Source organism: Cavia porcellus, unplaced genomic scaffold (assembly GCF_034190915.1).
Source record: "Cavia porcellus strain 051 isolate PalLab524CR breed Dunkin Hartley unplaced genomic scaffold, mCavPor4.1 scaffold_14, whole genome shotgun sequence".
Classification (NCBI taxonomy): domain Eukaryota; kingdom Metazoa; phylum Chordata; class Mammalia; order Rodentia; family Caviidae; genus Cavia; species Cavia porcellus.
This window is the reverse complement of record NW_026947497.1, coordinates 72059002-72203180: the sequence shown is the minus strand read 5'-3', so window position 1 is coordinate 72203180 and position 144179 is coordinate 72059002. Positions and strand designations below refer to the sequence as shown.

Here is a 144179-nt window from a genome sequence, read left to right as displayed (position 1 = left end):
AAGAATCTTATCATCACTTATTTTGGAAGCCTGATAAGGAAGGCTCCAACACAAAGTCTCATTGGCTGTCACCAAAAAGCATATGGGTCAGGATCCCAGAGGACAAGAGTAACAGCTCTGCCTCAGACAGTGCAAGGAACATGAAAACTGCTGTCTTTGTCCAGGGACAGCAATGGGTTATCCAGCGTGGGCCCAGCCCATAGTAACAGAAACTCCCTGACAGAAAATGGCTCACCTGTGATAAATAAGTCAATGGTATATGCAGGCTGATGGCTATAAATTGAAAAGCATCCATTGAAAAGAGAAACAATTCCAAGACATGCTTCTTAGAAATGGCCCCTAGATTGGCAGGGGAGCTCAAACTGGGAGTGACTCCCAGGAGCCACTACTCTGCTATCCCGAGTTTCAGCATCATAATGCTAGAGTTTTTCAGCACAATAAAGGGGCAGAATATAAAAATAAAAGTGCTCTTTCTTCCAAGAAAGTGAAGAGGACCTCTGACCTGGATATGGAGTATGAGGTATACGTAACCTTTGACCACGGGTGGCTCTAGGGCAGGCATTGATGACTCATGAGGAGCTGATTGGAATTTTCTTTGCATGCACTGGAAAAGGAAAAAGGAAGTTGTAATAGGGGAAGGAGGAGGTGACCTCAGAGTAAAAATCTCCGATTTGGCCTTCCGTCACCATAATGTCCTGTGCTTTATTCTAGGGCAAAACTCTTTCACTCAGTACCACAAGTCCCTCACTTAAGATGTCAACTGTGAACCCCGATTGGGACCTGAGCAACTGAAGTTGAGGTCCCTACAATGCTGTCTTTTTTTCAATTCATTTGCTTAAGTGACTCCAAGAATTCAGGGAAATACCAATTTACTATAAATGATGTTACAAATTATATAGACGAACAATCAGAATGGAACAGTGTATAGTGTGAGGCATAGAAGAAGGCACATAGAGTGTCCATGCCCTTCTTGGGCCTGCTGACCCAAGAGTCCCCACCTGCCTAGCTATTTGACACCCATGAGCCCAGTACTTTTGTAAACTTTTATGGGGAATTCATTACTTAGGCATGATTACTCATTGGTGATCATCTTCCAGTCCCTCTCTCCTCTTGGGAGGTGAGAAATGAGACTGAAAAGCCCCCAAACACTTGATATTTCCTATGACCAATTCTTATCACAAGGAGGAAGTCTCAGCCATCTGGCACCTTATTAGCATTTAAAAGGATACCACTTAAGATTGCAAATGTCTTTAGGATTTAGGTGTGATGAAATAGGGATGAAAATTAAATGCACATTTCACAGTTTCATTGCCATTGGTCTAGTTTTGGTTAATACTATTTATTTACTATAGGTGCATTTTTAGCTTGAAAGGGAATAAGAAAAATAATAAGTTTATTGACACTGCCATTTGAGGGTTTTTCCATAACTACCACAAGATTATAGTTAAATAAAGTGACGAATACAGTAAATCACATGGAACCTATAGAAGGAAATGTTAACTAAGAGATTTGGCTGGGACTAGGGTAGGATATCAACAGTTTTCACATCCCAGGATAGTGAACATATTATGCTGGTATAGCCACTGATTAGTGCAAGGAACATATCATAAGAATCTTGAGTTAACATTAAGCTGTAACAAGATTCAGCAAAGTGTGAGCTATGATAATAAAAGGTTCCTAATCACTGCTCTGTAAGCCTTTTATAGACTGGATGTAATCATACGTTCCACAAATCCTTGTGCAAATCAAAAAATTCTATAGATTAAATGATAAAATCTCTCATGAAGCATATTTCAGTTATTTAAATAAACATAAGTACAGAACGCTTTACACATATCAATTTATAAATATTATACAAATTGTTTTTGTAGGAGTAACTTGAATAATAAGCTAGAGATTAAACCACGTGATTAGGATCTTCCTGTAGAAGGTCTATTTGCAAAGGCTACTTTACAGTTAACCTAACCAAGGCTAAAATTAAGGACTGACAAGATGAAGACGTTATTCTAGTACATTAAGTACTCACCAGAACAAAATTCGGCAGTTCTTTTAAAAAAGAGTCGAATAAAAATCCTCACAATGGTCCATATTTAATAAAAAATTACAAGATAAACAAAGAAGTAGAAAAAATTGTAATATGGTAAAAAAAATAATCAAGACAGAGGGATTAATAGACGTAAGTGTCCAGATGTTGAATTGAGCAGGTAATGACATAAAGAGGGTAATGTAAGTAGCTATATGTAATTTTAAAACAAACTATATGGTCTTAATGAGTTAACAGCTATGGAAATCTCTGTAGACAAATAGCAACTATGGAAAATCAGTGAACAAATAAAAAATCCTAGCAGATAAAAACAAAAACCAATGGAAATTGTGCAACCAGTAAACACAACACTTGAAGTGGAAATAAACCACTGGATGAGTTTAATATGTTTAGTAACACATTAGATATGACAAAATAGAGTCAATGCACCCGAGGACAGATCAATAGGAATTATGTAGTCTATGAAACAAAAAACAGATTTTAAAAAAATGGAAAGAGCCTTGTTGGACATGTTGACATACATCTGTAAACTCAGCTACTCAGGAGCCAAACATGGAAAAGTCATTTGAGGCCAAAACTTCATGGCATCTTAAAAACAGTTTTTGTGGGGCTGGGGATTTAGCTCAGTGGCATAAACACCTACCTTGCATGGGTGTGGTTGTGAGTTTGATCCCTGGTACCAATAAAAACGAAAAAGACACACACACAAAGGAATAATTAAAAACAGTTTTTGATACAATTTTATACTCTATAATACGTGTACATGAAGAGAGGGTGAGGGATAAGAAACAGAACTGAATAATGCATAACAACTGTGAAAACAATATTTGGAATTTCCCCAAATTTCATTTTAGAACATCAATCTACCTATCCAAAAAGTTTAGGAAACTCCAAAAGGAGAAATCCAAAGGAAAAGATTCTAGATGATGCCAATCAAAATGTCAAAATGTCAACAAAAGACAAAGAAAAAATCTTCTAGGATTCCCCTCCCCAAAAAGCACATTAAATACAAGAAAATAACTGTAAAAATGTTGACACACTTCTAATCAGAAATAAAATATACAATAATATATCTTTCAATTCAATATTTAAGTTGCAATAAAATTGTTCTTCAAAAATTAAAAATAGAACCAAAGCTATAGCTCAGAGTACTTGCAAGCATACTTAAGACCCTGAGCTTGTTCTCCAGAGTAATAATGATAATAGCATTTGTATTTTCAGATAAATACTCAGAAAACATGTAACCACCTCTCTGTACTGTACAAAATGAAGCTTAAGTGAGCCAGTTACATTGGCATGTGCCTGCAGACTGAGATGCTTGTGAGGATGAGACGAGAGATCACCTGAGCCAAGGAGTCTGAGGACAGACTGGGCAACATAACAAGACTCCTGTCTAAAAAATAATAATAGTTAATAAATCTTCAGATTTAAAAGGGAAAGTAAATGTCTAAGCGTAAGAATAAGTTTTTGTTATTTCCCTAACTGGAAATTTATTTCTTAATTCAGATAATAAAATAATAACTGAAAGTAATATTTATAAAGAATATAAAAGTAAAACTCATGATAAAAGCACAAAATAATGAATAACACAATTACATTCCCATGAGACTGAAGTATAACTAACATCAGTTAGGAGAGAACAAGATTCAGTTTAATTTATAGACTCAGGATTGTACTGAAATAAACCTGACAGCTATTTTATTAAAAGAGCATCATAGATCTATCTATCTATCTATCTATCTATCTATCTATCTATCTATCTATCTATCAGGAGCCTGGCCCAAAGTCCCGATTGTCTGTCTTAACAGTCCATGAAAAAAATAGAAAAGCAGAGATAAGTGTAGTAAGGCATCAAAAGTCAATACCTGGGAAGTCAACATCTCTAAATGTGTCCTCCTCCACGCCCAAAGCAGGTGTTTATTAGGTGTATGCAGTGATAGGTAGGGCTAGCAAAGGTTTATGATTCGTCAGAAGACTCAAACTCAAGGGTATAGATGATCATGTGCTAAGAAGGATCTTGTCCTGGGGTATAATCCTGGGATGACTCAAGAGGGCATAGATGATCATATGCTAATAAGAGTAAATGAGATTTTAATTTAATGCATGGTGATAGGCATGGGTCTAGTTTTAGTTTTCGGTATATAGAGAGCCAGTTTTTCGAACACCATTTACTGAAGAGACTGTAGTTCTTCCAGTGAACATGTTTGGACCCTTTATCAAAGATAAGGTGGTTGAGTGTGTTTGTAGCTGTGGTTGTATCTTTTTTGGCTCTGTTTTGATTCCAGTACCATGTTGATTTTACTACGGTTGCTTTGTAATATAACTTCAAGTCAGGGATTGTGATGCCTCCTGCCTCGCCTTTGCTGCTTAGAACTGTCTTTGCTATTCTAGGTCTCTTCTCACCCCAGATGAATTTTGGGAGTGATTTCTCGAGATCTATGAGGTATGTTGATGGTATTTTTATTGGGGTTGCATTGAATCTGTATAAGAGTTTTGGGAGAATGGCCATTTTTACAATATTTATTCTTCCTATCCATGAGCAAGGGATATGTTTCCATTTTCTGAGATCATCTTCAATTTCATTTTTCAGTGTATTTTAATTTTCCTTTTATAGGTCTTTGCCTTCTTTTGTGAGAGTAATTCCTAAATATTTCATTTTTTTGGTTGCTAGTGTGAAGGGTATGGCTCCTCTTATTTCTCTGTCAGTGATTTTATTGTTAGTGTATAGGAATGCTATTGATTTTTGAGTATTAATTTTGTATCCAGCTACATTACTGAATTTATTTATTATATCTAAGAGTCTTTCAATGCAGTTTTGGGGGTCTTCTATGTAAAGTATCATGTCATCTGCAAACAATGATAATTTAACTTCTTCTTTTCCTATTTTTATTTTTCTCTCTTGTCTAATTGCTCTGGCTAGTATTTTCAGTACTATATTAAACAGGAACAGTGATAAGGGACATACTTGTCTTGTGCCTGATTTTAAAGTAAACGCCTTCAATTTTTGGTCATTTAGTATGATACTGGCTGTTGGTTTTATCCTAGATAGCCTTTATTATATTGAGGTAAAGACTATCTATTCCAATTTTCTGTAAAGTTCTTATCATAAATGAATGTTGGACCTTATCAAGAGCTTTTTCTGCATCTACAGAAATGATCATGTGATTCTTACTTTTGGCTTTATTGATATGATGGATTACAGTTATTGATTTATGTATGTTTAACCATCCCTGCATGCCTGGGATGAATCCCACTTGGTCATGGTGTATAATCTTCTTGATGGTTTGCTGCATCCAATCAAATATCTGAATATTAAAACAGAAACACTAAATCTATTGGAAGACAAATTGGATAAAAACCTTGAAGACATAGATAGGGGTAGATAAAGAACTCATTAACAGGACTCAAACTGCATGGAAAATACTTCCCAGAATCAATAACTGGGATCACCTCTTATTAAAAAGTTTCTGCATGTCAAAATAAATCTCCAGAATAGTGAAAAGAAAACCTACAAACTGGGAAAAAAATCTTAGTGAACTCTCCCTCAGACAAAGGACTTCTGTCTAAAATATATAAAGAATTAAAAAAAATCAGATCCCCAAAATTCAAAGATCCAATCCAAAAATGGGCATTTGAGATGAATACACAATTCTCAGATGAAGAAATACAAATGGCAAATAAATACATGAAAAAATGTTAATCATCATTACTCATTAGAGAAATGCAAATTAAAACCACACTGAGATTTCATCTTACTCCTGAAAGAATGGCCAGGATCAAGAAAACCACCAACAACAAATGCTGGAGAGGCTGTGGGGAAAAAGGAACTCCCCTGCACTGTTGGTGAGAGTATAGACTGGTGCAACCATTGTGGAGGTCAGTCTGGAGATTTCTCAAAAAGCTGAGATTGCAAGTCCCATTTGTTCCAGCTATTCCACTTCTAGGCATATTCCCAGAAGAACTGAAAGCATCATACCACAGCGATATATGTGCACCCATATTTATAGCAGCACAATTTGTAATAGCCAGATCTTGGAAATACCCGAAGTGTCTATCAACTGAGGAATGGATAAAAAGTTGTTTTATTTTTATACAATGGAGTACTACTCAGCTATAAAGAAGGATCACATTGAGATATTTATAAATAAATGGTCACAGCTTGAGACGATACTCATAAGTGAAATAAATCAGTCTCACATGTATAAATACTGAATAGTTTCCCTAGTATAAGACATGATATAAATACATTTAAGTATGTGGTAATCATGATTACCCATTATACTGATTTGAAGCTTTGTAAAGTTTTCACTCACTAATTGGAATGGTTTTATTTTGGGCTCTTTGATTTTGTTTCTGATGATATGAACAGTTATTTTTGAAGAAAACAAGATGTCATAATAGCTAGTACTGATTTAATATCATCTTATTTTTAAGTCCCATCAAACTGTTGTTCTTCTGTCTCCATTGCTTTTATCATGTTGTATCATATTGGATTTTATTATATGTGATAGTATAAATAAAAATTTTTATAAGCAAAGAGATAATGTAGAAATCCTTGTTCATTTTCTGTTAGCTGGTTCTAAATACCTTGTAATACTTTCATCCTCTTGAATGGTTTCACACTGTCTTGATATGTTTGATGCCATAGTATACGAAGTTATACTCAAATATTTGAAGGAAAGAGACACTATGGTGACTACTATTAAGTTGGGTTATCTTGTGGTGAAACACTTTGTTACTTAAATTGTTCTGTACTGACCTGTAGTTATGTTGTTATTTCCTCTTTTATCTCAATCTCCCCCTTTTTTATTTTTGTAGATTTTTATTTTTTTTTAATTAAGGGAACATTTTTAAAAAATAAAAGCATATAGTATAGCAACTTTTTTGATTTCCTATTAACTTGATTTGAAGCCCTGTATTCCTCTCACCATCTTGTTTTGATTGATTTTACTCTATTCTGTTTTGTTCGATAGTATTAAGTTTGAGGGTATAGGCAATTACTTTGAAGGCAATAAGATTCACTATGATGCCCATTCCGTTTGACTATTCTCCTCTTTTAAAGTCCTGTAATCTCTCTAATGTTTATGTTTTATTGGTTTTGTTCTGTACTGTTTTGTTCAATTTATTTTACCTGATGATATAGGCAATTCTTTTTCAGGTAGCAAGAGGCATTATGGTAACCATTGTTGATTACCTTGTATTCTGTTTTTATATAATGTACTATGTCCATCCTTTGTTTTGACTGACTCTGCTTTGTTTTGTCACATTTGGTTTTATTCTCTTCCAAAAAAAGTAATAAGAACTGTGGGAGTAATAAAACCCAAAATGTGTAGTTGTTATTGTAAAAAAGAGGAAAAGAAAATGCTCTAAAAGATACAACTGCAAGTATGTTTAGATGTGTAAGATAGATGATCATATTACTAAATTTTTGTTGGATCATTGAACACAACTGTTTGCAGCCTCACTATTTGAATGTCCACTTTGTATGCTTTAATTTTTTAACTTGAACAACTATTTCTAAGATGACAATATGTAATCTATTAACTAGTGATTTCTTACTATTTAGTTTTTGAAATTCTGTATTACTTGTATCCTTTTACTGTTTTGTTTTCTTCTTTAAATAAAAAAAGAGTCAATGGAAATCTCAAATAGGAGGTATTGATAATCTCAGGCCTCCATATTATCATCCCTTAGTTAAATATGCTAAATTAGCCATTGTGATTTAGTGGTATCCAACATTTGTCTGTCTGTCTATCTATCTATCTATCTCTATCTATCTATCTATCTATCTATCTCTATCTATCTATCTATCTATCTATCTGGCAGATAGATGCAAACACTTTTAATAAAACATTAATAAATCAAATCCAGAAATAGGCAAAAAATAAAAGATAAATATCAAAGATGATTCTTAGTAATGTAAATAGGTTTAATATTTAAAAATCAGTCTAGCATTTCCATATAAGAGTTTTCTCAGTGGATGCTATGAAAACACTTTTGACAAAAACTTAGTATGATTTATAATTTCCTAAAGAATCTCCACATATCAAGAATAGGAAAAAGTTTCCACAATATCATAGTACACATTTATGAAAAAAATATTAGTTAATTCAAATGTAGTGATGAACTTAATGGCTTGCTCCTTGGGTTGAGAACAAAGAAAGTGTATCAACTCTTATTTTTCATCCTTATGCCCAACATTTACATTGCATCATTAAAAGAAGTAAATATAAATGTCTTAACTTTAAATATCATAAAAAAATCTTAAAAACAACTGCTAGAAATCATAATGGAAGAATAGAGTTAGCATAGTTAATATATAAGAATCAATTGTACTTCTGACTAGCAGTTTCAAGCAACTGCAAAGTAAAACAAAATATAGCTTAAACCCAGTTAGTATAGTGGCAAAATACATAAAATTTTAGGATTCAGATTAACAAAACTAAGCAAGATTGCTACTCTTAATATTAAAAATAATGGTCATGGAAATTGAAGACAATTTATAGACAGAATCATTTGCATTCATGAATTAGAAGAACAAATATTTGAACAGCTCAGTTCTTTCAAAAGTGATCTATAGATACAACACAATTTCATTTAAAATGACAATAGGGTTTTTGCTAAAAAGTGACAAGCTTATCTAAATTCTACTTTAAATCTTCAAATGCCAGAATGATCAAAACAATTTTGGAAAAGATCAAAGTTGGTGGACATACATATACTGTTTTCCCATCTCATTATGAAACTATAATAATTAATACTATGCTTACATAAAGGAATGATATGGTGCAAAAAATTATAGAAATTATATATATTGATTTAATTACATTTTCATAAAGATGCCAAGGTAGCTCAATGAGAAAAAAGATTTTTTTCAACAACTGAAAGAAGTATCACTTTAAAAACTGACAGTTACTAGTATGTAATGAATATTTCACTCTGTGGCCCTGTATTTCTTGTAAATGTGAGCAGCAAAGAAAACACAAAGTTGTATTTTATTTTATTTTCTTCCTGCCTCATTTTTCTTTCCTCTTTATTCACATTGACTGTGATTGTTAATGTTGACTGTGAACATGATTGCCTTTGAAGTATGCCTTGGAGATTCTGGATTATTTGCGTGGCTCATTGCCTTGAGGACAGTATCTTGTCCCTGGCCTCTTTCTCTCTGACTTTTCTGCTGTTTCCTGGCTGCCAGGAGTGAGCAGCTTTCCTCTGCCATGATTTCACCCCACAATGTTTCTGCCTCAAAGCCAGCCAACCATAGAATGAAACCCCAAAACTGTGAGCCAAAATAAATACTTCTTCCTCTAATTTGTTTTTCTCAGATATTTTGGTCACAGTGACAAAAAGCTCATTGATACAGAAAATTGTTACCAAAAGGGGAGTTGTTTGCTGATACAATGCCCACTCATGTGGTTCAGAGCTTTTGTAACTAATTTGCAGGAAAAATTTGGAAGTTTCAATAAGTGAGGTAGAGAAAGCCTTCAATGCTGTAAACAGAACTTGCTAAACAGTTGTGGTTGGGTTCAAAAGATCAAAATACAGGTAAAAATACAGACAATAAAAACTGTACTCATGAGGATTCAGATGAAAATGAAGACTCTATTGTGAATTGGACTAAAGATCATTCATGTTGCACTATGGCAAAAAACTTGTCTATATTTTGTTCATGTCCTGAGTTTCTGCAGTAGGCTGAATTTAAAGGTGATGACCTAGTTTGGTAGAAGAAATTCAAGGCAACATAACATTACTTGAGCCTTTTAACCAAACTTATAGTGTGAACCAGAAGGAAATAGCAGTGTAGAAAGATTTGAAAAGCGTGGCATTTGACTGGAAGGACAAGCACCTGTAAATTGAGGTTAAAGAAGGTATGATTGCTGAAGAGATTAGAGCCATTAAAAAAGGTCAAATACTTTGTGCTGGAACTAGGAAAGATGCCTGGAGGGCATCTCAGAAATTGGGCAGACTCCACCAGTCAACAGTCCCAGGCCCAAGGGTGTAAAATAATGAAAATACTTTGCCTCTAGAAGAGTGTGCTGGGGTCCCATGCTTCCTGAAGTTTTGGTCAGAAGTTGTGTCCTCTGGACTCATTTCTTCATACTCAGCTGTCCAGACAGTAAGAAGTCACTGCAGATGTGGTACTTACCTACTTACTATTGTGATACAGACCTATATACTATTGAGTTAGGTGGCAGATCTCGACATTGTCATGCTGCTTTTAGGGCATAGAGAATGTAAGAATTATGGGGACGTGGTGGTTTCCACCCAGAGTTCAGAGAAAGGCCTGAGAGATCAGGCAGTGTGTGACAGGGTTGTAGTTCCTATCAGGAGACCTAAGCAAGTACTAGGTGAAGATGTGAGAATTAGTCTGAAGCTGTAATGAAGATTGTTAATACAGAGATGCCAGGAACACAGATCATCTGCTGAGAAGCTGCATGCAGTGAGCAAACACAATCTAGGAAAAAGGCTCTGTGGGATAAAATTGGCCAGGCTGTAGGGTTGAGATTTCTAAGGCTTGTGGACCTCACATCATTCTAACACCTGCTTAGGATCCTGGACAAGGAGTTACAAATTTCAGTGATTTGGTCTGACTTTTTTCTATTCTCTACTCTCCCTTTTTGGAATGGGAATTTTTACTTTGTGCCATTGTGTTTGGCAGTGTATAATGTGTTTTTAATTTTAAAATTTAAACTTGCAACTTACGAATTTGTCTTGTGTCTCAGCGGAGACTTTGATCTTGGCTTTATCCTCAATGCTGGGACTGTTAAGACTTTGGAGAAGGAATAAGTGCTTTTTTGATTGTGCAGAGGATAGCTCCACCAAGTAAGATGGGTTGTGGCATTGTTATTGCCTCTATTTGAAGACTAAGTATAATTTAAGGAGATATTTTGTGATGTTCAGTATACAAAGAGGGGACTAGTGATGGTAAATTTTGCTTGTCTACTTCACTGGCTTGAGAGATGCTAAGGAGTTAAATTTAGTACACTACTGGTGACGCTAGGAGAGCCATGGTGGCATGGCCTCAGGTAGCATATCCGGTTCTCAGCCCCTCCTTTTTGTCTCTTTCCCTGCTCTCTGCTTCCTGCTTGTATTGATTTGACTGACTTCCTTCTGCCGTTCCGTTTTGCCACCATGCTTTTGCCTTAAAATGAGCTCACTGTAGATCAAAACATCCACCCCTAGGAGCCAAAACAAATGTATGTTTCAATTGTTTTTCTCAGATATTTTGTCACAGAACCAAAACAAAACAGAAACTAGGGCTTACACTACCTTCACATTTTCCCACAAACTATTAGTGAATAGCAAGTTTTGCATTGGTTCTGTTTTCTAATGTATCCAGGCAAAGTTTACTGATACGTGGAAAGGACCACATGATCTTATCTTTAGGTAGTATGTGAATAGCTTGGGCACCACATGTGGTCCCCTACTCTTTGTTCTCCAGTGCTGTTCCCCTTTCTGCTTCCTGGCTGCCATGGACTGAGCAGCTTTTCTCTGCCATCCCTTTCTACCATGATGTCTCTGTCTTACAAATAGCCAAGCATGGCCTGATCACCTAAAACTGTGAAACAAATTAAACATGTCCTCCTTAAGTTATGTATTTTGGGTATTTTGTGCCAGTGATAAAATGCTGATCAATACAGTTAGGTAAAATGGTGTGAAGTTAGAAGAAATCTCATTGCAAGGTGAATTCATTGGTATAGAGGCACCTGCAATGATCACTGCAAAAGCACAGTAAATGCAAAGCTGAGGGATCTCCTGTAACAAAGGAAAAGAATGGATCTCTGAGCCTTGAGAAGATATCTGGAGCTCTGAGCTTCCTAAATTCCACAAATTGTCATGGCCAGTGTAGGAAGACCTTACATTTGCCAGAAAAAAAAATAGCCTAATTTATAAACCATGTAATGACTACAGTCATAGGAAATGACTTGCAATATGATCTCTGGTGTCCTTCAGATTCATGAGAGGAATTCTCCTTTGCCTCTAGGGCTGATATTCAGAATCAGCTATGACAACAACATGAGTATACAATTAAATCTAATATTGTTGTTTTGATTTCTTGAAGCATAGATATGGTAATGGTTTACAGTAAATGAAGTGGAGAGGAGACCTCAGAAATTCCTTGGAATTTTGCTGAAGAATTTTCAGAAGGCTCAGTGAGATAGAAATATTAGAAAGGATTTATTATGCAGCATTACAGAGGTATCAAGTACCTCTCTAAGGCAGAGCTTACAGTCTCACTGAGGCACAGATAAGGTTGGAACTGAAATAACTGGTAATCTCAATGGTAATAATCTTTCCAGTTTAAGATAGCGCTGTAGAGCTAGGCTTGTACTTCTCTCGTATATGACAGTTTTAAACAATTACTCAGAAGTTATCCTATTAAATGGTATAGAAAAAGGTGACAGGAATTTGTGGTATAGTACATACTCATGAAGTTGTGATTTAGGATTTGCAGTCTCACTTGTTTGCAGATTTTTCCTTCGAACCTAATTAATCATTGTTCTCAGAAGGCCTCATAGTTTCACAGAAATTGCAAATATCCCATGCAATTGTTTTTATTGTCCATAAATTTGCAAGTAGTCAATCTAAAAGCATTATTAAGTTCTCCTTGCTGCTGATTGGCTGCTGCCCTGCAACCCACCTCCAGTAGGTACATTCCCGTATCTTTACAGATTGCCGTACCATTGTAGCAATCTCTTTTGTTCTTGGCTTTGTTGGTATTAAAGATCTAAGATCCCTAAGATGCTGCCAAAACGCCTTAAACTTTCTAAGCCTTTATTAATTTGGTATTTTATTCAATTAAATTACATAAATGAAGGAGAAATAGCATGTTTATGGTTTAAACTTTAAAAAAATAGGCTTTATAGGGATTTTTTTGGCCATATCTCAGATTTGCAGTTTTTCACAATATGTAAATTCTCTAGGAACATAACACCTTCAAACTTCAGGATTCACTGTATAATTATCCAGTCTCCCTTTCCAAAAATAGGATTTAGGCCCACGAGCAGACTTAAATATGGAAGTCAGAAGGACTGCAATTATCCATTGTGGTAGCTGATTTCAGAACTTCTTATCTGACAGACTAACGGAAACAGACATCTTTCCTTTCATCAGTGGGAGTGTGGGTATTAAACAAGGATGCCTAATAAGGATAAAAAATGGGATTCTGTAATGGTTCAGACTGAGTGGAAAGTCTCTCTCAGTGGGCTTGTCCTATATATACACTAACTTTATGATTTGTTCCATAATCAAAACTCAGGATGAGCACAGTTTCTCTATTAACCTTTCCCTGTGATAGGAACTGGATCATGTTGTACTGGTATACTCAATGGGGTGTGTTACAGGAAAGGAAATTCAAACTTAGGGACCTTGAATAAATTATAATGGGCAGCAAGCTTGCTTGGCCTTCCCTTGATGGGGGATAGCTGCCTTTCTTATTCACAAATAGAAATAAAGCTACTATTTCCTTTGAAAGGAAGTGATGTCTCCATTTTCCAAGTCTGTTTGTGAACATTTAAAAATATAGTCTGAAATAAAGAAAGTCAGTGATGTTTCTCACAAGATATAGAAAGGTAGGATAGCCATTGAAAACTGTCTCTCAATCCCAGTTGTATTCTCTTTACCGAAGCACCTTAACCTGTCCAGTGGATTGCCAGTGGGAAGTTATTAATCTCTTCAATGTATAGGACAGTATTTATCAGTATGTCCCTGAAATGCCCTTTTTGTGTTCTCAAGACTCTTGTCAACACAGTAGACATTGAGGCAGGCATCAGACTGTCCAGATTAATATTATCTGAGGGACAATGGGAACTGGGTACACTAGTGTTATCAGTAAAAACTGCCTTCCTGCGTCTATATTAAGCAGCTTTTTCTTGGAATACTGGGCATGTAATGGGAAAAAAATCAAACTAATCATGTCACTGTGTAGTCTAACCAATAAGACCTTGTCCTTACAGTAATTGAGTGTGGAACAAGAATGGGGGAGTGCTATAGACCAGTTTGCCATCACTGGACACTTTTGAGTTCTCTCTGGAAGTTTCTCTGATTCACTCAGTGCCATAAGTTCTGCAACTTCCTGTCCAGCTGGTGATTTACAATCCAGCTGCCACCACTGGACATTCCAAATATCTTCTGAAAACTTCTATTCAGCCTGCTGCCATTGGAATCTACCCTTTTCTCTAGTAAGTTTCAGTTAACTCTATCTTTTCCTATTAGTGTCTTAATAAAACTTACTTTCACAAGCTGTCCCTAGACCCTTCCTTCTTTAGTCAGCAACCTGCTCCAACCTATTCTACTAAAGGGTTGTGGATGAAACAAGGATCAAATATAGTTTGCTGTTACATGTCAACTCTTCCTCTCTCTTGTTTTCACATGTTTTGTTGCTCTCATGTTTTCACATGAGGACTATCATGCAAGTGTTTTATAGATAATATCATTCATATTTTCCTTGCTTCTTAGTCAACTTTGTGCTTATATAACAGAATGCCTGACGCGGCATAATGTATAAAGAAGAGTGATATATGTGCTGCCAATTCTGTTCATTGGAAAATCCATACATCATGGTGTCTGTGTCTTGTGAGAACCCCCTTGCTGGCAACATGGTGGAGAAGCAGAAAGGAAAATAGCCACATACAGAATGGGCTCATGAATGACAAGTAAGGTAGCAAGAAAATGGAGAAGGCCAGGGTCACTTTTTTATAGCAACCTGTTCTTAGGGGGACAGAATCATCCTTGGAGTTCTGACCTACTTCAACAACCTGACCCTTCATGAGGCTGGATCCTTTAGTATCTAATTACTTTCCATGAGGACCTTCCTCTTAAACTTTCCACCACTTCAGCATTGTCATACTGGATACCAAACTCCCAATGCATGAATCTTTAGGGGACCGATCACATTGAAACTCTAATACCTCATAAGCAAGAGGTTGCAAGAATCTTTAGTGTTCCATTAAGATAGCATGCAATATATAGATTCAAGACTTAGGATCTGGGCATACTGAGTTATTTCCTCTAAAACAGTGTTTCTCAAACAGAGATGATCTCTTCTCAGTGACACATTTGGCAATGTCTGGAGACTTTCTGATTGTAACTATGCAAGCAGGGAGGTGACATCAAGTAGATAGAGGACAGAGAAGCAACTAAACAACTTACAATGTACAAGGCAACCTGTCCTTCTATAACAATAATAATAAACAAACAATAATAACAATAATAAGAAAATATCCAACTTTAAACCTCACTAGTGTTAAGATTCAGAAAACTCTGCTTGGAAACCATAAATATGATGTTGGACCTTGCAAATTCTAAGCAACAGAAAGAGATAGTGTGTACTGACATATTTGAATCTTGTAAGCAATACTTATGACAACTGATAATACTTCTTTGACCTTTTTATTGAGTGACTTAGAGGCTGCATGTTTTGAATGTGGCCCACAAGAGTTTTATGTAGCTTCACACTGTAACACAAGCTGCCCTTCCACTTGAGAATTACTCACATGGCTCAGTTATCTCATTTCTGGCCTGTTATGGTGTAGATCTAGATTTTCCCCCGCAAAGCCACCTGTGTTCAGAGGTGGACATTTGGAAGGTAAATGGATCATGGATGAGCTGTATTCACTGGTATACGTGTCCATTGGTGAGTTTAAGAACTGAGTGTGCTGTTGGGAGGTGAGGTCTGGCTGGTAGAAGAAGGTGAGTGGGTTTGTAAACTGGAAGCCTGTGTTTATCTCCCTTTCTGTTTCTTCCTTTTTTTCCTCTGTTTCCTGGCAACTGTGACTTGAGCCACTTTTCTCTGCAGTGGAGTATTTCATCATGCTATTTTCTGTGTTGGAGCCTGCTGAACACACACTGAAACTTTTGAAATTGTGAGCCAAAACTTCTCTCAATTACAGATTTGAGGTATTTTGTCACAGTGGTGAGAAAGTGATTAAGATATGGCTCTAAGAGTTGTCTTGCTTCCAAGTCAGAGAGATTCTAGCAATAGCTCTTGCCATTCCTATAGTGATAAAGGCTCGACTATTTCTGTTTGTCCCACCAACAAGTATAAAAGAGCCTATGTAACAAAATACTGAGTAAGACCAGTACAATGGCCTACAGATAGAGTAAAGGTTAGGAGGTTGCATAATCCCTGCCATATGCTTCTGTGGTAGCGAGGGTAAAATAAAATCTGAGTGCAAGAGATGATGCCATGGAGCAGACCAGAGATACAAAATATGAGAAGGGAGCAACAGGGACTCCTTTGGACTTCCTACCTACTGGGGACTGTTTGGAGGTAGACAAATTCTTTACAACCAGTTGTTTTTGTGTGAATGTGCCAGCACAGAAATACATCATACTACATCAGATATCCCTCCACTGATGCTTCACTTTGTACTCTTCAATATAGCATTATGTAAAGCATACTGACCACATCTATCCCAGAACTTTTGAGACTGAGGCAGGAAGATTCAGGGCCAGCCTGGCCACTGTAAGTTTGAGGCTAGCCTGGGCAACATATAATGAGATACTGTCTCAAGAAAAAGAAAAAAAAGAAAAAAAAAACAAAACAACAACAAAAAAAACAAGATCAAAATAAAACAAACAAAACCAGAATTGTCATGTGTTTTTTTTTCCCCCACCAGGTTTTCTTTTTTAAAGGACTCAGATGAAGACACACTATACCTGTGTATGTAGGGCAATGCATATGTGGTTGGCGAGGAGATTATATTTCAGGATTCAACCAACAGAGAATCTTCCAAGTCAAGTGAAGGAAAAGAGGTATGCTTAGGTTCTGAGTACATGATTCTGTATTCTCACAGAGTGATAGGAATAGGACTTTTCATGAATAAAATGACTCAGTGTCTGTTCCAGAATTAATTAGCTAATTAAACTGGGGAGCTAATATTGCTGACTCTTTCTCTTTGCATAATTCCCACAAACCTCTCTTCCATTTAATTACATGAGTAATAGATTCCTTCCTGTCAATGAATCATCTCTGATGTGGGGGGAGGGGGGGGAGACGGCCTCCTGGAGGTGAATCAGTGTCTTCAGGAAACTAGTTCATGAGAAAATGTGTAGTATCTACAAGCATGAAAATTTCTCCTTTTTACCTCTCCCCTCCTTACCAAAAGAGACTGATATTCAATAGCTTAAGAATCCCAAAGCAGACCTGCTGCACCAATACAAGTATTAATGTCTCAGTGGTACTTCAGGAAATTTTTAAAACTAACATGGAATCCGGTTAGTACTTTATGTTTCTTATTTACATTTCTGAGGGAATAAAGTGAAGGTAGATATAAACTAATACAATCAATTAATTATGTGCAAATCATAAAATGTGTGAAGGTTCAATCATCATCATGCCTATTTTATAAATGATAAAACCTGTGAGCTAATTAAATATTTCTCTGATGCTTACTTAAGCTCTTTATGTCTTTGAGACGATGTAGACTTTATGTTATGTGATAAGTGAGGGGTAAGAAAACAAAAATGACTAGTTTTTGTACAATGCAACTTTGAGATTAAAAAAATGCAGAAACAAGTTGTATTAGTCAGCTTTTCCTTTATTGGTGAAAATTATCCAACACCTTAAACTAAGGAAGGATAGCTTTATTTAACTTACGATTTCAGAGAACTCAGTCCCTGGTGATTTGGTTCTAAGGTGTGAAGCTTCTGGCTAACAAAGCTTCTCAGTTCATAGCATCCTAGAAGCAGAACTGAGGAATAGCCGCAATGAGAAAGGGGCCATGTGCAGTACCCATGGTCAAGTATCTGTACCACCCAAACATACCAAGAAGTATGCTTTGCAAACTCCCTAGGTAACTTCCAAGCCAATCAAGTATTAAGAATGACCATCATGCATATATTGTGTTGAGAAAGAACAATATTTTGAGTTGTTTGTGCAGAGAGTATATGTATATGCAGACATAGGAATGGCTCTAAAAGGTTGCCTTTTTGTAAGAGAAGTTCATATCTGTAAAAGAAATCTGCAATAGTAAGCAGCCAGGGGACGTAAAGAGGGTTTCCTATCTAATATCTCCCTTTGTGTATAGGAGAGCACTTTTTACAGGAAGAGCATTTGATCTGGAGTTTGATACCCTGGCCCAGACAGAGATGATCATAAGTGGCTGTTTCCTGGAAGACTTCGTGGGCAGAATCAGCCAGCCTTTATTTGCTGTGCACCTGCTTCCTTTAAACCCCCATTGCCTGCAACAGCTGCTTCAACCCTAGAAGTCCAAACCCCAGTCCCTGTTTCTCTATATAGAAGCTTCAGGCATCTAAGAAGCTTTTGTGTCTCATACTGTGTGTGTTCTGCTTCTTCATTTACACATCAGTGGATTTGTTGTTTTATTTCCCTGTTAATTCTGGTTGCTGGTTTGTTTATAGACTCAAATTATTTAAAAAAATTCAGAAAAGAGTAAATTTTAAGCTGTCCTTCTATACTCTTGTTTTATTAGAAGTTTCTTAAATTTCTTTTTGTAGAGTCATACCTTCGGACAAGGATTCAAGAAATAATTTAAGAAAAAAGAGATTTCAGAAAAGTGCAGTGCACATGGGAAGGGAAAAAACCAAATCACTATTCTAAGACATTAGTTCATCTAGGATACTCAAGGCCAAAGTGAACTGTATACTTCAGAATTGTCTCAGCAAAAGTTAAAGCAGTTTGCATCTTCTATTTTTTTTTAAGTCCTTGTGTTTCATTGGATGAAGAGTGCTCTATTAAGTAAACTTTTAAGTCTTTACTCTTTTTTTGGTACCAGGGATTGAACTCATGAGCTCATGGTCAGCAGGCAAGTGCTTAAACATTTCCTTTTAAAGCCACCAGCAAAGTCTCAGTTTGATGGTGCATGCCTCTCTGATGAGGGTCTGGCACAAAGCTGGACCTAAACAAATGTGCTTCTTCCTGTTTTCTGTCTGGTTATAAAGAAAACTATAACCTCAAATGACATGGATGTCAGTCAAAATCTTGTGGTACTTAGTAGACAGCTGTAATGGCCCTGTCAGCCTGAAATGTTAGGAACATCGCAAAAGGAAGATGACTGTAGAGAAATCAGTGCTCAACAAATGTCATGATATATGCACAACATGGATTGAGTTTAGTCATTTTGAATCCTAAGGATAGAATTCTTCCAATATGAAATACATGTTTTTTTCCCCTTGAGTAATTTTACTTATCTCTTAACACATAGTCAGCAATGATTAGATAGCTAGGAATAAACAAATACTTAAGAATTGACTCCAAGTTTTCAAAACATAATGTTCCTAGATAGTATTATTCAATTTTTTTTACCTTCAATTCCCCTTTCTCCGAGGGAATATATATTTAAGGGATGTACAGGATGATGGTTCTTATTCCAGCTCTGTAAGTGGAGTTGAACCTCACCAGCTGACAAAATGAGTTGTTTCTACATCTTGAACCTCCCAAGGAGTCATTTCCTCTCAACACCTACCTCTTAGCCAAAATCTCAGGAGTTCCAATAACTGTGAGTTCATCTTGTTTTAATAGTTAATAGACTTACAGAGCACTAAGCTGAAAAGCCATAGCAGGCAGGAGTTGCAATTCGTACAAGTCAAGGTAAAAGTTCATAAAATATTGACTCTGCCTAAAGGTTTCAGGCATAGGAAGAAATCTCACTGTCATATTATCAGTATCTCCCCACAGCATTGCTTTTAAACAGGAGTTCTGCACGGTTACCAAGAATTTCTCAAATAAAATTAATCTGGATTGCTGAATATATACCTTTGTCTATGGCTAAATATACTGATAACACTGTCGGTTTTTCACCTTGAAAAATATTGTGGGAGCCGGGCGTGGTGGCGCACTCCTATAATCCCAGCACTTGGGAGGCTGAGACAGGAGGATTATTGCAAGTTCAAGACCAGCCTGGGCTACAAAGTAAGTCCAAGGACAGGCTGAACTGCATAGTGAGACTCTGTCTCAAAAAAAACTGTGTTGTGGAAAACACAGTGAAATTTGTGGGGAGTAGTATGGCATTGTCCATCAAGTAGAAGAGAGCAAAACTGCATTGTGTGAGTATAAGGATACTTGAGTGTTGACTTTGTATCCAGCTACTCTAGTGAATTTGCTAACTAAATCTAGTAGATTTTTAGTGGAGTTTTTAGGGTCTTCTATGTACTGTATAATGTCATCTTCAAATAATAATTTAACTTCTTCCTTTCCCATTATTATTTCTTTTTATTTATTTCTCTTGTCTGTTTTTCTCTGGATAAAGTTTCCAGGACTATGTTGAATAAGAGTGAGATAGTAGACATCCTAGTATTTTTCAAGATTTTAGAATGAAAGCTTTCATTTTTTGTTTATTTAGTATGATGTTGGCTGTTGTTTTATCATAGGTGACATTTATCAGATTGAGATAAAGACCACCTACTTTTCTGTAGGATTTTTATCATGCATGGGTGCTGAACTTTGTCAAAAGCTTTTTCTGCATTTATTGAGATGAGGATATGATTTTTGTCCTTGGCTCTGTTAATATGGTGTGTTACATTTATTGATTTATGTATGTTGGACTATCCCTGAATTCCTGGGATGAATCCCACTTGGTCGTGGTGTATAATCTTCTTGATGAATTACTGCATTCTGTTTGCCAGTATCTTATTGAGGATTTTTACATTTGTGTTTATTAGGGAGATTGGCCTGGGGTTCTCTTTCTTAGTTCGGTTCTTCACCAGTTTAGTATCAGGATAATGCTCGCTTCCAGGAATGAATTTGGGAGCACTGCTTCCCTTTCAATGTCATTAAAGAGTTTGAGAAGTACTGTTAGATTTTCTCTTAATTTTTTTGTAAAATTCAGCAGTGAATGTATTAGGGTCTGGGCTTTTCCTTTTTAGTAGGCTTTTAATTATATCTCCAGTTTCATTGATGTCAGTTTATTTGAGATTGTTATATCTCCTTGATCCAACTTTGGTAATTCTAGTGTATCTAGGAATCTGTCCATTCTCTATGCATTTTCCATATTATTAGAATTAAAGTTTTCATAGTAGGTGTAGCTGATTTGGACTTCTGCAGGGTCTATCATGATTTTACCCTTTCCATTCCTAATTGCTTGATTTGGATGTTTTATATCCTTTTTGTTTTGATGAGGTTGGGTAAGGGTTTGTTGATTTTATTTAATCTTTCAAAGAATCAACTGTTAGATTCATTGATTCTTTGTATTGTTTTTTAAGTCTCCAATGCATTACTTTATGCTTTAATCTTTATAATTCTTTCTTTGTACAAGCTTTTAGATTACTCTGCTATTCTTTTTCTAGAAGTTTGAAGTTCACCATTAAATTGTTTATTTATGTTTGCTCTGATTTCCTGATGTGGGCATTCACTACTATATATTTCCCTCTTAGGACTGCTTTCATTGGATCCCATAAATTTTGGTAAGTTGTATTGTTATCATCATTTAATTGTAGAAATTTTTGAATTTCTTCTTTATCTGTTGTTCATGAGGTTCTATTTACTTGCATGTGCTTATGAAGTTATTGTGGTTTCTTTTGCCATTAATCTCCAGTTTCATTGAACTATGATCTGATAAGATGCATGGGATAATTTCAGTTCGTTTGCATTTACTTAAGCATGTTCTATGAGATAGTATATGGTCTACTTTGGAGAATATCCTGTGTGCAACTGAGAAGAATATGTTTTCTGATGTTGTAGGGTGGAACAATCTGTAGACATCTACTTAGTCCATTTGTTCAAAAGTTTGTTTCAGTTCTAGAATTTCATTGTCTAGTTTATCTGTCTTTTTGTGACAGTGGGGTTTTGAGATCCCCAATACAGTGTATTAGTGCTTATTTGATTTTTTATATCCATTAATATTTGTTTTATATAGTTGGGTGAATTGGTATTTGTTGCATATATATTTATGATTCTTCTCTCTTCCTCTTGGATTATTCCCTTTACAAGCCTGTAGTGACCTTCTATATCTCTGTTAATTAGTATTGGCTTGAATTTCACTTTGTCTGCAAACAGAATAGCTGTCTCTGCTTTGTTCTGGGTTCGTGTCACATGGAGTATTGTTTTCTGTCGTTTGACTTTCAATATATGAATTTCTTTTTGAATTAAATATGTTTCTTCTGTGTAGCATGTTGTTGGGTCTTGCTTCTTGATCCATTCAGCCAGTCTATGTGTTTTGACTAGGTGAATTGAGATCATTAACACTGACGGTTATAACTGATATGTATTGACTTATGCTTACCATGTTACTTTCCAGTTCTTAACCTCCCAATCCCTTTTCCCTCTCTCAGTTTAATTGTTTGCTTTACCTGGTAGATTCTTTCTGTTGGAGTTGTAGTCCTTGTTATCTTTTTCTAGAACGTCCTTTAAAATATTTTCTCAGATATTCTTTGTCATGAAAGTATCTTATTATCTTATTTCTCTGTTAGTTTTGAAAGACATCTTTGAAGAGTAAATCTGTCTATGCTAAAAGTTGTTTTCCTTTAGAATTTGAAATACCTTACTCCAACCTCTTCTTAACTTAGGGTTTGTTCTTAGAAGTAAGCTGTGATTCTGAAGGACTTTCCTTCATAAATGACTTTTTTCTTTTCCCTAACAGATTGCAATTCTCATGTTGAATTTCTTCAATCTTGATTATGATATACCTGGCTGTAGATTTTTTTGAATATGGCTAATTGGAGTTCTACATGCCTCATTTATCTTATGTCAAATTCTTTTTCTCTGCTAGGGAAGCTTTCTGCCGTGATGTCCGTGAGCTTTTTTATTTTTTTATTTAAATGTCATTTGTCCTATCTCTTTTTTTATTGATTCCAGCTAATCTTAAATTACTTTTTGCTCCCTCTAGCAGGTGCTGTATTTATTTCTCATGATCTCTTGCTATTTTTAAGAAATCTTTCTTTTCATAATCACTGTGTTGTATATTTGAGATCCTGTCCTCACACTGGCTTAATTTGCTCTGGATAGTTTCAAAGGAATTTTTATTTTCCTGGATATTTGCTTGCATCTGCCTTCCCACTTTTTCCCTATGCTAAGCATAGGGAAGCATAAAGTTTTCCATAATTTTCTTAAACTCCTCTATTTTTTTCTATATACTACAGAGTCAATAAATGTGGTTTTCATTATGGGCACCATCTCTACAGTTGTCTGAGAAATTACTTGTGATTTAATTTTTTTCTAATTCCTCATTGCTTTGTTGTTATCTCTTCAAAGAGGTCAGGCAGATGGCTTTTAGATTTTCCCACCTCATTGCTCCCTGGGTTTGCCTTTGGTGAACTAGATGACTAGGTTACATCTCGTTTATGTGTCTTCTCATCTTTTCTTTTTTTTTTTTTTTCAGCTTAACATTCTGAGTGATACTTATAAATTGCCTTTGATGTGTTGCCTTCTTGGTAGTATTTGGAACCTGTAGGAAATGACAGCTTCCCTGGAGTATCTCCTAGGTGTAACTGATTTGGGGGTATTGAGTATTTTATAAGCTCCTACTCCTTCAATTTGTTGGGTATAAAAAGTTGCGACTTATTTGGTCTACTCCTACTTCTTTGACACTGTGTCACAGTATTTTCTATGTACCTTAGTCATTCTCAGTCTTGGAATACCAAGAAGAATAGCTGTGTAGAACAAATATGGCACTTTTGGTTAAAGTGGTACCATCAGAAATAACAGTAGCATCAATCATAGCCTAGAAAATGACAAAGTCAGATAAGCATACCTTTTACCATATAAACTAGATTTTTCATTACATAAACAAATCTAAAACAAGTCAGAGAATTATGTACTCTATGTAAGTTTTTAATATGTCAATCTTACTATCAGGGATTAAAATTTAAAAAGGACTATGGAAAAAATAGAGAGATGGAAGAAGAGGAAGAGATTAGAAGTAAGGCTGGAAGACAAAGGAAAATCATGTTAACTGTGAGAAACTTGTGGAGAAAAATGGAGGGAAAGAGACAGAAGAGATAAAAAGAAAAACAACAGAACAATAACTACAGAGTCTAGAAACCACATTTACACTCATAAAAAAAGAACAAACAATGAAGGAGAAAAAAACAAAAGCAAAACCACCACCTCTACAGCAAAATACAAATGGGAGAGATATAGCTTCCTTAAAATTAGTTTGTTTAGTAAGTACATATTATTTGAATTAGCATAATCAATAATCAGACGTTACTCACTTTGAACAGCATTTATAGTCACATACTTTTTACCTAGTACTATGTTAAACATTGTACATCTATTTTTTTCTCAATTAAACCTCAGGCTAGAAGACATGTAATACAAGAAAAGGGAAGAATTATTATATTTGTTTTAAAGCAACTCAGAATTCAGTGGAAAAAACACACATTGATTTATTTATTAGCAGAACACAACAGGAAAATCTATGTTAGGTTAAGATGCAAAAATTTGAAAGATGAGCCAATTAATTCTGCCCCAAAGTGATCAAGGAATTTCTTTTTTCATTGGAAAATATGACTTTAAATCTCTGGTTTTGAAAATAAAGAGTTTTCCTGGTGGAATGAATGAAGTAAAAGTATCATCTAGACCAGGCGAATAGTGTGAACAAAGGAACAATCCCTTGAAATCAAACTTTCCCCCCACTGCCGCAAGCTTGAAGCTAGCTGTCAGGGAAGGAGAAAAGTAAAAGCCTACTTTAAGGTCAGAGAAGAGCAAACAAAACTTCAGAGAAGAGTTTGTAATAGAGCAAGGAAAGTCACCAAGCACAGAGCATTCCTCTGTGAGTCAGACACCCCTCAGGGATAAAGCCTATAGATTAATTCACAATCCAAATCCAAAAGGCACACGGAAGTAGAGGCACAAAAGTTACATGGAGGCTTTTCCTTTGAAGATGTTCATATAGAGAATGAGGCTCCTTTGGGAAAGGCACTCATACTCACCAAGTGAATCTGCAGGAGGCATCCCATTTTCCTTCTGGACATCCCTCAGCTTCAGTATTCTTTTTTCTCATAGAAAGTGAGATTATTTCCTAAGCACAACAGACATCATTACAGTTTATTGTTTGATTGATACAGACATGGAGTTGTACACATATTTATTTTTATTTTTAACAAGAAACTCACTTTACATTACTCATTAATTTTAATTGTTATCAGTACATATTTTCAGTACATAATGTTTACATCCATTATGAAGAGTTGGTACATGCACATACCACATCTTAATTCTTTTAACATCTCCCCTTCCTATCCCCCACATCTCTTGGTCCCTTTTACTTTTGCAAAAGATCTATCTCCATGTTTCCTATAATATATCTTTTATTTTACACTTTAATTTATATACACTTTGCATTTCTCATATAAGACAAACCATACGATACTGAAGCTACCATATCTGATTTACTTTATTTGACATGATGGCTTCAAGGTGCGTCCATTTTCCTACAAACAATTCAAAAATACCCATTTTTATAGAACAGTAGTACTCAGTTATATGTTAACACCTCATTTTCTTTGTCCGCTCATCTAATGAACCCTGCTTCTAAGATTTAGTTATTATGAATTATGCTGGTATAAACATGAGTATGTGTGTATTAATGTAGTATGGTGTCTTTAACTTTTTCAAGATTTCTAGCAGGGAAATAACTAGGTTGAGTGGAATTTGGTGTCTAGAATTTATCTATATTGATTTCCATAGTGGTTGTGTTACTTTCTCACCTACAATGAATAAATATTTTGCCCACAGCTTTGCCAATATTTACTGCTGATTCACTGATCATAGTCATTCTTTGTAGAGGAAGATGGAATCTTGTTGCTTTAATTTGCATTTCTCTCATGACCAGTGATGCTGAATATTTTTTAATATATTTTTTGCCACTTATATTTCTTCTTCTGAGAAGTATGTATTCATTTAAGTTGCTAATTTATTGATGAGGTCTTTTGTTTTTTGGGAGTGTCTATTTTTTTTTTTTCCCGGTACCAGGCATCGAACTTAAGACCGCCTTCTTGCAAGGCAGGTGCTTATGCTGCTGAGCTAAATCCCCAGCCTCAGTGTCTAATCCTTATACATTCTAGATATTAGTTCTGTTCAAAACTGTATCTCGCCAGAGTTTTTTCTCATTCTGTAGGTTATCATTTTACTTTCCTAAGTTGTTCCTTTTGTGATGAAGATTTCTAATTTGATATAAACTCATTTGTTGAAATTTTTTTCACTTTTCTTTATTTTAAAGAGAAAAAAACAATAAAATGATGCAAAAATCTCAAAACAAGATAACAGGAGAGTAACAGCGATTATTACATTGCGTGTTGTTATCTTCAAAGTACTTGTTTATATTACAAGACAGGCATGAAAAATTGGTCAAAAAATAGGCATAAACCTTTCTTTTCAATGAACTAATAGAAATCAGTAGTATAATGTGTTTTTTCCTTTCCATTTTTGATTCTTGATGATATTTCTGGTGTAGTTGGGGTATGCATATATTTTTAGTTTACACTTTTTTGAGTCATTAAAGTCATGCTTTGCTTCCTTCCCCAGTAAGTCTATGCCAGCTGTTTCCTCCACCTAAGCAAAAAACAAACACAAATGCTAGCCTTTTCTTCTCTTGTCTTTTTTCCTCCACACACTGTGACTCTGAATTTGAATGTCTCAGCCCTGCTGGTTTTGGAGACATTTCTCCTCTCCTTACTGGGAATAACTCTATTTGGTGTTTTCAGTCAGCAGGAAACTTCTTCCCTCTAGCAAGAGAAGTTTGAGTGAATTAAACTAATGAGAACCTGTGAAACAGAACCATTAATAGACTCATTCTTTTTCTCTATTAATTGGCTTAATCATTAACTATTTCTGAGACTCTTTTATGGGCCAGGAATTCTGGTTGGTGGACATCGGCACAGTTATGAACGGGGTCAAAACGCATCGTGGAATATTGAATCCTATAGTGCAATGGAAAGAGACACTGTGCAAAACACATATGGACAAATGATTTAGAATCGAGACATGAGCTATTTGGGAAATGTACACAATATAGAGAGAGGCTATGACAAGATGACCCAGTTAGTCTAGTGAAATCAAAAGAGGTTTTACTGAGGAGGTAACAACTTTAATTTGAAAAGAAATCAGTAGAAATAGAATAAAAGAAATAGGTACAAAAGAGAAAAGGAGACCAAGAAATCAAAACTATAAATTCTATATTTAAAACCATAACTTCTGGGATCCAGCCAGTTTCCCAAGGTGATCTCTATCAGCATTTCCTTGGTAAGATTTAGGCTCCTTTTCTTCTAGACATATCTTACTCCAAATTTTTCAGAAATATTGTAAATCCATGGGTTGGCTTAATTGAGAAAAAGAAAAACAAGAAGCTGACTTAAAATAAAGGACCAGGTTAAGAGAAGTTAAGAATGCTTAGATTTCCTACTTAAAAAATTGGGCTCACACCTATGATATGGGTCCTAACCCTTCACTCACCCCTTTTCTTGAGGGCTCACACTCAATTTCTTGAGTTTGTATATATTTTTGGCTAATAAAAATCTTTGCTCTCTTACTGATTAGTCCTGAAATTCTCTTTCCACGATAAGTCAGCAAACCAGCAAAACTATTCTATGGATAGAGAGGGTTAGGCTCCTTATCTCAGCTTTGGAAACTTCCTAGGACTCTATCAACTGACAAACTGAAGCTTACAATCAAGTGTATGTGTGTGAGTGTGTGTGTGTGTGTGTGTGTGTGTGTGTGTGTGTGTGCACGCACGTATGTGTGCCTCCATCCAGGTACAAAGTACTTGCTGTAGAAAGTAGCTAGATACTTTAAAGAACTGAGAAAATGCCACTGTGGTTGAATTATGGTAAGACAAATGAGGGTCTGGATATGAATAAGATTGGAGAGCCAAGATTTTCTAAACCACCTTATGATTTTTAATTTTTATTTTAAGAGTAATGAAAATTCATTGAAGGGTATTAAACAGGAGCATTACACATACATGTTTACATTTTTCAAAGATTATTTTAATAATTTTTGAGGTATAGATTGAGAGGCACCAACAGAGTGTACAAAGAGACTTATTAATGAGGGTGTTTCACTCATTCATATGTAAATGATTACCATTCCAGTCTAGAGTACTGTTTAGGATAAATAGAATTAAAGATTCAAGAAATATTTAGAAGATTTAATTGAAAATCTTGTAATTTATTAGACAAGGAGGGGTAAAAAAGGAAGCTGTTAAATGAGCTATTATGTAAAGCACTGCACCATTTTCTAAGACAGTAAACACTGAAAGAGAAGTGAAACATTAGGATAAAGACCAGTTATGGTAAGGCGTTGGACATGATTGAGAAGCTTTTAAGAAATCCAGTAGGAATATGTCTTTTCATGGAGGAAGTGGTGGAAGAAACCGAAAAACAGGGAGTTAGTTCTCCCCAGCAGAAAGATGAGGTCGACTATCGAGTCTGTACAAAGACAAAAACTGAAGACAGGATTTTGCCATAGCAACTTTTTGGAAAAGCTGTTTCAGTGGAATTGTGAAAGAAGGTGAAAGAAAGATGGAAACAGGCTAAAGAGTACACATGTAGGAATGGGCAATCATTTCAGGAAATTTTGTCTTGGTGGCCTGGAAAGACTTGGCAAAGAATGTGACCTTGTAAATTTGTTTTCTAAGATGAGAGAAAAACTGTTTTGTTTGAATGATAATTGAGAAAATCAAGACACACAGAGAGAGAGACAGAGACAGAAAGAGAGAGGAATTAAAAATACAACTATAAAACAATAATTGAGAATATAAAGCTCCCGAGAAAATTAGAGGAACCCCATATATAACAGATCCTGATCCTGGAAAACGAGTCCTTTTCAACTTCTACAATTGTGGTAAATGAAGAAAGGCAAGAATAAGGACATTTATCCTATCCGAAAGCCAAAGAGTTTAACCTGTATATGGATCCCAATCCTTTTCTATTTAGAATTTCTTCCTCTGTTGTCAACTCTTAAAAGTCTGTTTTTCTGCTGCTCTTGGGTTTAAATAATCTTTCATTTTCTATGGATATTGATAATTTAATTTTGTTTTTTCTAATGCAAAGATACCTAACCCCCAGTCCATAGACCTGTATTAGAGTGTCATAGGGGCCTGAATCCTATTGTGATCTGTGCATGCGAGAGATGCATACACATTTGAACTATCTCCAAACCATCATCTCCGCTCACCCTTTGCTTCTTTTCAGGTCTGTGGAAAAATTGTCTTCCATGACAATGCCAAAAAGTTTGGGCAATCACTGTTCCTATAGCTCAAAGATTTCTGAATCCAGATTTTGTTCTCTTCCTATTCCTAAGGACTTAATATTTCAGATGAATCCTTGCCCAGTAGTTTCTTTTTAGTTATGATTCTATTTTTTTTTCTATCCTGTGCTGTAAACATTGAACTTGAAGTTTCCAGCCTAGATCAGAATCTATGATCCCTATTTGCTTCTGATTAAGCTTCTAATTAAATGAATTAAACATTCAAATTTCAGTTTGTCTGTGCCTGATAATTCCTGAAATATAAAGAATAATGAAAGTAAGGTATATTTAGGCATTAGGAATTGATGGTGAATCTGTAAAAGCAAAACAAATTTAAATATCAAACTGAATAGTTTAGACTTTATTCAGGAAAATGTTAAAGCAGAACATCAATTTAGTTTGTTTATTGCCTCTGCTCAATATCATCCTGCACTGCAGTGTGTGCACTTGGAACTCAATCAGTTTTAGAGCTGATGCATTTTAAGTCCCTCAGGATAAGTAAGAACAAAGATCAGAGGTCACTATAACATCTCTGGAGTCATAAACCTGGTTTTGGAAATATACTGAAAGACTTTGAATTAAAAAGAGAACCATCACAATTAAAGCAAGTATGAAAGAGAATAATTGATGAGGTGTTTGCCAGATTTGAATTAATTAAATGGAGCTTTAATTTATAAAAGTGCTGGTTGCCGCAAAATGGAACCATTATTCTCCAATGCAGTGAGACAAAATGTTATTCCATTATAATTCATTTCACAGGTCCATTTTCTCAAATTTAATCTATTTGCAGGGGTAAAGTTACAATGATCAAAATGCAATACATATGTGTGCTAATTCCTTAAAAATGTAAGTAACATAAACAATTCCTATAATTTTTAAAAAGAATAAAATAATGTCTGCATTGCTATCAGGAAAACCATTCCTTCATTCTAAAAAAGTCAAAGAAATTGTTCCCACTTTTACTTGGCTTCTGTGTTCTTGTCTTTAGTATTAATAGCATTTGAGGTAAATTAGTCCTGGAGTAAAAAAAAAAAAATCACACAATAAATAATAAAAATCTAAATAACAGGATTCCAAGTCTGTGCTTTCTGTTTGAGCATCTGTTTGGGTACCTGGCCATGCATAGAGGTGTCTGCTTTTAGCAAATGGGCCCATGTGAAATGTATTGATTGGCTTCTTCCTGCCATTGACTGTGTAATTACCTGTCACTTCTCCAAGTTGTGAATCATGTTGACAGAATGCATTACATTTTATGATTTTTTTCTTTATATAGATTTGTAATTGAAGCGTGCTTGCCTTTAAAAGGGAACTCTGCTGTGTTGTACAGACATTTGAAATATCTGTCTTGACCTAGATAGTGAGTTTATCTGTTAGCATAGAAGAATTTTAACATGAAGGTCCTTTCAACTTCTCTTTGTTTCGGACTTCTACCTTTGTTATCTGTAGCAATCCTTCTGGAATGTGTGCGTGGACGACCATATCTTGCCGAAGGTACGTGCACATGACTATCAGACAGGTGTGTAAATATTCCTTATTTTCTGTGTGCATCACTTTGATTTTTTTCTGTCACTAACGAAATAAGGTTTTAAGACAATAACTTAATGACCTGACCTCCTTAAAATATTTGTTGTTCTGAATTCAATATATGATGACTTTCTTGTCAAATAAATTGTACCAAATCAATTTTATCTAAAATTGTACTAAGTCAATTTCAGATACACTTTAATTTTTCTAATTACAGGGCATTTGTTTTTTATTTGCACTGTGCAACCAATTATCAGGAATGCTTAAATAGTAATACACATAAATATAATCAGTACACATTGCAACGTTTTGTCTTAGAGAAAGAAGTAGGTTTGTTTTGCCTTAGTAAATTACTAGTAAATTATCCCAGAAAGAGAGCATCTAAGAGCAAAATATATTGAGATAAAAAATGTGTGCAGAGATTTGAAAATATTAATACATGGGGAAATCTCCACATTGTCTTGTAGGAAGGCAATACATTTTAAATTGACTGTATTTACCATCAGATTTCTGTCAGATTTATGGTACTTAACTGAAGTAAATAAATTTATAAATTCTAAAAGAATCTATAAGATGATAAAATTGATGAAAATAAAGTTTTGCTCTTACCATTTTTGATCTTCTAATACATTTCAAATATATTTCATAATAGAAGAAGCACTTAATCTGAGAATTAGTAGAGCTGGGTTTAACACTGTTTTCTTAGGTAAAACAAATTTAGCCTCATTGAAACTTTTATATATTTCTTTGTGTGTTAAAAGCAATGGCTTGCAATAACATTCTTAAAGTTACGTTCGTTCCAGTTTGAAATTCTCTTTCATCTAATTGACCTTGTCAGGAAACATACCATTTTATGCTTTTCTTACATCTAGGGAACAAATTAGAATGCAAAAAGAATCAAGTTTAATTAGAGCAGTGCTTCCAACAGTGGAAATAGAATTTTTGAAACTTTATTATTTATTCATAGATGTTTTCACATTGAAAGGCAAATAGTGTCAGAAACATAAATATAAGCTCAGGAATCAAAGATCCAGATTCAGCCCTAGTATTCATATTTTATCTTGGTCTGTCAAAATCATTGAATTTGGTAGGCTTTTGTACTCTTTCTATACAGTGGTGAGATTTCTAATGTTTAACACAGTGTACAAATGAGGAAAAATATGGTTATGTGCTGACATAAATTAGTATATGTCAGTGGTAACTCTACTTCTGATTTCATGAGTATATGAAATATAAATAATCTACCTCTACAGCATTTTCTAGATTAAAGTTAATATTTCTGGCTTCAGAATTCCACGCAGTGATTTGCTTGTATCACTAGCAATACAGTGGAAATATTTGTCTCTGGAGATCCCCTTTGATGTCAGTTTTATCATATGTAAATAAAAGAAGAAATTATTATTAAGACTATTTCTGATCTAAATTCTCCAACATGAGAATGGTTTTCTCTAACTATGTACATATTTCAAAGCAACCACATATTCAACTTTATTTTAAAAGCATTTATCTGCTAACCCAGACTGTGTAGTTAGGGTGCCAGTCTTCTCTCTATTCAAGAAAGAATACCCAACACCAGTGACACAGTCCTGCTGATTTTTATGTGGCAGGGGTCTTTAGAAGTGTACCTCAACCAGAAGCCTAAACTGGAAAATTCCTCACCAAAAAAAAGTGGGTGGAAAGGAGTATCACAATGAAGAGGACTATGGATAATTTATTTTTTGTTATATTATCATTTGGAAAGTGGCTGACTTTGTCTCTGTTCACATAAATGCTACATATATCAAATGCTACATATATTGAAAAGACAGGGAACAACTAAGTGCCTAAGATCCAGTGTTTTGTGGGTTTGCTGAAGTGTTCACTGTGGTGTCTGAGTGGATTTGCCAACCTTTTGCCAAAGGTACATTCACATGTAGACATTTTATGTTTAAGCTGACAAGAATTCTGAGGACAAATATTTATACACCATAATCACTGTACAAGTCATCCAGTTATAGTCACTGGAAGCAAATAATATATTTTGTGTGTGTATGAAAAGCATTCCTCTTACATATTGCAGAAAAGTAGACTGTAAATTAAACAGATGAAAGCTTGCAATCTTTCTGTATATTTCCAATTAACTTCTGAGCCTCCATAAATCCTCAATTGAAAGCAACAAATCACTCTTACCAAAATATCATAATTTTCTTTGTGAAACAAATTGTCATTACCTTCTGACTCTTAATGTTGCTTTTTTCCCTCAATTAAAATATTTTAGGGGCTGGGGATGTAGCTCAGTGGCACACGTGCCCGCCTGAAAAGCACAATTTTAATTTCTATTCCCTGTACCAAAGAAAATAAAATTTAAAGATTATAATTTAATATTTTGATGATTCAATGAAGTTATATTATTAAATAATCATGTTTTTCTCTTAAACTAAACTCTTGAGTTTTTTTTAATATAATTCATGTGAAATAAAAACGTTCTAGAACTATTTCAGATTATTAAAATGGCAAAAAAAAAAAAAACCCACAGGTCATTTCTCTGTCCATGAAATAAAGAAAACTGAAGAACTGAACAACAATAAACTAACGTTTGCCCATGTAGAAAACATTGATGCTTTCATCTCTTCCAAATTATTTTCCTTTTTTTCAATTAGTGATTTAATTTAGTTCATCAACTGACTTTTTGTAGACAAAGATAAGGCAAATAATTTAAAGGAAACATTCTAGTCAGGTTTTGGGTCATTCCTGTAGCTAAAACCACCATACTTTCCCTTGAAAACATCAATTTATTAATCCACCTTTGCCCACTGTTGATATAAAGAAAGATTAAGGGCGAAAATGATCTCCTAAAGTTATGTAACAAACATTTTATTTTTTAGGCTACTTTTCAAAGGTGGTGACATTATACTAATAATTATTTCAATGGCATTATTAAAAGAAATCTTATTATACATTCATATTTCATAGCTTGAGTCAGGTTTTGCAGTTTCTGTTCCAGAATAAAGACATAGTGCTGAGAGAGAGAGTAAAACCACAAAAACAAATTGTATTTTTTTTAGTTGAAAACCAGTGTTTGACTTTTATTTCTCATTTCAAAAACACAAACTATAAAGGGAAAGTAGCATTCACCTGTACTTCCACTGCCGGAAGATCACAAGTGAAATTTCCACAAATAGTCACAGTCTCTCTTTCTTTGTTTTCAACTTTGTGCTGATTTCTAAAATGCTCATCTGGATCTGATACCTGTTTACCCTCTTTCACCCATGAATGTAACCCATTTAAACTGAGACACTTTCAACTGCTCACGATTGAAAATCCTGGTATGTGATCACCACAGGAGATGAATGGTTTCCAGACAAAGAAGAGATGAATCACGAGGAATTGTTGCTGGCTCTACTGAACAAAATTTTTGATTTCCAAAGGCCTTCCAAGAAGGGTGAGTTAAGAATAAAGTCAATTTTTTCTATTAAAAAAATAACAAGATTTAGACTATCTTTGGACTTGCTTTCTAAATGTTAATTTACATTAAATTAAATAGCATCAATTCCCTTGTATGCTACATTCAAGGCTTAAAGTTTGCTTTATATTTATAACTGAAACCCCTGGAGACATAAAAAATATGGGAAACTTATTTTGTTTGATTTGAAGGTCCTGATGGGACTGATCACCATCCAGTTAAAAAGAGTTACATTTATTCATGTTTTCATCTCATTGATAAAACTACACTGACACAGTATTTTCTCTTTTTAAATATTTCAAGGTTATTACATTGATAGACTTCCACTAGAAATTTCATAAAAGGTTCTGTGGTATTGAGTCTCCTGGCTTTTTTCAATGAAATTCTTCCAATTTGGGAAATGGCTGCTGTGGACTGAACTAGAAATTAAAGCTCCATCAAGTGAGATTGTTCTCATATGAAATACAGGGGAATCTGCTTGACAAATATGCATCAGACTTGTTCCGGGAAATTCAATATTTTGAGAGAAACTTAGCAAGCCTGACCTATGATAAAATGTGACAGTGTGAAAATGTGGTACCTTTCAAACAATATTTGAAGTATGTAAAGAAATATTTATATATACAAGCAAAATGTTAGTTTAAAAGAAAACTTTAAGATTGTGGAGATGTAGCTCAGTGGTATAGTGTTGCCTGTTATGTTGGGCTCCAGGTTTCATCCCTGGCACTAATAAATAAATAAATAATCTAGAAATACATGCATTTAAAATACTTTAAAATTAGAAGTAAGATATTTTCATTGAAGAAATAAATGAAACTATGAAAAGAAGAACTCATATCCAAATTTTTAAACTTGGAAACTTCACTTTAGCACTAACGTTTTGGAAAACTTTCCTTCTTATCCAATTATACATAAGATTTGTGTTGTGCCTTATTTCACTTCATATTGCTCCATAATCATTTGCTTGTATCATGAAAAACATGGTAGTTGATTTGTAAGTAACAGTCCATATCAGAACTATAGTCTATTTTTAAAAACATTATTGTTAGAAATAATCGTTTTCACGTGATATGGGTGAATTCATTTCAATATTATGGGCATTGAAAAGCATAATAAAGATTTTACATTAAAAATGTATGAATGGCCTCACATTGCATGAAAAATTTTCCTTTCAGATAAGATCCTGAATGAGTGTTCTGAAGTGAATTAAATATTACTTGCCATGTATGATTTTCATATGATAAATATTTCTTGCAGTTGTAGAAGTGGATCACAAATTAGAAGAATTTAACGAGGTAAGGTGTGAAATATTAAAATATTCAATTTTTATAAGAATTATATAGCAATTTTATTTTTACATTTTTTAAAGATTTGTTTGCTTTTGTGATGGACCTTCAACTCAGGGCCTCATGCTTGTCAGGTCGGCACTTTGCTTCTAAGCTATATCTCCGGCATGGTGGGTTTTTTTGTTTGTTTTTTCTAAATTATTAAGACTGTAATTTGAAACTTTTATTCCTGCTAGAGTAATTCACTAGGAATAAAAGCAGTTATACTAAAATAATACACAGAAAACAAAATGATGGCTGATGTGATCACGGAATAAAATGTACAGAAATCTGTATTGTAGTTGGCTCCCTAATTACCTAGGAGATCTTGGGCTGTGCAATAATTCTCTAGAAAGCTCATTCATAAAATGCGAAACTATTGATTGACGTTTTCTGAAGTTAGTATTTTTTTAAACAGCAGTAATATTTTCTCCCAAAACAAATATCACGCAGTTTCTGCAAACCAAATAGATGACTGAAGTTTCTCCTCCACTTTGAGCAGCTATATTTGAGGGGCTGCAGCTCTTTTTTGGCTAGGGAGTTCCCTTCAACCCCATCTTTTCTAGTCCTTCGTATGCTATGAAGAACATTTGAAAGTCACCATGATGCATCTACACTACTGCAAATACAATTGGGTGCTAGTCTATTATTCTTTAAATTGCATGGCCAATTCTTTTCAAGGCAAAAAAGATGTGGAGACATGCAAAGGTCCAGACTTAATGCATCTGTAATAAATTAGATCTTTGGGGTTTATGCACTGAGAGAACTAGTTAAAACTCAAAGTGGGTTGAATTCTGGGTGGAAACCTTTGGTCTCTAAAGTACTTGGCCATTCCTGCTCAAAAGGATTTCAAGAAATCCAAGCATTCACATATCTTGTTAGAGCTGCTTGAAAAGAACTTTTCATTAGAGGTGGCATAAAATCAAGTCGCTATTCAGGCTTCCTGTCACTTTACACCTCGAGGTGACTTGCTTTGCCAAAATCTGTTTCTTTCTGATCTCTGGTTGAGTCATGTATCTTTTCCAGCCAAGGTGTGCATGCAAACTTCTTGTTTGTTATTTATTCCTTTTTCTTTACTTTCTTTTATTCCTTTCTTTTATATTTCTCTCTTTTGGTTTTACTTTTCCTATATTCTTCTACAGAAAATAGCATGGTTAATATGAAAGATTAATTATCATTTTTAATCTTGAACAGATAGAAAAGCTAAAAAGACAACTCACAAATACAAAGCAGGCTGAGATATCCTATGCCATAAATGGTCTGTCTCTTCCCCATCCTAATAAACGAGGTAAGCTTTCATTTCAAGTTTCCAAAACTGACTTTGAAAAGATTCATTTTGCAGTTATTTCTGACCAGGAAGAGATTAGGTTGATTTTTTAGTCCAATGGTAATCATCAAGATCAAGGCTCACATTTAAAAATACAGATTCTAATGACATTGTTGCTATAGGCCTTTATGTGATGTTTGTCATGGTTGTCGTGTTCAGTTAAAAAAAATCACACTTTCCAAGCTTAAACAGTTTCTTATTGCTAGAACTTTGGCTTAAGTACTGATACCAATGGGATCAAAAGTGGAAGCAATCAAGCTTTTAAATCAATTCTGGCTTTCAGGATCTGTTCCTTGAGGGAAATCCTCACTGCTGTAAAACTAGTTATGAACTCAAAGTTTAATTCAAATTTTAATTCAAAACTCAATTTCAGGAAGACAATCCTTTTGCAGTTCTTAAACTTGGTTCAAGAAAACTTGGTTTGTTGACTTGGTTCTTACTTGTGAAAACATTTTATGTACCACATTTTTTTTTTATTTCTCAGGGATGTGAGATTCTTAAGTTGTATTTGTTTTTGCTTGTCACCCATCTCAGATTTCTCTTGAATTTTTGTAAAAACATAATTTTATAATAGTCAAGAGGAGGAAAGGTAAACTAATATTAAGAATTTAGCGTTTTCCAAACATTTCCTATTTTAATATCTCAGCATACAGTGGTTATGCTCAGAAAGTCTAGATCAAGATTGTCTTGACACTGACATTTTCTGATCATATGACCTTTAGTCAATTATTTACTTCCTTATGCCTTTTTTATTATCCCAAAATGCATGCAATTAAAGTAATTTTAATGGGATTGATAGTTTAATTTAAAACATTCCCTGCTATATTGTATCATCTAAGCTTAACTCCTTAAAATGACTTGGTGATTATTTATTCACTGTTATAGTTATGCTGTGACTATTTTCTAGATGGCAAATCTACATTTTAGAGAGATTACATTATATCATCCAAAGACTTAGCTAATGAGTCTAAAGGAGAAAGCTGTATAAAAGGAAGTAGGAGGTAGCAGGGAAGTAATTTTGAGCTTGATGAAAGATTTTAGTGGTTCATGTCCTTGGGAAACCACTGAAAGTTATACACAAATCAGTGATCATATAAAATAAATTTTAACAGAATCACTCGATTCTTTATGTAGAATACATTGCAAAAGATGGAAGCAGAGACTTTTAATGAGACTGTTTTAATGGTCTAGAAGATAAATGATGTTAGCTTATTGTAATAAGTTGAACAGGTTCTGATTCTGAGTATATTTTGAACAAAGTATCAATAAAATTTTCTGGAGAACCACATATATAGTTTAAAGGAAGTATCAAAAAACAACTCCACATTATGATTTGTTACTACTGATTTTAACCCAAATCTCAGAAGCTTAATGCAAAAAATCCAGTGGATGTAAACAGTAACTCTCTTAGTTACTTTTCTAGTTACTGGGACAAAATAACCAAAGCCCCAAATTAAGAGAGGAAGGGTTTATTTAGCTCACAGCTTTTATTTATTTATTTATTTATTTATTTTTGGTCTTTTTCCTTTTTATCGGTACCAGGGATCAAACTCACGACTGCCTGCTTACAAGGCAGACGCTTATGCCGCTGAGCTAAATCCCCAGCCCCACGCACAGATTTTAAGAGGTTTCAGTCTATAATTAATTGGCTCCGAGGCAGGGTGACTTGGCAGAGAATAATTCATGGTACCTATAAGACAGCAAAAGCAACCAGGGAGAGATAAGCCTCTTTTTGTCCCTTACATTGCATCCAATCTACTGGGATTAAGGTGGTGTCAATCCAATCAGTAGACTGACCCAGCAATCACTCACCCTTAACGCAGCACTGCACTCTGAATCAATCACACACTCTAGATTCAGCCACCTCTGAAAAAGCCCTATTGTAAGGGCACAATTATGGAAGAGTAAACTTACAGATATTGTATAGCAAAGCAAAAGATCAATTACTGACCGGTAACTATGATGCTGCTGCCTGTCACATAGTTAGCCTGCTAAATTGAGTCAGTCTTGACTGTATAGAGCTGCTCTGCTTTGTTAATGTGCTGGGTCAGTTTGACTCCATCCAGTTTGTGCTTTTCCTTGGTTAGAAGAATAGACATTGTTTCCAACGTGCTTTAAGGACTTCATGTTTGGGACAGACTGGCCCAGTCAAGGACACCTTTAAAGTTACTTGTTCCACTCACACCACCTTCCCTTGTCCCTAGGATGATCCTATATCATGGTAAACAATTCCTTTCAAGTATATCTATTTAGAACTAGCTTGTCTGATAATGTGTTACTTAATTCATGTAACCAGTCATGTGACAACCTGCCACCAGCCTTGTACTTCCAAATTGCAAATTGCATTTAAACTGAACTCTAAACTGACTCATCACTGGTGGTTTGGAACTGATTCCCATCAGCCTGCAGGCAGTTGGTCAATAAAAGTTGCTTTCTAGACTCCTCAGACAAAGTCTTCCATTCAGTTTGATAATGATTTCTCTGCAACATTATGACTGCATGAGACCTTGGGGAAATATCTAGACACAAACTGTAGCAGTAACTTTCTGTTTTGTAGCTATACTACCTAGAATGTTACTGTGTCTTCATTGCTTCCATGATTGCCAAGGCAGAGGAGAAGCCCAGATGACACTTTCCAGCTCCTAACTGCTTCAGTGAAGAAGTGATACACTTTGCTTCTACTAAAGTTCATTGTACAGAATTACTCAGTTGGGGGTCCAGTAATGTATTTGGCAAGATCAGGAATAAATATAAGGAAATTCTTGTATCATTTTGGGAGCACTACCTCTATCACAATCAATCCTTTGTTCTCCTAAAAACAGAGACCACCCTCATTCCATTCCAATTAAATATAATTTTAAATCCCTTTCACTGACAGCTGACACACAAAGAACAGGGTTTTTCCAAGATAGTTTTAACAGTCTTCATCAGATATAATTTGGCTACTCTTACAGATGATTTAGCTAAAAAGTCAAGCTATTCAGCCCACACAAATCCAACAGCTGGTAAAGGAACAGGGAAAAAGACAAAGTCAACTCCATTCACAATGGAGAACAGGAAACAAAACCAGGAATGGCAGCCTCTGTCAGTTCTGAAACCTTGCTGGGAAAAATACTGTGAATGCCTCCTTACACTGGGATTGGAGAAGATTTCTTGAATCAGACCGGAGAGTTTCTAGGATGATTTCTTTGCTGTTTTATTCTTTCTGAGGACTTGCTTTTCTGTCATTATCCTTGAACATATGTCCTACTTGGAAAAATATCCTTTCTTGTGAACTGAAAAAAATTTTTAGGTCTCTGAAACTTTGCAAATTTGGCAGTACAATTTTTAAATTTGTTTTAAAGTACTTATGGCCTTTTTTTTTTAATTCTAGGGTTCATGATTTCTTTGGTAGTAACAATTTTCAAAAATTTAGAAAGAATATCAGTTATTTTATGCACAAATATTTTCTTAAAAATCTTTTAATTATTTTGCATTCTAACCCTTTACTTAACAGCCATTACACTGAAGATATTTGTAACAGTCCCTAACGGGCAATGATTAGTCTGATTTTTTTCCCCTGAACTTTTTAATCCAAGTGGTATATCCTGAGCCTTTCTCTCTAAAAGTCATTTTAAAATTTAATTTCAGTGTTCAGGATCTGGAAATAGTTAACTCTTTTCAACATTTTGAGACATTTTGGAATTCTCTTTAGTCCTTTTTTTAGTTGTCTAAAAAAAGATACAAGTTCCTTCCTGGTCTTAGAAACTCTTGTTATTTTTGCTCAGTGTATCCAAAACAAAGCTATCTTCCAACATTTTCTTTTAGAAGTTCAAGAGACACACTACCTAAATTTTAAAGTGTTTCTTTCATATGCCAATTTTACTACATTTATTGCTATTCCATAATATGGCTCTTAAATTTTTCTAACTTATGATATTAGTTTCCCTGGTTTGCATTAATGAGTTGATAAGACTGTGTCAGAGTTAAATACCTCTTAGAGTAGAACCCAGTGTCAAATGCTACAGTGTTGTAAGTAAATTGAGATGTGCTTGGAAAATTGTTTTAGAGAAAATAACCATATAATTTCAGTGGTACAACATCCTATACATTTTATTTTGTGTTTACGCAGAGCTTTATGTATATTGGTCATTTTTATTCAGCTTTCTGCCTGCACTATAAAGAACACATGGTGTCTAATGTCACCACAGCAGCAGAAGAGGTAAATATTCTCTGACTGGTGGAGCTAGGTGCAGGAGCCATATCTAATGTGAGGAGGTTGGGGCTGTATGATAAATGTAGAGAGGCACATGTGATAGGGCTTCTTATACTGTGCACATTTTGGACTTACTATGCCATGTACTACATCACAGTACTGCTTGGTAGCTATTTGCATAGACAATATTAATTGGGAACTTAGGAAAACAATCCAGATCTGAGATAGAAATTTGATGTTTACCAGCATATCCACATTTAACATTGTTGTGAGTCCATCGAACAGTAACTCCAGGTATAGAGAAAATATATCCAAAGACTGGCTTTCAGGCCATTCTAGTTAGAGGCTGGGTAGATGAAAGATTAGCAGCAAAATGACTGAGGAAGAAGAGCCACCAAGGAAGGAGGCAACCAAGGACATAATATACAGAAGTTAAGTAAAAGAACTGCTTCCTGGAAGGAGCTTTGGACTTAGGCAACATCCAGTAAGATGACAGCTGAGATATTCAAATTGAATTCATCAATAAAATATCATTTGTTGGTGATGGTGGCACATGTTTGTAGTCCTGATTATTCAATCCCAGCTGTCTGAGAGGTTGAGGCAGCAGAGTTATGAGTTTAAGGCCAGTAACCGGTTAAAAAGACCTGGAGAACCAGGTCAGGACTATGGTACTTTTCCTGCATGTGTGAGCTTCTTGATTCATTCTTTAGTACCAGGAAGAAGAAAATAAGAGGGTCAGTTATTGCTTTGACAAGAATTGTTGATGAATATTTGGTTAAAGAGATCATGACTAAAGAATTGGAACCACTGATAGTAGACAACCTCTTTTTGTTCTAAAGGGTAGAAAGAAATTGGGACAAGAGTTAGAATGATTTAAGTGCTACAACAGTTTTTTTGTTTTTTTTTTTTTGGTAAGGAAAAACTGAAACATGTCCCTACATGTTATAATTAAATATATATTTATGGTGATGGTCACAGAATCTAGCCTGCATTTTGTGTGAAGTCAGTGCTGTTGGCATAAATAGGCATGCCCACCATAAACAACAATTAAGATGAGATGAGCCCAGAAATCCACTTTAAGGTATGAGAAATTTACATTTACTGTGAAATGCTATAATTTTCTTTAGTCATTTAATATATGGTGTAGTTGATAAATGCCTACAACCAACATAGCTGTCTAATATCTAGCATCATGCTATAGAGAGGAATGCAAGAGCAAATTAGACAGACATCAAGAGACACCAGCATACTGGCTGGAATTTCACTTTACGTAAATGATAAATGATATATGGGCACTGGGAAGTTGGCTCTTCTGGCAGTCTCATTTATAGCAGTTTCTTTCAACTGGGTCCAAAACATTCTCCAGACTACATTTCATTGCATACTTAATTGAGTTGCTCATGTGGAACAAGTCTTGGCTAAATGTAGGTTTATATTTTTCAGCCAGACAGAGACATTCAAAGGACAGAAAGGACAGTGATGGTAACTTTCCAAAGCATACTATATAAAGAAGATCATATTAGTGGGCCAAGGTCTTCAGTTCCACGTCTCAAAATAAACTTCTGCTTTCACAGGGTTTGAATGTGGTTTTCCTTAAGAGAATCTGTGGCTCTGGCAGAAAAGAGAAGTAGAAGCTGAGTGCTCTCATAATACTTTGTCTTGACAGTCATCGGCACATGGATTCCGGTTTGAAAAGTGCATCTAATGGGCAGGGAAGCTAGATGCGCAGACAGACTTGTAACATTTATTTTAACCACTGGCTGAACTATTTTATGAGGTTTTTGAAAACTCTTCTTCATTGTGCACCCTTCTAACCTATGGTGAATCAAAGCCTAATCTCCAATGGTCTTAGTTTTGTAAGCCATTAAGGGAGAAGGAGATTAAAGGCCATTTATAATGTTATATGAATTTATAGTAAGGCAATTGGTTGGGAATGGCCTGAAGAAGATTTATAATGATTTATTTATGCATCTGGAGATTGGAAAGGCACTAAATTTGGTTTATCTGTGGCATCATGTCACAATCAGAGTATGCAGACTTAATGTGATAAAGAATGGATCTAATTAAATATTTGGTGGTTTGTAAAATGAACTTTTACTTCCTCTTTTCTCAATAAATAGAAGCACATTTAGCCCCTACTTTACTTGTGTGACTTCCTCTTTGTGTAGCATAGAGTCTCACAGGCCAACCTGCTGTGGTGTCGACTGTGTGTTACAGGTGTTGTAACACTGCTGTCTAATAGAACCTCTGAGGCGGTACCATTTTCTAATAGTTCATCATAGTAGTCACGGGCTAGAAGTCATTAGTAATCATATGCGATATGGCCATTATGATGGAGAAGCTGACTGTTTTTATTTATTTAATTTTCATGATTCATGTAAAAGTAGTAGCTACTATATTGAATGCACATTTTTATAAAAGTCTCTTTAGTAGACTATTTCATTCAAATACAAGGTTTCATAAAATAGTTTTCTAATAAAGAATTTCTTTTGTTTGCTTTTTTAGCTTGCTTTTGGAAATACTGTGTCTAAAGCCTATTCTCTGGATTCAGAAAGATAAAAACACTATTAAGATATACTGATATATAATCTACTACTTACAAAGTATAACTCTATTAAGCATAAAGAAATTGTGGCATTTATTTTGCATACTATTTTCTTCTCTTTGCTAACTTGTTATAAATTGCATCATGAAATTCTTAAAAGAGAAATTCTTATGTTGTGAATAATGACAAATCAATTGTACTGTTGAAGACATGTCAGTATCAAAATGAATTTTGAGCTGAAGTTCAGAATGCTGTTATCTATTGTATGCTTTCCATAAATTCATTTCCCGTATACAGTTTTGTATTTTGATGACTATGCTGGTAAGCTATCAGTTAAAATATTTTAAGAGGTATCTCAGAAACCTACAATAAATTCTGTTGTCTCAATTTGTGTGGAAAATATGCATTTTTTTATTCCTCCTTTTAGTGATTGTGCTGGCCATCTACTCTGTTCTGTCAAGTTGGACAGCTGTCATTTAGGTAAATACAACAAAATGAATATATTACTAACAGGAAAAAATATATTGTTTATAAGACTCTGTGACAAAGTAGAATTCGGTGGCTTGGAAATAAGAGAGTGAAACACAAAACAATCTGTCTTTAGGTTTCTCAGTTCTCATGGCTGCCTTCTCCATGACATCTGAAACCTTTCAGATTTTCAGCATGTCTGCAAGAGGCTAGATGCTATGTGTAAAACACAAAAAACTCATTGGCTTTCTCTCTTTCAGCTTTTGAAAAGCTTCTTTAAACCACTCAGGGCTGGGAGTCTAACCTTAATTCTGTCTGCCACTCATGTTGACACAGAAAAATTATCAACATAAGTTTACAATTAAGCAATGATAGTGACTGGCAAGAAGTATGTCATGACTGAATAGATGAACAAACACACATTTTTAAACTTCATGCTATGAGGAAGAAATGCATGTTTATATATATAGTGTTAAATGTGTACTGCTTTAAAGATAAACCTTGTCATAATGTAGAATGAACAGTACTGCTTTAACTAAAATAAAAGATTAAAAAAACATAAAGCAGGCAGCTTGAGCACCTATCAAGAGCATGTAGAGTTACTCAAATTTACATTACTAAAAGTTGCACAGTAATGCCTGACAATGTTCTCATATATTTACAAAAGTTGAGCACACAAACACAAAGTTGTGATAGATAAAGGCGAAAGTGCCTGCTTTCAGCATCTCGTGTTTATTAACTCCGGAAAGGCTGAACAGTATTTATGTACCCTAAACCTAGACATAAAGCAGAATGCCACTTGAAAAGCTGTTGATATCCTTTCTTTTTTGGAAGATTTTATTATTTCAATAATTTAAGATACTTAATTCTCTGAAAGTATGTGTAAATTAAAGGTACAATTTGATAGACTTTGTACAGTATTAATTTAAGACTGTAGCCAGGAATGAAAGCCCTCTCATGAAGAGTTGGTTAGGTAATCAACACCAGAACTCAGAAATCCACGCTCTTCACATACTCACTTCCTCCATGAAGCTTAACAAAGAAAAAAAGGTAACCTGTCATTCTGAAACCTAACGAAGTTTTTCAAGTTAGGTAGCTTCTAAATGAAATATAGTTGGATTACAGACACACAGTGCACTGAACTAATAAATGAGACCAACCATCATGTTCTTAACAGAAACGATGTCTTAACTTACAATTATGGGAAAAAGACTTTACTTAAGTAGTATACTGTTGACTCATTTTCTATTCTGTATAAAGTGTTGGTAAAAACACAAACACAGAAGCTCTAAGTGGACAAAACAGATTTTTCTTTTCTTTGTGAAAGTCATGTCTATATATTAGGAAAAAAATGTATTACACATTAGAATAGAACAAACATCAAAACAATGCTGTCTCTTTAGGTAAAATGGCTATCTCAACCTTATTTTGAATAAAAAGGAATATAGAAAATCAATATATGAAATGCAGTTTCAAGTCACTTCCATAAAAGTTTTGTAGGTTACAGTAAACTAGATCAAAACACAAAGAAACACTGGGTTGGAGTAAAAGCTTACAAAAACTGATCTGGGAGTGAAAGATGAGAAACAGTTTCTGAGAAATACAAAACAGTTTCATATTCATCGAAAGTCTGCAGAAAAGTGCACAAAAAGATTTTTATTTCTAAAAGAATTTATCAACCTGCAAATCCTGCTGGATAGTTACCTAGGGTCAAGACTAGCTTTCTAATCCAAGCTTATGAAGAATGTGATAATTTAGTTTGTTCGAAATCATGTCTTTATTATAGTCTTCTACTGTAATTAAAATGTACATTCAGTTATTATTTTGTTTCCTAAACTGAAATTAGAGGATTTTTAGCAGCTTGAAAATTTTCAAAGAAACAAAGAAATTATATAGGAAACCACTATGTGTTCCAAGTACTCGTGTTCATTTATTTCACCTCTTTTTAGATCTTTTAAACTGGAGTCTTAAAAAAGCTTATTGAATAACTTAATGATTAATCTTTTATAAAAGTCCATTATTTAGTTAAATTCCATTCCAATGTATTTTTGTCACCATGATGGTTGGTTTGTTGAATTTTACACTGTTTAGATTATGAAGTGTGTGTTTCTCCTCTTTTAATATGAAGACATCTTCTTATAACATTCTTTTATGTTAAAAGAAACCATTACTTTTCTAGACCAAACTTCTTTCCTCCCCAACCCAGGTTTGTTTGGCAGTGACTACTAGTGTTTAAAGAAGAAGTATGTTCTAGGTGCCCTGTGAACTTCCATTAAATAATTGTGCTGAATCTCTGGTGCATGTGATAAGTTATATTTTGTGTTTCCAATGAATTTCTGATGCAAAATGGGCTTTGAGACTAGACTACACCAAACTCAGTTATTACTGACAATTTAGCTGTCTAAAAGAGCAAACTGTATGCTTTTGTAGTTTATTAAGTGCAGTATATGGAACATTAAATAATTTTTTAAAAGAACTAGTAACTTCAACAAGGTTGCATTTTACCTAAATGGATTGTATTAGTTTAAATGGATCTTGCTAAAATGATGTATACTTTTCTGGCCCCAGACTATTGTGGAAATGTACTAATTTATAATTCTTTAACTTTGCCTCTACTTTCATCACTACTTCTGTAAAGCTGATTCATTCATAATGAACCGTTACTGTGCTTAATTAAATGTTTGTTAAAGTTCAGAGAAATTGCATGAGATAAGAGATTTTGAAGTTTGATAAGTAATATCCTTCACTTTTGTAATTCTGACTCACTGGAGCATCACAGCTAAGTAGAGTTATGTTTTATTTGGTTAAACTTCACTGAAATTTGAGTGTGATAAGAAAAATCTAATTTCATTATTACTAGCCAGCAGATTTTCAGATAAAGAAAAAGAGGTAAAAGGACTCAAGAGAAAATACACTGTCTTGTCTTTCCTTATTCCTAAGTAATAAACAAATAGCTTGTAGCTAATTTTTCAGAAACAACTTTTTAGTATTGTTTAACCATAAATAAAAAAGAATGGTAAATATATAGAGAAGGCACTTTATTGTATATTTTGACCGTTATTTTTAAAAGTATGATTTAGGGGGCAGGTAACCATTTCTGAATAATTAAATATATATTTTTAAAATATACATACATTGAAACGATCACCACAATTTAATAAAACTGAAACAATAGTATGATGTGAAGGACTGAAGTTCAAGTTTTAGAAGGATCTGCAGAAATCAGTTCATTAAAAATTCAGTTATGAAAGAGTATGAAGAACTTCATTGAAGCATCTTCTGTTTTCAGTGATATTTCACAGAAGGAGTCTGCATCTACAAAATGAAAAGCGAAGTTGTTAAAACTCATAGGCAGGCTGTGGAACAGTGAAAATACATTTTGCTTTAATAGAAAGCAGCTAAATCTAATTACAGGATGCTTCATTATAGCTTTTATTTGCATTGCATGTTTCTATTTTAAAGATGGTAAAACAGTTTGAAATCAAAATGTATTAAAGTGAGCATTTTAATGTATCAGGTGCTTATAGTCATTTTAATAAAACTTATAAAATGTCTCTGTTACAGCTCCTTTCTTCAGACATCTACTGTCTATTTCTTTCTTGAGTCTTTAATTTTTTTTTTTTTTTTTTTTTTTGGTCTTTTTCGTTTTTATGGATACCAGGGATTGAACTCACGACTGCCTGCTTGCAAGGCAGGTGCTTATGCTGCTGAGCTAAATCCCCAGCTCCAAGTCTTTAGTCTTGATTCAAAAGACATTGTTGGCAGGGTGATATAGCTCTGTAGCACAGTCCCTGCCTGGCAAGCATGAGGTCCTGAGTTTGATTCTCGATGTTAATCAATCAATAAATAAAGAGCAAAATGTATTGTGATGACAAAAAAGGCATATAAAAAAGCAAGCTATAATGTTCTGTGTTGTTAAGGTAGCACACTGATAAATATGTATTTTGCTCATGTTCAGTAGATCTCATAATATACTGGCATTTTCAAATAATATTCCTGCTATAACTGAGAATTTAAATGATGGTATATTAATATTTCTCTTTGATAAAATTGCCAGCATAAAAAAATTAACTTGTATTTCATATTATTAAAAGAATGGTAGACACTGCTGGGTTGACCTGAGTGTCTCAGTGTCTCCAGCCAGCCGCCCACGACCCCACCCTGTGGAGGAAGAACAATAAGCTCTACCCCTGATTGGCTGCTGGGCTTGCTGGCACCCTTCAGTGCACCCCCACTGCCGCTGCTGCGCGGTGGAAGGCGCTGTGCTGAGGAGGCCGCCAAGCTCTGCCTGGGCTCATGTCTGCCTAAGTGCCTCAGCATCCCAGGCCACCACCCGTTGTCCTGCTGCATGGAGGAAAAACACCAAGCTCAGCCCCAGCTCAAGCAGCTGTGCCGGACTTGGACTTGCCCACATCCGTGCCCTCCCACTGCCATGGCACAGGGGACAACCACCATGCTCCTTCCTGGCTCAGGCTGTTGAGCTGTGCCTTTCACCCAGCACACTCCTGCCGGGTGCTGACCCATAGAACCACCACACTCACCCTGGCTCAACCTGCTGCCCTCAGCTACCCTCTCCAACTCTTAGACTAAGCACGGCTGTGAACACTGGCTCCCACTCTCCCTCCCAAAACCTTGAACTGCAGTGGACTGGCAGTGCTGATTTAACTGGAGGCTCGGTGCCCCCCTTGCCAAGATCCTGGTAGGTACTGGACAATATGTACCCAACAATCGGGCTGACATCAAACACACAGTAGGACCCTGGGACATACATGGTCCACAGTTTTGACTATTGGGATTAAATAACCGGATATTGGCCTGGAAGGTGAAAATGACAAAATGAAAAACTAAAATGCAAACTCAAACATCTAGTCCATCAGGGACAAGAACAGGTGACAGTGAAATGGAGGACTTTAAATATCTGTCATGGTTTATGTTTGTGGTCCCCAGGCCTCATGCATTTGCATTGTGCATTTGTGATTGGTTCATTGTCTACTCCTTGGGTTGATGGTGTCAGTGCTACGCTTACCTAGGGATGGAGTCAGCATACAATGTAATGGCAGGAAGAAGGTGTGTCACTCCCTCTTGCCAGTTTCCACCTTGCTGTTTGCAGCTGCCATGACCTGTGGCACTGCTGTGCCATCCTGCCTTGGAGCCAACTGAGTATGGACTAAAACCTCTAAAAACTGTAAGAAATAAACCTTTCCTTTCCCAGCTTTGGACATCAGGTATTTTGTCTCAATTACAAGTAAAAAGTAACTAAGACAAAGTCACACACCAGAAATCTCTGAAAAGATACCCAACGAAGTAAAGAAACAAATCCATGAAACTATAGTGTAAATCAAATTAGAAATACTGTCTTATGTAAAGATAGAAATAACAAAGTTAGTGAAAGATTTGCTCAACATAGCTAGGGAATAAATAGATAAAAAATACAGGGGCACAGGAAATTGATTGAAACTTTGAATGAACAATTTAGAAAACAAACAAAATCCATGAAACAAATTCAAAGAGATATCCAAGAAACAAAAAATTCTATTGAAAGCTGCCAAAATCGTTTAAATGAAGCTGAGGACAGAATTTCAGACCTTGAGGACAGGATCGCAGATAGCGACCATGAAAAGATAGAACTTCTAGAAACAACAAAGTAGCATGAAATGACAATCCAGTAGCCCCAAGAGAAACAATGTAAGACTAATAAAGATCATCAAGGAGGCAGAAGATAATGCAAAAGACATAACCAAGCTGTTTACAGAAGTAATAGAAGAAAATTTCCCAAATATGGGGAAAAATCTGATATACAAATAAGTGAGGCATATAGAATGCCAAACATAACCAATACAGATCTATACCCAGACATATAATAGTTAAGATCCCAGATATATGGCATAAAAACAGAATACTAAAAGTTAGACACAAGTCACCTATCAAGGAAAGCCAGTTAGAATCATGACAGATTTCTCAGCACAAACCTTCAGATTAAGACAAGCTTGGAGTGAAGTATTTCAAGCCCTAAAAGAAAACAACTTTCAACCCAGACTGCTGTACCCAACAGAACTATCTTTTAAAGTTAATGGAGAAACAAGATACTTTCATGACAAACAACAACTGAAGAAATTTATGTCCACCAAACCAACCCTAAAAAAAATATTGAAAGACATACTAGAAAGAGATAAAAATGAACACAATCTTCAGAACAACAACAGAAGGAAATCACCAGACTGGACAAGAAATTAAACAAGGAAGAAAAGCAGGAAACCAACAACAGGAACATAATATTGCAAAGTCAAGCCAGTACATATCAGTGATATCCATAAATGTAAATGGACTCAATTCACCTGTCAAAAGAAGCAAGTTGACAGAATGGATCAAGAAACAGAATCCAACTATATGCTATATACAAGAAACACATCTGACTCAAAAAGAAACTCATAGACTAAAAGTCAAAGGATGGAAAACAGTATTCCATGCAACAGGACCCCAGAGAAAATCAGGGGTATCTATTATGTTTGCAGACAAAGTGAACTTCAAACCTAAAATGATTAAAAGAGATATAGAAGGCCACTACATACTTGTAAGTGGAAAACTTATAGAAGAAGAACTAACAATTATAAATATATATGCACCAAATACAGGAGCACCCAACTATGTAAGACAAATACTAATGGATATGAAAAACCAAGTACACAAGAATACAATTGTAATAGGAGACCTTAACACCCCACTGTCACAAAGAGATAGATCAACTAGACAAAAAGTCAGCAAAGAAATAACAGAACTGAATCACACCTGTGAACGAATGAATTTAGTGGATGTTTACAGAGTGTTCCACCCAATCACATCAGAATATACATTCTTCTCAGCTGCACATGTGACAGTCTCCAAAATAGACCATATATTAACTCTTAGGTAAGTGCAAAGGGAGTGGAGTATTTCCACTTATTCCATGCATAATGCTGGATCATAGTACACTAAAATTGGAAATCAATTGCAAAAACCCCTGAAAAACTTACATAAATACATAAAAACCTTCTGAATAACCAGTGCGTGACAGATGAAATTAAAGAAGAAATAAAGCAATACCTACTATACAATGAAAATGCAGACACAACATACTGTAACCTATGGGATGCAATGAAAGCAGTCCTAAGAGGAAAATATATTGCAATAAATAGTCACATCAAGAAAACGGAACAAGCACAAATAAATAACCTAATGCTACATCTCAAACTCCTAGAAAAGGAAGAGCAACTCAAACCCAAAGCTCATAGAAGAGAGGAAATTATAAAGATTAGAGCAGAAATTAATGCAATTGAAACAAAAAATACAAAGAATTGATGAATCAAAGAGCTGGTTTTTTGAGAGGAAAAACAAAATTGATAAACCTCTAACCAATCTTTTCAAGGAAAAGAAAGAAAAAAACCTCAAATCCATGCAATAATGACTGAAAAGAGGGAAATTACTACAGTTCCCATGGAAATTCAAAAGATCATGAACATGTACTTTGAAAATTTCTACTCATATAAGGTGGAAAACACAGAGGAAATGGACAGATTTCTAGAAACATGAAATATTAAAGCTCAGTCAAGAAGATGTAACAATCTTGAATAACCCAATGTCAGCTACTGAAATTGAAAACATGATTGATTAAAAACTTACCAACAAAGAAAAGCCCAGGTCCTGAATTCGACAAGAAATTTAGAGAAGATTTAATGCCAACACTCCTTAAACTCTTCTGTGAAATTGAAAGAAAAGAAGTCCTCCCTAAGTCATTCGTGGAGGCGAGTATTACCCTGATACCAAAAGCAGAGAAAGACCCAACCAAAAAGGAGAACTGCAGACCAGTCTCACTAATGAACATCGATGCAAAGATTCTCAATAAAATACTGGCATATAGAATGCAGCAAAATTATCAAGGAGATAATGCATCATGACCAAGTGGGATTTATTCTAGGAATGCAGGGATTGTTCAACATACACAAATAAATAAATAATACATCACATCAACAGAGCCAAGAATAAAAATCACATGATCATCTCAATAGATGTGGAAAAAGCTTTTGATAAAGTCTAATACCTGTTCATGATAAAAACCCTACAAAAACTAGGAATAGATGGTATATACTTCAATCTCTAAAGGCCATTTATGACAACAGCCAACATTATACTAAATGAACAAAAACTGAAAGCCTTCACTCTAAAATCAGGAACAAGACAAGGATGTCCATTATCACCACTCCTATTCAATATAGTTCTGGAAATATCAGCTTAGAGCAATCAGACAAAAGGCAGAAATAAAAGGAATAAGAATAGAAGAAGTTAAATTATCACTATTTGCAGACAACATGATAGTCAACATAGAAGATCCCAAAAGCTCCATTAAAAGACTGCTAGAGGTAATAAACAAATTCAGCAGTGCAGCTGGATATAAAGTCAACACTCAAAAATCAATAGCGTTCCTATACACAAAAACTCACTGAGAGAGAAATTATGGAAATATCACCTTTCACAATAACATCTAAAAAAATCAAATACCTAGGAATCAACCTAATCAAGAATGTAAAAGATCTATATGCTGAAAATTATACTACTCTAAAAAAGGAAACTGAAGAGGATATCAGAAAATGGAAGGATATTCCTTGCTCTTCATTAGGAAGAACCAACATTGTGAAAATGGCCATACTCCCAAAATTGTTACACAGATTCAATGCAATCCCAATCAAAATACAATCAACATACCTCACGGACCTAGAAAAAACATTCCTAAAATTCATCTGGAAACAGAAGAAACCTAGACTAGCAAAGGAAATCCTGAGCAACAAAGGCAACCAGGAAGCATCTCAATTCCTGACTTGAAACCATACCACAAAGCCACAGTAATAAAATAACATGGTACTGGCAAAGAAATAGACATGAGGATCAGTGGGACAGATTAGAAGATGCAAACACTACTACAGTGACACTCAGCCACCTTATATTTGACAAAGGGGCCAAACATATTCACTGGAAGAAGATAGCCTCTTTAATAAATGGTGTTGGAAAAATTGGCATTCCACATGTCAAAGACTGAAAATAGATCCATGCCTATCACTATACACTAAGGTCAAAATGGATCAAGGATCTAAATATTAAAACAGAAACACTAAATTTACTGGAAGATAAAGTAGGTAGGAACCTTGAAGACATAAGGGTAGGGAAAAAATTCTTGAATAAAACGCAAATGACACAGGAAATACTTCAAAGTGTCAACAACTAGGATCTCATATTACTAAAAAGTTTCTGCACATCAAAAGAAATCACCAACAAAGTGAAAAGAAAACCCACAGAATGGGAAAGAATTTTAGCCAACAATTCCTCAGACAAAGGATTTATGTCCAGAACATATAAAGAGCTGAAAAACATCAAGTCCCCCAAATTCAAAGACCCTTCCAAAATGAGCACCTGAGATGAACACACAGTTATCAGAGGAAGATATACAGATGGCAAATGAATATATGAAGAAATGTTCACCATCACTGGTTATTCGAGATATGCAAATTAAAACAGCATTGAGATTTCATCTCACACCATAAAGAATGGCTGCCATCAAGAAAACAACTGATAACGAATGTTGGTGAAGATGTGGGGAAAAAGGAACTCTTTTCCACTGTGGGTGGGAGCGCAGACTGGTGCAACCACTATGGAAATCAGTATGGAGATTCCTCAAAACACTAGGATTGGAAGTTCCATTCAATCCAGCTATTCTTTTCCTGAGTATTTTCCAAGAAAAATGGAAAAGGTCATGTCACAAAGATATATGTGCACCCATGTTCATAGCAGCACAATTTGTGACAGCTAAATCTTGTAACCAACACGCCCATCAACCACAGAGTGGATGAAAAAAATGTGGTATTTTTGTACAATGGAATACTATTCAGCTATAAAAAGAATGATCTTGAGGCCTTTATAGGTAAGTGGACACAACTTGAGAATATCCTCATTAGTGAAATAAACAAGACTCATATGAGTAAATATCACATTGTCTCTCTAGTGTAAGAAACAATAAAAACTGACAGAATAATGGAATACAAAGAAGTATAATAGATACTGTGAAAGTGAAAGGGAAGGAAAGTGCTCTAAAGAGTATAAAGGTCTGTATAGTCTGTAAGATAGATGAGCATATTACTGAATCTCTGTTGGAACATTGAACAGAAGGATTTGTACTATCAATATTTGAGTGTCTAGCCAGTACTTATTTTTTGATTTTGTGACTTTGGCAACTAATTTTTAAGATGGCAATGAGAAATGTAACAACTAGTGATTCTACAATGATAATTTTTTTTTTGAATTTGGTATTGTTCTACACTTTTTTTCTGTTTTTTTATTTAATATTTTATATTTGAAAAAAGTGAACAATATGCAATATAACAACCATTAAATTTCTTTCATTCTCTTTTGAATAACTGTATTGTTATTGTTTTGAATGTGATATTATTGTTATGCCTTTTGCTTTTTGTTTTTGTTGTATGATTTTTATCTTTTTTAAATAAAAAATATATAAGAAAAATTAAAAAAAATGGTCATAGTAGCTGTGGTATTAAGTGGCAGGATATTTAATTATCATATATCTAATTTCACCAGATAGGCTCTTGATGCCAATGGTAGAAACAGAAAGCTCATTAATCACCTTATGAGAAATTATTAGACCAAAATGCCCTTCAAAGTTCAGTAGTTTAGAGTTGAGGTCTACTAAAAGCTCAAATTGAAATATATTGCAGATTTATATCATTATAAACATTGCTATGTACACCAATATTTACAGCTGTACAACATATAATTGCTAAATCCTGGATGTGACCTGTATGCCCATCACCGGACAAACAGACGAAGAAAACATGGTATTTATACACAATGGAATACTGTTTGGCTATGAGGAAGAGTAAATTCAAGACATTTGTAGGAAATGGATACACCTGGAAAACATGATGTTAAGTGAAACAAATCAGGCACACAAATTTAAATACAATATAGGAGCTCTTATTTGAATAGGGTAAGGTACCAAGAGCATAACATGTGATGGATATAATTAAATAGACGCGCAGCTCTCTTGCAGATGGGAAGGGGTCCAGGAAACCAAGGGAGAAGTAGAGGGGGGAGAGGGGAAGTGAGAATTAAGATACGCCATGCCACTTGCAGGAACCTCATCATTTCAGTGAGCTGAAACATTATGCTGTAAACACAAGCTAAGAAAAACAATTGTAACAGGAATAAAAAAAGGAGGGAGTATAGGGAAAAAAGGAATAAGAAAAAACAAGCGGTACTACGTACTTGAAGTTACTCTCACCAAGATGAATGTAAGCCTCATGTCTAGGAATCAGGCAATTATAAATTTAAATAAACAATTTATGGAGAAATAATGTCAGATTATGTTTCTTTCTAAAACACGTATCCGAGAAGAAATTGGCATTTGGTTGGAAACAATAACACACAGCTGCTGTAGGAGAGTCGACCTCAAACCATGCAAAACTTCCACGATGAGGTACCAGTTTCAGTTTTAGTGTGAAAATGTAAAGTAAAACCCAGAAGGTGAAAACCCACAACTAAACTTGCTTCAAAAGAGAATACTTCAGCACCCACAGAAGTGAAACAAAGATTTGTGAAGCACTGTTTTTTTTTTTATTTTTTAGAAATATAAACCAGTGAAGGGTCCAACAATGACAACTTAGCACCAAGTAGCCTTGCTGGGGGGAAGAGAAAGTTGACCTACCAGGCCAAAGACCGGGGTCCTTGAGTTTACAGTGGCCCAAAGTGTGTAAGATTGTGAATAAATCAATTTCCTTTTATAGTACCTATTTCACAAAGTGGCACAGGATGTACTGACTTGAAGTTCTTGAATCTAACTACTTAGCAATGTGACCATATGAGCATTATTTCTTGAATATTAAATCTTACCTAGTGAATGATATGCATATGACACCCCCTGATTGACTCATGTCATACTAGGATAGTAGAACAAACACATCAAAAATAACCTTGAAAATCTGAATACAAGTATAAACGTATTAGTATTTTATTTGCTTTGCTATTCATGTAAAACATGAAACTTCGTGTGAGGAAGTAAAATAAAAATATCTGCAAAATCTTGGGGTCATGGTGGGATATAATAAATAGAGACATAATACCTGAGCATATAATGGATCACCACAGTGATTAACAGAAAGAAAGAGAAAATATATATTGCTGAGTTCTTTTCTAAAACTATTCTTTTGTAATATTGCTCTTAAAATTTTAAGATAGCAAATCTTACTAAGATTTCATAATAATGATAGCAAATGTCTGATGCTTAAAGTCTGTTAAGAAAAAGACACAATGTATTAAACTTTACCCAGTATAATTCAGGAAACCTTAAACTACTTCAACTTTCTTCCTAATTTAGTAACTGCCCACAGTCTGTGTGGCCTAAGACTTCATTTGAATATTTAAATGAAAATGAGTTTCCTTAAGAGTTGTTCATATTTCTTTGGTTGAATTGCAAAATGTTAAAATGAGTGATAATCAAAGGTGGCAAAAATATATGGAGAAAACAATCAATCTCAATCATTTTAATCTCGGAGTCCTAAAGTTAACACATCAAGAAACAAGAGGACAGAAACTTGATGCCGTGAGTTACCTGTTTTTTCATATCCCTACTTAAATACAGTGTGGCAGCTATTAGCAAGTCTAATGAATGACCCACATGTGGTATATCTCTAGTTATGAAGAAAAATATCTCAACCCAAGTTTTGAAGATAGTGCTATTCAAAGGCTGTATTACTGCGCATGTTCAGTATATGCTCCTGTATTTGTGGGTACTCAGTAACTGCAAAGTTTCATGAATCAACAAATCCCTACAGTAACATTTTTTCATTAAATAATTTGAACAAAAGTGTGAATCCTTTCTTGTGGCTTTAAAACAGAGTGATTTAAGTTATGAGAGGTTCAGGGTTAGTGTGACAATTTTGGGTTTCTGAATGGAGGGTCTGAGGATCACTGTAAAAGAAGTGGATGACAGCATTTCTCTTCTCTAGCCTGAGATTGGGAAAGCAGGTCCAGCTTTCTTTAACGTTTGGGAGGAAGGATGTACTTTCTATCAGTCCCACTGACAAAAAACATCTCACCTAAATTTCACATTCAAGAAATACAAAAGCGTAGATTATCACAATTAAATAAAATGTTTGACAAATAAACTCAGAATTTAAATTTTCTGGGTTTTAACTCTATTGTATAACTTCCTATCTGTGTGCATTTTTGAATTAATTAATATAGTTAAGCCTTCCATTTATTTGTATGAAAACAACTAGTACTTATGAAGCATTTATATGCTAGTATATACATATATAAAAATATAGATGCATATAAATTCTTTTGATCCTCAAGACAACATTATCAAAGCTATTATTTTCCTCATTTCATGAAAAGAGAGTTCAGAATTTAAGTCATGCTCTATGGCTAACAAACAGACAACTGGGGATTTGAACACAGTAACCTGGTCTACCTTGCTTGCACATTTAGCCCCTACACAGCACTGCTTCTCAGTGCAGGAGAGAAAGTCATAGTTCTGCTGCATGGGAGGATGATTAACAGTAGACCTGCCTGTGAACCATCATGTTCAGGTTCTAGCAGAGTTCATTTTCAGAACAATAATGTAAACTGCTATCACTTGCAAATATTAAGTGTCCAGTACTTCCAGGCCCACTATACACATTTAATTTACCCTTCATAATATCATTATGATATTATTCAAATGTAACCAACTAAAGTATCTTGACACAAACAAAATAATGAATGAATGAACGAATGAATGACAAAGCCAGGATTTGCATAAGGTGTTTGATTATTGGCCAATACTCTACTGCTACAGCATTTTCTCTCTAATGTTCCATAATATCATAAATCCAGTAATATATTCATTTATAACAAAATGGTACATATTACTAGAATGTGTATTCTTTATAACAAAGGAATTTTCTTACATATAGTTATTATGAAAGCAATTTATTATATTAAATAGAATTTCAACCCTTATTGGCATGTTAATTTCATAATCATGTAAAAGATTGTAAAAATAGCCAAATAATCTGTTTCATTAGTTTGCAGTAGATCTAGGTTAACTATTTGTTTTCTAAAAGTCTCTTACATTATTTATCATTAATATACAAATTGAGTGCAGATATATTTGTGAAAAAAATGAATGCATAAGATAAGAAATCAAAAGGGTGATTTTAAAGCCAGGATGGGTCAATCAGTCCACGTGGAAATGTTTATTCAAATGTCCATGGCTGCCTATGCAAACTGTACTCACCACTGGAATAGTTACCCTCTGGAATTTGAGAGCCGGTTTCTACCAATTCGATCCACGGGGATACCAAATCGCCTTTTTGGATGATTGACTGCTTTCCTGAAACAAATCAAGGAGAATATATTTAAACTAAAATCGAGTTTATTCCTTATTACTTTTATTCTTCATTACATGAGATCTGAGAACTTTGGAACTGGAATAAAGATGATAGTTACCATTCATCAGCTGCCTTCTCACACTTAGAATATGTATTTAAATAGACACGACTTCTGCCATTTCACACACAAGGACCTTGAAATTTAGAAAAGGTAATTTGTGTAAATTCAAATATAGCGTGTGAATAAGCAGATTTCCTCAGTATACTGATCTGGTAACTGCACAGTTTTGTGGCTTAACCTCTTCCCTTCTTTTGATTTTGCTGTTGCTGCTTTCTGCTATGTTTTTTGAGACAGGGTCCTTGCTATGGCAGTTTAGGCTAGCCTTGAACTCACTATGTAGCCCAGGTTGGCCTTGAACTGGTAGCAATTCTCCTGCTTCCTGAGTCCTAGGATCACAGGTATGTACCACCATGGCTGGCTTCTTTTTAGATTTGATTCCTTTGGTAATTGTGGAAAATTGGATTGCATCAGTGGTTTTCCTCAAACTCTGCATTCTGCAAAAGGATGATAGTGGAAAAGAAAGTGGTAGAGATGCTAAGACTAAGTTTGTAGTGTGTCTCTGAATGGCACTTACAGTTCACCCAAAGAAACCTTATATGTGGTGGCCTGTGTTCACTTATGCTGTCTTTATGTTAAATATTGTTTAAAAAATTTAAACGGGTTTATTATTAAGCTGAAGTCTGAAAGAAATTCATGCAAAAATATAAGAAACCTATCTTCTGGTTTACACTTTTATATATTAGCTCTTTAAAAATAAAAAAAATATTTTTATTCAATTTGGTATTATCACTTATTACTTTCAAACCAAATTCCAGAGGATGACTTAGAATTTAAAGTGTTACTTTCATGATCTGGCTTTTGAGTTAAGAGAAATTTCTTTCTCTATTGTTGATAAGGCTAAGTGGGATAAACTAAAAAGCCAAGGAAAATGACTTTTCTCACATCCTAAGACAATTGACTTCCAGTATGTTAGGCTTTTCGTTGACTTACTTATGCAGAGAGGAGGACATTCTATAAGCAAACAATGTTAGGCATCTCAGATTACAAGTGCAATAACCACTCAGAGCCGGAAACATAAGATTATCAGTAATCGCAGTTTCAGAATAGGAAAGAATCTTGAAAGCTGTTCAGTTTTAAAGTTTTGCAAATGAATGCCAATGATGGATTTTTTTGAAGATCTCAGTGATGTGGGTTTATTATCTTACAATTTAATTCTCAACAGTTTAGTGTTAAAATAAAAGATTTCCTTCACAACACTTTCAATAGCCGCTTCAGTGCTTTTCTTCTTACTTACAACATATTGTTAAGCACTAAGACACAATTTAAACACTAAAAATGAATCGAAATCTCAATTTTGGAAATTTTTATAGTATCATTCAATTATTTTTTATTATACTGTAATTTACCATATACCTGCTAGCAATGTATGAGATTCATGTGGTTGTCCTTATATAGATGATCCAGAAGTAGTTTTTCCTTTTAAAATCCTTTAATTACTCTTAGGCGTAATATGATTTCATGCAAATAGTAGAGAAAAACATCTCTCACTTTTACTTAAGACAATTTTTTCCTGAACAATGATTCTGATATTATGATTAAATAATTTATTGAAAGGTTCTGAAAACTATGGAAACAATAGATATATGATAGATTTTTCTTTGTTGTACCTTACACATAAAAGTCTATAAACTTGGGGCTGGGGATTTAGCTCAGTGGCATAAGCTCCTGCCTTGCGAGCAGGCAGTCATGAGTTTGATCCCTGGTACCAATAAAAAGGAAAAAGACAAAAAAATTATTAAAAAAAAGTCTATAAACTTTGCTTATTTAAAATAATTAGATGAAGGCAATCAATATAAATTTGTTTTCTTTTATGTGCCAGGTACAGTAAATAATGCTGTGTGTTCTGACCTGGTACATACCTGCAAATGACATGTAGGAATAGTGTCCTGTTATTTTTCCCATGTGATTCAACTTCCTGCTGTTCCCTATCCATCTTACTTTTTAGTCTGAGTTTTTGTTTCACTGTCTGAATTGAGCACATGCGAGCCTGTAAGAATTTGTTTCCTGTACAGCATTTTGTTCCATTGATTAGATAAGGAAAAATCTAGGAGAAAAATATTTGTTGCATATTCTTGCCATACCCATAGCTCTGCCTTCTTTCAGATTTCTTAAGTGAAATCTACTATCTGCACTTTTGGATTGTCTGATAACGAACTGACTCAATAATTTTCAATTCATTGACCAAATTGGAAAGCATGCATAGCTGTCATACTTTGTTATAATTATAGATAACAGTTGTTTAAAAAGAAAAATCTTTTCTTTACATTTGAAGTGATATTTATCCACACAAATATATTTATTGTCATCAATCAAAGAAGATATTTTCCTAGTGATAGTTGGAATAGTGGTTTTGCACAGATAGGCACCTTGTAATCCCTAGAATCTGAAAAGAAATCTTTGCAGAAAAAATAAGATAAAAACTTTGAGATGGGAAGATTGTCTTGTAAAGAATAGTTCCAATCTTGCCACTGGCCTTTAAAAGTAGATGATGCTAAAACAGAGTGGATCAAACAAGAACAGTCACTGATAACGCATTCACCCATCATGGCTGGCTTTGATGATGAGGAAAAACATCTTGAATTAGGGAATACTGTGGCCCTTAGAGGTTCTTGAAAGAAACAAGGACCTCAGTCCTACAACCATAAGTGAGTGAATTCTACAAACAAGTTGAATGGCCAGAAAACAAATTCTCTCCAAGGGCCTTCAGGAAGGCTCACAATCTGCTGATTTATTTTATTCCCTCTGTGTCCATTTCAGGCTTATATCTAAGTGTAGGGTGCTGCTATACAGAAAATGCTAAATTGGTAAGTTTTTTCCCAGTACCCTTGATTTCCTTTGCTAACTCTTGCACCATGAGACCTTCAGGAAATGGGTAAGATGAGCCGCTCAGGATGGAGAAGCATGCTCAGGGGTATCTCGGGGAAAAAAGGAGGGGGAACTGAAAAGCCAGCCCCTTTCAGGGGATTCGAGGACTGTGAAGAGGAGAAGAAACAGAAGCTGGAGCAAGTCATGTGACTTGCACATCGGTTTCCCAAAGAGTTGATGTCATGAAAATCCTTTTCTTTATTGAAACAGAAGTGTGATTCTCTCATAAATCTTACGCATTAAAATAGAATATTATCAATTAAGGTTTTCAAAATGAGGTTTACAGAAAAGAAAGTAACATTTTGTTTCCTTGCTTTGCTACAGTTTATCTTTCCCTGCTCTAAAAATGAGAAATTGCTGTGATACCACTGAAAATAAAATAAGCATCTTCTCTTTCCTTCCTTCCTCCTTCCCTCACTTACTTACTTTCTTCCTTCTTTCCTGCATTCATTTTCTTCCCTTCTTTCTCACACATCTGCCTATAAAATTATTAGAACAAAAAACAGAGGACTTAGCTGATTCTTTTACTTACTGTTAGTTTTTCTGCAAATCTGCTACTCTAAGTTTTTTTTTTCTGTTTTGATAAAAATTCAATATACCTGATTTTTCTTTCTTCTGAAGTTGTTTATTCATTTATTATACTTATTTGTTAAATAGCATTGGATTGTATTTATGTAAAAATATTTGTCCTATGCAATGCCAGTACAGTAGCAAATAACCCATATTTTACTCTTAGAATGCATTTTAGTTTGAAAATATGTAACGAGGTAGCACATAAATATTTTAACAGATAATATTCTACCAGTGTTGTCCAGTGGTTTTCATATCATAGACAGCCTAGATTATCCACAAATGAAAGTTTTTAAAAGTGCAATATCTAATGAGTGAATTGTGTCAGCAGAAGTTTGCCCCTCCTTCTCGCTATATAAAATCACACTTGAAAGAACTTCCAGAAACAGTGAATTTTCCTTGAAGACATGAAAATGACAAATGGTTATCAACTCAGTCTTCACAGGGTTTTATTCTAGTAAAAGATCCGTAGTTACTTTGACTTATTCTGCTACATTTGGTATTGGTTGCAAAGGTCACTGCTGTCTAGCAATTGATTTTAAATTTAAAACAATAAAACCAGCGGTGCAGATAATATATATATATATATATATATATATATATATATCATGCGGCATTTTCAAATCTGAACACTTGTAAAAATAAAAACAATTCTTTTCAAGGAGTACATAAAATTGTTATAGTTCAGCAAGCTAATAAATATTTGCATTCTATATTCATTCAGAAACAAAATAGTTACCTAGCACTGTAATTACTTTAAAGTGTTAACTGATGGGAAATACATATAAAAATACTACCCTCTGTGATACATGGATTGACAAAAATACAAACTATGTAAAATAATAAACAGCAGAGAAACGTCTTAGAAACAAAATGGAAAGCTGTAGCTTTTGAATATCTAGTCCCTCTTGTGACGGAATACCGGTATGACATGGCTTATATGAATTTAAAACAATTCAGTATTTTCATTTAAAATACTCTATAAGAAGTTTAAGGTTGTAGAGTATCTTTCAAAGTAATAGGAAGAGAAAAATTAGGTTGGATGTTAAGCACAACTTTAGTGTTCATGCTGTCATATAGACTTTCTGTGTCATGTAGGACTTTTAAAAAAAATATTTATGTCCTTGAATAATTCCATTTGACAGGTATTTGAAATTCTAAAAAGGCAATTCAAAATGTATTTAAAGGTGTTTAGAATCACTTAACACATGAGTTTGCAAATTTTTCTATGCTTTATTAAAAGAAAATGAAAAGAAACACCCTTATTTGTTACACTATCATAAGAAGCCAAATATTATCAACACTTGCTACATTCCAGTGTTTTCCTCCCAAATTTCGTATCTCATGACTCTGCTCCAGAGGTAACTTTAGATCTCTGAAGAGTGGCTTAATTATTTCTTGAGTTTCTCCTTATAATCTACTTGCTTTCTTAAAAACTTTGTTACAAAGTTTAGACAGTTCTAAAATTGTATCTACGATGAATCTTGTGCTATAGGCCTAATATACAGCATATTACTTGTGCTCTATTCAATAAGTATATATTATCATTAGTACAAATATGTTACTATTGATAGCTATGTTGTTAAGAATGTCTATATAATAAATCTTATTCTTGAAATTTGCTAGGAGGATGGATCCCGAATGCTCTCACAACAAACGAACAAACAAAAAAACCGCAGATAACTGTGATGATAAGTATGTTAATAAACTGATTGTAACAATCATTTTAAAATGTATATGTATATCAAAACATTAAGTTATATAGTCTAAATATCAACAAATTTTTTCAATCACACCTCAGTTAAGCTGGATAAACAGGAATTAAATATAAATTAGCTCGCTCAGCAAATATGTACCTTGAGAATTTGCACCTGGCCAGGCATAGCTACAGTTGGTTTCTTTTAACTGCTGTATAATATTACATTGCATGAATGTACAACAGCTTGTTTATGCATTCTATTGTGGGAGAAAATTCAAGAGACACATTTTTAGCTCCTTTTATATAATTACTATCTGAAATTTTAGTTTTCTTATACATGCCTTTGGTGTTCATTTAAGGATTTCTGTACAATATATTTTCAGAGATAGAACTGCCAGTTAGACATAATATCTCACGCACAGTGCTAGACTATCTTTCAAAATTGTATCCATTTACACATGTAAGTGTGGTGTGTGACACTTCTAGTATTTCAAATTCATGCCAACCCTGGTACTGAGGATTTTTAAGTTTCATCAATCCAATGGATTGATAAACATGCTTCATTTTGCTTTTAATTGACTTTTCTTGAATTTTGATGAAGTTTTTCACCTTTTTGTTTGTTTACAGATCACTTAGATCACTTCTTTTAGAAATCCTGTTGGTCTACTGCTGTTCTATTACTTTGCTGTTTCTTTTAAATACTGATTTGTGGGAGGGTTTAAAACATTATGAACATTGGATTTTTGTCAGTTATAAATCTATCCAACTATCTTCTCCCTTTTGTGATTAGCCTTCTTTGCTGTGTCTTTCGTGAAAATCTTTAATATTGTTTAATATTTATCAATATTTTTTCATCTCTACCCTAAAAACAGACTGAGCTCTTCAAGTTTCATGAAAATCTTATTGCAGTTGTGAGTCGAATTTTACTGAGTCTAAAGTAGATGTCAACTTGGAGAGAACCGAAACCTTCATGATACTGAGTCTACCATCCCCAGTCATGTATTGTTTAGTTGATCATTCATGTCTCTTACAACACTGCTATAATTACTTTTCCTAAAGACCTTTCATCATTTGTGTTGTAGGCAGGGGTTGCAAGGAGAACAATTACATACAGGACACATAATTTATAGTATTATTTATAATGGCCGGCTAAGGAGTCAGATACTAAGAAAGTGCAAGAGATCTACCCGAACACCAAAGACCTACAAAATATACTTTGTTAGATTTGTTATTGTTCAGACAATATTAATTAAGAGTATGTGTTGTAGGTATTTTTCATGGTGACCCTTTTTTTGGATAGAAAAAAGCTTCCTTTTATTTTCAATTAAATAATAATTTTATGAATAATTACTGGTGAATTTACTTACAAATGAACATTTACATTAACATAATACTTTCTAATGTGTTTTTTATGGTTATATAGTTTCATCAATTTGTTAAATATATTAGTTGATTTTCTAACCTAAACCAAACTTATATGGTTAATTTATGTGGTAAACTCAACATAATAAGGGTACAGTCACTTTTAATACAGTATTACAATTGTTTCTCTATTTTGTTTCTAGGATTTTGTATTTGTGTCCATTATGGAGATTTTCATTTCTTGTTCTCTTCTTCTATGGTTCTTGTGTTTAGTTGTATTCTCATTAAATGAGTTGAGGGTTATATCATCTGCGTTTGGTCTCCTTTTGTTATTTATTTAATTACATCATAGTTGGAAAACATGTTCTTTAGGAAAACCAGGCCTCTTAAGTTTGTCAGGCTTGGTTGGCAGACCAGCATATCATTAGATTCATGTGTAACTGTTGACTCAGTACTCTGTACTCCTCCCCTTCAAACAGCTGGGTGCAACTTTTAACTTGTTCTTTTTGTGAGTTCCAAAAAACCCCTAAAGTCAGGGTGTAGAGAACAGTCCCTAAAAACAATGGTCTGATATACCACTACATTTTAAAGGGGCAGTAAAATGCAACTTTTCCTCTAAGTAAGACAACCATTCTATTGAATACTATCCAGAAAAGGGAAGACATGGTACTAGCTAATAGAAGATGTTCCTAACATAATTCTGTAAGTTAGATTACTAAAACAGAAACAAATTACCGTGCAAACTTCTGTGACTAGTGCAGCGAGGCTCCAAGGTGGTCTCCAATAATTGTACCAGTATGTTATCTCCTGTGTTGGACAGAGCTGACTTCTGTAACCAAGGTTATTGTGAAAATGACACCATGCGAGGTGTGGCAAGTGACTATAGCTTCTGCCTTGCTTAGTTGGCTCACTGGTTCCCATTTTCTAATTGTTTTGTGACAGAGTTTATATGGCAAAGAGTTAAAGTGGGAGTGGATGCTCCAACCCCAGCAGTCTTTCAGCTGACTGTAACCCTGACAAACAACTTCACTGCAATCTTGGAGAGACCCTGAGCCAGAAGCACTCGGGCAATCTTGTTTTGTTTTGTTTCTAGTACACAGAACCTGTATAAGAACAAAGGTTTTTATTTTTTTCTTAACCCACTCAATTTTTGGTAATTTGTGACATAGCAATTTATATCTAACACCCTGAGATTCATGAGGAAAAAGTTCTCACCTAATTTGGGGTTCCCCCCAAAAAACACAGGGGGGCATATAAAACAGTAAAACAGATAGTCACCCATGAATTGGTTACTGTAATTTAAAGTTAAAGGGTAGAATTAAAATACAGGAATAATAGTGCTAATATGTAACTACAAAAGATAAAAGGATGATGTGTGAGGACGGATCTAAAAGAAGCCCTCAGCAAGGCTCTGTGAAAGATAAGAATGAAATAATCACAGTCCACAGAATCCTGTTTAAATTGAAAATACAAAATCAGGCTTTTGGATTACAATTCCAAAGTGTTAGGATGAGAGATCATATTACATCTGAGTGATGATGTGGTTTTAAACAGCCAACACATAATTCCTGCTTTTTTTAAGTCTTCATTCAGAAATACTATAGAAATAGGATACAAATGAACAATGCATATCAATCAAGATACTGGTTTATTTTTCTGACCAAACTGAATGCAGACTATGCCTTTCTTCCCACCTGTCAAAGAGTTCACCAATATCTTTTCCCTGAACTAGACAGATTTCTATAACTAGAGACGGTTATGCTGTGAAAATAAGAGGATGAGGTAAACTTACTCAATGGCGTCTCCCCAAATTATCAATCTGATAGGCAGCTTTGGGAAGGAGCAATAAAGGATGGTGTAAGGAGTCAGTCTTCCTCTAACAGCAACTCCTGAACGTGCAGGAGAGAAGATGGTTTCTCCTACTAAGTTCAGCATGACGAAAGGAAGTGCTCCTTTGCTTAGCAGAAAGTTCACTTTTGACATTAACTAATTTTTATTTGCAGTACCAGGCATTGAACATGGGCACTCGTACATGCAAGGCAAAGGCTTCACCAGTGAGTTACATGCCAGGTCTTTTTAAAATATTACTTAAGTCTAGGTTTTCAGACACTGCCCATGCTGGCCTGGAATTTGTGGTTCTTCTATTTCCAACTTGGGAATAGTTGGGATTACAGGTGTATACCTTACATTTAAAATTAGCTCTCGATGGTGGTAATTCAATTTTAAGGATTCTGTTAAATTTATGATGGTGATGCTAATTAGATATAATGTTAGCTTCTGAGATATTGTTGCAAGGAAGAGGCCACACAAACAGCCATTCAGAAACCATGAATATTTGCAGAGTTGCAGGAGAAGGTAGAGAGCTCATGAAACTCCCTGAGGATCTGACTCATTTTTAAAAAAATTTCTATCAAGTATATGGATTTATCCAAAAAACTTACAGAAATTTCTTTGTGAAAGGGTGGATAATATACATTCAAATATAGAATTTGAATGCTATATAGAATTAAGTATTATCCATTTGGGGAAACTTTTTAAATCTTCATATTAAATTAGATGGGGAGAAAAAAAGTAAAAGGACTTTTGCATTTTGTGGTGTTGAACAGAGGTGAAAAGCAAAAACATAATGAGAAGCAGGTATCCATAAGAACCTCTCAGGACTGCTATTCTTGAGAGTGTTTCCAATTGTGAAATCAGGCCTTTTAATTAGGAGGAAGGAAGCATTCAACAAGGGCGTTGCACTCTGAATCCCCTCCCTGTGTTTTTCTCCCCTAAAAAGCAGCCCATTTTAACTATTCGCTTTGGGATCCACCAAATAAGAGCTGGAAAATGTCAGCAATTAGTAGAGATGCCTTGGTTGGCCAAGGTGTGTCACATTGCTTAACAACAAATTAGGAAATTAAAGCGTTAGGACTGTTATAGTTTGTGGGACTGTTTTTAAGAAGGACAGTAATAGCCGACTAATTGAAATGGGCATCTCTGTCCTCAACTTCAGCCTGAAACTATGTTTGGTTTAGTATAGAAACAATTGTATCACTGATATGCTAATTCTAAGTGTATTTATTCAATGCATATAGTCTAAGTGAAATTCATTATTTCTAGCCTTGGACAAACAATTTTTTTTTTTATTCACATGGTGCTCTAGTTTCTTTATTTCCTGTAAATAAATAGAAAGCCATTGGACATGAGTTGAACAACTTGAAGTCTAGATTACAGCTAGGAAGTCTCAGGGAATAATTTTATATCTTTGAATAAATACTAATAAAATGAGGGTCATAATATATATGTATATTTTTAAGGTGTTATAAAACCTAAAAGGATATATCCGAATGTTAAAATGGAATTCTGTCTATTTTAGTTCTCAGCTATGGCTCAAAAATGGTAAGAAAAAAAGTATTTCCTCTTGTAATCTAAAGTAAGGTGCTAAAGTTATGTAGTATTTGCAAGAGGGATGGGTACAAACTGAAGTTTTTAAATCTTAACTCAATAGTATTGGTGTTAAGTGGGTCAATATGAAAGAATTTCTTGGAAGCAAATTACTAAAGAGCAGTACCATTTTCCCTGTACATTTCAATAAAGTAAGAGCTTCAAGAAAAATGCCCAAAGAAGTTGAGATGTTGCCAATAGCTCTGGTAGAAGTGTTTTCAAAATCTAAATGGCAAGAAGACGTGAGGAAGGGCTTCAGGCCAGAGCAAAGAGAGGACTGCCCACAAAGAAGGGCTGAATTCTATTAACCAAGGTCAGGACTGTGCAGCATGTAGACAGAGTTCATTATATATGAACCTCATCACATGAGATTTTTTCCAGGGGTGTGGATGAAGTACATTTAACCAGATGCTACTGGTGGTATCCAATGGAGAAGCTGAGAGGATAGGATAAAGATTATGGACATAACTAGCCTTCCAGAGGAGGAACACAGCTGCAAGCAATATGGTGTATAACAATGTTCCCAGTGGGGGTTCAGGATTGACCTCAACCTGTCTGTTTTGGGTATTAGCCACGGCCAGAAAGTGCTAAAGCCAGGTCATGATGGTACCCATCATGTAAGACTGTATTCCTCTGCACTTCTATCTTTGATTGTGGAGGAAATACAAGGCAGCCTGCTACAGTAGAAGGGGAGGATGAAGATAAACTGACCCTGGCTCCTTTCTCCTGCAGTGTTCCAGCCTGAGTCAGCTCAAACTGAGGAAAAGAAAACTTCAGTAATAGGTTAGACTAAGACATACAGAAGGGTATTTTAATTACTGAAATATGATTATTTTCCAAGTAACAATGAATAGAAAGATTCTTAATATTTAAGTGTGAACAGTAGAACCAAGGTACTTGCTTTTGGCTTTATCCAAAAGATAGGGAACAACATCACCATCACCGTGGGGATTGGTTTAAATGTGCATGAGTGGGGAATAAAGTGGTTTTCCTGTTCACATTCTAGGAAGTTCTCTCTTCCAATTAAGGTATAATAACAATATTTACAAAGAAAATGTTTATTGTCCTTGGCCTATAGAAGAGTATAGTTGTACTAGATATCTCCTACCTGCACTTCAGATTTAGTTCTTCATCTTTTTTCACCCTATTGACAGCCTCAGGAGGGTAAGCTTTTGGGGACACAAAGATTTCCCTGTGATCTTTGCTTTGGTTTAGGTCAAGCACTGTGAGACTCTAGCAAGGCAGACTGCAGAAATGTTAGGAAAATTTTTTACTCTCCTCACTTTTCCTTGCAAGATGCCTGCTAGAGAATTACACTCCTAAATGCAATTCAGGCTTTTCTCAAAGCACCTGATTCTCCATGACTCTGTCTGTTCAAGTAAGGATCCTAGGTTCTCATGTTGTCCATTATGAGCCGGCTATACTCAGACTTTGGTAAACAGTCTTCTTATGAATAGGCCACCTTCAAATTTGCCCATTTTAAAGGTAACTACGAGAGCAAGAGAAACTCCATTTTGTTTACCAATGATTGTCAGACAATTGCACAATCAGTTAAATTCACTAGCCAAAATAATGTTGCAAAATAAAAGAGGGCTTGTCTTACTTTTCATGAAAGAAGGGGGCTTTGCATCAGTCTAGGGAAAAAAAATGTTTCTACACAAACAGCTCATGGGTCATTATTGAAATCTTAGACAAATTAGACCAAAAGACAAAAAATGAAAACAAAAGTTCTACTATGGTGATCAAGGATGGTATAAAATTGTTTAATTGGAACCCCGTTCAGCTTCCATAATTACTGGAGTCACAGGACCGATAATGACTGTTATATTAATCCTTACCTTTGGGCCATATTTAATCAACTGAGGAAAAGACAAAATTCAAAGCCATGTAAATCAAGTGCAAATGATGGTGCTGACCAATATCTCTACAAATCAGCCCAACTATGAATATGAAGTACTCCATATGTCCTCAAATGAAAATATACCCTTGAGGGGGGAACATGAGAGCAAAAGAAACTCCATTTTGTTTTTAGACCCCATTTTAACCAGTAGTTAGACTTCAAATGAACTTGAATCCTACTTCCATAGAATAGCTCCTCCCTACTTAACCATAAAACCCACAAAGGAAAAAACAAGCAGTTTTAAAACATAATGGCTGGGTAACCTATGGCCTCAACCTAAATGACAAACAAGCCAGATGTTAGGACAAGAGTCTTGTGACATTCCAACAAAATGGTGTGGCATAATGTGGTCTCCATAGCAATCAGGAGATCTTGTGAGCTCCTAAAAATGTATCTAAGACACTATAAAACAAAGGCTCAGAGCCAGCATCCTCTACTGCCCAGTTGCCCTGCTATCCATTGGCTATTTTGAATAAACTTACTTGTTTCTCAATTCTCGGTCTCCCTTGAGTGAATGTCTTGCTTTTACTATAGCAGTAACACCTGTCTCCCATTGCATCTCAGGTGGACACATAACATTATATACCTTGCTGACTTCACAACATTGATGGAAGAGTTAAAGCAACCACAGTTTGGATTATATTTAACAGTGATTAAATTCAAATATAGAGCTCTATTATTGTTACTTGAAAGGTATTTTCAGTACTGTGTTAAGGGGTGAGGGAAATGATTCTTTAGAAAAATGGTAGACCAATCATCAGTATTTTCTAATACTGAAAGGTCATTCAGAAAGTAGATAGCGTTTTGCTAAATATTTAGTCATATCTTTATACCTGCTTCCTTTTACTTGTGTAAATAAAATAGACATTCATTAATTTCAAATATAAAGTTAATGAACTGAACCAAGGAAGGTCTTTTAGACTTCGAAGCATAGTTGAGTTCATTTTACCCTGAGAATTACAGTAATTTGCACATGTCCCTGCAAATAAAGCTAGTGTCATATTCAGATGAAAAATATGTTAATACAAAGTAGGAAACAATAGGTGGTTCTTTGATTTGTTTTAATATGATAGAGATCATATTAGTTTTGGGTGTGTTTATTTTGTTTCTCCAGCCATTCTTCCATGGCGTCATCTCTTGGTGGTACTTTTTTGAAAAAGAAGATTCAAAATTTTTCATTCCTAAATATTTTAAATTAATTGCAAACAAAGTCATGTGTTTCATATGACTGAAATTCAGAAATTTTACTCTGGAGAATGTAACTACATACTTACATGATCTTTCTGGATGTGAAGTGATTATATCATTAGTTGAATTACCCAGTAACAGAAATATAGTAATTATGATGCTAACAAAGAGTTTCAGCAGTATTATTTGTACCTAAATTTTTTGTCACAAATGGAAATTGCAAATACATTCAGACTATGTTTTAGTTGCCAATATTTTGAAATGGTTTTGGCATTTAGCGCTTTTTGAAATTATTTTGGTTTTTAAAATTATCTGTAGATCTTGTTATTTTATTCAGAAAGATGCACATATTTTGGTGTATTGCAGATTAATTTTAAAATATCCTGATAGTTCTGTTTCTAAATAATGGTCCATCATGAACTCTTCTGCATTCTGGCCATTCAAAAATGCTATTCTGAGAAGGGGACATAGGTTTCAGCAAAGTGCCAGAGTGAATCTTAGAGTGACAGATGACATCCTTCAGACTATGGATCTCAATCTCTTGCCTCCCCTCAGTAAGCAGGAAAAGAAAGATCATGTGCTGGAGGAGGAGATTATTGACGACATGCACATGGAAGCTACAGATGCTTATACACAACTCAGAGAGTGTGTGCATTCACATATATTAGAGAAACACATACTCACTGGCCCTGTGAAAAACCCAAAAATATATAATTGATGGATGCTATTATCTTCTATGACATGATAAAAGAACAGCAAATAACCTTTGACACAGATCAGCATGCTAAAATTTCTACAATTTTTGATTATACATTATTAGTACAAAATTTATTTTATTTATTTACTTATTTATTTATCTTTTTGGTACCAGAGATCAAACTCACAATCTTATTCTTGCCAGGCAAGTGCTTGTATCACTGACCTAAATCCCTGGCCCATTATTACTAAATACGTTAAAAATTTATTGTAGTCATATAAGTTTATTATATATGTGTGTGATGTTAAAGGATCTATGTAAAAGGTGATAAAATTTAACCTTGTATCTTGTTTGAATTATAATTTTAAAGTAAAAAATTATTCCTATTAATTCAGACTCAAGAAAATCAATAGAAAATTTATTCAACAGTTATTGCATAATATACCAACCATATTTAATGATGGTTTAAGACCAAGAACAGGAATTCCTGCCTAAAAGTGAATGCTGCAGATAAATCTTACAGGGAATGCCCTTCGAATTTAATTTCAATTCTTAATATAGCTATAGAAGATAAAACATGTGGAGGATGCAGTAAAAACTCCAGGCAAATGAAGCTACGTGATCTTTGACAAGGGGCCAAAAACTGCCAGAGGAAAGATGCTCTCTTTGACAAACGGTCCTGAGGAAACTTCCTTTTCACGTGTGGAAGGTTGAACCTAGACCTGTGTCTTTTACTGTGTACTAAAGAAACATCAAAATGCTACAAAAGTCTAAATAGTAAAATAGAAACAACCTGCTGGGTGATAAAATAGGTAAATCTCTCAAAGACATAGATGTAGGCAAAGACTTTTTGAACAGAGCTTCAGTTGCACAAGAAATAATACCCAGAATACCGAATTTAAATGCTTCTGCTCAGCAGAGGTAACAGTCAGCAGAGAGAAGAAAACCTACAGAGAGAAAATAATATTGCCAGTGGTTCTTCAGACAAATATTTGGGAATATCTAAGATATATCAAGAACTCAACAAAATTAGATCTCCCCAAAACTAAAGACCCAATTAAAAAATGGGCAACTGAAATGAAAAGACATTTCTAAAAATAACAAGTGCATGTGACCAATAAATACATGAAAAAATGTTCAAATTGCTAGCCAATAGAGAAATTCAAATTAAAACAACACTCAGATAGCTTCTTACTCTGAAAGAATGGTTATCATCCAGAAATCAAATAATAACAAATTCTGGTGAGACTGCAGGGGGAAAATGAAATTTTTTGCATTGTTGCTGGGAATGTGAACTAGTACAATGAGTATGGAGATTCCTCAAACAGGTAAAACTTGAAATTCTATTTCATTCAGCTATTCACCTCCAAGGTGTTTTCCTGAAAGAGTTACAGACATCATGTTACAGCAATACATGTATATCTACCTTCATAGCAACACAATTTACAATGGCTAATTCTGGGAAGCTGCCTATCTGACCAGCAAAGAATGGATGGAGCGATAAAATATGGCATTTATACACAATGGAGTATTACTTTGCCACAAAGAAAGATCCAACAGTCATTTTTAGGGAAATGGATGTGATTTGAGACCATGTTCAGTGAAGTTAATCAGACATATAAACTTCAGTATTGCATGGCTTTTCTTCTGTGAGAAACCCAAATACAAGTAAAGAACTAAACAGAAGATTGATTTAGTAAAAGGAAGGGAAAGAGAAAATTTCCTAGAGAATTTCTCAGTTTATTAATCAAAACACTGTGATTCTATTTCTGTATTTTCTGGTTTGTAATATTGGATAACTGTCTAAAAGTGTCTAAATTTTAGAGTTCACAAAGCAGGGCTCTCTCTCTGCTCCTGATAATACCACGCCACTTAGTAGTTTTATCAAGGAAACCAAGCTTTGTATGTGAGGAAGGGGATGTGATTGGTTAAGATATGGAGAGATAGGGTGAGAAGGCTCTAGGAGAAAAGGAATTAAGACATGCTGTGTACATGTACCACGTCCACACAAAGAATGTAACAATTACGTGCTGCAAGTAAGTACTGATGAAATAAATAAAAGAACTAAAATACAATATAAAAGTTATATAGCTCAGAAACAATCTCAACTTTCCAGCCACTGGTCACTTGCTGTGCAAATGCCACGACTGGCCTCAACACTGCTGAGCTTCTGGAGAGGGTTGGAGGCGAAGATAAAGGCGGAGAAAAGGGAGGAAAGGCAATGTTTAAACCCCAACGTCGTTTTCACGCTGCACACCATGCTTGTGATTATCTTCTTAACAATTCCGCACTGCCAGTGCTTTAAATCTTATTCTGAAATAGAATACAGACCTATCCCTCATACCTTTTTACAGCTGTAATCTACTTTGTGCTCCATTGTGTGGGCATGTTTATTCAACTGAGGGCCTTAATTTTTTTTCTTATTTTAAGAAAAAATAGAACAGCATCTCACAATCAAGCAGTAGGAGAACAAAAATTGTTCCATTGTGTATTCTGATGTTCAAAGTGGTTATGTAGAGTATAAGATATAAATGCAAAAGATTCTTACAAAAAAAAAAAAAAACCCAAATAGTGACACAAATCTCTCTTCTAATGAACTAAGATAAACTATGCATTTCTGATTAACATTTGTGTGTTTGGTTGTTACAAATGGTTCTAAACTGAGTAAACTTCGATTTATTTTCTCCCAAACTAAAACCTATTTTTACTAATGTACCTTAGGTGGAGATTTCAAAAGGAATAGGCGAATGTTAGGCCAAGACTGAAGCACGATTGATTTATCAGATATTGGCAATATCTGTGTGGGTTCCAATTTGTTTCAATCAGCAATATGTGGGATTACCTTTTTCTGAAAATCTTACTATTTTTTAAATAATTTTTTGCCAGTCTAATAAATGAGCAATTCTATTTCAGTGAAAAGTGTGTTTTTTTCTTTTTGTATCTTTCCATATGATTAAGGCTAATTTGTATTTCTTTTCTCCACAAACTGCCCTCTGTTTTCTTTTAACTTTTTGCTCTGTAGAAATGTTATTTTCCTTCTTTATTTTTCAGAATTCTTTATGTTTTAAACTATTAAGCCTTTGATATAAGTTGCAAATGTGTTTTCCAACTTATCCAGCTCTGTGGTGTCTTTTGTCATGGAAATGTTTCAAAAGCATATACAAAAGTAGATCTGTTTCTTATTTTTTCCTGGAACTTTCTAGATTTTACTTCAAATTTAGAAGAGTTTATCAATTTCTTCTCTACATAGAACTTCAGCAATGTTTTATTTTAGTTCCCCCAGGAATTTGTTTATTTTTTTTTAGTTAAGTCCCTGGCCCATTTAAAATTTATCATGATGTGTAGTTTGAAACAAAATCAATTTATTATTTACTTAACATATATACTTTACTCGCTGAATGTATCATCAAATGTACATGTACATATTTATATAGTATATTAAAGTGTTTTATGCAATATATATCATATGTAATATATAAAATGTGCAAAATGTTACATATCACATATATGCCAGTGTTACTCACATGATAGCACTCCACACTGAACTATACTTCTGCCCCTTAGCATAGTAAGGCTGCATAAATAATTGTGTCTAATTCTTTAATTTTTAATTTATTTATGTATTTATCTATTCAGAAGTTGATATTGCATTACTGTAAAAAAAGACTATCAATTATTTAAGAATAGTTAATAAATATCTTCTTTCTTATTTTATGGAAGTTCTGGCTATATTAGCTTTTATTTTTTTAAAATAAAAGCTAATTTTTCAAAAGATCTTTATGATTAAATTGCTAAGCTTTCAAAATCCTGATAGTATTTTAATTAGAATTGTAATTTAACTTAGGGAGCTTATACTTTTGTGCTTTGACCTAAGGAGATAGTGTGTGCTTCTGTACTATATGTTCCATTTTTGTATTTTAGCATGATTTTCATAGTTTAGCTTATAGCTTCTTTGAATATTATTTGTTGGCATTATGTCTTTGTATTTTCTTTTCTGGTTTTCCTTGTTCCTTTTCATTTCATGGTGCTGGAGATGGAAACTTTGGCCTCTCAGATGCTAGGTGAGTACTATACCACTTTTTAAAATTTTGTATCAGGATTCACTCAGGACCTTCTGCTTATCAAGCAGGCCCTTGTGCGGCTGAGCTATATCCCTTACCCTTATACCATTCTTTTGCATACCTAGGCTTCTTTTATATGGATTATCTGATTTATTTCTGTAGGAAAGAGCTATCTTAACTTCTTCGTGCTTATTTTTGTCATTTTTATTAAAAGGGTTCTGTTGTAATTTTTCACTTATTATCTTAGTTTCTCAAGTCATTTGTAAATAAACAGTTTTAGTTTTTTTTCTGATTGTGTAACTCTGAATACTTTCTCTTGTATAAAGAAATTTTTAAATTGTAATGAAAATAATGGGAATTATTTTCTTGTTTATCAGTTTAATAAAACTTTTAGTATAACTGCTATAAATAAGACAATTTTTAGAGGCACACACAATACACTTTAAGGAAGAATCCATCATTTCTTATGTCACTTTTTAAGAAATGAATAAATGTTAGGTTCTGATAAATATCTTTTCTATAATCTATATACATAATCATCGACTTTTAATTTACTGTTCTAGTAATATGATGGATTATATGAAAGAAGTTTTGAATATTGAATCTCACTTTTCTGGAATATGTTTCACTTGGTCAAGATTTAGTGTGTGTTTGAAATGTTGAATTTTCTTCATTAAGATCTGTCTATGTTTTTTACATTGATATTCACATGAGATATTTGAATTTTCACATTTTAAAATTTGTGTCTTGATATTCAAAGTTATACTTGTTTCAAGAAATAAATGAAGTATTTTTTTACTTGTGCTCTGAAAATGTAAATTAATTTTGGTATTGTCTTCTACTTTAAGATCTGATAAAATTCTCTCATGAAAATTTCTGGACACAGCACTTTTTATTAGAAAGCGTTTTTAAACATAAAAAAAATGTTATAGTTGAACTATGTTGAAGGTTAGTGTTCGTAGGTTGTATTTTTTTCCCCTCAAAAATCTATCCATTTCCATTGGTCTTCAACTAATTTATAGAGAAATGAACAAATGGTTAGCTGTTTTTTAAATTTTTTTTCTACTTTAGTATTCTCATTTTGTCATTTTTAATTTTATGAATTTGTTTTCTACTTAAAAATTTAAAGTAGTCTAGCTTATATTTTTGTTAATAGACGAAATCAATTTTATATATATTTGCTATATCTTTTGTTGTTTTATACAACCTTTTTGATTTCAGTTTCTGTCATTACTAATTTCTACCCTCTGTTTCCTTCTTCCTTGCTTTTCTTAGTATACTTTCTGTTTTTTCTAGATTTTTAGTGCAATATTTGAATTATTTTTATTGCCAGAATGCTGATTTTCATTTGATATTTGCTTTTTATGTTCATAATATTATATTTTCTAAAAGGTATGTATCTTCATTTTGAATTCCTCTTTAGCTAAATAGTTAAGAATTGATGTAATTTAAACTTTTAGATAAATGTACGTTTTGGGCTTGCTTTCTTTTTTTTTTTAAACTAACGTAGTTTTTTTTTACATTTCAATTAGTGGGTGTGTTTGTGATATAACTATTCATCAGAATTTTGTAATTTTTGTTACCTTAAAGTTAATTATAAGTGCTCCATGTTTACTTGAAAGTAGTCCTAGCTTTCATTATTATGGTTCAAATTTCAAAAGATGATATAAGATGTTTGTATGGGCTGTGCTGAGTAAGTCTATGAATTTTCAATGAATAATCTGCCTTCGATTTGAAAACTGAGTTATATTTCCTAGGATTCCTTTTTGCTCATAAATCTTATTGCTCTGTTTTCATTTTTATTTATGGTTTTTTCTGTTTCAAATTTTAATTTGCCCATTCTTTTATTGTCAACCTTTTAAAATTACTTTAGTGTTAGTTATGTATCTTAAGTAAAAAACTGTTGGAATTTCCTTTACCAGTTAATATGAAAGCACGGTATTTTAAGGAATGATGTATCTCTCTCCGTCCCACCCTCTCTCTCTGTCTCTCTCTGCATACATATGTGTATAAACACACACACACACACACACAAGCATATACATGTATATATACATATTACTGGGTATATGTATACTATGGTATATGTACATAGTACTAGGTATATGTATATATACTTGATATATGTATACAATGGCATATGTACAAATACATGGTATATATATATATGTATATATCTATATATACATGAACTGGGTATATGGATATATACATGGTATATGTATACCATATATATGTGGTACCCCTCCCCCCATGGTACTGGGAATTGAAATGAGTGTCTTTGCACTGACCTAAAACCCCAGTTCTTCTTTCTTTCTTTAATTTTTTTCAATTTTGAGACAGGGTTCACTACATTCTTAAATTGCCTTAAATTGCTGAAATCGTAATTCTTTTGTCTCAGGCTGCCAGTGTGCTAAGATTATAGATATCCACCACCATCTTCACCTTCCTCATTTATATTTGCTGATACTGATTTTTAATTCACATTTTGGAGGGTATTTTTAACTATATAAAGGTTTTCACCAGATTCTTTTTGTGCTCTGTTTTTTGTAGGAAAGTTATAATTTTTACTCTTATATTTGGGCTGCTACAAGACACATTATACAATGTAATACAGATTATAGGATAATCTCTTTTTTCAGTTTTTTCTGTCTTTAGTATAAAAGTCATTAAATTAAATCCATAATCTTTTCCGTTCTCTCTTTCTTCATATCCCGAAGCATCTGCTTGTCATATCTTTGCTAGCCAGTTGCTGACCACAGAGTAATGTAAGTCATCTTACACTTTTCACGCTCTCACTCTTGTCCTTGAACATTTGATAATTGTGCTGCATCTGTAGTGTCAGTTACTGTAGCATCTAACTATGTGTCACACTAATCACATTATTCTGTTCCTTACAATAATCAGGAATGATTTTCCACTTTAGTTTCAAAAGCAATGCTTACAGCTAGTTCTTATTCTGTTGACTCTCCAGGCACTTTGGTTGCCAGAGGAAGGAGATCCAGATGGAGGAAGGAGGGAGCGATGGGATGTGGGATGAAAGAATCGGGACGTCTTATGTAGGTGTATTAGCTCCACACAAAGAATGTAGACACTGTGTACTACAACACATACAAAAATGGCATTCTAGCTATCTCTGGTAAACAGAAAACCAAATGATTTGGTGATTCCGTTATGCACACATTTTTCTCCCACCTCCCAAACCCAGTGATACTTTACAATAGCCATCATACCTGCATGCAGCAGGATCTACCTCAGGATACACTGTGAAAAATATTTAATACATATTGTAGCAGTCATTTTGCACCTTGAACAATTACTTCCAGATCGCTAACGCACTGGCAGACGGGTTTACAAACAAGCTTTTCACTGCATTTTTAAATGTGGAGTTGGAGTGTACAGTGGAAGAACTGCAGAGTAGAACTTTCCTTCTCCATATTTCTCTTACCTCTGTTTACTTTTATGATCTCCGGAGCCAGCTGAGAGTCGGTCTATGGGAGACCCAAAGCCAGAAAAGCTCCTCTTCTTCTTTGTCTCAATTACATCATTTTCCAGGGAAACCAGTTCATCCAGAAGCAGGAGCTTTGTTGCCAGGTCAGTAGCTGATTTCTCTTCCCTAACTGTGGGTGGTAACTGTGCATCTATGACTCCAGAGTCAGAGGCCTACAGGGCAGAGAAAAGGGATTCCAATCATTTAGACCAAAACAAACAACAAACAAACAAACAAACAAACAAAAATTAAATACATACAGTCAGCTAAAATAGGCATTTTCTACTTTTGCATGAGATGGACATAGTCTAACATTTTGTAATTCCTCATGGAATTATGTTTCAGAGGAAAAATCTAAACATTTTTTGAGGGGAGTGGAGAGGATGAACCCCATAAAAGTAGAATTAATTCAACAGAAAGGAAAACAAAAGAAAATTCCAGACTTATCTCTAAAATTTGCTACTGATCATTCTTTCAGATCTGTCCCAGTAGCGACTGTGTCCTTTCTTCTCATTCCTGCAGCATTTTATCTATGCCTGCTTCATCGAAGCAGTTAGTACATGTTACTGTATACTAGATTGATACTAGATTGGCTACAATACATTTACATTCTTTATTGAATTGTAAATAATGTGACAGCAGTGAGTTAATCTGTTATCTGGTTAATCTTTTATTTGCTCTATGGCTATTCCAGAATTTTGTTCAGAGTTAGCGCTCACATTTTTGATGAATATTTACTGAATGAATTCTGAAAAAAAAAATAAAAAATCAAGCTTTATTCTACTTTCCTATTTTCTGTTAACCACTCATTCATTATTTGGTACAAACCTCTAAAAAATCTACTGTCAGTCGGGTTCTGCATAAGCCTTAAGAGATTTAAAAAATGCAAAAAATCTAGTTTCTATTGGTAAGGAATATAACACCTGCATTTATGTGATATATTAATAAATTTTCATGGACATCTACAGTGCTTCAGTAATCCTAAATACAGTAGCCCCAATAATTTTATGTTCTCAGGAAAAATTTTTGTGTGTTCATTTAGTACATAAATTGTCACATTGTACTTCACACAAGCCATGTAAGTCTGTCCAGTTTGTGAAGTATTTGTCCCTCCTTAGACCCAAGTACAGGGTTAAAAACTCTGCTACTAATAACAATCCCAAGTTATTCTTTAGCCTGTCTTTTTTAACAGACTGCAAATATTCACCTTATAGGAGGAAATATGAGTTCTGGGGCATTTTTTTTTTTTCTTTTCCTCCATTTAATCACTTTCTTCCAACTGCCATGAGCTTGATGCTAACATGGAAACTGGAGAAGGAAGATGCTACAGTAATGAGAAAGAAACCCTGAAGTGTAGGAGATAAACCTTCAAAGCGCAAAGATCTTTGATTTCTTGAAGCATCCTGCAAAACATGTTTTTTCACTCTTCTAACTAACACATAAACAAATAGATTTTTGTTTAAGTATATGTTTAATCTTCCAGGGAAAAATAGCAGAATTCATACAGAAATTATTATTTTGAAAAATGCATTTCTGACTCTTTCTCTTTATGTTATTTAAGAAGTACTGAGAATCTATGTTTTTAATAAGATCAAAACAAACCAAAATAACTTTTCTCTGGGGAGATGTCCTCATATATTTTTCTTTGTATTTAATCAAGGTACCAAGAAAGTATTTGTACTATAATAAAAGCTTTGCCTAAAGGTATGCAAAATTTGGCGTGCAAACAACTTCAAATTTCACATGCAGGCTTAATCTTTATGCAACTGCATTAATAAAAGTGTGGTTAAAATTTTTCTCAATGCCTTTCTGTTTAAGTAACACAAATCTTTATTATCATTTTATGGCTCTTAGCATTTACACAAGTGACTTGTTCTGAATCCACTGAGCAGATCAGTAATGATAGTTGTTTGCCCTTAAAAGTTTCAACCTTGAATGGTACTAGAAATAGAAATAAACTAATACCTATGTCTTTAATATTTCATTTTCAAATCATTTTCCTATTTGTCAGGTTCACCTCCTGATGACTCTAATAGAAATAGATTATGTTTTTAAAAATAAACACATGGCACTGTAAGCTAGTTTTTAATCACCTTGGTTGTTACGTCCACTGAGAGGACTTCTGAGCTCCAGAGCATCAATGTCACAGCCAGGATGATGAGTGCCCTTGGCCGCCTCCAGTCCAGCATCTGAGGGTCACATACATCAGTGTTAGCATTAATTAGTTTCAAAGATAAAGATAGAAAATAGAAGTTCCCAAAAAGCTTATTAGAGGAAAATAATAATAAGTTAAATTATTCACTTTTTTGGGAATGCACTTACACTAACTTAAATAACACGCAGTAGAAACTGTCAGTCTGAATGAAATCTACAAAGCTGTCATTTTCATAGAGATTTAGTTTGGATTTGCACAGATATAACAGTGACTTAATTCAAAGTAAATCTAACATTTGAGAAATTCAGTCCATCTAACTTTATTCTTCATCTAACGCAGAGATTACAAGGTCATGTACTTAGCAGAAAATGCATAAAGTGGTCAAGATACAAAGAACAATGCCAAATGGAGCATAGAGCAGAAAGAATGTGGTAGATAATATATAATACAATATAAATATAATATAATGTAATATAAATTCAGCATTTCAAAAACACCACACATTCCACAGGAGAAAAGCTTTAGTTACATGTGGATTTCTTAAACAAGATTCAAAAGGGTAGTACCTTATAGAAAATTATCAAATTTCAGAATACAAAAATTTTAAAATTGTGTATGGCAAGATACAATAAATAAAATTTAAACACAACTACACAATTAAAGATATATATATATATATATATATATATATATATATATATATATACAAAAGCAAAATTAGTACCTGGAAAATGTAAATAAATCTTATTAATAAAATGTAAAAAAGTGACAAGTAAATAAAAGTAGTCCTAAATTCTGAATGGAAGTTTCATAGAAAAAGAGATAATTTAATGGAAAATAAACACTCCCTGATACATACAACTTATTTAATGTAAATACAACCAGAAGTGATATTATATATACATTGAATTAAGAAAGAACTAAAGTCACTATATCAAATGTTAGAATGGGACCAGGAAACAGGAAGCAGAAAATAAGTTCTAGCAGAGTTGGAAATGGAACCAAGTATCTGGAGAATATTGGCAATAAACAGAAATATTGAAAATCATGTTCTTGCTATGACAAATGTATTTCACTTTTACTGAACATCCCTGAGAAACTCCTACATCTTACTAAGGATATATGTGTCTGAAAATTCTCCACCTCATTGCTTTTAGAAGTGAAAACTTATAATCAAATCTATGTGCTCCATTCAAGACAGAATGCATTTATTAATGCACTCAAACTATGGGCTAAAATAGATGACTGTGCTATGTATGTGCTTACTGTTAAAACAAATGATTCTAATCTATATGTATCTACATGTATAGATCTCAATAAAACACTTTTGAGGAGATAGGGAAGTGTTAGAAAAGTACATGTGACATAAAACCTTTTACTTAAGCAATTCATTACACTTTGAAATAAAAACCTGTAATTAAAATATAAACCAGTGAAACCTGATTAATGATTATGGTTGCCTCCAAGGACGGAGAAAAATAAATAAGATTATTGAGGAATCATAAATAATTCATTTTTAATCTACAATTTTATTTTTTCCAAAATATATTATATTTATTTACTTTGAGTAATAAGTATAAAGATATCTTCTCTAAATTTCTACTTTTTCATAATAAAAAGAGATCAATCTCCACACCAACCAATTAAATCTCACCTATGTTTTATATCAGGCTTGCTGGCTCTCAGTTTGAGCACTGGACCTTTAATCCTGTACAGACATGAAGAGGTGTTGCCCTCCTGTGGGAAGACCACAGGTGTAGGCTTCAACAGCGCCAGGTTGAATGCAAGCTGTGCACTTCAGAGATGGCATTGGCAAAGTCCCTAAAGGTCATTGTTGATGAGTGAGCATCTCCAAAAGCTTCTCTTTCCTTAGTAAAAAGTCAATCATTTGGCAAATTTGTTGGGAACAAAGAGAATTTGGATGCTAAGGTGGAAATTGAAGAATAGGTTTGAGTCCCATCTTGCTATATTATTTTCATGACCTTGGATATGTACCACATAGATCGTTTGAATTATATTTCTTTTCCTTGCTAAACTCTTCCATATAGAGGAAGAGATTTGAAGTGACTGAGTTGATTTATGCATAATCCCTTTATTTTGTGTAGTATTTGTAATCTTTAAATGAAGGGACATGTGTGGAGTTTCACTAAATATTTCCTTAATAACAACTTATTGTTTGATATGACCAAGATTTTCTTTATGACACTTCAAAAATTATTATTGTCCTGTAAAACCATGATGTGTATCTTAGCAATAAATGTTACTGGCTAGAATAATATTTCACACAGAGTAACATCTCTATAAAGTAAACTGAATAAGACAAAAATAGAGAGTAAAATATTTTACTATGATCTATAACATTTATTTGATGAGATGATCAGTCAAATAATTTAGCTGTAACTATTTGTTCATTTGATGTCATTACGGCATCAATGATTCCATTTTGGAATCTTGTCACATAATGCTCATTACTAGCTACTTTTCTACATTTTATCATTTCTGGAAAGGAATAATAAATTTTCTATATGATCTTTTTTGCCAAATTGATATTTAACTTGAGTTTTTCTGTAACTATCAGAAAATAATGGATCATGTGTCTCTAAATTAAGAAACTAGACAAATAACGGGAGAAATTTAACAGTTATTTTCTGAAGATACCAACCAAACACTGCCTTCACCATTCTTTAGAAAGTCAGCTACTTAATCATAGTGTTCTCTTGATTTTGCTTGTGTTTTATTGGCTTTCATCCACATAAAGGAAGATATATTAAGAACATAGGTGAGCTTTTAAAAACAATCTCATACATCTTATTTACCTTCTTTTATAAAAGAGCTCTCTCATTTAATCAAAGATAAACTACAATTGCAATATTTTTCTTCCTCACTTTTAATTATGTTAAAAATAGGTAACAAAGTGTGAATTCACCCACTTTTACAAATCTTTCCATGTGGATTTGCTTTAACTATTTTTATATACATTTTACTAACCAGATTTCTCTTCATCTCTGAAATCTTGTAAATGGCACAGGATGATGGGTGTTTATAATATTGACGATTAGCCTGAGATGTATATTTTGGTGCATGGGTGTATATCGGAAGAAAAGTCAAAGTGTATCATCTAACAGATAACCACATCCTGATTATTTGGATAAGGAGATGTAAAAATAAATGCTGAGTTTACACATGATTAATGGCTTAAAACCATGCTCCTAGCTAGTTAATTGAAAGACCAGGTTCCTAAATACGGCCTTTGGTACACTAACGCAAACAAACACCCTGTCACGTGCTACACAAAAGACATTTGATTAACTAGTTGAAACTTGATTGCTACCAAATTAGAAGCAGAGGAAATTATAGGGAGGAAAGGAAGACTCTATTTATCCCTTTTCCCTATTTTGTTGATAGTGGATAAATATAGCCCATAATTTAAAAATCTCCTTGGCCCATGTACACTCCACATCACAGAGGAAACCTCAAAGGATGCTCACTAACTATGCAAATTCATCAGAGTGTTTGCACTCTTTTTGCACAGCGTGCATTTTTATTGAGTTTGAATAGTATTCCTCCGGGTAGTGAGAGGTTTCAAAAGAGATGGTGATTTTTGTTTGTACTTTATCTTTGCTTGATTTACCCAAAGAAGGCTTTCACTCTGAGTTAATTAACTTGCAACTAGTTAACTAAATTTCCTCTGGGTGGATTTTTCTTTTTATGCGTCATCTCCGGCCAATTGATAATGCCCTACCATACCCTCTGATCATCCTTGGAAAGCAAGGTCAGTGCCATATTAATCTCCACAGGCTTCTACAGTAAACAGAAGTCACACCTATCTACTATAACATTAAATAAGCCTGAGTTAGGGCACACTACTAATGAAACTCCACGTTAAGGAGGCATTGAGACAGAATTTGGGTCTAGGATGCCTGTCATGCTATGCTCCTGAACAGCTCGGACCAGGCTTCAGGGGCTCAGAGTAGACACAAACTGGATGCTCTTTATTTACTCAAAGTTTGCTGACAATTATTTTTTATAGATATTGGGATAAACATTTCCTGAAAAATAAATCATGATAACCTTGAAAAAACCTGTATAGCTTCTCTGTTGCCTTAAATTAAAAAAAAAAATCCCTATTTTGAGTAATATCCTGGCCTAAGCATAATAGCAATAAGAGAAGCTGAATTTACTTTCGTTTCAAGTTTTTACCTCATGTGATGAAATCAGAAAGATGCTTCCTAGGTTTCTCCCTGGATGTTACCGCAGATGAGTGTGTGGTTATGCATTCAGTGGTGGCATAATTTATAGGCCTGAGGAAAGCTGAGGTTAATCCTGAGACTAAATGCTTCTCGCCCTGATCTTGTTCTGTGGTGTGGTTACTGTGCATTATATGTGTATGTATCAACTAAATTGTGTGCGGTAAGGCTGATATATTTGCAGAAAACATTTTTGTGATTATAGTTCACATTTAATGAGAGAGAGAGAGAGAGAGAGAGAGAGAGAGAGAGAAAGAGAGAGAGAGAGAGAGAGTACATGGAACTTGCCTTAGAAAATTTGTGTGTACTTCATTTATTTTTAGACAACAGCACTATCACATAATTTTGCTTCTTAAATAAACTGCTGAATAAAGAAATGTTTGTTGGTGTTTATATGTTAAGCTTTGATTGAAAGACTTTGGTATGCACAAACTCAGTTTATATTGCAATAATCCTCCAAGTTAACAACTGGAATAGTGGATAGATCCAGCTGGAGAGGAATGGAATTCTGTCAATTAAATTTGGGATGCAACATCCATTGTTTTTATTCTGTTGGAGCAGTCATGGTTCCTATTGATGCATTGCCATTTAAGTCCAGCAGTACAGATATGGTGCAAATATATTTAAATTTGACTCTTAGGAGAAGACTGTCCATAGGAAAGAGTTTTCATTATTCAGAATCAGTATAGCAATGAATCATTCCAAGTGCGTTTGAAAGAAAAAAAGATTGAGAATCATTTTGGAAAAAAAAAAAGAGAAAACAACCTGGAATGAAGGAAAGTGCTAGATAGAAGCAAGGTGAAGCAGTATCTAATCTAAAGCATTTTTAATGAATAAAAGCTAAACTATGTGCATTTGAAGACTGGCATTCAAGAAAAAATATTACACAGGAGATTAATAATTTCTCTTCCATCTGAGACTTTATGATTAACATTTGCCTTATGAATAATTAATCAAAACATTGGAAATTCACAAGACTACTGAGTTTTTGGTTGAATTTTGATACTGGGAATTTTTTATTTTCTGTAGTATTTTTCCTAGAAATACTATAAATAGACTATTCCACCCTCCCTTTTCCAAAAACCATTTAAAAAGGACATTCTTGAAAATAAAAGTTTAATGAACTAATCCATCCTTCTTTTAAATTTATTTTCGCTCTCCACTTTGACAGAGACAGGTATTTAAAGAGGTTTAAGAGGACACGGAATGTAGGGGATCCCAATCTGACACCACGAAATGGCCACCTAGGCCTGTAGATAGCAATGCTTACAGGTTCTTCCCCTGAAAAGGAAGGCGGTTGGTTTTCCAGACACACTAATAGGAGTGGCCCCCCAAAATCTGTAAAGCAGTGAGTTCATCATCATACCCTTTATCCTATGGCATTAAGGTACAGTGATGCAGGTCTTTTCTGGCAATAAAGAAGAGCTTCAGGAAAGTAGCTAACAAAGTGAAAATTATTTTTAGAACATCTAAAAGTGAATGCTTAACATAATCTCATTGTGATTCACTGTAAGAAGAGTTTTGGTGCAGGTGTTGTGGGACTCAGACTCTTCATTGGGTCTGTTGTTATTTGATCCTGTGGATTGGGAAAACCCTTTTTCCTCTACACCAGTGGAAATGGGTTAGCCTAACTGACCTCTCATATTGCTTCCAACCTGTAAAATCACTTGGTGAAGCTGGCTTTTTCCTGGTAGAAGTACACGCATCACAGGTAATGATGATGGCCCTTGGTACAGGTTTAGGTCAGAAAATCTTTCTGCTATTCTTTAGGCCAGCTAGACAACACACACAAGATTGCAATTAGCTGTGACATATATGTTCTCCTGTGTAATTTTAGATATTTGTAGCTGAAAAAGCCTCTAAAGCTTCAATTGTAAGATGCCATTTATGGTGGTAGATTTTATTTTTAAAATGTGTTTTAAGAAAAAATGCTATCCATTAAATTGTTATGTGCTATCAAGTATAAGACAGTGAGGCCAGGATATAGCTCAGTGGTACAAGTGCCTTCCTGGAAAGTTCAAGGCCCTGAGTTGTATTCTTGGTACAAAAAAATCCCCAAAACAAAAAACAAAAACAAAATATAAAAAATTAAAAAGACATTGAAATTTCAGAAATGTTAAATTTGTCAGAATTAATGAAATGTAGTATATACATTCAAGTGTTTACTTGGGACTTTTTGTTTTTTCTTTTTCTACTATATGTTAGTCACTAGATTAATTTCCCTACAGTTTTGAAGCAAAAATTGATAGAAATGAGGTTCCATAGGCCAGACAATAGAATTACTCCTTCTCTTGTGTTCAGAGAAGGAAAGAATGCTTTGATATTGAACTCAATTGTCAGATGTAAATTTTTTTAAAAAAACATTATTAATATTAATTCTTTGTAAGGAATCATGCTGCCCTACACTTAGAATTAATAGTTTGTTTATCAAGATGAGATGATCGGGGCTGGGGATTTAGCTCAACGGCATAAGCACCTGCCTTGCAAGCAGGCGGTCGGAGTTCGATCCCTGGTACTGGTAAAAAAGAAAAGAAAAAAAAAATGTAAAACGAAGATGAGATGATCGTTTGAATGTACTCCCAATAAACACAAACCTTGGGTAGACACAGAATTAGTGGAAACACAATCAGAGATTTTTATAAGAATTTTCAGACATCTGAAACCTGCCCCAATATCCCACACTTATGTCCTCATCTATCTATATTTCTGTGTTACTCCAAAACTCTTGCCTATGGATTAGTGAATGTTTTAAAAATAAAATTTTCCATCAATATGTTGGTGCTCAATAGTATCAGAAAACTAGAATCTGCCGACAAATGTATATACACTTCAGAAAAAGAAAACTCGTATCCCGTTTTTTCAACAAATGTGTTATTTCATATGGAGAATCCGAGAGAATGTCCTTATTGCAGAACACTCACTACACTGCCGGCCCTTCAAGAATAAACTAAAAACACCTGTGCGGCAATCTCAGTGACCAAGGTTACCCAAGCAGCAGGTCATCATACCAATAAATGTCAGCATATCAATAAAGGTCTGGGAGCTAATGGTCATCAATCTCAGCAACTTTTGTAGTTGTAGAGGCCAAAGATAATTCATATTAATCTCATGTCATCTCAATAAATTTAATATTGAAATATTTGCAAAATCTTTCTTTTACTAAGGTGTATCTATATTTTTTGGCAGACTGTATTTCTGTGATAAGAAGAAACTCAGGATTAGATTTGAACACTAGAAATAAATATTCTTGCTGAACTCTTTATTGGTTTGGTCACTCACATTGGCTAATAACATGTATTTCATTAATTAATATTTAAGTAATTAATTTTAATTTTGATGATTTGATTAGTTTATAAACAGGAAAAGTTTCCTATAAAGGGCTTCAGGTTACTAAGTGAAGGCAATAGAATTGTTGAATTGTATATTTAATGTTATTTACTGAAAATATGACAATTTTATGAAAAAATTGACCACATAATTTTTTTCATATTTCATCATAGCTAAGATGTTTACCATGGGAACACAAGAATGGCTCATAAAACATTTCATGAACTGTAGGTTAATATAAAAGATTGATTACATTAGCAAAGTGATAGTTACTGAGCTGAAAGATCATTGAAGCCAACTTCCAACAAGTTGACACTTGTCAGCCATCTTGAGAATCATCAGTAGACACAGTATGAAAAACTCCTATTCAAAAATTTAAAGGATAACTTATAGTTTGTAGTTTGTACACATGATCTCAACATTTCAATGAGTAGAGATAGTTTAATGGAGTTTTGAACAATGTTATTTTTGCTTTTTATGAGTGAAGCATGCTAACCTTGAGTTTCTTATCACTGGGTTCACTTCTTTACTGGGGCTGATTCCACAAACTTTGGTGAAACTGGCTTCACAGACAGCAATTGTGTGTATCTGTGGCAATAAGTATTTGGAGTCAGGGAATAAATTTAATATTCCCATAATTCAAATAAAAGATTTAAAAATGAGAAACAATCTAATCAAGAGTGATTGAACTACAGGTTGTAGCTTCTTTTCCTAACATATAAATCTTGCATATCATCCTCACCAAAATACAGTATATCTGAGAAATACTTGTGATACTTGGCCATCTATTTAAAATTTTCCTTATGAAATTTAATAAATTAGGTGATGGTCATTATACTTTATATTTTGAGTGTAATTTTGAAAATAAGTTGCAAATTGATACTGAGAAACTTAACATTGCCCGACTTTTAACAAAAGATGAAAGTAAAGGGAATGTGATCTTCCCTATTTCTTATTGCTCTTTAATTGAGGTAATAAATTTTCCAAAGTCACAAACCCAGCTACAAAAGCCATAATAACAACTTACATTTTCAGACCCTTAGTTTCATGCTTTTTCAAGTATAACCTATTTGTATAAATATCAAATGTATCTCCATCTCATTTCAAATAAAGTAAGAAAGTTTTGGATGCATTATTCCTAATGTGACAGACATCTACTTTATTTATTGTGCTGGGAATCGAACTCAGGACCTTGGAGTTTGCCAGGCAGGCTCTGTGCTGCTGAGCTATATCTCCAGCTTTCAAGTGACTTTAAAAGCAGTGCAGATCTTAATATGTCACTTTCCCTGAATGCTACAGATCAGGAAGAATGATAATTCAGTTGTCCCTGTGTATTACATTATTTTATTCTGCTTGGCACCAATTCCAGTCTTTTCCAGAGCTATTGCCTTCTGAACGATTCCATTAAGAGTCACATCTGTCTGTTTAACAGTTCAGTTGGGTCATGATCTTCTGAGAGAACAGTGACTATGCTGTGTTCACCAGTTCATCTCAGCACCTCAGAGAATGCCTACTGTAGAGTCAGCATTAAGTTCTGGATGAAGACAGCAAGCAGTCTCGAGTGTCAATTAAACCAGAGTTCAGTGCCACTTCTGTCAATATGTACAAATCCATGTCAATAATCTGATCTAAATTGAGAAGAAAAAAGACTAATCCAATTTTTATACCGACAGCAAGATGTGATGAAGCTCATGTTGGAACATTGAATATGGTTCACCCTTGTTCTAATGAAAGTGAACGTATCTCTGTTCCCTAGTAATCATCCTTGTAGGGTTTGAAGATTTCTTCTTATTAAGCAGTAACCTATACTTAGGTTTATTAATGGCTAAACATTTTCTGATATAAGACTATGATACCTATAAAAGAAAAAACAAACTTTGGAATATGAGTGTACAAAATTATAGAAAATTTTATTAATTCTAAAGCCCACTAAATGAGGACAAGAGAAATTTTAAAACTGTGGATAGGGAAAACCATTAGACCAAATATTACACTGGTTGGCCACTGGATGAAACGGTAATTTTAATGTGGTATCAAAAAGGTTTTCAGAGAGGGAAATTGGATAAATGAAGTTAAATGTAAGATACATAGGCTTCAAGATGATCTGGAATATCACAACTATTAGAGTATTCTGGCACAATAGAGAAGCAAGAGGTACAAAATGAACAGGTTTATTGAGTTGAAAACGTGGAAAGCAGCACACAACCCATTGTGGCTGGGCTGTCTCCTCCGACCAAATACAGAGAGGAAGAGAGCTATATGACCTCTGATTGGAAGTGGCGCATGGGCGGATATTGATGACGTGTGAGCAACCAATTGGAATTCTCCGTGTGTGCAAACAGAAAGGGAAGTTGCAATGAGGGCTGAAGACGAAGCAGGAAGTGGTAGGTGTTCCTGCTTTGGCCTTCTGCCATGTTAGATCACCGCCATAGCTGTACAGTAATTTATACTAGGACACGAATGTTTCGGCTACGTCTTTCACTCTTTGTCTCATTTTGTACCCATATATAGTATCTAATAAAAGTCTTGCATTTATGCAAACTAATGTAATCAGTAAAGTAGCACTTTTTAAACTGCAAATAAAGGAAGGAAATAACAAATTTTACAATATGCAAGACAGGATGCACTTATTAGGCGTACTCTGTATGTGGGTACCAAGGGGGTCAGTGAGATTCTCCTGTCCTCCAAATTGGTCACTTGCAGGGGTTTCTTCTTGAAGCAGCTGATCTTGCTAGAAGAACTGCACTTATTTCAAGTGTCACTATTGTAAATAACTTTAAAAAATCCTTTGGATAATGTTTTACTAATTTAAAACAAATTTGTTCCCTTAATTCTCACAATAATCATGCTAGATCTAATAAAGACAGAATTATAATTCTGTGGTGTGTAAAATTGATAACCTGAGATCATCTGAGTTCAGCTTTAGAACCTTGATTTTCTATCTCCTGGTGTTGGCTGTACACTTTCCAATGCACCAAAATGAATAGTGGAAAGGGATTAGTTATGAAGTTGTGTAGACCTCCAATTGAACAGAGACCAAACCTATTACAAGCCTCTATTTTTTAGCATCTTCATCAGAAAAATGGGGCAAAGATTATTTGCAATTCTATTGCAGATTAGAAATAATACAGGAAAGGCTACTGGTACAAATCTGTTAGTTAAGAAATAATATTTATGTTGTTTTCTAACTGTGACAGTTTCTCAAGATACTAATTTTCAAATTTTTTTCTGAAAAAATATTATATTCCATCCATAATTTTAAAGAATAAAATTGAGGGGCTGGGGATTTAGCTCAGCGGCATAAGTGCCTGCCTTGCAAGCAGGCAGTCGTGAGTTCGATCCCCGGTACCGATAAAAACGAAAAAGACAAAAAAAAAAAAAAAAAAAAAAAAAAAAAAAAAAAGAATAAAATTGATCCATGGCATCTAGAAAATAAAATACAATAAAATTATCATTGAGTTCAGGAAAGTAATTTCACTAAAGTCCTGAGTAGCAATGGCTCATTTGGTGTCGTACTGTATTGTTATTGTCAGTCCTGTAAAAATATTAACATACAAATTATAGAGAATATTCTCCTGGGTAAAAAGCCAAAGGGAAGAGAACTCAGTGGTATTCAAAATGTAGTTAGCATTTAGGCTCGAATTATAGTCACTAAGTGAACGTCTGGGATCATTTTATATATAATGCTTTTAAAGTGCCGGTTCCACATGTGTGGGGCCTTTGTGTCAGAGGAATGCAGAACTACATGTAGCAAGGCAGAAGCAATGTTAGAAACTGCCGAATTTAACACTCCCAAAGGACGGAAAAAGTGAGTCTCAGAGTGAATGATTTGCTTGCCAGGGAGGATCAGCGCGGGGTCAGGGAAGGAGACAGATGTGTGAGGAGGAAGAGGGAGCATGAGAAGGCCGGGCCAGGGGCGTCCTAACTGCAGAGCAGAGGCGCTTGGGGGAAAGGCTTGAGCTGGCGGGGTGACTGGAGAATAGGACCACACTGAGATGCCGCCACTTTTTGCTAACCAGACACTGGGCAATCGGTGGCAAAGTGATGCTTGTCGCTGTTCCATAAACGTACCCTGATACCTATTTGGAGAAATCAGAGGAGAGACTTGGCTAAAAATGACTTACAGAAGAAACATCATCCAACCTAAGGGAGCTGGGCTGGTTAGAGAGGTTTCCAGGAGAGGGAGGGAAATCCTGGGTCCCGAACTTACCCATAAGCTCCTGTTTCACTGAGAGTAAAGAAAAGCCTCAAGAAGGTGGAGTAATTCGTCCAGGGTCACAAAACTGGGGGAATCAGGACTGTGAATAGAAATCTGGCTTCCTGACCCCCAGATTTGTGTCCTTTTGATTGCATTATCAAAACTAACAAAAGTTGCTGATGTGTGGGGATTACATTAAGTAAAGTTAAATTAGGTGCTGTCTAAAGCTTAGTCTCTAGATTCTGTGATACTGAGTCCTTCCCTGAGACAGGGTAAAGAGAGTCTTATGCTTGTACTGTTTATTCCTTTTGTCTCTTTCTGTAAAATAGTACTGTGAACTCTAATTTGTGCTTCAGTCTTGTATCGAGTATCTAGGTATACTGACAGAATTAGAACAATGTTTCAGGCTTTCTTACTTTGAATTAGTTTCCTTTGAGGCAAGCTTAATTAGTCTAATTTATTGATCAGTAATACAAATCATTGAGAGTATTTTAATATGAGAACCCTGAGGTTTGAGTTAACTCTTTCGTCAACAGAAGATATTTGCTTCTCTTTTGTCCATGATGCATCACAGCAATCAGTTTAAAAAAAAAAAAAACACCATTTTTGGAAGGAGGAGGAGAAAATAAACATCAAGTTTAAGGACATTTTTTGAATGAAGCCATAGTCAATTCATGTGAAGGGAGGCTCCAATTCATAGCTACCCAGGGCTTTCTTCAGAAAGATGTATCAGAGTAGTATCAAGGCAGAGAAGATACAAAATGTGCCTAGCGGTTTCAGCAGGTACTTAACAAAGTGACCATAGTAATTCTGTAATTTATATGACCTTTAAAATCACCACAATCCCCTTCTAAAAAGATAATGTGAAACAAATAATAATCATATTCCTAAGCCTATTATCCATTATAATTTAAAGGAGCAATATCTTGAACTTTTCAAGCTGAGTTTGTTGAGTGCACGATTAGAAATTTAGATCAATACCTGAAAAAAGAAAATTGTCCTCAAATAGCTCTAAACAAATTTAGAATTTGAATTCTTAATTCACCTCTAAGTAGCAAGAATACTTCTAATACTGAAGAATAGACATGGTTTAAATCTTCTTTAACTAGATATTACTGTAATATTTATATATTTTATTCTTATGGTAAAAATGAAAGATAAAACTTTAGATTATAGAATATAGAATTTGATTACCTCTGGCATGCTCTTGTGCTCCAATTTTGATAGAAGTAAGGATAAAAGAAAAACTTTCTTTTCTACACAGATTATTTAAACCAGATTATTTTTGTTCATTAACTAATTCTCTGATATTGACATCTGTGATAAAAGCAAAGTAATATCATTAACATAGCATAGAATCATTCTCTTAGTTTCCTTCCTCTTTGTTTTGAAATTTTAAGAGCACAAAGCATTGTAATAAGTATAACGTATCTGAGCAAACAATTATCTCCACCTAAAGTTTGAATTATAAACTATCTTGGATAATAGAATCATTTTAGAAAGGGAAAACTTACATTGAAAATCTTTAATTTTAACAAAACTAAGATGTAAACAGTATTTTCAAAGAATGTGAAAGCAAATATAATAGTTAAGAGGGGGAAAACCCTTAGATTTCTTTTTTTTTAAATTTTATTTAAGGAGAAAAAAAAAACAGAAAAAGGTTACAAGTTATACAGAATTTCAGAAAAAACAGTAGGAAATCACTAGTTAATTGCATATTGTCATCTTAGAAATAGTTATTGAAGTTACAAAATTAAAGCATATAGAGGGGACTTTCAAACAGTGAGACTGCAAACAGTTTTGTTCAATAATCTAACAAAACTCAGTAATATAAAACCCTTAGATTTCTATCAGTTTTTACATTTATCTTACCTTGTAAATAAGACAGGAGAGTCTAACTACAGAGTTCTGTCTGTGCAGTTCTTCCAAAGCCCAGCCTTGATGCTGAGTTTTCTCTTGAAGTTTTTATAGTCTCAGTTATACATCTCTTACTCCAATCCCTGCTTTTGCTGTCTCTTACATCATTTCTACAGATTTTCCACTGCACATTTTCCCAAGGCTCTTTTTAGTCCCTCTCCCTCTCTCTCTCCCTCCTTCTCTCTCTCTCTCTCTCTCTCTCTCTCTCTCTCTCTCTCTCTCTCTCTCTCTGTTTCTCCTTCCCTGTCTCTCCCTCTCCCTTTGTTTTCTCCTTCCCTCCTTCTCTCTGTCTCCTGTCCCCTTGTTTTCCTCTCATATCTATGATTATGATTTAAGAGCATTTAAGAGCAGTGGGAACTTAACTATGGAAAATTTAAGTATATATTTAGTATTGTATTCAGTTTCAGACTCATCACCTCTTTCTGAGGTTTTAGTCTAGCTCTGAGTACTACAAATGCTTGGAAAATAAAATGCCCTGAAAATTTCTAAAATCACCAGGGCATTTAAAAATAAGAATTAAAAAACATTGTAACCAGAAACCCAAACTGACTTAATAGTGCCTTTTGCAGAGCCTTCATCAAATGATCATCTGTAGATGTAATGAGTCTCAGCCTTGGTCAGGTGCATGGTGCCGTGGTGGTGAAATACATAACTAGTTCGTAATTAATAAGCTATACTGGGGAGCCTGTCACTAACAAACCTATAAATACTGAGCTCTGATATGAAGGCTATAAATGCAGACATCGGAGTCATTATCTTGCTCTTGTTTTCCAGCATTTTAATTTTCTTTCAACCAAAATATTCCTGCATCTTTATGAAGGTGCCCTTAAATTATATTGGCATCCTTGCATTCACAAATTCTTCTAAATAGACCATTACGTTCGAAACATACATAATGTGTTATGTCATGAAATTTTTATGCAAGCAAGTTCCCATTCAACCGACACAGAGTGTGAGGCTAAGATCAGTGAAGCGACATGAGGAGGCTGTGCAGCTCTGGGGTACAAACACAGCCCGATTCAGAATACAGCCTTCTTTAATCCTGCATGCAGAATTTTGCCCATGCCTGTGTTTTGTCTTGCTACTTAAGAAGCAATAAAGGGAATCCAAACCAGCTCATACTTTTGCACAAACAGAAATAAATTTGTTCCTCTCGGTTTCGCTTAAAAGCCATTCAAAATACTACTCACTAGTGTAAGAACGATTACATGGTTAATTTGGAACAAGAGAGGAGAACTGACCAGAGCACACTGAAATGGTGGGATGGTAAAACGCTTCATTTTTGTGAAGGGTTTCCAGGGATAACATATGTCTCCACAAGCTTGAAATGTGAGTAGTTGGCATTGATAGCCCACAAGTCAAGATAAAAATACAGCTTTATTGTGGACCCTTGTTTAGACCTTACTGACATGAAACAATTATGTACCCTGAATCCACGTGATGGAAAACTCTCAATATAGATTTAACTGATGCATCTTGATGGTATCATAGCCAATACCCTTGACGCATCTTCTACCCTTATTTAAAATGCCTTGCTTAGCATGCTGACAAGTGATATCTGTGCCTGATTTATTCCAGATCTGTCCCTGCTTAGACAGTCCAAGGATTCCACCCTATTTGTGGATTTTGTTGACCTAATTCAAAAGTTTGACTTAACTGTTCTGTAGCAGTAGAAATAGTAACAGTTATTCCAGGAACACAACCATGGTACATTTAAGACACTTATCCAGGCTTCTGTACATTATACACTGCTAAATGATCTACTTATGCAATTGTGTGTCATAGAAAAAATTCAGATATCTTTAAAGAGGGAGGATGAGTGGAAGAGTACAAACAAAAGAAAAAGAAAATAAGGATTCAGTGATAGATGAGGAGAAACTAGGATAAAAGGGGGAAATATTGATAAACGCTTTGTCAGTTGGCATATTATTTAATTCCTATAAAAATTTTGTCAAGGAGGCATTACTCATATGTGAAAGCAGTTCAGAAGTTCTGTTAAATGCATAGCCCAAGTCCTCATAGCTTAAAAGTGTTGGGACCAGGGCTTGAAGATCGCTTTCCATGTCAGTCAGGATTCTGGTGGTAAAGAGGAGGCACATTCAAATGGAGGAAATGGACGAAAATGCAATTTGGGCAGAGGGTGTAGGCCCAGGGGGTGGTGTGCTGTAATGATCCAGGAAAAGGCATCTCTCTGGTCCTTAGGGGATAACACGGTTTCCAGGGGCCCTCGGACACAAGCATCCAGGCAGAGAAAGTTGTCTTGCAGAAGTGTGACCTTTTATTAAAAGACAGCACTTGCTCAGAGCAAACTAAAGGGAGCGCAACCTATGAAACAGAGGCAGTGCTTCTCGAGTAGTTTCCCTTGGTGGAATCCAACTGGCAAAATGAAAATGGAGAGAAGAGAGATAAAAAGAGACCCAGCACATCATTTAAGCTCAAAAACGGCTGAGAGACATATAAAGAGGAGACGTAGTAAAGACCAACATGATCAAGTATCCTCCAGTACAATTATTCTCAGCTAATTCTTAACTCCTCTTTCCATCAGTTTGTTGACGTATAATTATCACAAACAGAATTCCAACTCCACCCTTTATAGTTGCACAGTTTGATGGGAAATTCGTAACTTACATTACAATCAAGGTATAGAAATTTTCTGTTACTTCCCAAATTTCCTGCAGGCCCTCTTTTTCAACACTTCCAAGTCCCAGAAGCCACTAACTAAGTCTGTGCCACTTTTACTGATTCTAGAGGACATATAAATTAAATATATGGTGTGTGGTATTTGGCACCTGTGGTATTCTTTCACTCAGAATAATGTCTTTAAGATTCATGCATGGTTTTAAGTATTTTTTCTAATATTTGATATGATGTGTGTAATCTCTTTGTTTACATAGTCTATAGTAATTTTGCCTTTCCAAGGTGAACTCCACGTGATCATAATATATTATTTTTTGCTATATTTCTATATATATTTTTGCTATTATAATACTCTTTAAAAATCTCTATTCATCATGGATGTAGGTGTTTTATTTTCTTTAAATATATTTTCAAACTTTGGTCTTATATAATGCTGGGAAGAATTACACCTTTACCTGCTATTTTGGCAATTTTGTGTGGAGTTTGTATTATTTCTTTCTTATAAATTTGAGAAATTCATTAGTGTGTTTACCTAAACCATTTCTTGTGTGGGAAAAGTTTTTAACTAATGCTTCAAATTTTTTGACAGTTAAAGGGATAATCATTGGAACTATTTTTTCCCCTAAGTATATCCTCATTGTTATCTTTCAAATGTGTCCATTTTATTAATTGCTAAATTAATTTATAGTACTGTTTTCCTTTTGATATCAATGCAATCTGTCATGACATCGGTATTTTATTCCCAACTCTAGTATTATTCTTATTCAATATTTTTTTGATCATAGTCTGGAATTACATTCATTAAATGTATTCAAGTAACTGTTTCTATTTTCATCATTTTATCCAATTGCTTCATATTGTATCTTTCCCTTTGTATCTTTTGGGTCTCAATTGTGCATAATTTTCTATTTTCTTAAGATGTACACTTAAGTGCTTAATTGTATATTTCTATTTGTCTATTATAGGTATTCAATGTTACAAATTTTCCTCTGCACATCACTCTAGCTATACTCTTCATGTTTTGATATGCTGTGGTTTTCACTTTTTATTTCATTTTATATCATTTTCTAATTTTATGTGTTTGCTTTTGGTTATTTAGACAAAATTTAATTATCTAATATTTAGTGATCTTCCATTTTTTGTTTTTAATTTTTAGTTTACTTGTTTTGCTAAACAGTATCATTTAATTTCTTTCAAATTTGCTAATATTCGTTATATGGTTGACAATATGCCATGCCTTGGTGAAGTTTCATGTTCACTTTCTTCTTTCTTTTTTTTTTTCACTTTTCTTTTTTAAAGTGTGCTCTAGTTTTATTGAATGGAGTATTCTATAAATCTTAACTGAGTTAAATTTATCTGCAGAGTTGAAATCTGTACTATAATAATTTTTGTCCATTTATTCTCTTAATTGTTAAAGAAGGATGTTGAAATCTCCAAAACAATAGTAAATTCTATTTCTGTTTTAAGTTTAGCTTTTGCTTCATGAAATATTAGCTATTTATCAGGCACATATTCCTTTATCATTATGAAATTTACCTTCTATTCCTAGTAAATAAAAGTCAGTGTCTGAAGTTTAGTCTGTCTGCCATTAATTTATCAGCTATAACTTCCTTTTGATAATTATTGGCATAATATATCTTCCTTTCCCATTGTTTTACTTTTAGTCGACTTATGCAATTACATGATAATAGATTGCTAAAGTGAGAACAACACTGGTTCATGCTTTTTCTTCTAATCTGACTGTGTTCAAAGTTTTCTTGGAATATTTTGACCATTTTTATTTAATGCAATTAAGATATGCTTGGATCTATTACTACTATCTGAAAAGTTGTTTTCTTTTTTCCATGTCTGTTCCCTGTTCTTTGTTTTTTCTACTTTCCTTTTGATATTTATGCATTTATTTTATTAATTTTACTATAAGTTATAATACACACCTTTGCATTGTTGTGGTCTTCTCTCAAATCATACATTTATACTACCAACACTATGTATCCACTTTCTCCCTCTCATCCTTTAGAGTGTTACATATTTTAACTTTACCTATCATGACTCCACAAATATTTTTTCTAGGTTTTCTACACTTTTAGGGATTTACATGATTTCAAAATTTTTTCATATTTACCCGTATTTCCATTCCTGGAACCGCTCTCTGTGCCTGTGTGTTTGGGTTTACATTTCCAAGGGAATGCCACATCCTTTTTGCCTGAATAATTTGTTGAAATTTCTTACAGCTTTATTTCTAACCAAATGCTTAATTTACCTTTACTTTTTAAAGATTTTTTTCTCATCACAAAATTCTAATTTGACAGATTATCTTCTTTTAGCTGTTCTCTATTTTTATGTGAGTTGCCCTCTGCTTGATTGGATGTATGATGTTATTTATCTCTGACATGCCTGTCATTTTCTTTGCATCTTACTTGGAATTTTTTAGTTTCTTTATTGTTTTCTTTCATTGGTTTGGGAAAAATTGCCCCAAATCCCCTCAAATATTTCTTGTCCTACTCTTTCTCTCTTTTCATTTACCCAACTTATATGTATATTAAACCATCTTACATTGCCCTGTATTTCTTGAAGGGCATGGCTTTTTAAATACTCTTTTTCGATTTTGTTATAGTTTACACACTTACTAATGGCCAAATTTCTAATATACTTATTTTTTTCTACTCTGAACACAGTCCTTGCAATTTATATTCATTCATCTGTGTGTTTATTTTATGTATTATCAATCAGGCAAATAAATGTAGATTTCATTTATGTTTGGGACTTCTAGGAATTCTAAACTCTCTTGAAGTCTACACACTTGCTTTAAAATTTGTTATAATTTAAGCTTTTATTTGTTAACTCATTTTCATATGGTGAGATCACCACAAGTTTGTCTCTTGAATTTTCTACAAAGATGAAGAAACAATTTGTGTGCTCACAGTGAAAGTTTAGTCCTGTTTGTCTAATGATTTTTCTGATGATCTCAAACAGAAGGCATAGTTTGCTTCATTTTATGGAAGTGATATTGTCTTGTGCGTTTCTAGATTCTCTGTGGACGCATAAACTCTCATTTTAATCTCATTGTACTTATTTAGCAGAATAGTTTTGTAAGTTTCTTCCATTTTTATGATAATATTGCTCTCTTTCCACTCCAATTTTGTACAAGGGGAAATAGATTTGAAAACTTTCAGATTATAGCACTATGAGTTGTATACCATGCTTTTTAGCCAAGTGTTTCCTTTTCACTGCGTTTTTCATTGCTATAAACCACCCCTCTAACGATGAATTCAGAGGCATGAGAATTGTATTCACATGCCCCCTCATTTTCCCCTTGTATTTATCTCTGAAGTGAAGCCCAAGAGGCCACATTTTGATTTCTTCCATCGTCACAAACTAATTTCTGCCTCTTGACCACTTCAGGGCTCTTGTTATCCTGTTTGCACTGATTTTCCACGTATTCCATTCCAGTCGTGTTGGAAGTTTATATATTTGACGATGTGCGCTTGTTTTTGAACAGACTAGAGGTTTACAGGCGTCCTTCAAGCCCTAGTGCATTAACTTTCACCATTATTTTTATAGGGGTAGAGCTTCAATTAGTTTTGGTGGCCTTATTTCAAGAATGTTTTTACAGCCACACTATTTGCTGACCCTTATGGAATGTCTTTGCCATCCGATACCTCCAGCCTCTGCACCCTTCCCTAATTCAGATCACCCCTAGGAGTCTCGGGAACTACAGACTCCCACCAGCTACCTTCTAACAGCCCATCATTGACTTCAAGAACATGCAATTTCTGGGGACACTACCGGCCACTGCCATATATCCTCAATTTTATTATACGTAGCACGCTTATACATACTGGCACGTACATGCACACACACACACACACACACACACACACACACACACACGCACACACACATGCACACATGCACACACGTATACATTATGTACCTAAACACTGAGTGAGCTAATGAGTAAATACAAAGGTCTTCCAGGGAAATCAGTTACCCACAATGAAACATTTATATAATAAAAATTAATGTATTGGCATCAAAAATTGTAAATCTTTTTAAGATTTATATCACTGTAACAGTAATGTCTCTCTTATTGATCCAATACTCTTAAATTCCATTCAACAGGTGAAAAACAAGTTTAAAGAATGGTATTTAACTTTTACAAATCACAAGTCACAGATCACAAATGTGATTTTCATTTGTTGTGTGGAAACAGTGGTTTTGCTCTCTGGACATCTGTATTTTAGTGAGAAGGGAAAACTTTAAATTTAAATGAAAATAATTCCAGGAAGACTTCTATATTTACTCTGCGAGCAATTCAGCGCTTGATGCTACTGCTATTTGCATTCAGTTGTAGTTATGGTAAACTGTAATCATGGAACTGGAGAGTAATAAATAATTATTTATCAATTACCTACTATGAAATATCAATACATCACAGTTTTATAATCAGTGTAATAATCAACATTATTTACTGAAATATTCCAAATACCAAAATTATGTTATTAAATCCCCAATTCTATCAATGAAGGAGAAATTAATTTTACGGAGGAAGAAATCAAAACTTAGCTAAAGTCAACATTTTTTCTGTTATGAAAGACTGTTTTGAATATTATCTTTCTCTTTAATTCTGGAAGCATCTTACAGCATAGGTATCATCCAAGATTAAGCCATGAGGAACTAGATTCAGAATAAAAATTATGCATGTGTAAAGACCAGTGCAATGTCTACTCCATGCAATTCTATTTCAAAAATTTTCCTGTGAAGCATATTTGAAATCTCTTTCAATCATACCATACTAATGATGCTGAAAAACAAACTCAACAACTCTGAGATTCAGATTATATTTTAGTTTAAGAGAGAGATACAGAAAAACTAACACACTCAAAATAAGACCCAGGATATGATGGGACCATGTAGCCAGTCAGCCTAAAGACCATTAAAAAAATGGGGATATGTCTGTTATGAAAAGAATTATGGAGCGTTTTAATAATGATTGTGAGTTTTAAATTTCAGGAAAAAAACTTGAATTCAATAGGATCAAAAGACATATTTCAATTATATTTTTATGTACTACTTTTTGACAGAGGAATTGTTTCTCACAGAACAGCGAGTCTTTACGTCAAAAGGTATTTATTTGAAAATAGCTCAGATGTGCTCAAGAGAGGATGGTTCCATCCAGTCAGAGGTGAGATTCGGGAACTAATGAGGTCCATCTACACATTGTAATCCTACAAATGGAATGGAACACAAATGAAAAGTAGACACATACTTATGTTAAATTGATAGTGTGGCTTATTTTAATAATGCTTCATGCATTTCTGGAAGTTATCAGGTAAATTAATAAATAGTGGTTCATTTTTCAATTTTTATCTTTTCTGTACAGTCAACTTTATTCTGTTACCATAACAAGTATGGGGGCTGGGGATTTAGCTCAGCGGCATGAGTGCCGGCCTTGCAAGTAGGCAGTTGTGAGTTCGATCCCTGGTACCGGTAAAAAGGAAAAAGACAAAAACAAAACAAAACAAAACAAAAACAAGTACGCTCTCAATAAACACAAACGGAATATGTGATTTGATCATTCATCTTTCTCACTTCAAATTAGCATATCTTATTATACTGTGTTAGCTCACAAAAGTATCCATATTTTCATTTTAAAGGGGATGACACCAATATAGGTATGGGTGTAAGCCCTGGTTGGGCATGTTCTCCATCAGATTTCACTTATTTCTCTAGGTATTAGCTCCACTTTGTAAATTACAATGATTCACTAAAATCATAGGCAGATGGTTCCATAATTATTTCACTTTGCATTCACTGTTTTTTTTTTTTTTTTAATCGGTACCAGGGATCGAACCCAGGACCGCCTGCTTGCAAGGCAGGTGCTTATGCCGCTGAGCTAAATCCCCAGCCCCGCATTCACTGTTTTATCAAGCAAAAACGTTAAACCTAGCTTTCCGTTTATCTGTTTTGATAATACCCTCAAATTAGGGAAGAAAGGAATAAAGACTTACAAGGAATTTGATCATTTATTTAAACTTAATATTCCCTTTCACATTTTAAGTTAAAAGGTATATTAAAGAATTCATAATTCAATCCCAACTATTAAAAAAAACCTTTAATATCAGAAAAGAGTCCTCACTGCGAACTGCACTGTTACATTAAATTATTAAATTATTAAATGTGTGCTAGGCTAGTAAATCACCACAGTAACACAGTGAGCTGTGTTCTATTATATTGGAATAGAGAAATAGCTGCCCAGAGGTCCTTTTTGGTTTAGATGCCTGATGCCCAGGTATCAATCTTCGATAGAGAAATGTGTTGTGTCAAGGTGGTAACAAGTGTCATAATGAAATGAAATTTCATTATGCAGTAAGTTGTCATCATATGAAATGGCAGGAATTAATGAAGACAATATTTCTTTTAATTTTTTTTATCTTTTTATTGGTACTGGGGATCTAACTCATGACTGCCTGCTTGCAAGGCAGGTGCTTATGCTGCTGAGCTAAATCCTCAGCCCTTGTTTCTTTTAATTTGGTACTTAAAATTAAATCTGATTATATTAATTGTTAGGTTTTTATATAATTTGTGCTGTATTCTTTTTTATCTAGCTTACTCCTTTTCTTTCTCTTAGAGACATACTAATGTTTTTAGTCTTTGTACACATTTTATTGACTTTGTGCCCCAAATTAAGTATTTAGCCAAGGCACCATGTTGCCTTTTAACAGATGCAGAATTTTTACATCCTACGTATTTCTACAGAATTGGTCTTTTGGCTGCCAGCCCTGTATTACTTAGGCGTGTCCCACATGTTTTCCTTTTGTAGATTTGAAACAAGACATTGGTCAGAACAATGATTCCATGATACCTGTGAACTGTTGGTGGACCAGGATTGTTGTAACTAGAATCAAGAAAAGGGACACTCACTAGATTTCCAATTCCTCACGTGTGAAATAAGATGTATAACTTAGCTGTTTCCATGGTTCAAGTCTCTTTGATTTCCTAAGCTAAGTAACTGCTTATTTGAGGATATGCCTACAGTGACAATGCTATTGTGAATTGCAATTCTACAAACATTACCCTAGAATTTTTGTGTACTAATCATAAGAAGTCACTGTTTAGGATAAAAGGTCTGTACGGGAGCCAGATGTGGTGGCCACGCCTGTAATTCCAGCACTCAGGAGGCTGAAGCAGGAGACCAACCTGGGCTACAAAGTGAGCTCAAGAGTGAGCTCAAAGTGAACTGCAGAGTGAGACCTTGTCTCAAAAAGACTAAATAAATAAAATGAAAATTAAAAAAAGAATCTATTAGGGAAAACGCTGTTTAACCATAAGAACAGTTAATTTTTAAAAAGGTGGATTTCAATGTGATTGGTGATATAGACCTGGTACACATTTTAAACATGATTCGAAAGATTTATCTTCTGTCGTATTAGTTTAGTTTCCAGAGATTCTCAGTGGTGACACATCTGACCCTGCCATTATATCTGTACACACATGCTTTTTTGAAACAAAGGTGCATTTTATCATTCACAGACCAAGGTTAGAAGACCCACATTAGTATAAAAATAAATTAATTCTAGTAACTTTTCTTTTAATGTCTTGGATTCACACTCTCTTTCAGCTTCCAAGGTTGTTTAAAAAAATGAAACTATAAATCAATTTCAGGTTTAAAATGACCTTTAGCTGAAATTATCACCATGAACTGTTTCCTTGAATAGAAATCACACCTGCCAAGCCTTGTTCCTCTCTATTTCTCAGAATATACAAAAAAGATTTCTCCCCTTCACACTGAGACTTTGTTTCAGCATTTTCACTGATCTTGTTACCTGAAATAAACCCTCAGGTATACAACTGCCAAGTTACTAAAATTCACTGACCTACCAAAGTGAAGAATAAAAACATACCTCTAATTGAAATGTAAACTTTCATCCAAAATGTAATTATAAAGCTGAGTATGGTAACATGAAGTTACACATAAAATTAATGTTTAGCCTTGTGCAGACAGAAGTAACAAATGCAAGCTACGATAATAAAAATAGAACTATCTCAGTCCACACTATTTGCAGCTTCATCAAGGGTTTCCTGAGCAGTGCTAAAGTACTTCCCCTTGCTTTTATTCTTTTGCACATGTTTAAAATCTGACATGAAATAATACCCAAAATATACTACATTATTGCTGTAAGAAAATTAACTTCAATATTGATGTAATGCACAAAATGAAGTGAAAAAAAACACCTACAACAATGAGCATTAAAGTTTATCATTGAATTAAAACAATTTATTTAATTCAAATTTAAAAGGATGAATCTAGTTAGTTTTGCAGTATTAAAGTCTTTAAAATACCTCTTAAAGATTCAGATTTCAGTAAGCAACAGAATTTTCAAGAAAATATATTCCTGAACTATTTTACTAATGGATCCTTTGACATAAAAATATTAAATAATCATGATTTCTTTCATTAAATAAAATACTATATTTGGTTATGATTGTCAGATCTACATAGCTTTGTGAGCTACAATTGCTGTAAACTATAGGATGTTATCTGGAAATAAAATATAGAATGGACTGTTTTATTCCATAATTCCAAACATGAAATTTAGAATAGATCCCTATTATTGGTAAAGATGAAGATGACAATAATTGCTAAGCTTTATTTAGTAGCTACTCAAGACCTGCATTCTTATAATCATATTACATTCTGCTAATCAGGAACACAGACAATATTATTTCATTTAATGTTCACCATAATTATAAGAGGCTGGTACTGATATTATTAGAGGTAATCCAGCTTAGTAGAGGCAGAGGTGAGATTTAAGACTGATGTCTGCAGAGCCCACGTTTCTATCTCTACATGTTGTATATAGCTCTGAAATGTCAGATAGTCACCTTACCTTTTTACTTGAAATTCTGTATCTCAAGCTGAAGGCTTTGCCCATGTACAGTATGGCAGCTGTACTACTAAGCTATGTCCCCCGTCCTGAATTACTCTCTTCTCCTTGGCACAAATTACCTAGAATTAGATATCTATCTTTGTATTACTTTATTTTCTAGAAACCCTTTGTTAGTGTGCCAAAAGATATTCAGGACAATTCAGAGGGTGTCTACAGAAGACGACATGCTAACTACACACAGATATAAAATTTCATTTTTGTTTAGTGAAGAAGTTGGAGGGGTCAATCTGGATCAACACCTGATACCTCAACCCCAGGAATTAATAATTCCAAGGAGAAAGCTCTTTATGTGACTGGGGATTTAAAATACAAGAGCTGTTAACATATTTAACTACCGTGAAATAAGCATCCATTAGGAATGCTTTACTACTTTGCTCTTTATTTATTTGTATTTGTGGTTTCTCATATAAAAGAAGCCATTGATATTTAGGCTTGTGTACACTAATAAAAAAAGAAACGCTTCTTTATATTCAATACCTATACCTTTATAAACAGCAAGCAGATTCATTAAACTCAGTCTTTTTACTTGACCTAAAAATACTGATTTGAATGTGAGATATTAATTTACATGCTTCAGTTCAAGAACATTAAAGGCCAATTGAAACGTGAATAACCTTATATCCTTTTTGTTCTCTTCATTTGATTAGGCCGTCTTCAAACAATTGCTTTCATTTTTCTTTCAAAAATTTCCGTTTCTTTTTTATAACAATCTTTCTTGAATGACAGAGAAAAATCTTGGTTCTTCAAAAGCTTTCTTCAACTAACTACGTATTTGTTACAAGAAGACATCTGCTTTCAGTGACTCTGCTAAGTGAAAGATTTTCCCTAATACACAGGGAGGGTACTGAGGTCCAGAGGGTGTAGTGTGTTCACTTCACAGCTAAGTTTTTCATGTCTTCTGTCAGAAAGGGATAAATGTTCCGTCAGGTTTTTTGACCTACAGAATTCCTAACCTGGCTCTGGATGGCTGCTGAAGATATTTCAAAGTAGGCAACCCCCAGGTCACTTTCTTTTTGTCTATTATTTTTTTCTTTAGTTCTTTTTGTTTTGTACATCAGATGTTTTTTGGCTGGCTGGTACTAGTCATCCTACTATTTGGTTTGATTTTGATTTTAATTTTGCAGTTGCCATTAGATCTTAACTGTGGTGCATTACTTAAGGTATCTGTCTTATGTTTTTAAGCTATTAAGACAACTTTCCACTTTTGAACTCTACTTTGGTCCTGGGAAATAGAGTTTAAATCACACTGAATCCTAATTATACTCTATCTGATGAAGGAACAGAAAACATTTTCTTTCTTTTGCTGAGATGAAATTGGCTAAGTGAGAAACCGTAGTTGGAAAGAGAGTATGCACAAAAATTGAGTGAAAACGATTCACTCACTCAATTTCAACATCTCAACAGTGGTGTGATATTTGATTTGTGTTAAGGTAATGGAAATTTTCCCCATAATTGAACTGATGTTTTGTTTTTGTTTTCCAAGATCAGTGGCCTGTTCTTGAAGTTTCACCTATAAGCTCTTGTAGGTATTTGCTGAAGTAGATTTAGCTATGTAATTATTTTCTTAAAGATAATAGAACAGTAGCTCCTATTGGAGAGTACATTGCTTATTTATTGTCTTGATTTTAGGATTATACAACAGGTTAAAAATCCATCAAATGGTTCAATCTCCTTTCATATTCTGGTGTGTTCGTTTGCTACATTTCAGTTCTTTTTGACTAGATTAGCATTCATGTTTTCCCCAGTATCCTACTTTGGCACACACACACACACACACACACACACACACACACAGGATATTTGGGTAATATTTCCATTTAAGAGACATTTCATTCAATGTTTACTTTGTAAGGCTGCTGACTTTTAGCAATTTATGTAAATCAAATTTAAGCACAATATGAATTCAATAAACAATGACCACCATCACAGTTTAATATTTAATTGAACCTTGTAAAACACAGTAAAGTTCTGGGGTCGTCAATAATTCTTCAGTGGAGGATTTTGGCACAAAGTGAAATGTTCTGCTTCAAATTACATATCCCATAAAGCACAAGGATTGTCTTGAAGTTCAACAAAGTTTTTAATTCTCTCTCACTCTGATACTTCACACGAGGCAAAATACCAGGCACACTCCCAGGAAGAGAAAGGAATGTTTGAAGGTTCAGATAAGAGTGCGCAGTGGTGTCAGTGGAGATGTGGTTGGAAGAGGTCCTGACAGCCGAGGTTTCTAGAGCTCTTTAAATACAGCAGCAAATTGTTTTCCTTGATTGTGTATCTATTAATATCTTCTGTGTCAGCCACAGGAGGAGAAAAATAGATTGAATTAACTATTTGAACCAAAACTATTATAACAAAAAATATGAAGGGTTTTAAGATGTGTAGTAGTTCTGTGCCTCTGTGTTGTAACATTATCAGAGGGAGACTTGCTAGAGTAAGATGCAAAGGGCAAGCTCCAACCAGCAAAGAGAAAGACACACCTTCTTCCTGCCATTACATCACATCCTGGCTCCACCCCTATGTGGGTGGAGCACTGACACCATCAATCCAAGCACTATACAGTGAACCATCACAAATGAACAATACAAACTCAGGAGGCCTGGGGGACACAAACATAAACCATGACAGCAGGTTCAGTCGTTTAGCAAATTACTATTTTTCTCATCTGTGTTCCACAAGTACGCTAAACAGGAAAGGTATAGAGAGCAGACATGGCACTCCTGCCCTTCAATAGGGCATTTTCAGTGAAGGTGTAGAAAAACAGGCACATTATTATAACTTTGCAAATACTTCAGTTGAGAGGAAGTCCTTTCTTGGAGACCAAAGGAAGCAGATAAAGAAAATGGTAGCTTGAGGTCAGATTTGAAGGTTATGTGAAAATAATAATGGTGAATAAATGTAGAAATTCTATGTGTAAAGGCCTTCCTGAATGAAAATACATTTTTTTTTAGAACTGAGGATTACATTTGGGCCAGAAAGTAAAGTGATTGGAGACATACTCAATCTTAGGAATAGAAAAACAAAACAAAAATTTAAAAACTGCTTTAATCAGTAGCAAAATGGGTGACTCATATTTAAGATAAAGCATATATAAGGTATAGCTCTCCTCCTGCGTCCAGATTTAACACCTACTTGTCCGATGTCTATTATAGATATTTTTTCTCAACCACATGTTATAGAAATTTTTTTAAACCAGTTAAAGTTAATAATCATGACTTGTTTATTTTCACTGAGCTATTAAATATACCCTATTCTAAAGTAAGGAGATTAGAGAAGTGTGAGCTATATATAGTCAGAAAGACTAAAAACCTCAGTAACTAGAACAGACTTCTGCTTGTTGGCATAGGTACCCTGGAGGATGTCCTCGCCTCACATTACTGACATGTCAGGATTTTTAACAGATGTTATTAAGATACCACAGTAACGCAGAGATGTATGTAAGCTGAGAGCATAATCACTATGAGGACTGAAGCCTGATGATTGGACTGTGTTGAAATTACTCCAACGTCCCTCTAATTTGTCACATGACTTAATGTTTAGCTCTGTTATATGGTTTTAAAATTTGGGTTCTCAATGATTTTTTTTCTTTTTCTTTTCACAGAGTGGATAATGATTTGTAAACTGATTCTTCATGTTCCTAAACCACTGAGCATTTTAAAAATTAGTTTCCATGAAATAGAAGAGGTTTCAAAGGAAGTCTTGGCTCAAGGAGCTTCTGTTTGGGGACTTTGACTGCCAGAAGAACTAGTCAAAGAAAAATGGTGATTTCTAAATTATTCTATTTTTACTTTGATATCCTCCCTGTAACTCTGCAATTTTCTCCATCAGTTCCCTCCTGTTTATCCTCAAGATATGTTACTATTAGCAACTGTTCTACTGGCTCTTCCTGTTCCATCAGTGATCAAATCTTAAGGTGCAAGTGGAAAACTTTGCAAGTATAATAGTCTAAATAAATACTTCCATGAATAGTAATGGTAATAATCTTTGGCATTCTTTTTCAACAAGTTAATTCATGAAAATCAGCTGAAAAACTATTTGACTACTTAGCATAAAATAAACCAAAATGAATATGAACATGACATTGGATTTCCTTTAATTCTTGTTATTTCACTTCCTTTTCATGCACATCTGAATCATAAACATTAACTGAATGCTCATTTTGTGGAAGACAAAAAAATTCTACTCTTGACTGAGGATTTAGATCAGCAGCATATAGCCAGCCTGGCGAATGCAAGGTTGTGAGTTCTATCCCTGGTATCAAAAAAAGAAACAAAGAAAAAATTCTACTTTGGAGAAATTTATCAATTAAAGAAACACGTGAAAAGATAATTCATTATAAGAATTCATGATGAGATGTTAAATTCTCATGTTTTGAAGGTAGAAAATTTTATTTTTCTAGTTTAGGGGTTCACAGATTTCAACATCAATAGAAACTAAAGAATTCCTAGAAATTCATGGAAGTCTAGAGATTCAACAGTTGAGAGTCATCTGGAATTTCTTTGAATTCGAGACCAAAAAGCTTTATGGGAGACAATTCCAAGTGGCAGAATGGATGACATGTTCAGAACTAGGGGTCCATATCTCAGGCAGAGTGGGAAACTAGTAGTTAGCTCCCCACTTGAAAATGTGCTTAGGTTCTAAGGTGAGAAGAGAAGCAAAGGTTTGAATGTTAAAATATCTGTTAAACATGTGTAAGGTACATGGCAATTGGACAGCTCATGGGAGTAGTAAACCCAGAAGCCCTAGAGGCAGCAATCCCCAGAAATGGTGCCTGAGTGGAATTGAGGGAAGATGCCACGCTTTTGCATTATGAGCACTTCTAACAAGAGTGTAGGCATCGTCTTACCCTTTGCATAGGCACCAGCAATTTTGGCCTGGGCACTGAGAGCGTTGGCTGCTTTGGCAGTGTTTCTGTGGCTTGGTGGTGATTTTAGCAACTTCAGCAGCAAGCAATCTTTTTCCATTTATCTGGAGCAGTAGAGAAAAAAAATGGATGATAGTGCATGACCACTGAGAAGCATTATACTGTGTCTGCATGCATGATACCCTTTGCAAACATCAAAAACTGCATTGGAAGATTTTGAAGGAGCCTGGAAATATTTAAAATAAGAGGCAAACAAAACAGAATTATTTGTCACTATTTCCCACTTTTATTTTCTTTCAGATAATTTTTTTCTGTACAGAGTAATGAACTAGAATTGCACAATATCCATTCACAACATCCTTCTATCTTACTCTTCTCTATTTTCTTAACACTATCTTACTATCACCTTAGATACATAGCAGTGAACCTGTCCATCACAAATTAAACCCCTTTCAAAAATGCCTATATGAAATCTAATCTTATGAAGTAAATGTTAGTAGAAATCATTTTAAAAAATAATACTATATATATATATATATATATATATATATATATATATATATTCTGTAGCTTCTTCTTCCACAAATGTGTACTGTTTCTCAAGCCCATATGTACGCGTTTGTGCCCTGCTTTAGGGTACCGGTGTTGGATCTTGTGGTTCTTGGTACAAGAATGTAAATTTTCATTCATAAAACACCAGGAGTGAAACTGCAAGGAAATGGGGAAGAAAGAAGCCTCTTCTCTTCTGGTTGATCTATTATTTTTATGATTCAGTGGTGGAACTTGGCTCCATCTTTAGATCAGGCTTTCTCAGAACAAATTGTTTCCAACTAGATCAGCTCTTCAAAAGATCAGCTCTGACCTGTCCATTCTCTGCAGTAATAGGCCCCTTCCACAGGCCGATGCTAGGCTGAACTCTCTGATATATTTTCTGGCCATGGGCAGACTTGTGTGTTCTTGTGGGTGTCATGCTGTGCCGTACCAGTGAAGTCTGAACTTCAGCCTCGAAAGGGTGTTCTTGAAAATCCTTTGATTGATTGTTATATGCTCTTTGAGAGATAATAGCTACATTTTTTTGCACTGTTACCTCTAGACTGTGTAAGAGTTCTTTTTCATTTCCTTTGTAGTTACTTAGATTGTATAGTTTATAATTCCTACATTAAACTTTGTCCATGTACATAAACATTATGGTGTTTCATCTGGTAATTAGATTCTCATGAAAATATTTCATTTTCTATTATGATATTCAAAGTAATATGTGACTATTCAAATAAATAGCATCATAGATAAAATAATATCTTCCTTTTTATATAATAAAAATCCATTGTGTCTTTTTTACAATTTGGATATCTAGCAACTCAGAGGACCCAATACACAGTGTATTGTTGAAAACCTTACACCAGGTTTGGCAAAATCTCTCTATAAATAGCCCCGTGGTAAGTAGCTTAGATTGTATGGATCACACAGTCTCTTTGGCGGTATTCAGTTCTGCTAAAGCAGCCAAAGGCAATACAACAAAGTACAGGAGAGGTTATGCTTCAGGAAAATTTTATTTGCAAAAATATGATCTGACTGGATTTATCTTTAAGGATGTAGACTGCAGACTGATGCTTTCAATAATAATTTCCATATAAAGGCTCTTAATAAAATATGACAAATACAATTGGTGAAATGTATTAATCTTATTTTAAAACCAACAAAGATTACAAAAACATAAAGACTTGAGTAGACCTTCAAGTTTACCCATAGGGCATAATGTCAATTTTGTCATAAAGGCACATTATTGTGAGTGCACAGTACTAAAGTTCGTTCTTTAGAATATTTCTATTGATGAATTAGTAACTTAAATTTAATTTTATGAGTTTTAGTATATTAAACAATGAGTACTTAACAGGAAAATTATTTTAAGATAGTGTCTAACTTTTAACATTTATTGTGTGTTTATAAAACCGTATCAAAATTTCTAATATTAATTACTTTGGTGTACAAAGTCTAAAAGAGAACAACAGAAATAAATCCCTATATAGCTACACTGAAAACATCAATAGAACTCTTCAAAGAAATAATCTTTACTTCAATTATCACACCAAAGGCAGTTTTCACACATGACAACAGCACATTTATACAAGTATCTCATAATCAATGTGTTTTGCTTTCCTAGCGATGTTGTAGAATGTAACTGATGTCTCATTGGTCTTGCTGTTTTGTCAAAAAGTTCTTATTATATTATACAATGTGTAGTTAACAGAAACATAACATATCAATAAAGTATTAAATTCTTAATATGCATTACACATTTAGAATAAATGTCAATCTTTTCACACCAACTGCATACTTCCTTACAAAACCTAAAGATAGCGTCAGAAATACATTCCTATATGAACTACATGAAAATAGCATGACTTCAACAACAAAAATAATATTTGTTTCAATTGTCACGAGATGGTCCTCCCCCAGGATAACTGCATGTTTCGTGCACACAGATCCCCTACACTGACAAGCCCGTGTGCTAACTTTCTTTTCCTGTGTGGCAGGCCATTCTTATCCCCTCTCTTGGTTTCCTGTTTTGTCAGGAGGTTCTTACCTCCTGTATTGTAAAATGTACACTTATCAGGATAATTAGATATCAATAAAAATATAAAATGCATAATGGTATTTGTGAGGTGATCTTTGCGTTAAGGGAGAGTACAGATATTGGTAGATGTAGTCTAGCTTTTGTATGTACTTTTAGTAACACTAAGTGAAAATCCCTTGTTATATGTTTCTTTAGTTTTAATAGAAATGCTAAAAGTTGTATTCTAAACTATTTTGTTTAGTAATTTTTCATGAATTTTCCATGTGTTTTTGAAAGGATGTATTTTCTACAGATGTTGGACGTAATATTCTGTATATATTTCAATTGGGTCAGGTTTCTAGTCATATTGTTCATATTTTTGCTATAGTTATGATTTTCTTTTTTCTCTTGTGTCTCTCAGTTCATGAATAAACTGTATTAAAATATCTTCTTTGTGTGTCTATCTCTTTTTCATGCTTCTGTTATTTTTCCTCTAATATTTTTGAAATGTTAGGCTTAAACAAATGTGTACTTAAAATCATAATTCTACATAATCCTGGTAGAATAAACTTTTACCCCTGATGCATGTCTTTACTTCAAGTACTCATGGTCTGTATTAAATTTTATTTTTATACTAACAGAATGTAAGATTTTTATTTTAGTTAATGCTTATATTTTTCATTTTTCCAAACTTTAACCTCAATTGCTGAACTTTTATAACTTAGACTTTCTTGCAAATTGTGTATAATTTTTATTTAGTTATATTTTTCCTTCAATCTGAGAATTTAGTCTGACTGTGTTATATTCATATTGATATATTTAAATAATAATGGGCCACCAGGGATTTAGCATTATAGATTCTGGAATGTTTTTTCTTTAGATCTGCACAAGGCCAAATCCTACTTATCCTTTAACTTTCATGTCTTATCTGAAAAGTGTCTGTTATAGTTTGTGTCTTAATGTCCCCCCAAAGCCTCATGCAGTCATGGGTGCAGGCTTCTAGAGTTTGTAACTGACTCATGGTCCAATGCTGGGAAAAAGGCTGTGTGAGTGCTATACCCACCCTAGGGTGGGTAGCCTACATACAATATAAGGGACAGAAAAAGTCTTTTTGCTTGTTCCTCTCTTTTGCTTTTGTTACTTTTGCTATTTTTCATCATCATGAAAGCTTGCCCCTGTGCTATGCCACTCTGCCTTGAAGCCAGCTGATTATGGACTGAAATCTTCACAAACTGTGAGCTGAATAAACCTTTCCTTCTTTTACTTTAGATGTCAATTATTTTGTTTTAGCAACACTAGGAAAGTAAACAATATAGAATTTAGAATTTGGTATCAGAGAAGTGGGATTCTTGATGTGACTATATACCTGATTGTATCATTCAAATCTTTGTGAATGGCTTGTGGGAAGAATTTGGAAAGGTTCTGAGATATCGCCTGGAAGATTAGAACTGGAACCTTTGACTATTGTGTACAGAAAATTCTGGTCAGACTTCAGATGACCAGAGGCTGATAGAAATCCTGCCAGTAAAGACCTGGTTTAGGAGGTTTCAGCTGGAAAGAAGGACTGTGTTGGTTGTTGGAGTCCAGAGGATGTGTGTCATGGCCTGGCAAAAGGTTGTCTGCATTTTGCTCATGTCCAAAGACTGCCTGAGACTAAGATTAAGAGCAGTGGGCTAATTAAACTGCTAGTAAAAATTTTAAGACAGTAGAATGTTGAGGTAGTAGCATGACTATTGTTGTGGGTTTTTAGTCAGATCTGTGTTGAAAATCAAGACGAAAGAGGCCAGTAGAAGGGTTTATGATGTGAATTTAGCCAGAAAGGAAGTCCCAGTAAGGGTATGAACTGCAATGATAGAGCTGAGGAGATCATTGTGAGATGAAACAGGAGAATATAAAAGCTGACCTGAGAACATCACAAGAAGCAACAAGTCTCCATCTTTTGCAGCCTCAAAATTGCAAAAGTGAAAGGTTGCTTTGAGAAGAAAGCCATGCAACAGCCACCATGTTCCAGAATGGTGGCTAGCAAACAAGCTAAACCGCAATGCTTTAGAGAGTATAGGTTTCAGTACCTAGGAAAGTTAAGTATATAAATATAAATCTCCAAAGCATATATTGTTTACATTGTTTTTTGAATAATCAAATACCCTATTTATTATACATATCATATACATAATACAGAGAAATATCACCCCATTGGTCACAAAAATTGCACATAACAGCGTAACTTCCATATTATGTAATCTGTGGGACATGGGAAAGTGACATCGGAAGCAAGCAACTAAGATCTAACTACAGTTCTGATTGGAGATATCAAATGGTACATGCATAAACTGATACAGGGGATGTTGACTAAATTAATTTATATCATACATAATACACTATATATAAATGCATATTATACATATATGAAAATTTTATGTAGGAAACTGATGCGTTGTCATGAAGGAATAGTATCTGTTGAAAATTCTTAAGCAGAGGGGAGCAGTAGTCCATCAAGTGATTTGTAAAGATTACACAAGTGCATGGAAGATAAATTAGAAGAAGAATATCTTGAATATAGTAAAACTCTTTATAAGTTCTTTAGAAAGCTGATTTTAGATGAAAAGTTAAGGACGAGCTAGGCTGGTGAAATTAGGGACACATAGGGGATTGAAGAGGGAAATGTAAGAAATGAAATGATAGGATTGGACAACTAATTGCTGCAGTGCATTCTTGGTGTCACTTTCATTCCTACCCTTCTATAGCATACTTCGCTAAGGAGGCTGGCTACAGCTAGAATAAGCTCTCTTTCTCAGGATTATATCTTTCACAGGAGGCCCAGATCCAATGACTAATTATCCTGGGGCAGTAACTGTTTGTTAAGGAACAGCCATAGAATGAGCTGAATTGCATCTTAATTTTTTACCACCTGTCCTACTTCTTTCTCATTCTTTTCTCAACTATTGAATCCAACAATGCTCTATAATAAATTCCTCTATGCTAATTTCGACTTCAGAGTTAGTATCAAAGGAGCCCAAATCTATGATCAGTGGTTAGGGGTGGGGTAGTGAAGTGGGAATAATACAACAGGCTGTGAATTGTGAATAATACAACAGGCTGTGAATGTTATGTGAATTCTTTTGCAAATGAGAAAAGTTAAGAAAAGATACCATGGCATACTATTTCCTTTTAGTACGAGGCCAAAAATCCAGTTCACTATTGAGAAAGTGTACTACTGCATTCTCTGCTGGTCTTGAAACTAGTTAAAAATGTTTCTGTAGCCCCCAAATTCAATCAGCTAAGAGGGACTAAGAAAACATTTCAATTCACTTGAAATGAATACAAGAAAGAATGCATCTCAAAATAAGTGTCTCTGGATGTGCAAGCATTACAGTACAGTAATTTGGTGCAGTCTTTTAAGGTTATGAGCATATTTTCCATGTAAGCCTCAATTAAAAACATCTGCACTTATTACTGATACAATAGAAAGTCTCATGTAATACTTGGCATGAAAGGATTGACTGCCCTAGGAGCAAGCAGAGAAGAGCTTCTTCAGGTGTTTCTTTGGATCTCCTTGGCAGAGAAATCAGTCCATCCTTGCTGCACCATGAACTGCCTGGTCAGAAAATTTTTACTGAAAAGAAAACTATCTCAGTCAGTCATAACTCATTTTTTGTTGACCAGAAACTGGACCACAGACTCAATTTTCTAAACAAGGAAAAATAAAATAGACCTGTGGCTGAGAATGCTTCAAGTGTTTAAAATGCTATTTTCAGGATTTTTGTTGTTGTTTTGTTTTGTTTTGGTTCAGAAGATATTAGATACCTAATGTATAAATTGAGATTATAGATCGAACTGAAGCTCAATCAACACATAATAAATACTTTATGCTCTTGCTTGTGAAAAACATTGAGTTGGACCATGTGCTCACCATTTTTGAAACTAAAAGCTCTGAGAAAGATGGCATAGCTTCAGTTTGCCCCCACAGAGCCTCTGTTTACATTTATTTACCATGACTTTGGTGAGCAAAGCACACACCCTGAGCTGTAGCAGCTGGTTCCTTTGTTTTCTAGCATTAGATTGATTTTGACCAATGAAGGGAAATTCCTGGAGATTTGGTGAGAACAAAGGATATTTTCAGGGTTTTCTCTCCAGCCCATCTTTTTTCTTTATTTAAGGAAAAAGAAAAAAAAAAAAGGGATAAGGGTACAAGTAATACAGAATTTCAAAAGAAAAAACAGTAAGAAATCACTAGTTAAGAGATTACATATTGTCATCTTAGAAATACTTGTTCAAGTTACAGGATTAAAGCATACAGAGTGGACGGACATTCAGTGAGACTGCAAACAGTTGTGTTCAATGATCCAACAAAAACCCAGCAATATGGTCATCTATCTTAACACACCTAAACACACTTGCATTTGTATCCTTTAGAGCACTGTTTTTCCCTTTTTTTTTTTTTTACAAAAACATTTACAAATTTGGGTTTTATTACTCCCATAGTTCTTAATACTTTTTTTTGAAAGAGAATGAAACCAAACATGACAAAATAAAGCAGTCAGTCAAAACAAAGGATGGACAAAGCACATGACGTAAAAACAGAATACAAGGTAATCAATAATGGTTACCAAAATGCGTATTGCTACCTTAAAAAGAATTGCCTATATCATTAGGTATAATAAAATTAAACAAAACAGTACAGAACAAGACCAATAAAACCTAAACACTTTGCATGTTATCAGATCATAGCGATATGAAATTAGAAATTAATGATAAAAGATACTGCAAAAATCCCGCAAACACGTGGAAATTGAATAACACACTCTTGAGTAATCAGTGGGTCACAGGAGAAATTAAAGAAGAAATTAAACAATACCTACAAGAAAATGAAAATACAAATACAACTTTCCGGAATCTGTGGGATGCAATGAAATCTGTCCTCAGAGAAAAAATTATTGCACTAAGCTCCCACATCAGGAATACAGAAAAATATAAATAAATAACCTAATGCTACACCTCAAACATCTAGAAAAAGAAGAGCAAGTCAAGCCCAAAGCCAAAAGAAGAGAGAAAATTATAAAAATCAGAGCAGAAATCAATGCAATAGAGACTAAGAAAACAATCCATAGAATCAAAGAATCAAAGAGTTAGTTCTTTGAAAGAATAAATAAAATTGATAAGCCTCTACCCAACCTTATTTTAAAAAGGGATGAAAAAGCTCAGATTCATGCAATAAGATATGAAAAAGGTGAAATCACTACAGACTCTATAGAAATACAGAAGATCATCAACACCTATTTCGAAAGTTACTCTCAAAAGTTTGATAACACAGAAGAAATAGACAGATTCCTAGAAACATATGAAGTACCAAAGCTAGGTCAAGAGTATGTAAAATTGCTGAATAACCCAACTTCTACTAATGAAAATGAAATTAAGTCCTACCTACAAAGAAGAGCCCAGGCCCAGACAGAGTCAACGCAAGTATTGTATCTTGTTGGATTTTATTATATGTGATAATATAAACAAAAACTTTTGTAGACAGGGAGATTATACAGAAACCATTGTTCATTTTCTGTTAGTTGATTCTAAATACCCTGTAATACTGTCATTCTCTCGAACGGTTTTACATTGTCTTGATATGTTTGATGCTACAGTATACGAAGTTATACCCAAAGATTTTAAGGGAAGAGACACTATGGTAACTACTATCATGTCGAGATTATCTTGTGGTGAAACACTATTTTGCTTAAATGGCTATGTTTTGACCTGTGCTGTTTTGTTGTTATGCCCTCTTTTTTTTAATCTCAATCTCCTTTTTATTATCTACTTTTTCATTTTTATCCTTTTAATTAAGGGAAAAATAAATAAAAAATAGCAGGATATATTATAGTGACCCACTTTGATTTCCTGTTAACTTGATTTGAAACTCTGTATTGCTCTCACCATCTTGTTTTGATTGATTTTCCTCTATTCTGTTATGCTTGATAGTACCAAGTTTGAAAGTATAGGCAACAACTATGAAGACAGTAAGATTCATTGTGATGCCCATTCTGGTTGACTATTATCTTCTTTTGAAGTCCTCTAATGTTTCCAATGTTTTGGTTTTATTGGTCTTATTCTTTACTGTTTTGTTCAATTTTATTATAACTGATGATATAGGTAATTCTTTTTAAGATAACAAGAGGCATTATGGTAACCATTGTTGATCACCTTGTATTTTGTTTTTACATCATGTATTATGTCCATCCTTTTGATTTGACTGACTCTGTCCTGGTATGTCACACTTGGTTTTACTTTCTTCAAAAAAAAAAAAAAGTAATAAGAACTGTGGGAGCAGTGAAACCCAATATGTGTAATTGTCATTGTACGGAAGAAGGGAGGGGAGAGTTCTCTGGGGGATATAACTGCATGTATGTTTGGGTGTGTAGGATGGATAACCATATTACTGAGTTTTGTTGGATTATTGAACAAAACTGTTTGCAGTCTCACTGTTTGAAGGTCCCCTCTATATGCTTTAATTTTGTAACTTCAACAACTATTTCTAAGATGACAATATGTAATTAACTAGTGATTTCCTACTGTTTATTTTTTCTGAAATTCTGTATAACTTGTACCCTTTTTCTTTTTTCTTTTTTCTCCTTAAATAAAATTAAAGAAAAAAGAAGAAATACAAAGACCTAATTCCAACACTCCTCAAACTCTTCAATGAAATTGAAAGGGAAGCAATCCTTCCTAAGTCATTCCTAAAAGCAAATATTCGTTTAGTACCAAAACCTGAGAAAGACCCAACTAAAAAAGAGAACTACAGACCAAGCTCCCTAATGAACACAGATGCAAAAATCCTCAATAAAATATTGGCCAATAAAACGCAACAAATAATCAAGAAGATTATACACCATGACCAAGTGGGGTTCATCCCAGGCATGCAGAGATGGTTCAACATACATAAATCAATAAATGTAATCCACCATATCAATAAATGCTGATAATAGGTTACCAACTTTTATTCATAAAATGAGAAAGTGTTAGAATCCTAATGCACAGTATGCTGAGTACAGCTAGTAACACTGTATTGTACACTTACTTTTCAAGATAGAATTCACAGAACTAATTGTCTACCCATGTTTTTTTCTTTAAATACCAGAGCAAACCCCAAACTGTGGACCAGAACAAATATGTAAAAATTAGAAGATAAGTTTGACCTAATTCTAAGTTTGAATGATCAAAATTCATTTCTATAAGATAATTTACCTTCTAAACATTTGCCTATTTCAAAGTTTCATTCAATATGATTTAAAATTAGTAAGCATGCCTAGACTTAGAAATATCATTTCAAGATAATTCATGATTATTCAATTTACTCTCCAACATTAATTATAAGTGAATGATTACTAAGTGTCCAGCATTGGCAGTGTACAGGAAACATAGCTATGATCACTGTTAGCTTAAATCCTTTTTCTTTCATAATTTACAGATGAAAGATGTAAATATGCAATGCTTTAATATGAATAGACAGTGAAGATCATGGAAGATTTATAAAAAAGAGACAAAGCTAGGGATAAGCCTGGGAAGTTTTACATTTTTTGTGTGTGCACACTAAGAATTGAATTGAGGGTTTCACATTGATCTACATCTCTAATCTTTTTTACTTTTTATTTTGATAAAGAGCATCTTGCTAAATTCCTGTTTTTCTCAGTTTTTGCCTCCAACGTGTGATCCTCTTGCCTCAGCCTTCTAGAGTGCTGGGACCACTAACATGCGATGCGAACCAACTAATATTGGTATTTTAAAAATATAAATGAATTAGTGGTAGGTAGGCATGATGGGTCACCCCCTCCCATATCAGGCCCAATACTTTTCACTTTGGGAGACTGAGACAGGAGGATTTTGAGTTGCAGTCTTACCCAGCCTACTGAGGGAAAACCCTAATCGAAACAAAACAAAATGAAACAAAACAAAACATAAACAAACAGGGTTGGGACTGTGGCTCTGCAGGTATGATCTTTAGTACCACAAAAAGGGAGATAAAGTAAGACCAGTACAAGAGGGTCACAAGTCTAAGACCCGCCTACTTAGTTTAGCTCAGTGACCAATGGAGGAGTGCCCTACTGAGTTTGGTCCCAGTAAACACACACACACACACACACACACACACACACACACACACACACACACACACACACACTGTTAATAAGTGAGACTTATCCAAGGTAATGTCATGCTGTATTTGAAACCTGAAGACTCAAGCTCAAGTATTTGCGGGAAGAGCTTTTTGTACAGGGCATAGTGGGTTGTGTTTGACAAGGTGCCTTGAGTGAGTGGAAGGAAAAGTGACTATGGGAGCAACTGGGATGCCCTGATGTCACCGAGACATGCAAGGACCAGATCAAGCGAGGCTTGGACTACCTGTTTAGAACTGGAATCCACTCTCAGTGTAACTAGAAGCATTGTAACTGGAAGCATGAGAGGATCTTACAAGTTGTATGATTTTTTTTCCAGAAAGATCAATTCGTTGCTGCAGGGATGAAGTCGGAGTGCCAGGCAAGAGGGTGATATAGACCATACACTTACCAGCTGAAAGTTTATAATCAAACCAAATTGAACCACATAATTGCCTTAACTAGATGCTCCTATTGTGTTCTAACTCTACTTAAACTACTGGTAGAGCATACTTTGGTGTGATCTGCCCATATCTCTCAATTCTATGTAAAAGCATTTAAAATTTTTATATTAGGGTGTTTGCCTAGAGCAGTGGTGTCCTTCCTCAGCACCCCTAAATAGACTGAATGCTCTGAACTAAAGCATAGACTAAGGTAGTCAAGCATACAGCACCAGAGTTACATACTTTAACTGAAAATTCCAGATTTGCTACTGAGCAGCTACTCTTGCAAGCAATTTGGTTTGCAAACAAAGGTGTTTAGCAAAATTTTGCTGCTGTTGGCAGACTCCAGACCAGGAGACAAATACAACCACAGTCATTTTCCCCACACAAACACAAACCCAAGCATCTTCCCCCAAAGAGTAAAACACATTAAATTCTTAAACCAAGTCACCACTGCAACTGTGAGCTTACTTGAATACTCCTAGCTTGTTTTATGAATGGACTTAATAGTACTCACTTACCTCTGAGGTTGCTTTAAGGATTAATAGAATGATCTGTGAAAGGACTTTAAGGAAGAATTTGATGCACAATAAATGTGCAGTAAACACTGATTTTATTTTTGACCACTGACACTTTTTTTTTACATATTAGTCTTTTCTTAGCTCTAGTTGTTTCTCTGATTTATATTTGCTTGTAGAAAGGTAGGTTGAAAGAATGAGTTACCTGGTATGAAGTAAAAGAATAATTTAAAAAGGATAATAACAAAAATATTAGCAATAATTTTTCAAAAATACCTTCTCCAACATTAAATTTGATAATATACAAATTTATTTCCTTCATTAAAATGCACACACACACACACACACACACACACACACACTTACCTGAGCAATAGTTTTGTTCCAAATACTTCATCAGTTGGGTGAGCTAGGAGAAAGAGAAAGAGAAAGGAAAAGGAAAAACACATTTGAAATTTGTTCTCTGAGCTCTGTAAAGTAATATGCAAATGATATGTAAATCACTGCCATTTAGGTACCAATTATAATTTGATGTGTCAAATGAAGTTCAGTACTTTTGGTGATGAATGTTTTCATTAGTAAAAAATAATTCACGTAAAAATAAAGAAATTTGAAAAAACATAAATATATTTTCTTTCTTCCTTTTGTACCTTACTATTATTTAAAAACTCCAGGTGCTTTTGAGGCACTATTTTGAGAAGTTCTTTTTTTCTCTCTCATGCAACATTTTCTTAAGATGTAATATTCTGTCAAAATTTCTATGAAGGCTTGTATTTTGAGTTACAGAAACTTTTTTTAGGTTTATTGTCTTCAGAATTATAGCCATAAAAATAGCCTAAAAACATTTTTTTAAATGATAGGAACAGGTTAAATTTGTTATAACCTCTTACCATTTATGATTGTTTATTTATTAAGTCATACAAAGACGAAATAACATACTGACTTATACTTTTCAACAGATTAAAAATCTTTCATGGCATTTACTTTAGTAAATCCTTTTGTATTTCAAGCCCTTGCTATAGAAATATAATTTAGAATGAATCTAACTTCGAGTAAATTTGAATCCAAGTCAAACAGGATGATCTATGGTGGAAGTGAATGTTCTAAAATGAACATTTAATTTTTTTCATTCAAAAATATTTTTAAAACTTTGATTAACATATTGCATAAAATAGCACAAACTATAATGCAAAAGTATAATAAAATAAACTGAAAGACTCATTAAATTGAAAGACTCAATGAGGAAGTCATTTGTTACAAATTTCCTTCTGTCATTTCTATCTTTTCACTGCATGGTTATGGTAGGTTAGACTGGCTAATTAAATTTTTATGAATATTTCAGCACAACTATTTGATTTCTCTCTTTTCAAGTTATTTTCCTTTCATGATTAAGAATTGTTCTTTGGCTGGGCTTAGTGGTACACATCTGTAATCCCCACACTTGAGAAGCTGTGGCAGGAGGATCACTGTGAATTCCAGCCCAGCCTAGGTTACACAGTGAGTTCAAGGCCACCCAGCATTACATAGTGACATTTCATCTAAAAAAATCATCTTTTAAAAACAATTTTATTAGAGTTCAAGTGATTAATTGCTTTTTAATGAGAAGCTACTTTCTCTTAGGAGTTTTACATGCACAATTTATGTCTTTATCCAGCCCTTATTTGGGTAAAAAGAAAATTTGTCTCATTTTATAGTTAGTATAACAGAACTGGAGATTAAAACTTTGCAATCCTGGACATTAACATATTTATGTGTAGTTAGATATTTAAGTCTGTGGTGAAATTGAAAGAGTATTGAACAGAAGAAGTTGCACTCTAATCTTAGCTCTGAGTATATATCTGTAATCATATTAGCAATCCCCTTCCCTTCAGGTCTAGTTGTCACATACGAAAATCAGGTGTGGATCAGATGATACCTGAACCCTATCTTTTGTTAGTTTTTGTATCTAGGAGCTATACTGCATGAATTCAAGAAGAAAATAAAAACCTTGTTCCTATCTTGTTGTTAGTTTTTGTACCTAGGAGCTATACTGCACGAATTCAAGAAGAAAATAAAAATCTTGTCTTTTTTCTTGAGAACTCAGTGGTCATGGTTTTCACATGTGTGTACAAGATTTCAAGTTAGCAGGCAACTGGTGGAACACTAAACACCATGTTTTAACTATCAAGCTGAAATGATGAGATTTTCCTGGAATAAAGTCTACATAAATAAATTTCCAAAACACTCTATGGGATTCTAATCTGCTGTCTATAAATTATTATACAGACCCAACTCTTTAACAGTCCAAGTTATTTTTACAAGTCGAGTTGACATTCAAAAGTATGTCATACCTTCATGCTAGTCAGCTCAGTGGACAGTTGCATGCACAAGATCACTTTAAACTTTTTTTGTTCACTATTAATACATCAAAACCCTTGCAAATGAAATGGAACACTTGACATTGCAAACCAATTTAGAAATCTTTGAATATAATGAAGATATAAAAGTTAAATGGGCTTCTCATAAAAGCATTTCCAAGGTTGATATGTTCTTCTGGCATTTAGAGACCTATCCTATAAAATGACAAACAAAACTGATTAGGCATGAAGGACTGTTATGAGTCGAGCTCCAGCCCAAAGTGTTCTAGCTAATTGAAGAACAAGAAGAGAGCAACTTCTCTGCTGTTTCTAAAATTACATCTGTATTGTCTGCACACTTATGCAGGATCTGTGACTTGTGTCTGGTGCAATCATTTCAAAGTCACCCGAGGGGAACAGGACACAGTGAGTACTATTCCAGGTACTTTTCTGGCCTCTTAAATGTAGGACAGAATGACAATAAGGTGAAACAAATATAGAACAGCCTAATTACCGGCCTCTTTTCCAAGAGAATTTCCAGTTCATGTTGTTCTAGATGACAAAATTACTACACTCTCAAAAAAAAAAGTTTGCCTTAAATTTGAGTATTAGAATGGCTCTAGGCAAAGGATATTTGAAAATTACTTAAATTGACAATATTTATAAGGATAGCATGATGTGTTCAAAGTTAAGCACTATGTTCAATAAGCAGAGAAATGACTCACTTTTGTCTTGCTTTGATGAAGCCTTGGATACTTAGGAGTGACTGCTCAAGACCTGCACAGACGTGATAAATTATGTGGTATGTCTCTGCCCTTTCTCTCAGCCCGGGTCCTAACACTTGTAGGTCACTGGATGCTCTCTGAATCATTGTTTGGATGGAAACTATATATCCAAATTTGGACTCAGCCAGCCACTCTGCTACTCATTCTCCAAGTTTCTTATTTAGGTCTTTACAGACAAAATGAATTTTCAACAAATAGGGGCTCAATACAAATGTCTCATAAAATCTATTTGTCTTCACTGTGAGGTAAGGAAACTCTAAGTCTAAATAAAACCATTGTTTACATAAAATGCTGAAAAATATTGTAAAAGACAGTATTAACAGTAACCTGCAGTTAAGATATAAATGGTCTAAAGCATTAATTTAGGTTGGGGGAGAAGAAGGAGAAAAGTTAAATTGAGCTAAAATTTGTTTTGCATGTCAAATGCTTTATATCCGTGGTGGCATTAAATATAGTCATTGAAAGTTTGAAAAGATATGAAAATTGAAAATCATCAGGGGCACAAAAGTTAGAAAATACCAAATTCTAAGCAATACATGAGAGAAAACAATAAGCATCACAAATCTCTCATATCCCAACAAGATTTATTATATAATTCGTTGAAAAAATGATAGAAATTTGATCAACAGTAAGTACTACAAATATATAAGGTTTGATCATTCTATTTAAAAGGTAGACCCGAAGAACAGGGCAAAATAAAGCTAATAGATAAAAAATAACAAAGGCAATTTTAAAAATTAAAGAACCCTTAAATTTTTAAACCTCAAAAATGAGTTGAGGTACCACATGCTTAACAAATACTAAAATTTTCTAATACAAAAGAGATATATATCAAATAGAGAGAATATTTTTAGTATGTACTTGGGAAATATTATTTCAAAATATATTACTCTTTCAATTATTTTTAAAATATATTATTTAGAGATTCTAAACTTTGTCTAGAGTTTCTTTTATGTGTGAGAGAATAATTTTTACATCAAATGATCTCGGGAAATATTTTTTCAGAATACATTACTTTTTCAATTATTTTAAAAATATATTATTTAGTGATTTTGAATGTGTATGAGACTTTGTCTAGAGTCTCTTGTATGTGTGACTGAATAATTTTGACATCAAATTCTTTATAAAGAGATAAGTTTTCATCTATATTTCATATTCTAGAAGAGTTTACATAACAAGGGAAATATTTGGTTCTGTCAATCAAAGCATCTTTGAACACATTTTCCTGCTAATTCTACAGTATTGAATTCTCAATTTTACAATTCTTTCTTGTATAAAAATTATCCTCATATATAATAATTAATACAGGTTATTTAATTCTATCTATCATAAATATATATATATACATATATATATATACATATATACATACATATATGAAACATATATATATATGTTTCATTCTTTTTTTTGAGACAGGGCTTCTTCATATAGTTCATAAGGAACATGAACTCATTCTGTAGCCCAAGCTGGCCTCAACACTCACAGTGGCCCTCCTGCCTCAGCCTCCTAAGTACTAGGATTATAGGGATGCACCAGTACACCTATGTTAGAGTAAAACTTTGGGCTGATGCTTTATTTCCCATCTATTTAAATAGATCCCCAAATGTTTCCCAACTATTTTAAAAAGCAAATAGTAAATACCTCATATTAGAGATATGAAAAGATAGTCATTTATGCATCATCATTCTGAGTTTTACCTGCCAATTTTGGGATTTTTAATTTTGCATCAGTAATATATGAAATCTTTGCTTAGGAGGCATTTGATCCATGAAACTGAATTTATGCCTTTTGAATGTAAAATGTATCTTTTATTGCTATTTCTCTTATGGATCACTTAATGAATGCAATTTTTAGTTCTGTACTTTGGTTACATATAAGTATTGAAATCTGCAAGTGTTTCAAAATTGCTATCATGTGAACCTCTTCATTTTGTTTTTAATTTTTCTTTTTTTGCATTTGTTTCTCTTTAAAATTTTTATTTTTGTTGGTATGTGCTTGCAGTGTGTAATGACTACGAGTCGCATAACACATCTTGATTCTGATTTCACATTTATATTCTGATACTGTAGCATGGCATTTCTTACATATTAGGTAATTAATATTTTTTACTTTGAACTCTAAGTTGATGAAGCATAGAATCCAGGTCTGATTTTGAATTTGCTGAATACTTCTGAATATACTTCATAATTAATAATGCATAAAACTTATAACTTTAGACACTCATACATCATGATTTTACAGAAGGGAAAGATGAGTTGAGATGCCATATTAATCCTTGATCTTGAAGGCCTCCTGTATGACTCTCAATATTTGTGGTGTTATTACCTTAAATTTTTATGCTTTTGACTACTGTTAGTGTTACTGTTTACTTAAGTCTTCTCATTTATTGAAGTGTTACTACTATGGGCAATCCCCTAAGAGGAAGTCAGGAAGTCAGTATCATGAACTATTTGTGAGAGTTTCAGATTCAGCACAGCGTGGCTTCAAATGTATGGCTGTTATACTAAGATGACGAAAAATTAAAATAATTGATTAAAAGGTAATTTGCAAAAATAGTTATTTAAAAGGATAGTTATTAGCAGTATTGTCATTCTGTACTGAGCTCGTTACCCTAGTAACCAAGAACTAACCACATAGTTCTAGATTAACTGACCGCGTTGTTCTGCTGTTCTACACGCATCACCCCCCCCCAAGTAACCTGTGTGCTATGTCAACCTTTGTTCCCCTTATAAGAGACAAATGATGCTGTGTCAACCATTGTTCTCTTTATGAGAGACAAATGTTCCTGGAGTTGGCAGACCAAGGGCTATGAGTTGGCTAACCACCCATTGTGAAATGTCTCTGACCTCAAGCAAAAGGGAACAAAGGCCCACCTTGTTTCTGTTTCTCATCACTATGTACTTAATGATCAATGAGCTAATCATAAATGAACTATAAAAATCAGTCAAAATTCTAACTCAGTTGCACAGCTTTGCAAGTTCCATCTGCACTGTGTCTCGCTGGGTCAGCTGAAAAAAGTGCTTCTTTTAAAAAGACGTCTTGCCCCATTTATCATGTCGGGGGTCTTGCCCCATTTTTCATCAGGGGGCCTTGTTTTTTGGGTGAGTTACAACAATGGGTAAGGAGGCTGTCTCATCTGCTCGTACTTGGGAGCCGCTCATGTATCTTTGCTCCATGCCATGTTCTGTAAGGCCCTTTAATTTTTTGGGAGAGCAAACAATTATTTTGTTCTTCCTTTCAGAACACTTGGCAAATGATTTTTATAACAGCAGCTTTGTAGTATAATTTCAGGTCTGGGATTGTGATGCCCCCTGAGTTGCTTTTGTTGCCCAAAATTGTTTTTGCTATTCTAGGTCTTTCCTGGTTCCAGATGAATTTTAACAGTGTTTTCTCTAGATTGGAGCAGTATGCAAATGATATTTTGATTGGGATTGCATTGAATCTGGAGAGCAGTTTTGGGAACATGGTCACTTTCACTATGCTAGTTCCACCTATCCAAGCACAAGGGATGTCTTTCCATTTTCAGATATCCTTTCCAATCTCCTGTCTTAGGGTATTGTAATTTTCACTGTACAGATCTTTTACATCCTTTGTTAGATTGACTTCTACCTATTTCATTTTTTTTTGATCTTTATGAGTTTGTTCCCTTCAAAGGCATTTATAGCCATAGTAGAGAGAAAAATCACAAGATGGTGATAGAATCTCAGCCAGGCACAGAAAGAAATATCAATGCTAACAGCTAGTTGCAGGTGAGGCAAGGATAACATTAGTCACAGAAACAGAACACCCAGGTTTCAGAATTTAGCTATATACTTGATGAACATATGTAGATTATTTTGCTTTTTTCAGTTTTAGGTATGTGTATATAAATATATGAATAACCAATGATTTTAAAGCAACTGCATTATTTCTTTAATAGGTCACTACTTGATTCCAAGTAAGTTTACAAAACTTACTGTGAAATCTTAACATTAATGTCCAGAGAAAAGAACAATTTATGTTGCTATTTTTGTTGGTTTAATATTCAAAACCTTGGCATTTGGATACCACATGCAATGGTCTGAATGCTTGTTTCCTTCCAAATTCATATGTGAAAGTCTAATCCCTAATGTGATATTATGTGTGATCTGCCTTTGGGAAGTGATTAGCTCATAAGGGTAGTAACACAGTAAATGAGGTTAGTGCCCGTAGAAAGGACAACCCAGAGGGGTAGCTGGTCCTTTCTGCCATGTGAAGATTCTGCAAGATGCACTGTCTATGAGCAACAAGGCCCCTTCAAAGAACAAATATTCTGGTCATTTGATCATGGGCTTCTTAGTCCTCAAAATTCCTAGAGATGCGTATTTGTTGTTTTTAAGCTACTCAACTGATGCTGGTTTTTACTAGAGTAACCTGAGTGCACTAAGACATTATTATTAAAAATAATTTATGTTATAATAATAGAGAATCTGTCAAACTAAGATGCTAGATTGAGACCTAGACAACACTTCAGAAGTCATTAAAATAGGGCTGAACTCGCCCATTTTTCTGGTCTATGAAGAAAATGCAAGTGTAGAACAAAGATGATGACATTCAAGAACATTTCTCACATTACAGTTTTTAATGGTTATCTCCTCCAATACTCAACACACAGCACACATTGGATGTTCACAAACTGAATATTCCCTTTTCTAGTGATGATAGGGTGTTATGCAGAGTTAAAGCTGTAGAGATACCAAAGAACTACAAAGTACAAGTACACTACGTGAATTTGTGAAATCTTTTAATTTGTGCTACGTATTTTTATCATCCATAAAATCAAAAAAATTGAATGTTTGTTAGTTGATCTCCAAAGAAGGATAACAGACTTTATGGAAAGTATTGTACTCTAAGTGAATTGGAGGTGGGTTGTGAGTGATGAGGGGTGATAAAACCAAGAGGATGAAAGCAGGTAATAGTCTCCCTGGGGGACAGAATAGAAGCTGGGTATTGGAGTGGTTATGAACAGGGTGTTTTTAGTACAGCGAAAATGCCTTAATGTGATTAATGATCTGGCTCCTTAGTTTGCCAACAGTGAACAGTTTCCTGCAACTTTCATGATGGAAACATTTCACCCAAAAATCTGGATTTAATTCTTTCCCGATCTTGGCATCAATCTCAATTCCCATGCAGACACATTTCAATCAGATCCTGTCGGTTCTTTTGCACAGCAGGCTGGTGCAGCAGGAGAATGAAGATGCTGAGCAGTGATTTTTTTCTGGTTTTGTAATATGACATTTGGTAAATTTATTGCTTCTCACATGGGCTTCCAGTTTGAGCTGACATCGCTTAAACCTCTTGTACCCACTGCAAGCTGTAATTTTGTCACAAAAAACTTATAAACATATGTACAGAAGAAAATCTTGCCGGCTTTGTCTTAAAGTTTTGGTTTTGTTCTGCTGAGTTAAAATAAAATGCAATCGGTGAGAAAGGAAAATTAGCAAAACCAAGCCAACCAGACCAGCCTGTAGTGGTCCCTGCTAGCCTTGAAAATTGCTTTATTTATTTATTTATTTATTTATTTTGCATTTCTTAAGTGGTCATTTGAGAAATGCAAATTAAAACAGCATTGTGATTTCATCTCACTCAGGAAAGAATGGCTGCCATCAAGATATCAGCTGATAACAAACGTTAGCAAGGCTCTGGGGAAAAAGGGACACTTCTCCCCTGTTGGTGGGAGTGTAGACTAGTGCAGTTACTGTGGAAATCAATATGGAGATTCCTCAGAAAACTAGGATTGGAAGTTCCATTCAATCCAGCTATTCCCTTTCTGAGTGTTTTCCTATAAAAATTGAAAAGATCATGTCACAGTGATATATGTGCACCCATGTTTATAGCAGAGTAATTTATAATAGATAAATCTTGGAAAATTACCTGAGACATTCAATATAATTGTTGACCTCCTGGGTATTGGCCAGTTAGTGTTTTTGCCTACTTTTGACTTGCAAAAATGAATTTTTGTATTTTATTCTTCAGTGGAGAAAAGCCATCAATGATTAATTTTTAACACATGTCTGTACATAACAAAATTTTACTTAAAATTTTTCCTTTTTGCCTCTTAGCAAAGCCCTTAGACATTGAAAAAAAAATCTAGAGATATCAAGTGGATCATCCATATTAATATCTTACTGTAGCATTGTAGAACTGGGTGCAAAGCATTCTACAAAACATGTTGGCTATGGTTTTGTTTTATCATAGAATTCTTGATGGTCTTCTTTTGTTTAGTTGTAATGGGAATAAGGCCAGTGTTTCCAATTGGATTACTTTTATGGTTGGTTAATTTTACTCTCTTAAAAGGAATACTATTGGAATTGCTATCTACCTTTATATTGTCACTAATTTCATAGAAATATGAGCAAATAAGTGCACACATGTTCACAAAAAGAAACATCATGATTGTCATAAACAGATACATATTCAGGTTTACTGCGCACACATACACACACGTGCATTTTCAGTGAATCCCTCTGATCTACATAAAAAGTCCAAATTCTTTAGCACAATGTCTTCAAGTTACAAGTCTAGCCTTATTCTCCACTATATAACTTCTATCACCTTGCTTGGTCTAACACAAAATGTCACCATTTGATATGTCATATTATCATTTTTTAACTTTACACTCACTGTTTCTCTCTCTTTCTCTCTTGTTTCTTTGAGACAGATTCTCATTATGTAGTTCAAGCTGGCCTTGAACTCACTATGTAGACCATTTTGGCCTCAAACTCTCAGAGATCCTCCTGCCTGTCTTCTGAGTGATAGGATTACAAATATGTGCCACTTGTCCAGCTATTCTCTCCACCAGCAAACTCAAATTTATCTTCTTAACATGCCAATTTATGACTCATCTTTTACTTAAAACATATGACATCATGTTTTCATTTACCTTTAAATTTTTCTTATGCATACAAAAGATTTTCTGCATACTTGCCTTTTTCATACTTGATTAAAGTATTTATTCACATATTTGTCTCCTCATTGGATTGTCAAATTATTGGAGCAATGAATCTTGTTCTTGTATTTTTTCACAAATAAAGAGAATGAAATTGAGTATCTATACCTCTCCTTGGTTTTTGTGTCTATTTTTTTTTGTTTGAACTATGCTGGCAGAGCAGCAGTTTTCTTTTTCTTCTGGTGGTCTTCTATTAACTCCATTCTCTATGACCCTCTCTAGTTACCTGTTTCAAAGTGTTGCTTAGAGTATTTTCCTTATTAAAGTTTAAGCCATTCCAAACACCATAAGATTAAATCTGTGGTCTTTATTCTTTCTAGTGGTATTTATTTCATCATTTTATCTTGTTTTTATTGCCTCATCAATGAAATGATATTGCCCTGCATCCTGCTTTGGCCCCCTACTTTGATAAATGCTACGCTTTATCAAGTACCAATAATGGTAACATCATTACAGGCTAGTGCTCACTGTGCTTGTGTTCCACATGTACCTAATCAGCTTAGCATCCATTCATGTGCCATTGTGTATTGCGCCTAACATTATCACTTAAAATGAATATTTGCTAATCTCAAACACTTTTTGCTCACTCACATCCCAGTTAGGAAAATGTCCTTTAATTTTTCTCCTCCTTAAATGATATTTAAAAACATTCTTTCTCCACAAATATTGACAAATACTTCCTTCAGAGCTTTGCTCTAAACTGCTGAAATTGCCTTCTATGTTAATTTCAAGACTTTTCACAGTTTGTCATATAATACATCTGCTTACTTGACCAGCATATCTACTTTCTTTCCTAGTCACATGGCTAAAGCCTTAGTGCACTGGATTGCTCCTTATGTGACCCAAGACTGGTCTCAAACCCATGGTGATCCTGCTGGCTCAGTCTGCAGAGTGCTGGGATTTGCAGGCATAAGTGACCATGGCTGCCTCTCTATCTCATCAGCTTCACTCTATGGTACAATTGCCAAGAGTCTACAATTAAATTATTTTTCAACTGAAACAATCCTTTTCTTGACCATATCTTCTCGTCCAGCTGGTATCTCATTTCTTTACCATCCTTTACAGATCAGAGGAGTCAACTTTTGCTACTTCAGCTCCATTTTTTCTCCATCATAAATTCTTTTTTAAAAAAAATTTTACTTTTATTTATTTTTTTAATTTTTATTTCGAAAACAATAAAACCAAATGAAAACAAAAAGAAAAAAAATGGGGTCATTCAAAACAAATAGATGGACATAGTACCTGATTTAAAACCACAATATAGGGTGATCTACAGTGGTTACCATGATATCTCTTGTTATCTTCACTACAATTGCCCACATCATCAGGCACAATAAAATTAAACATAGCATTTTGAAACAAAATCAATAAAAACAAAACATTGGAGACATTACAGGACTTCAAAAGAAGGTAATAGTCAAACCAGAATGGGTATCACAGTGAATCTAATTGTCTTCAGAGTTGTCTATACTCTCAGATTTGTTGCTATCAAACATAACAGATTCAAATAAAAATAGTCAAGAAAAGACAATAATTAAACATAACAGATTCAAATAAAATCAGTCAAAACAAGGAAGTGAAAGCAATACAGATTAAGGGTTTCAGATTAAGTTAATAGGAAATTAAAAATGATTACTGTAGTATATCTTGCTATCTTTGGAATAACTATCTCCTCAAATCTAGTAAAAGTAGACAAACTGGAACAGAATATAACCAAACTAATCTGAGCAATGAAAGCAATATGGGTTTCAGATAAATGGTACAACATTACCAAAGTCCTCTGCCTTCTCTATTTTAGACAATTCCTCCCCTTTTGCTTTCCCAGTATACATTGTACATTTTGTATCCCACTAACTCCTTTAGTTTTTATGTTAGGGAGGCAACCCACTATTTACCTAGTGGTTCTTAACCTTTTACCCTTGAGCTTCATCTCAAGTTGTATCTATTTACCTACAAGGTTTTGCTTCCTTATAGCTGAGTAGTTCTCCATTGTATAAAAGTGTTATGCCTTTCTACGCCATCTGTAGTTGATAGGCAAGCTACCCACTTTTTTCTGATTCCATGTCACATAAAGCATTATTTTCTCATCTTTGATTTTCAGTCCATAAACCCTCTTTCAGGTTAAACATACTTCTTATATAGAGCATCTTGATGGACCCTATTTCCTGATCCACTCTGCCTGTGTTTCTTTTTATTAGTATATCGAGTTCATCCATGTTAGTGATTATGGCCAACCTTCTTTGCCTCATTGCTGTCATGCTATTTTTTTGCTGTTGGTTGTCTACTTTTCTTCTTCATTCCAATGTCTGCCCCATTCAGTGAGCCCCCTCTGTTACTGTCCTTGAAACTCTGGTCTTTTTTTTCTCTCACTAGAATGCCCTTCAGTATTTTTTGTAGGAATGGATTGGTGGTCATGAAATCCCCAGTTCCTCTTTGTCATGGAAGCATCTTGTTTCTCCATTAATTTTGAGAGATAGCTTTTCAGGGTACATCAATCTGGGTTGGAGGTTATTTTCTTTCAGTGCTTAGAATACTTTGCTCCAATTTCTTCTTGATTTGATGATTTGTGTTGAGAAGTCTGTCGTGATTCTGATGGGTTTTCCTTTATAGGTGGTCTGTTTCTTTTCTCCGACAGCTTTTAATATTCTATTCTTGTGTTAAATTTCTGGAATCTTGATTATTATATGTTTGGGCATAGCTCGGTTTTGGTTGTAGGTGGCTGGGAGTCTTGTATGCCTCATATATCTGAATATCATTTCCTTTTCCTATGCTTGGGAAGTTTTCTTTAATTGTTTCTGTAAATAGTCTTTGTATTTCATTTGTGTTTATCCCTGCTTCTTCACTTACATATTTTATTCTTAAGATCTAGATCCTCTTGTCATCTTCTAGCCTTTGTATTGTTACTTCCTGGTTTCTTGTTATTTTTAAGAGATCTTTCCTTTAACGATCACACATTGCAAACCTGTCTTCAAGGTTTGGTAGTCTATCTTTAGTTTCTTTCAAGTAGTTTTTCCAGCTTTCAATGGAGTTTTTAATTTCATGGTAATCTCTTTGAGTCTATTTCATGTATTCTAGATTTTTAAATATTCTTTATTGAAAGTTTCTTTCCTTTTTCTATGTTCCTCCATTCTTCCATTTGTGTCTTCTTGAGAGGTACTTAACATTTCTTTTATTATTTTTCTTTCATCTTCCTTTACTTGTATAAGTATTTCTGTTTTGAGTTCTTTTATAATGTCACAAACATAATTCATGTCAGATGCTGCTTTTTCCAAAACCACAGGTGTGTGACCCCCGATCTCTTCTGTGTTTACCTCTCCTGGGCCAGTACTGTTTGGGTTGGAGGCTGGAGACTTCCTTTTCTTTCTTCCTTTTGTCATGTTTCTGGTTTCTTCCAGACAAGTGGATAGTGGGGTCCTTGGCACTTCTGCATTGGTTATCATTACTCTGAAGCATGCTGGCTTAGGATTGCTGTCCTCCCAATCTGCTGGTGACCTCTGTAGTACAAGCAGGGGTGGGGTAGGCTGGTGCCTCCCTTCTGAGCTGGTCAACTACTAGGAGTCTTCACTACGTTAGTGTGTGCCACATGGATGGGGATGCTTAGGGATAGCTTCAGGGAGACCTCATCCTCAGCTATTGGGTCACACATAGGTGGGACTAAGTACAAGCAATTCCCACCAATCTGCTCTATGCTAAGGTGGTTGAATGAAGCTGGCTGCAGTTCTGGGTCTGGGCTTATCTTGCCTGACTCCAGAATGTCACTTGGCCAATCACCCACTCCCGTGGGAGGACTGAGTTCCTTGCGCTCACCGCGAGCTGGTGCAGATCTCTGAGCCACTGCTGTTCTCCACTATGCCGCTCCCCTCCATGACCACATCCTCCCACTGAGGCTCTCGAGGTTTACCAAACCCCAATTTTGCTGTGCCCACACATCTTCAGATTCCAGTGACATTTCATATATTTCTTACTCTAGTGAGATTATATCTGGCTATAGCCTTCCATCTATGTTTTTCTTTTCATTTTTCTTCTTTTTTTTTCTCTTTAGTTTCTTCCTGAGTAGAGAGGATCCATCTCCTTTTGTCTGCTCTTCTCCAGGATGTTTTATTCCAGCATATGAACTGTTTCTCTCAGAGAAGCTCTTTACTTTGCTGCTTATTGATCTGCCATCTTCCCAGCTTCTTCTTCACTATAATTTCATGAAGATAAAACTTTTACCCATCCATTTAAATTCAGCTTGCTGATGTTCTTCCTTCATTGCTTAATCCTTTGACCACTTTTAGTTCTTAAATTTTGTAAAAGTATTTATCATACTGGTGACTCTCTGCTTCACTTAGCTTTGGGGACACTGCTTCTTTTGACTCCTGTATTATTTTATTCTTCATTGCTACTCTTCTTTCTCTTGGTGTTTCCCTTCTCTGTGGTCTCTAAATTTTGCAGTGTTTCAAGGCTCAGTTTTGGTATTCTTTTTCAAAACAGGTTTTCATATAATTCATAACACCCAGTTATGAGACATTCAATACCATCTATCCCCTGATATTTCTCAATTTTTATTTCTAGCCCAAATATTGTCCTTGAATTCTGGACTTTTCAAACTCTTCATTGGTTGTAATTGCCATCTCAAACTTACTTTGTCCATTATACATTGAATGTCTGTGTCTTCTAAAAATTCATCTGTTGAAATCATAATTCACAGTTCAATGGAATTCAGAGGTAGTACCTTTGGTAAGTAATTAAAGTTAGATTCTGTCAAGGGGACTCATGATTGTATTGGGAAGAAAAGATGAGGAGACAAACCATCGCTGCCTCTGCTCTCAGCCATGTAAAGATAGACTGAGAGGACTACCATTGCTGTGTTAGTCAGCTGTCATTACTGGGATAAAACAACTGAGATATGTCACTTTAGAAGATGAAAGGCTTATTCTGACTTACAGATTGAGAGGTTTCAATGGATAGTCACTTGACACTGTTGTTTCTTGGCTAATGTTAAAGAGAAAATTATGGAAGAAAGATGTGGCAGAGGAAAGATGCTCATAGTAGAGGGAGAGAGAGAGAGAGAGAGAGAGAGAGAGAGAGAGAGAGAGAGAGAACCTGGGTCCTAATGTGTTCTTCAGTAGCTTGGCTCCACTGACCTACTTCCTCTATTTGGGGCCCTGATTCCCAGGTCTCCATGCTCCCCAAGGGTGCCACAACTGAGGACCAACACTTTTACACATGAGTGCTGGGGTACATTCTGTTTTTCTTTTATCCATATTTAATAACTTAGAATTTCCATTTCCACACATTCAAATCATACTTACATTGAAATGACCATTTCAAACATATTATAGGCAAAGATCTTATCAACAAATGGTGTATTGGTCCTTAGGAGATCTATAATACTATATAAGTTTGATTTCATTATGATAGCTAGATTTGTTCTTTTTCATTTTGAAACTTCTTAAGAACAGATGCAGGTTTTCTTTGACTTATAAGGGGTTTACTGGACCCTTCAGTTTGGCAGCAGAGTACACTGTAGGTCAGTGATTATCCTTGTGAGATGTAGCAACCAGGATCTGTGATTTTCTGGCATTGCCTATCATCATGATAGCGTAGGACTGTATATTACAATCTGGGAAAAATGCAAAGAAAGGTTTCCATTGAATGTATATCCATTTTGTTCCAACAGAAAGTTAAAAATTTAACTCAAAATGTTGCAATTTAGGGACATTGGGGGCCACCAAATGTACCTCTTTGTCTGTTTTCTCTTTGTACTCTAGATATTGTCACACAGTTGTTCCTCAATCATTGCTTTCTATCAATACAAAAACAAAATTTCATTTCACCAGTATAAGACAATGGCATCCATAAATCCTTAATATGATTTTAAACCAGGCTTTGAGAAGTTAAATATGAACTGTTTATATAAAGAAACCAACAACCTTCCTTGCATGACCTTACAGACTGCCTTGGTTTCTATTTCATGTGTTGGAAATTTATTCTTAGAATTATATGTTAATGGTATTTGTGAAGCTTGGCAGTTAGCATGTGGGGCTTTGCCTTCATGAATGAATTAATCTATTCATTGGTTAAAAGATTAGTGGATTGTCTAAGGGTTGGGTTTGCTATAACAGCAAACTCTATCTGTAAAGTTTACTCTGTCTTTCCATGTGATGATGGCATGCATCCCTTTGTTGCTATTTAGATAATCCTGCCTGTTAGAAGATTTTCCCCAGATGCAGTCCCTTGACCTTGAACTTACCTGCCTTCAAAAAGCATAATAAATAAAATCTCCTTTCTTAATAATTTACCCTGTTTGAGGAACTAAATTATAGAAACATCAAATTCAATGTGATGCCACTCTTTAAAATTTCATTTTGTAGCTTCACCTTCCTCAGCCACCGTGCTTATTATAAGCACTATCTTCTTGGGATTTTTCCCGTAGTATACTCCAAGGTGGTTTCTTCCTTGAGGCTTTCTTCTTGCTGCTTTATTATTGGAATATCATATGATTTTCTATTTTATAAATTAGTAACTTAGATAGGAACTCAAATATTATTATTTCTTTTATGTCTCTTCCTTGCCCACTGTCACAGTCAATTTAGACTGCTTTAACAAAAAAGGTTAGGTGGCTCATAAACACAGGTATTTATTTATCACACTTACAGAAGCTGGGGAAATCAAGATCCAGGCACCAGTAGAGTTAGAGTTTGATGAGGAACTATTTCCACTTTCATAGATTTGTAATGGTGTCTTCATATAATAGAGAGTGTGAGTGAGCTCCCTTGGGCCTATTTTATGAAATTAATAATTTTATTCCCAAAGGTTCCACACTTATGTCCTAATCACTTATTGAAAGGCCCATCTCCTAATATCATTACTCTTGGGGTGAGGATTTCAGTATAAAAATATTAGACAGACACAATATTTCAAATCACATAGTTTACCTTATCTCTGTTTGCTTCTGATTCCATCTTAATGAAATCTTCCTAAGTTATTTATTATCTTTATAACATTTAACTCTGTGTTAAAAATATATGTTGAAACTGATTTGCTAGTTGTATGTGTCTGACACCTTTTCTCCTACCTCTTGCCTCTTTTTCCAAAATCCTTACTAGGTAACTTTAAAACATGAGAAGTATGTAGAGTAGTTCTCAGTTACAATTCTCATTGTTGTGGCAAAACACATCACACCCAATGTTATAAGGTGAAAAGTTTATTTATCTCAGAGTGTGTAGAATTTTCAGTCAATAATTGACTGACTCTAAGGCAAGGTGGCACATGGAAGAGAGGCAACAGTTCATGGTGGTGGTAGATAGCAAAAGCAATAAGAGATAAACTTTTTTCTGTACCTTATATTGTACTCAGTCTGCCAGGATTAGCATGGTGCTAATCCAGTAAATGGACTAATTCAGCAATCACCCACCCTCAATCCCAGCATTGCACCCCCAGTCAATCATACACTGTACATTCAGTCACCTCTGTAAATGTCCTATGACCTCATGAGACTTTGAGGGGGCATCTAGACACGAACGGTAGCATCTATCAGGCTTCAATATTTGACAACATTTAAAACAAAGTAAATATTTGTTATTTAAAACATCTGCTGCTTTTCTTGACATGGTTACTATTTTCCTTTATTCATCCTCCATTAGTAATAATACGCTAGAGTTGACTGATTGAGCAAAATTTCTTTGTTCTTCTTGCACTATGAGAATTCATTTAAAAAAGTAAAACAACTTTCAAAGTACATCTTTTCACGGATCTATCGAAGGCAAGAGTATTTCTGAAATAAACATATTGATTCAGTTTTAAACCCTAGAATTTGTGCGAGTATTTGGCTGTTTTCTTAGTTACTTTTCTCTTATTGCTGAGACAAAATACTCAAAATGCTCAGATGCTCAAAATTAAGGGAAGAAAAGTTTATTTAGCTCACAATTTGTGGAGGTTTCAGTCTGTAATCACTGGCTACACATCAGGGTTGCATGGTGAGGGGTAACAGTTAAAGGAGACAGAAGAAAGCAAAAGCAACAAGAGCAAAAAGGAGGATTGGAAACAAGTTCTTTTTCCCCTTATATTACAAGCAGGCTGCCCTCGCTAGGGTGGGACCTCTATACCTTAGTATCTAGAACTGCTGTCAGTTAAGCCTCTAAACTTCTCAATTTGTCACAATGAATCAACCATTATAGCTGCCAAGGTAAGTGTTTATATTCCTAGCCATGAAATGTATATCCCTAGTCATTCACTGATGAAGTAAGAAACACCAATAGCTCCTAAGGCAGAATAACCTATAAACAATTCTTCTAATCTTTAAATATTGGTATTCCAAGATCGAAATGTACTCAGTCCTATTGACTATCATTAATATTTAAAAATGTGATATTTAGTGACAAATGTATTTTTCGGTTCATATGTAGGTACAGTTATTAAAATCTTCATGAGATGGAAAATATCTTCATAAATGAATGTATAGACCTAACACCATGGAAACATATCCATGTTGAAGGGTTTTGTACTTAGCTGTCTTAATGTTTTTCCATTGCCCCTGAATTTACTGAAGACAAATGGAAGTTTCCTGGGATCCTCCTGAATAGGAATAACCTCTTCTTCCCTTTTAACTCCCAAGTCATCTCTTTCTCTGTTTTTAAATAATGCATCACTTTCTATGTTTGTTATAGTTACACCTCTTTGTCCTTACAGGATGAGTTTCAGGCAAATTAGTATTAGATTTGGTACCAATAACTTTCAAGTTGATAGTTCAGTTAGGAAGTATTACAAAGTAAAATTGATAGTAAAGTGACAAAGTATTTTCATTAAGGTCTGTGTAATTATTTGCAGATTTTCAATTAAACTGAAGTTAAGCAGGTCAAAGAGAAGACCTTGAAATTTTCAGAAGATCCTCAGCAAACTTGGATAGTATAGAAGTTCCATGGTTGGTAAGGGTGGGAAGAGCTGTTAAAAACTTTATTTGAGGAGGAGTCAATGGATGCATTTAACATTTAGCGTCAAGAGTAATAGTAGCAGTGGCTGCTGTAATCTCTTCTCCATCTTTGTTTTTTAAAGTTTCCCAAGGGAGGCACAAGGCATTATTTCATAACCTCTCTGCAAAATACACCACAAAGCAATTGGAATAAAAAGACAATAGTATTAATATAAAAAGGGATACATATATTAATGAAACAAAGTAGAAGTCTGTTAGTAAGTACACATCGATAAGCAATTGATTATTGATAAAGACTCTAAGTACACTCATTGGAAAAAGGACAATCTCTTCAATACATGGGATTGGGGAAATTGAGACCCACATGAAGAAGAATGAAATGGGTCCTCTTCTATCTCTCACCAGTTATAAAAATCAACTTGACATGGGTTAAAGACTTAAATGTGAGTTCCAATATTATGAAACTACTAGAAGAAAATACAGGGTAAATGCTTCAGGACATTTCAATGGGCAGTAATATTTGGACAAGACTCTTCAACGGAGTGAATAAATAACCCAAAGAGTGAGAGGAAAGATTTGGTACGACAAGGGGTTAATATCCAGAATATATGGGAAACATAAAACTCAATAACAAAACATTAAATAATCTGATTTAAGTTGTGTTGTAGGTCTAGATACACACTTTTTCAAAGAAGACATACAAATTATCCAATGATGACTTAAAAATGCTCAACATCAAAAGTCAAGACCACACGAAGACATCACTTCACCCAGTAAGAATAACTATTATGAATAAAATGCATAGCATAAGTACTGGTGAGCATATAGAGAAGAGAAACCTCATGCATACCTTTGGTGGAAATGTAAATTAGTGATGCTCTTATGGAAAACATTGTGAATATTCCTCAAAAAATTAAGCCAAACTTTCAACATAATACAACAATCTCACCATTATTTATATCTTTAAAAATTCAAATCGGTGTGTCAAAGAGACATGTGCACTCCTATATTTTTACAAAACAATTCCCAATAGCTAATAGATGGAAATAAACTAAATGTCAATTTACTGATAAATGAATGAAGAAAATATGGAATGCATGTATTATGGTATAATATCCAGTTATAGAAAAATAAAATTCTTTCGTTTGAAATGACATGGACTGAATTAGACATTGCTATTTAAAGTGAAATAAACCAGGCTCAGGAAGACAAGTGCTAAGTGACCTCACACAGGGAGGATAACTAAGTTGATATTGTAGACATCACGAGTAGTATGATGGATACCAGATACTGAGAAGAAGGCAAAGAGAAAAATGCTGAGATTTTGACAGATACTAGATAATATAGTCCTATAGAAACATGAAGTTCTGATGTGTTGTTGCCTAGTAGTATGAAGTAATGTACTGTATATTTCACAAAG

At 34.4% G+C, this 144179-nt stretch overlaps 2 protein-coding genes across 4 annotated transcripts; one reads left to right on the top strand and one right to left on the bottom strand.

Annotated features, from left to right (window-relative positions):
- Positions 1-30555: 30555 nt before the first annotated feature.
- Uts2b (urotensin 2B) lies at positions 30556-44087 on the top strand. Its single transcript, XM_063260511.1, has 5 exons — positions 30556-30683; positions 34039-34137; positions 35416-35453; positions 36678-36771; positions 42580-44087. The coding sequence occupies exons 1-5, from the start codon at positions 30584-30586 to the stop codon at positions 42600-42602; spliced, it is 354 nt and encodes a 117-aa protein (XP_063116581.1). The 5' UTR covers positions 30556-30583; the 3' UTR covers positions 42603-44087.
- Positions 44088-47053: 2966 nt separating this feature from the next.
- Ostn (osteocrin) lies at positions 47054-126939 on the bottom strand. 3 transcript variants are annotated; one of them, XM_063260509.1, is made up of 7 exons: positions 126816-126939; positions 124121-124163; positions 112084-112205; positions 81902-81997; positions 79767-79981; positions 58336-58431; positions 47054-47333 (listed from the first exon to the last, which is right to left on the bottom strand). In XM_063260509.1, exons 3-6 carry the CDS (start codon positions 112090-112092, stop codon positions 58347-58349), a joined length of 405 nt encoding a protein of 134 aa, XP_063116579.1. In that variant the 5' UTR covers positions 112093-112205; positions 124121-124163; positions 126816-126939; the 3' UTR covers positions 47054-47333; positions 58336-58346. The 3 variants fall into 3 exon arrangements, with proteins under 3 accessions (XP_063116579.1, XP_063116580.1, XP_013015565.1); XM_063260510.1 differs by lacking the exon at positions 112084-112205; XM_013160111.3 differs by lacking the exons at positions 112084-112205; positions 124121-124163; positions 126816-126939 and adding an exon at positions 95608-95798.
- Positions 126940-144179: the final 17240 nt, after the last annotated feature.

What these genes read in the sequence shown, in the direction of transcription:
- Ostn (XM_063260509.1), bottom strand. An exon ending in CAGTGGACGTAACAACCAAG is followed by an intron (nt 79,982 to 81,901) that starts GTGATTAAAAAC and finishes TCTGCCCTGTAG; the next exon opens with GCCTCTGACTCTGGAGTCAT. An exon ending in GATCATAAAAGTAAACAGAG is followed by an intron (nt 58,432 to 79,766) that starts GTAAGAGAAATA and finishes GATTTGTTTCAG; the next exon opens with GAAAGCAGTCAATCATCCAA.
- Uts2b (XM_063260511.1), top strand. Translation starts at nt 30,584, where the DNA reads ATGAAGGTCCTTTCAACTTCTCTTTGTTTCGGACTTCTACCTTTGTTA. An exon ending in AATTAGAAGAATTTAACGAG is followed by an intron (nt 35,454 to 36,677) that starts GTAAGGTGTGAA and finishes AATCTTGAACAG; the next exon opens with ATAGAAAAGCTAAAAAGACA. An exon ending in TCCCCATCCTAATAAACGAG is followed by an intron (nt 36,772 to 42,579) that starts GTAAGCTTTCAT and finishes CTGCTTTCACAG; the next exon opens with GGTTTGAATGTGGTTTTCCT.